We start from the raw sequence: 144,179 nt of genomic DNA, 5'->3' as shown, positions 1-144,179 counted from the left end.
ATCAAACAAACTTGTTCCATCTGTGGTCCTTACTTCCTCCTTCCACAGGATATACACATCAAGTACAATAGCTTCTATTTAACCGAAACAATCTCCCAATTCAAAAAAGGTTGACATAGTGAAAGATTAACAGTAAATAGTCAAAGCATACAGCAGGTCAATGACTACTCATAGACTAAAGATCAAGTTAAGATTTGGGAATACTGTATGCTTTTATCAGAGCCTATTTTCAGGTTTTAGCTCTCCCAGCGAATAGCATCAAATTGGAAAATGATCTCTGATGAAAATAGATTTTGGAAAGAGTTTGTAGCCACAAATTAGAGAAGAAAAAGCCTTTTAATCTCTACTTTCATTTTGTGGCCTGTTAATTTTTCTGTTTGACTTCAAAGTAAATAGTCTATTTATACGTTATATCGCATTATATCATTGACAGTCACATCCACATTCTTTTTCTTTTCCACCTTTATTTATCTTTTAATGTTAATTTTGTATGCTTTAAACTTTCTATGAAATGTACACTATCATATAATAAATATGAAAATCTGCTACACTTCAAACACATTTCTCTATTTTGTCCAGATGCCTTAAAATTCCTTCATTAAGCTACACTGTACACAACTTTGCTTGACAATATCTCTAAGAAATCTGCAAACACTGATGTGAATGCTAAAGACTGGGTGTAGCTTGAGTCATTCTGATATCAAAACAAAAACAAAAATAATAACAAGTTGGAGAAATGTAATTGATTTGAAATTGATTGTTCAGCTGATTTATGTCAACAAGTGAGCCTAGCCTTGCTTCCAATCCTTGATCAAATTTAACATCCCAATCCGCAATGACAAGGGAGCCCAAAACATCAGTCCAAAAGATAAGGCTGCAACAACCTTCAGCCAGAAATGTCAAGTGGATGAATCACCTTGGCCTTCACCTGTGATCCCCAGCATCACAGATACTAAGCTTCCGACAATGCAATTCACTCTAAGCAATATCAAGAACTGGCTGGAGGTATTGGAAACTGTAAAGTCTATGGCTGCTGATAACATTCACAATAGGAAGACTTGAGCTCTAGAACTTGTAGCACCTTGCAAAAAGAAAGTTAAAGATCAGTTATCTCATCTCCAGGGCCTCTCTGCAGAAGTTCCTGAGGATAGTGACCAATGCATCTTCAACTGCTTCATTAATGTTTTTCCATCCATTATAAAGTCAGAGGTGGGAGTGTGTGCTGATGATTGCACCATGTTCAGCAATATTTTCCAGATTTCGAAGCTGACCGTGACCAAATGCAGAAAGACCTGGACAATATTCAGGTCAGGACTGACAAATGGCAAGCAATAGCCATCACATCATGAGATAATCTAATCACTGCCCCATGATCTTAAATTGTAAAACCATCACTGAATCTCCCACTATCTATATACTGGATGTTGTCATTGACAAGAAATTAAAGTGGACTAGGCCTTGTGATGATACTATAGCTTTAAGAGGTGTATTTTGTCCTTTCTTTTAATGAGGAGAGGTTAACACAGATGTCGAGCAGGCTATTCCAAGCCAATAAAGTAAACAGCTTGAGGCCTTGGGTTTTGTTTTACATTGGAACAATAGAAACAGCATGAAGGATTATAGTTTAACCTTCTGTAATAGTTGGGGTTTGAAAACTGCTATACGTCTCTCCCTGCCTGAGCTCCCTGTCTCTCTCTCTCAGTTTTTTCTTGATGTTTTTCCCTCCTGGACTGGAGAATTGCATGTGAGACAATCTATTTTATTGAATTTATCTTTGCCAAGGGTATATTTATGGGATGCTTGAATATTGGAACAAATGTTGTTTGGTAGTTAAATAATCTATAATTCTGTTCAGTTTTTCAATAGGGTTAAATTATTACAATTCTTCTTTTGTTTATATTTTAACTGTGGTGTATGAATAAGGCCACTTTTAGAATATTGCATGCAATTCTGGTCTCCCTCCTATTAGGAGGATGTTGTGAAACTTGAAAGGGTTCAGAAAAGATTTACAAGAATGTTGCCAGGATTGGAGGGTTTGACCTATAGGGAGAGACTGAATAGCTGGGGCTGTTTTCCCTGGAGTGTTGGACGCTGAGGGGTGACCTGATAGAGGTTGATAAAATCATGAGGGGCATGGATAGAGTAATTAGGCAAGGTCTTTCCCCTGTGGTGGGGGTGTCCAGAACTAGAGGACACAGGTTTTGTATGAGAGGGGAAAGATTTAAAAGGGACATAAACAGCAACTTTTTCACGCAGAGGGTGGTACGTGTGTGGAATGAGCTGCTAGAGGAAGTGGTGGAGGCTGGTACAATGACAACATTTAAAAAGCATCTGGATGGGTATATGAATAGGAAAGCTTGAGAAGAATAAGGGGCAAGTGCTGGCAAATGGGACTAGATTAGGTTAGGATATCTGATCGGAATGGACAAGTTGGAGCGAGGGATCTGTTTCCAAGCTTATATTTCTCAATGACTCTCTGTGCATTGTATGTGACACTGACCCAGCTAGCTCAGTGCTGGCTCAGGTGCGAGCAGAACCCCTGCCACTTCTGTTTCTATCTGTTAGCCAGGATTCTGACTGGACCAGATTATCATCCCCAATCAGGGAACTCATATTCTACGATATCCACCTGGTTGACCTCGTTACAATCACTAACAGTAGCCACATAAACAGTATTGTTAATAAATGTCAAGACATCTGCCTCAATAAAAATCTGACTCTGTGTTATATGTTACATATAAATCCACAAATGACAGGGATATGGGCCAAGTGCTAGCAAATGGGACTAGATTATTTTGGGATATCTGGTCAGAATGGACGAGTTGGACCGAAGAGTCTGTTTCCGTGCTGTACATCTCGATGACTCTCTGATTACATTGCCTCCCGACCAAAAAATAGACAACATACACTTTAAAAGGTAGAATTGTGCATACCTATAATTTTCCAAGATATAATACAGATAAATTATTAAGAATACATGAAAATTGAACAGGTTGGGGTTGTATACTTTTCATTCTAATCGTGACCTACATACATATGACTAAACTGACCAAAATAATTTATATTTTCTTTTCCTCAATTCAAGTCTATTTTTAACAAAGCACTCACTTGACTGTAAGTGTTGAAAAGAATTATTTAACTCCTTTTCTCCCTAAATGCCTTCAATTAAACTGCCTGGCTCCTTTCTCTTTCTGTCTGGGCATCTTTTTCCATTTGCATTTCCAATAACTTGCCTGTTTTCTCAAAATCTCTGACTGCATCAAGTCTGAATTTTGACTAAAAGTTTCACTTAATGGTTTATACTGTGACATCAATTTGTCTTAATTAAAGATCTGCTTAACTTTGCTCTTCCTGTGAATTCTATAATATTAGACTCTCCGTGGATTGCCACTTTGTTGTGGTGGAGAAGCTTGTGTGGTCCTGAGATCTCATGAGCGATGCCGTCTGGACCTCTGCTCCTGGTAGGGTCAACCATGATGATAAGGTCGAGGGGAGGTCCCTGACAAAGAACAATCCAACCAAAACCTCAAGTGTGGAACGGGCGGAGGAAGTTACATCGAACTCAACAGCTGTGAAGGCTGCAACAAATTCATCAGCTCCAACTGTCATGGGCTCCATGCCATTGGAATCAGTTGGTTGATTTGTGAAGTATTGTGTGCTTCTTGGAGTGCAACATCAAGTACACATTTATCAAATACCCGCGCAGGCATCTTCATTCTGTGGGATACTTCTTCAAGTCTTTCAACGATTAGGAGAGGGCGACAGGAATAGGCAACATGATGGCTGGAAGCTCCAAGTTAAGAACTGGTATGAAATGGTGAATACTTGATTCAGTCGCTCAACGTTTGGACAGGATCAGGTAAGTTGTTCGGTAGCAGTATTCACATCTGGGCAGCCTATTTAGGATCCACTCTGCCCACCCTGAACTGGGAGGGGGCTAGAAAAGGTGCCCTAACAATAGTCTGCTTCAGCCTATTCTGTCTGGAAAGCCGTGTCCAAAGGGACCACCATTATGTAGTTGAAAAACATCTGACTGCCTTCAACTGTGCATGCAAGAAACTTGGGCTTATCGTCAATTCCAAAAAGATTCAGATCATCTACCAACTGTAACCAACTGAGACTAATCGGATAGAACCATCAAATCAACTTGGCGAAACAACTCTGGGAAATATAGACCACTCTCCTTATCTTGGAAGTCACCTCTCCTCCAATGTTGATCTTAATGATGAGATCCAACATCATCTTAAATGCACTGGAATAGCTTTTGGACGTCTCCAAACAAGGGGCTTTCATGATCATGACATTGGGACAGACACCAAAATGTTAGTGCACAAAGCAGTGGTGATCCCAACACTCCTGTATGCATCAAAACTTGGTCAACATACCAACAACTTCTGAAGGCACTTGAAAGGTTCCATCAACGCAGCCTTTGAAACATCCTGAATATCGGCTGGGAAGATAAAAGAACCAACATCAGCGTGCTGAATGAAACAAAAACAACAAGCATTGAAGCAAAAACAACAAGAACCAACTACGATGGAGTGGTCATGTTGTTCGGATGAAAGACAAACGTCTGTCGAAACAAATCTTCTACTTCCAGCTTACAGAAGGCAAACGTTAAAGAGGCGGGCAACAGAAGAGATTCAAAGATGTCTTAAAAGCCAACATGAAGAAATGTAACATTGACAGCAACAATTGGGAAACCAATGCTGAGGACAGGAAACTCTGGCAAATCATCATCCAAGGAGAAGCAGCAACTTCCGAAGCCAATAAATGTGCAGATACAGAAGAATAGAGAAGAAAACAGAAAACGAGGCAGTAACAACCAGAGCCCCATCTGCCATCTGGAACCACTTGTCCTGAATGCAGAAGAACTTTCAAAGCCAAGACTGGACTCCTAAGCCACCTAAGCGCCCATAAATAGATCAACAGAACAAAGACCATCGTCCTTGAATTTGAGGGATAGCCTCGTTTTATAGGACAAGAAAACTGCCATTTTCTTTTTGAATTTCACATTGTTCTTTGGAGGAATACAGTGTATAGGGCTTTCTTTGTTGTTCTGCCTCTGTCAGATTTCCTTTCTCAAGCTAACAATTGACATGACACAGACAGAGCACCTCTTTGATCTTCACCACATATGTGAAGGTGCCACAATGGTTTTTCATTTGACTTTATGGCCAGAACTGAACCCTTTAAATTTCATGCCTTGTGTTTTATGATATTCCTCACTTTAGTTTGCTATTCATTGATCAGAGCATTGAGTATAGGAGTTGAGATATCTTGATGCAGCTGTAATGTTGGTGAGTCCGCATTTGGAGTAGTTTAGAAACTAGGAAGAGTGCAGAAAAAATTTTCTTGTACAGTATCTGGATTGAAAGTTCTGAGTTATAGGGAGAAATTGACAAGGCTTGGACCTGGAAATAGGCCTGGAGCATAGGAGATTGAGGGGTGATCTTATACAGGTCTATAAAAATCATTAGAGACATAGATGAGGTGGATAGCCAGCAGCTTTTCCCCATGGTAGTGGAGTCTAAAACTAGAGGACATTGGTCTAAGGTGAGAGAGGAGAGATACAAAAGGGTCCAGATGAGCAATTGTTTCACACAGTAGTGGTGAGTGTCTGGAACGGGCTGACAAAGCTTGTAGCCTAGTATAATTTTGTTATTTATGAAACATTTGGACAGGTACATGGATGGGATGGGTATGAAGGGATATGGACCAAATGCAGGCAAATGAAACTAGTTTAATTGTGAAAACTGGGTGGCATGGGCAGGTTGGACCAAATGGCCTGTTTCCATACTGTAGACTTCTATGACTCTGACTCTATTCTCCTACTTTGCTATTGATTGTCAGTCTTAAAACAAAAAAAAGACATACCCTAAGACTATACTTAGAAACTAACTGAGAAGGTGAGCAACCTAATACAGACTGTGGTGACCTATCAGCCTGTGTAAGACAGGAACATGGAATCTGCTGCCAAGCTTGTTACTGAGCTAATACCTCTGCACAAACATTTTCTCAATCTGTAGACTTCTTTCTGCAACTCAACTTGATCCAGGTTTATATTATGGTATTAGAACGTGTCCAACTACTTGCTCACTTAGAAATATTTCAGACTCTTCTGATATAAACTGTCGACCATTATCTGTCACTAATACCTCTAACAATGCATAAATTGCATATTAGTTTCTCAAAATCTCAATTTCCCCCCCTGTGATATTGGTTATAGACTCAACAATTATGCACTTGCTGTCTCCACTGACCAAAACAAAGTACTAATTCCTTCTACTTCAAAGAAATAAGCATATACATGTTCTCATAGTTTTCTTGTGTTTAACCATGGGATGAAAAGAAACTTCGTTGGATTATTTTTCATTCAGAGATACATTTCATAACTTTCACACACGGTTGAATATTTCAATCCCCCTCTGGATATCAAAAATAGCTTCTTGCTACTGCTTTCATACTGATTACCCATATGTGTGCTTGATGAAGTTCTTTTAACAAGCTCCTTCCAGAAAGTGGCACCAAAAGATTATTAAACAGCACAAGAGACAGCTTTGATGTATTCTCTCTACTTCTGAAGGAAATGTCACTGGATGCTAACTATTGACTCTGTTTTTCTCTCTCTACAGATATTGCTGGGCCTGCTGATTTTCTCCAGCAATTTCTGTTTTGCTTTTGATCTATACTCAATTCATTTCTAAATGTCAAATATTCTTGTACTTTCACATCATCGCCCTTGTTAGACCAGTCACTCATTACATGATTGAGCACTTAACTAAGCACTACCTCCTGGTGAGTTTCTTCGCTAATTTCTCTGGCAGACAATGGCATGCCATTTGTGAATGTAGAATAATTCACAATTCAGTGGCAAGAAATAAACATGGAAATTATAAAATAAAATATAGAAAGTACACAAAATCTCAAAGGTTGCCATGAATTATTATATTCTATATCACTGAGAAAGTTCATTTTATCATTTGATTTTCTTTTGTGAAAGATCAATTTGTGCTCTTAGTATTTCCTTCAGGTCAGATTTTGCAGAACTCTGCTTCAAATAATTCAGTTCAGTTTAACTGTGTCTAAAACTCATTCATTCTCATCAGGAAATTTTTGCTCCCTCTTCCTACCACTGATGGCAAATAATAAGATCAATCGTCATATTCCACTCTTTAAATCTAGCTTTAGCTAAGTATGGTCATTGCATTAGTAAGTCAGTTTTACACCAAGTTAGGGATTTAGGGATTTCTTGCATTCTGAGATAGCAGATAATATTATAACATTATCAACAATTTCAGGGAGTTGTGAATCTTTTACTTTCATTCTTACTGTGATTACTAGAATATGTCTTCGGCCCCACCACTCTTTTCTTTCTCATGTTGTTTCACTTGTTTTAACAGAGTGTTCGATAAATTTACTTCCTGTTTTCATTTCTATCATAGGCATATTTTAAGATTTCCAGACTCTTGAAAAACTCCAGATCTACCGTGAGCTGATCTGGGTCTTTCCAACAACCTAGACCATTACCGTTTCCTCTGTTTTCGCACGCTGTCGAGATATGATTAACTTTTCCACAGATGTAACACTCTGACTGGAAATTGGATAATTTACACGACTGGTGGCTACGACGGCAATGGCAGCACCTAACCTTCGGGCTCTGGAATTGAGAACCTGACTGTCATGATTTGGTTCATGCCAAAATTTGCAGCAATCTCTAGAATTGCTCAAACTTCAATCACATGAACTGGAAGAGTTCATAGATTAGATTAGATTACTTACAGTGTGGAAACAGGCCCTTCGGCCCAACAAGTCCACACCGACCCGCCGAAGCGCAACCCACCCATACCCCTACATATACCCCTTACCTAACACTACGGGCAATTTAGCATGGCCAATTCACCTGACCCGCACATCTTTGGACTGTGGGAGGAAACCGGAGCACTCGGAGGAAACCCACGCAGACACAGGGAGAACGTGCAAACTCCACACGGTCAGTCGCCTGAGGCGGGAATCGAACCCAGGTCCCTGGCGCTGTGAGGCAGCAGTGCTAACCACTGTGCCACTGTGCCGCCCCTACATGTTCTTCAGTCCATCATTTCTCAAATTATCTGGAAAAAGCATCTGTTAATGTTGTCATCTTTTGTTGTCAATTGCACTGAGCAAGAGGAAACCTTGATCAGACCCAGGTTCTCATTATCGAACTCTCTTTCATTTACGTCTGAACCAATACTGAGGGCAGCAGGGAGGACAGAATAACACAAAAGCTCATATCTTGATATATATCACAATATCTGAGGTGACATAACTGCCTGAATTAGGGCATTCTGGTTAATTCATGCTCCTTGGAGTGTTAAATGAGGCAGCCAACATTGGGAGCGACTCATTAAATTCTGCCCGGTTTACGTGTTATGATCTAGAATGCTCTGCCTGCAAACATAATGGGAGCAGGTTCAATAATAGCTTTTGAAAGCAATTGGAGAAATATTCAATGAATACCTGGAAAACTCTGCAGGGCTATGTGAAAAGAGACAGAGCAGGATGAATTGATGAGCTATTTCAAAAACAAAACTACCATAGACACATTAGCTATATCACTTCCATCATTCCATAATTGGCTTTCTCCGAGCCCAGGAGCTTTTAACTGAACTGCGATGAACTGTGTCTTATTTTTACTTTCTTTTATTTATTATGTATGACTTCTGTCTTTGATGTAGGCACTGTGGTTGGGTGACTTATAAAACCTTCCACAGTATTTTTCATGCAAAAGTATACGAGACAATAAATTTTTATTCTATGTATCACTGTAGAATTCTCTGAATTGGTTCTCTTATTGTTGAAATCTTAACTTACCTTTTGACTGTTCATAATGGTGTTACTTCTAATTTAAACATTGCAATACTTGAATCTACTATTTGCCACATGAACTGGTTGGACCGAAGGATCTGTTTCCATTCTGTATGACTCTACAGCCATAATTCCTGCAAAACACATTCAGTAGCAGCAATGCCTTACTTTGTAGCACTGTTGAAGGCAAGCACTACCAATAGCCATTTGATGGCTTCCCCACTGCCCATTGGCACGTTGAAAGTGGAGTCGCAGATAGATAGGATAGTGAAGAAGGCGTTTGGTATGCCTTCCTTTATTGGTCAGAGTATTGAGTACAGGAGTTGGGAGGTCATGTTGCGGCTGTACAGGACATTGGTAAGGCCACTGTTGGAATATTGCTTGCAATTCTGGTCTCCTTCCTATCAGAAAGATGCTGTGAAACTTGAAAGGGTTCAGAAAAGATTTACAAGGATGTTGCCAGGGTTAGAGGATTTGAGCTCTAGGGAGAGGCTGAACAGGCTGGGGCTGTTTACCCTGGAGCATTGGAGGCTGAGGGGTGCCCTAATAAAGGTTTATAAAATCATGAGGGGCATGGATAGGATGAATAAACAAAGCCTTTTCCCTGGGAGTCCAGAACTAGAGGGCATAGGGTGAGAGTAGAAAGATATAAAGAGAACTAAGGACAAATCCTTCACTCAGAGGGTGGTACGTGTATGGGATGAGCTGCCAGAGGAAGTGGTGGAAGTTAGTATCATTGCAACATTTAAAAGGCATTTGGATGGGTAAATGAATAGGAAGGGTTTGGAGGGATATGGGCTGTGTGCTGGCAGGTGGGACTAGATTAGGTTGGGATATCTGGTTGGCATGGACGAGTTGTTTCCATGCTGTACATCTCTATGGTATGTGTTCCGAAAGCCTTCCCTGGATAATTCATCTGGCTGGCAGGATCTCTGTCCATCATTTGTAAAATAATCTGTTAAAAAAACGTACCTTTTGTAGCACCAGGAAGTAAGGAAGTCATGCTGGTCTTAACCATCAGAAATTCTTAAAACACATTGTCAAAGAAAGAGCCATAAGTACACATTGTTTCAGCAGATCATTGTCACAAGAGATTGCATCTTGTAAACATTTTTAAACCAGGAAACGAATATTCAGTAATTGCATTGAGTTGAACAAAATATGTGGTAGTGGTTTATTGTGGAAGATATTGGAAGAAGCAACATAAGGCAGTTAAAATAATTCATATCATCTGTTCCTTATACCAAGGTTTCCACAGACATGTTCATGAGGCAGGAAACCCAGAATAGTTCCACATTTGGACTTGATAGATCAAAGATATATCATATCTACCATTCCTGCTTATTGTGGCCGTCAATGAGATGAAGAAAGAAGTTGTGGATGAACAAGGACTGCATATTCAATCGACTATGTAAGCTAGTTATCTAATTTAGATTTGAAATGTGATGTTGCTCTGCTGACAGAAAGCCTGGATATAATACAAACTCTAATTGGTTATGGCAGGAAAGTACAGCCTGTCTGAAGATTAGTGTAGCGAAATGTAAGCTGAGAAGAGATTACCATGCTGGTTGATTCTGACATACAAAGACATATCTTATTGAAAGGCAGAAATAGCAGACAGCTTTATGACACCATGACCTTGAGTACTGTACTAGGAATCTCTAAAAGAAGCTATCTGTCAAGCAGGCAAAACTCAAGCAGCTTGCAGATGACACAAAGGTTTAGTTCCATTCCAAAATGAATGCTCTGACTCTTTCTGAAAGGAATGAGAAAGCAGCTGAGATCATACAAGCAGCTCAAACTACTCACAAGTCAAGCAGGTCTCTGAATGTAACTCCAAGGTGGAGCTCTATGCTCACAAGCAGAACTGATTTTCTATCGTTAAATATTTGAATACATTGGGCTGTCTGAAATTTTGACTTCAAGCTCAACTGCAACATTGTATTGTACATTTGGTTGTTGGAAAACATCTGAAAAATAAAGATTAATTATAAGTTGAGTGTAAGACCAATATGCAGGACAGATAGTTGGAAACCAACTCTGCACTTGGCAACATACTTATTTGTGAGCGACATACCCTGGTATCCAAGTGAAACTAGGATAAATCTGAAAAGGAAGTGTGAAATGGATTCCCTCATTAGATCAATTCAAAGAAGTTAATCTTTGGCTAACATTTCTAATACATGGAGATGAAAATGACAAAACAAAAATTAAAGCTACAAAGTATCTCATGCTTCAGCCTCTTGTCCTGTAGTAGAGCAGAATTAGAGTACACATGATGTATACAGGATGAAGCCAAGCTTTTTACAAAATTATGAGTTTTCTGTTTGGGAGAAAGAAAAACTTTGAACTCCAATCTCTCTTAGGAAGCAGCGTGCAAGTGAACTCAAAGGGACTGAATCCTAAAAGCATCATGAATATCTCAAGTGAGCTAAAAAGCTGAGTGTTGTTCCAGAGGGCCAGACCATGAAATGGATGATGTTGGTTATTTGGGTGAAAAGTAATTCTGTGAAGCTACGCTATCGGGACTGATGTGAGCAGAGTTATGGAGGGTTTATATTCAAGCAGCTTTATCAGTGTTTGCTATATTTCGGGAGCTCCAATAGAAAACATCTGATTGAAGATGATTGAAGGAAAAAGTGAGAGATCCTAATACCAATGTCCGCATTGAAATAACAGTGGGACTTCATGAAGAACCTTATTTACATAGGATGTGATGCAATTGCCTGCAGTTTTGGAAGTGGGATCTTTGTTGTATCAACTATTTAAAGTGAAATTCATCATTCCAAATGAAATACAATTTATCTGTTAAGTTTGGATTTGACTACTGCAGCTGAATTTTTAAAAAGACTTAACTTTTCTCTTGAATTTGTTTTATTGGAGTTGATTGAAGGTCTCATTAGTAAGTAAAAAATGAGGTCTGCAGATGCTGGAGATCACAGCTGAAAATGTGTTGCTGGTTAAAGCACAGCAGGTTAGGCAGCATCTCAGGAATAGGGAATTCGACGTTTCGAGCATAAGCCCTTCATCAGGAATGAGAGAGAGTAGCCAAGCAGGCTAAGATAAAAGGTAGGGAGGAGGGACTTGGGGGAGGGGCGATGGAGGTGGGATAGGTGGAAGGAGGTCAAGGTGAGGGTGATAGGCCGGAGTGAGGTGGGGGCGGAGAGGTCAGTAAGGAGATTGCAGGTTAGGAGGGCGGTGCTGAGTTGAGGGAACCGACTGAGACAAGGTGGGGGGAGGGGAAATGAGGAAACTGGAGAAATCTGAATTCATACCTTGTGGTTGGAGGGTTCCCAGGCGGAAGATGAGGCGCTCCTCCTCCAGCCGTCGTGTTGTTATGTTCTGCCGGTGGAGGAGTCCAAGTTCCTGCATGTCCTTGGTGGAGTGGGAGGGGGAGTTAAAGTGTTGAACCATGGGGTGGTTGGGTTGGTTGGTCCGGGCGGCCCAGAGGTGTTCTCTGAAGCGTTCTGCAAGTAAGCGGCCTGTCTCCCCAATATAGAGGAGGCCACATCGGGTGCAGCGGATGCAATAGATGATGTGTGTGGAGGTACAGGTGAACTTGTGGCGGATATGGAAGGATCCCTTGGGGCCTTGGAGGGAAGTGAGTGTGGAGGTGTGGGCGCAAGTTTTACATTTCCTGCGGTTGCAGGGGAAGGTGCCGGGGGTGGAGGTTGGGTTGGTGGGGGGTGTGGATTTGACGAGGGAGTCACGAAGGGAGTGGTCCTTGCGGAACGCTGATAGGGAAGGGGAGGGAAATATATCCTTGGTGGTGGGGTCCGTTTGGAGGTGGCGGAAATGACGGCGGATGATGCGTTATATGCGGAGGTTGGTGGGGTGGTAGGTGAGAACCAGTGGGGTTCTGTCTTGGTGGCGGTTGGAGGAGCGGGGCTCAAGGGCGGAGGAGCGGGAAGTGGAGGAGATGCGGTGGAGGGCATCGTCGATCACATCTGGGGGGAATCTGCGGTCCTTGAAGAAGGAGGCCATCTGGGCTGTGCGGTGTTGGAACTGGTCCTCCTGGGAGCAGATACTGCGGAGACGAAGGAATTGGGAATATGGGATGGAGTTTTTGCAGGGGGCAGGGTGGGAGGAGGTGTAGTCCAGGTAGCTGTGGGAGTCAGTCGGTTTATAGTAGATGTCTGTGTTGAGTCGGTCGCCCGAGATAGAGATGGAAAGGTCTAGGAAGGGGAGGGAGGAGTCTGAGACAGTCCAGGTGAATTTCAGGTCGGGATGGAAGGTGTTTGTAAAGTATTCAGGTTATCTGCTTCTCTGGGGATTGTAACAAATTCGAGAATGGAAACTAGATACCTAGAATTCAGATAGAAAATGTCAGAAAATGTGACCATGTTTCACTAAAAGATCAGCAGAAGAACGAAATTATTATTTGAGTGGTACAGGTGCACAATCCTTTATCCATAATGGTCGCGACCAGCTGGTTTTCGGAATTCAGAAGTTTTCGAATTTTGGGATAAGTGACAGTTTGATGATGAAACTTTTAAAAATCTTACCGGAGGATAGACTCATCGAGTAAAACAGGCTTTGAGAGAGAATTGAGGTTTGCTGGTGCTGGGCCATGCCACACCCCCACCACACATCACCCTCACCCCCATCTCCCTCACATCTGAGTGACAAGCATTCAAGTGGGTGTTGATGGGTTAACAGTTTGCATGCCAAACAACCTTGTTAATGAGAAAAACATTTTCGGAAAAAACCTTTGGATTTTGAAGCTTTTGGGATTTCAAGATTTTGAATAAATGGTTGTCTACCTGTATTAGCCTTAGCACTTACCTGGACCAATAGATAATACTTGTGTTTAATATCCCACTCAAAGAGCCATATCTCCATAAAGCATTCTGTGCTATTAAAGCTCAAGGGTGTCAAGCCACCTTTTGGGTTAAATTCCAACGTGAGTGCACAGATTAGTGATAGAGGGAATTACTATGATACCTGTACCCATCTTTACTGCCCTCCCTCTTAATAGGTCTTCATTTTAAAAATGATTTAAGCATAACTTTTCTTGTCAGACATTTCAAATTATAACTAGATAAAAATTGATGAGTTAGCACTTTAATAACTTTATTAACATTTTATCAGTTATTTCAACAATTTACTGTCACCTTTTAATATTAGAATTGCGTTTTAATATCTGCCACACACTGTACTACAGCAGTAACAGTTGTAGTCAGAGCTTTAACATTTCAAAACCATTTTGACCAGGAAAAATGGTAACTGTGTCGGGTAAATGGATGAGGGAGTAGGGTGGCATGAAATGGGTAAGGGTATAAGTATGTAAGTAGGTAGGACAAAATGTTGCAAATGAGTACGAATTAGGGTGATAACTGAATAAGAAGTTTCAGATGGCAGTTAAATAGGTGAAGGTAGGTCAAATGTCAGGGATAGGACTGGGTGTCCAGGGCCACAGGTTGCTGCTAGGCATCTGTCAGATTCTGGTGAGGTGGCACAAGGTGTCTGATGATGTCAAGTGTCCAGAAGGTTTGGTCAGATATCTGGAGGATTGGAAGCATGAAGGTCAGGTGATAGGGGAATCAGCTGTTGAGGATTGTAGGGGGAAGGCAGTGGTGAGAGTCTGGGGATTATTCTATGTTGGGGGTTGGGTTGGGTGTCTGGGGCAGGGGCCAGATGGGTACTGAATATTGAGTTGCTTTATGGACTGGGTGTTCATAGTGAAGGAGATGTTCCAGAGCAGGTCAGTGGAATGATTGGAAAGGTCAGTGATTGATAATATGGGATCAGTTTTGTAGTTAGCCAAGAATTAGAGTAGGTTTTAATCCTCTCATTTTCCTGGCTAATTATTCAGCTATGTCAATCTAAGCACTCCAAAGTCTCTGACTCCAACACAGTTGTTAAATTGTTGAAAGGTTCTTGACCGAGTAACTGCACATTCAAAGGTTCAATCACCTTGGTATTTGCTATGCAGTTAGTGCTTTGGCATTTCTTAGAGGTATCAAAACACATTTCTCAGGAGTACCTCACACCTATGGCTCACTATTATCTTGAAACTGGAAGACTTGCTCACCAATATATAAAAAAATTCATAGTGATGATGATTCATGTTGGCTCAAATTGAGATTTTTGTTGAGATAATTGTTTTGACAGACATCATGGGATATGAATTTAACAGGCTTGATAACATCTTTGTGTGAGGAAGGGAGTCAAAGGCCTTGCACTTCCATTTCTGATGAATAGGGCTTTAAAAAAGTCAGAAGAAACTCATAGATAGTCAGTTATCAGCTCATTGGGCTCACAAAGAAAGTTTGGCCTTAAGGAACTCATGTCCAGGTACAGTTAGGTTTGTAAGGTTGAGCATAGAAAATGAGTGCTTGCAGACAAGAATGATGTGTCATATTTGTTTATGCGCTTAAGAGGAGGGATTTGAAGTTAGTTGCGATGAGATTTTATTATAACTATTGCTTTGTATGAGACAAGGTTAAGGCTCTATAGAAGAAGCCAAATGAATCACTGCAGTGTCTCAGCCCCAAACAAGAAACTGTATCAAATCAAAAGCCTGTCACCCGTATTAAAAATGCACCCAGCTCCATTCCTAATGCTTTAGACTTGGGGACAAAGCACAAGAGCATTTTGACTGCTCAACAGAGAAGCAGAATGATAGACTTCCCTGGTAGACCCACCATATCAGCCCGTTCCTGCCCCACTCAGCTCATTTCCTCCTATTTGACTCCATGATATCTCCACTTGTCCAGACCCTGCCCACCTACATCCGCAGTTCCTCTGATGTCCTGCACCATATTGACAATTTCCAATTCCCTGGCCCTAACTGCCCGCTGTTGACTATGAATACCCGGTCCCTCTATAACTCTACTCCCCACCAGGATGGTCTGTGAGCTCTTGGCTTCTTCAACCAGAGACCTAAATAATCCCCATTCCCCCACTCTCCTCTGCCCAGCTGAACTTGTTCTCTCACTGCACAATTTCTCCTGTGATTCATCTTACTTTGGCCAAGTCAAAAGAATAGCTATGTGTACCCGCGTGGGTGGCAGTTTAGCCTGCCTCTTTATGGGGTATGTAGAATAACCCTTATTCTAGTCGTACACTGGCCGCCTCCCACAACTCTTTTTTTCACTATGTTGACAACTGTTTCAGTGCTGCTTCATGCTCCTGCCAGGACCTTGAAGAGGTTTTTTTTGTGTTACCTCCTATTTCCACCTGTCTATAACTTTCACATTGTCAATTTCTGGCACTTTCCTTCTTTTCCTCGACCTCTCCATCTCCATTTCAATGTCATCCATTACAAAGCCACTGACTCCCATACATACCTTCACTACAGCTCTTCATACCCTATGTATAACAAGGAATCCATCCCATTCTCCCAGTTCCTTCACCTACGTCGCACCTCTTCAGATGATGCCACTTTCCAAACAGTGCTGCTGTCATGGCTTCCTTCTTCCATGACTGTGGTCTCTCACCCACTGTGGTTGACAGGGGCCTCAACCTCTATACAAATAAAAGCAAATTACTGCGGATGCTGGAATCTGAAACCAAAAGAGAAAATGCTGGAAAATCTCAGCAGGTCTGGCAGCATCTGTAAGGAGAGAAAAGAGCTGGTGTTTTGAGTCTAACTGACCCTTTGTCAAAGCTCATCTGACCTCTCACCTCTCACCTGTGCTTCCACCCTTGCTCCTTTCCATCATCACAACAGCATGATTGGGCTCCCCTTTTCATTCCACCAGCATTCGCATTCTCCACCATTTCAGACAATTCCAGCAGAACGCCATCACCAAACACATCTTCCCTCACTTACCCTGTCTGCATTTCACAGGGATCTGGGACACCCTAGTCCATTCCTCAACCAGCCCCACTGCACCTCCCATGGCACCTTTCCATGTAACCACAGAAGGTGCAACACCTGCCCTTTCCCGTCCTCCCTGCTCACCATGCAAGGACCTAAACATGCTTTTCAGGTGAGGCAGGATTTCACATCAACCTCCTCCAATCTTGTCTATTGTATTCGTCGCACCCAATGTGGCCTACTCTACTTCGGAGAAACCAAACACAGACTGGGTGTCTGATTTGCGAAACACCTCCAGTCTGGCAACAAGAAAGACCCCACTCCCTTTCCGTAGCCAGTCATTTTAACACAGCGCCTTGTTCACATGCCCACATGTCTGTCCTCAGCAGGGTGCAGTGATCCAGTGAATCACTGTGCAAACTGGAGGGACAACATCTCATCCTCACACATGAGGCACTTTACAGTCTTCTGGACCTAAACTGAGTTCAACACCTTCAGACTGTGAACCAGCTCCCATTCCCTCCCTTTCTGTTTAGCTTCACTTGTTACATTCTATGTTATGATGTCCTCTCCCCCGCCCTCTCCAGTAGGATTGTCTGTTCGTTCAAGTCTGACAGATAGACACATCATTATTCTGCCATTCTCACATTCCAAACTTTTAATCTGAACTATCAACATCTGTTCTCAACACCAGCACCCTACCCTCATCACCCCCACACCCCCCCTCACCCCCAACTGTAGTATAAATGCTGTCCCTTCCACATTTCACTTCAGCTCTGATGAAAAGTCATCTCGACTGGAAAAGTTAGCTTGCTCTCTATCCATGGTGCTGTCTGACCCATCGTGATCTCCAGCATTTGTTGTTTTCAACAGAATGGCACAGTTTTAATAAGTGTAGACGGTTTAAGAAATATGTCATTCTAAAATGGTGAAAGGTAACAGAATTTAAAAAAAAAATCAGATCCAAAAAGTTGCCTCAGATGCTAAATGCCTAGGAGAGATCAACGACCCAGACAGTGTTTACCGATTGATATATTTCAATGGAGAACGACTTTTTACAGCGAGTTTAAACTAGACATTGGTACAGGAACACAAAGAAAACCAGTAGAACCTGTGAGTGCCACTTACTGGCCAAATTGGTCTTGTATACTTAAACAGGCGGACCAATACGATCAGTAAGTTCATTGCCCAGTACTTTTTTTTCTTAATTGGATTTTACAAGTCAAGTTAAATTCTTTAGTCTCAGGAGGAACATTTGGAAAGTTAAAGTTAGTATGGGCACAATTACTGCATAAAGGCAGAGAAATAACTGAAGCACTTTTTGTCCTACGGAATCAAGAAGCTTCATTTCTTAATAGTTCTGCTCCTTGAGATTAAAGCTGATCATTAAAGTGATGAATTGTTAAGGAACAAAGCAATACAGAATTAAGAGAAACATTTCCAAAATTATTTTCAGGATTTGGATGCGAGCATAAGAGGTACAGTTAGTAAGTTTGCAGATGACACCAAAATTGGAGATGTAGTGGACAGTGAACAGGATTATCTCAGATTACAGCAGGATCTGGACCAGATGGGCCAATGGGCTGAGAAGTGGCAGATGGAATTTAATTCAGATAAATGTGATGTGCTGCATTTTGGGAAAGCAAATCTTAACAGGACTTATACACTCATACACTGAACAAAGAGACCTTGAATGAGGTTCATAGCTCCTTGAAAGTGGAGTCGCAGGTAGATAGGATAGTGAAGAAGGCGTTTGGTATGCTTTCCTTTATTGGTCAGAGAACTGACTATTGGAGTTGGGGAGTTTAAGAAGAGGCTGAACAGGCTGGGGCTGTTTCCCCTGGAGCGTCAGAGGCTGAGGAGTGGCCTTATAGAGGTTTATAAAATTATGAAGGGCATGGTTTAGGTTAAATAGACAAAGTCTTTTCCATGGGGTGGGGGAGTCCAGAACTAGAGGCCATAGGTTGAGGGTGAGAGGGGAAAAATATAAAAGAAACCTCAGGGCAATTTGTTCACACAGAGGCTGGTACTTCTGTGGAATGAGCTGCCAGAGGAAGTGGTGGAGGCTGGTACAATTGCAACATTTAAGAGGCATTTGGATGGGTATATGAATAGGAAGGTTTTGGAGGGATATGGGCTGGGTGCTGGCAGGTGGGACGAGACTTGGTTGGGATATCTGGTCAGCATGGACAGGTTGGACTGAAGGGTCTGTTTCCATGTTGTACATCTCTATGACTCTATGAATCTATGACTGGTAAGCTGAAAAATTACTTTTTTCTTCAAGCAAGGTACTGCACCTATTAGTAGATAAAGTAATGGCAGAAATTGAAAGTAGACAGCAACAGGAGGTAATTAATAAATCATGAAAATCACTAAGCAGAGCTCACATGTGGTCAATGTTCCTAAATCAAATACAATATGAGAATCTGGATAGACCTAACACAATTTACCAAGCTTGTACCAAGGCAAATCTATCTAATCCCATTGTTGATGGTAGTTTAGCAAAATTGCCAAAGAGCATGCTGTTGACTTGGGTTAGTGGATTGCTAAATGCTGGCAATTACCATTAGTGCAGGAATCAGTATTGACAACTACTTTTACGATGCCTATTGGCTGGTACTGTCTCAATCAACTGTCATTTAGAAGAACATCAGCACCTGGAATATTCCAGCGGATCTTTCCAATCAACTGTAAAAACAGGAAGGAATAATATTGCAGATTGGTGACATCCTCACACATGGTTCACCAAAGGACGATCGCAAAAGTTAATTTAGGGATGTTTTGAAAACAGGAGGCAAACCTAACATTAAACAAGTGTGTTTTTACAACACACATTCCGGTAAATGGATTTCAAAGGTTAATGTGTGGAACAGTGTGAGTAACACATCCCATTGTGATGCTGGACAATGTAAGAGATCACATGAGCGAGTTACTCAGAGAGAAGCATCAGGGTTTCAAAAGATGTAGATTAGCTCTCCAACGACGTCCATATATCCTAAATGTATACAAACTACTTATTGTTTAAACCTATTTAACACTCAGGAATCTCTCATAGCTAATCAAACACACAGCACCTCTTGTCAACTTGTTCGATATTGTAGTGCTAGCCACTGGTATATAGGTTGCTCTTTAGAAAACAAAGCTGATAAGAGAATTTCCTCACCCCGAGAATATGAAAGAGCTATAAAGCTTTCTAGAAATGGCCAATTAAGTCAGAAAGTCCCTTTCTAATCTGTCAGATTCATTAAGACAAACCTGACAGTAGTGTCAACAATGTTGATTAAAGTAATTAGAGTCATGGAAATGCACAGCACAGAAATAGACCCTTTCAGTCAAACTCCTCCATGCTGACTAGATGCCCTAAATTAATCTCGTCTCATTTGCCAACACTTGGCATATCCCACCAAACCCTTCCTATTCTTATACCCATCCAGATGCCAGTCTAAGTGTTGTAATTGTCCCAGGCTCCACCAGTTCCTGTGGTAACTCATTCAAATCTACAAACTTGCTAACTTGATTCCTGATGAAAGGTTCCAACCTGAAATGTCAACTCCCCTTCTCCTTTTACACTGCTTGAGCTGTTGTGCTTTCTCTAGCTCCACTCTTTATCCACTCTGACTCTCCAGCATCTGCAGTTCTCACTATCTCCAAGTTCAACTCAGAGTTATCAATTATAAGAGCACCGGATACATCATTGACATTATTTGAGGGCAATGTTGGAGCAGGTTCAAGAAGATGACAATGAAAGCCCTGTGCACTAGCTTCAAGGGCTGAAACAGATGCTAAGAGGTAACCACAATTGTAAAAGAAGCCCTGATGGCGATATGGGTGTGCAAGACGTTTTTGGATTATGCCATGGGGATAAAATTTAAGATTGAAACAGATCACAAATCATAGTTTCTCAGCTAAATATTAAAAAAAATTGGAAAGGTGCCTTCTATTCAGTGCGTCAAAGTGTACTTCATGAGGTTTGAATAAACTACAGGGTATATCTAAGAGGAGTGTCAAGTAATAGCTACAACGTTGCCAGAATATAGTTGAAAGTGCTATAAAAAAAATGAAAACACAGGTGGAAATCAATATATCCTCAGTGACAGAAAACTTAAAACATCACAGAACAGTATTGCAGCAGATCAGAGACATTTAAGGAAGCGGTGAAGAATAACCAATTAGAAGATATTACGAGGAAGATTGTCCAGAAAATATCCCTAATAATCCTACATCGTGACAATCTCAGAGCAACAAAAGTATCTCATGATTAAAGATGCTTTATCACTTTTACTGGAAGATTTTTAATACCTAAAGGACTGGTGATATTTTCCAAGCATTGCAACAAGTTTACTTAATCAGAGAATCATAGAGTAATTATGTTCCAGAAGGAGCCCATTTGGCTCACAGTGTTTGCACTAGCTTTCTGAGCATTTTAAATTAGTGCCGCTCTCTAGCCTACAGATTGTCTACTTTATTAATCATCCAGTGTCCTCTGGAAGGCCTCGGCTGAACCTACCTCCTTCACACTTCAAGGAAGGTTATCAAAATGCTAAGGAAGAGCCCAACAGTCGGGTTTGATCATCAATAATTAGTTGATCAATTGAAGGGTTAATAGCAAATTGCAACCCTTGCACAATCAACAGTGAAGAAGAGAAAGAACATTTGTTGTCAACATTTCCATGAAGCCATTCACAAAAAAATTAAATGGACTGGTGTTCATTGCAGGTTATGTTAAAATAGAGTGAAAACATGTTTGTTTTGTTCTTTTACTCTATTCACTGTTACGTCCTCCTACTTTTTCTTTCTTTCACATCTATTTGGTTTCATTTTTCACAATTCTGACCACTTTAAGATTCATTGTCTGTGGGTCAGTGCTTTTAGGGGATAAAGACCTGGAGTGCATTTCAGTCAGTAGGGGGAGTTTGTGCCTAAAATATAGCTATGGCACTGAATTGAAGAAACGAATGGCACAACTAACCAACCAATACACAGAGGTAAACTTCTTTAAGTTTAAAATAAACATTGTTTTGAGCATAAGATGCCATTTCTTCAAGCAGGAGGGCTGAGTAGTTAATCTGCCAATATCTGATTTAACCCAGTAGGAAACACATTGTTTGTAGGTTAAAAAGGAAAACCTGCAGTCAGTCTTTCAGCTGCTGTATCATGTCTTATGATGGGACACAAGCTGACTTTTTTTCAGAAGGTTGTTATATAAGATATAAAGGATGTCTACTTTGATACGTCCTGAAAATTTTAAGCTGGAAGTTTGCTTCATTCAAATATTTTACAATCTAGGGCTGTCCAGTTTTCAGTGAGGATTATTTTATAAACAGTTATTGGTACTTACTATCATACTGCCACCACAACATACTGATGAGAATATCCGACTTGATAAATTGAATGAATCTTTGTTCATTATTTACTTATATACATTAGAATCACAGACACTTTCTTGTCTGGACTCAAGTTGAGAACTGTAGTACATTCACCTCAGCATATCATGCTGCAGAAGAATAAAGCTCAATAAACTAGCAACTGAGAGCTTTTTACCATTAGTTCACATGACACTATGTGGTGATGATGTCATGAACATATCCCTCAAAGACATATTGCATGCCTGCTGAGAGACATAACACAGTATTGAGATCTTGGTAAAATTAAATTTTATGAGATTGTTTGGCAAGAATTAAGTCTTATCACGCAGATACAAAAAAATCACATACTTAAAAGTATTAGCCACAACTGATTGAGCAAGATTGATTTTCTACTTAGTGAGTTAGACTACAGCATCATGTCCCTGAAGTATTTTAATGACTTAATCTTGGTACGTTGCCAGTATAGCAATGTTTGTGGAGGAGCAGGTCAAATCAGACAGCAAATTCTAGATCATCATATTTAACTGCCTGCATCTATTTGTCTATCCATATTATTATAATCTCCTCCAATGTCAACTGTCTTGAGTTATTTGATCATTTTTAATTCAGGCCACTTGAGCAATTCCAAGTTTAGTTACTCTATCATTGTGACTAGGTCTTTAGCTACCTGTGCCCTAAGCTGTGGCATTCCTTACCTAAACTTTTCTACAAATGTAAGTTGTTTTATATATATATACACACCAGAATTTGCTGCCTGATGTATTCTGTAAGAATAATGAGTATTGATAAACTGTTAATTCTACTGGCAGATCTGGATGACATAAGGGCTTGACATTGATTGTTGCTCAGTTGGCTGTACGGTTGGTTTGTGAAGCAGTGTGATGCCAATGGTGTGGGTTAAATTCCCATCATCAGCTGAAGTTACCAAGAAGGAGTCTCCTTCTCAACCCTGGCTTGAGGTATGGTGGCCGTCGGGTTAAATCACCACAATTTCTCTCTGTCTCTCTGTCTCTAATGAGAGAGCAGCCTAATGGTCTCGAAAGCCTATGGTGATACAACAATAACATTGATTGCAGGATGTCTGTTTCTCTACATTTAATTCTGATTCTCTATATTTGTACATTATTGTCGTATCTTATATCTATGTCTATTTCTCTTAAGTCACATGACTTAGGCTTACATTTTCCAAATAACAGTAGAATATAGGTACTAAAAATCAAAGTACAAAAATTCTTAACAAAATGATATTAAACAACTGGAAAACATATAAATTGATTATTTGCTTTTCTCTTACTCGGGCTCTCAGCTTAATATACTTTCTGAACTAAAAGATAAATAGCATCTATTTAAGTCTTTTGGTGCATCCCACTCAAAGATACAGAGGAACCTCAATTATCTCAATGAAATGGACGGGCACTATTTCGCTCAGATAATTGATTATTCAGTTAGTTGATTCAATGCCTCTCCTTTGGGGCTGGGAGTTTTCTGAAGTTTCCTTTGTTCTCGCTCTGCCTGCCTTGCTCCCTCTCTCTGTCTCAGAGTTTGTTTCTGAGCAGACACACTTGTGTGTAAGGGACCTGCAGCATTGCTGAAGCCCCCCTCCCTCCCCACCCGCCCCAATCAGTTCAATGGGATTGGCACAGCAAGCACTTGCTAAGTCCAGTCCCTGTTCAGGAGACTAGGCAACAGTACACCGCGCGCATGAACCCCAGCCAACAACCCCACCCCACCCCCGTCCGAGCCCCTGCCCCCCCACCCCCATCTGAACGTCCCCCTCCCACCCTCACTCTAGGGCAGCTGGACTAGACACCAACAGTAAGATTGCTGCTACCTTTGGGGGGGGGTGAGTCTCAAAATAACACACACACACACACACACACACAGACGTTCCACTTTTGTCCTGTTTGATACAGGACAATGTTGGAGAGATTATCTGGGGATCATCTGGGGAAGGGGAGGAAGGGTACACGTCTGTGTAGAACTCTGTGGAAAGTGTGGGGAAAGAGAGAGAGAAGGCAGGCGGTCAGTCATTTGGAGACGGTGCCTGGGCTCCCATTGATATCCAGGACTGTTCTCGGCAGCATTTCATTAAGGCGCGTTCACTTTTAAGAATTGTAAACAAAGGACGCGATCAGTGCTGGAAACACCTCTTTGATGTAACGTTTCTATCGGGACTTTGAGGTCTTATTTCGATAATCTGAAATTCGGATAATTGATGTTTGGATAATCGAGGTTCCTCTGTATATGACAAGGATAAAGGTATGAGTACATTGGAAAGAGTGCAGAAGTGATTTATAAAAATGGTTCCAAAAATGAGAAACTTCAGTGATGAGGAAGGAATGAAGAAGTTGGGTCTGTTCACCTTGGAGAGAAGGCAGCTGAGAGGAGATCATGTTTTTAAAATCAAAGGGGGCCTGGGCAGAATTGATAGGGAGAAGCTGTCCCTGTTTGTAAAGAAAAAAAAGGAATGAGTGGGTATAGATTTAAAGTAATGTGCAAATCAAGTGAGGATGATGTGAGAAAGAGAACTTTTTCATGCAACAAGTTATTGGGGTCTGGAAGGTTCTGTGGGCAAATGGTTGAGGTAGGCTCTATCAAGGCATTTGAGAGAGATGGATGATTAGTTGGATAGAAATGTTATGTGGGAATAGGGGGAGAATGGCACTAGGTAATAGAATCGACGCAGGAATGACGGACTAAATGGCCGGCTTCTGTGCTGTAACAATTCTATGCTTCTATGAAGTCAAATTATTATGTAATAAGAGCAAAGCACAGTACTGCATTTGCCAGAAATCTGAACTATTATTACACACAGAGGCACAATTTAAATTTTCCACTAAAAGGGTGCAATCATAAAGCTACAACAGGTGGGCATTTAATATTTTTCGTTATGTTTGAAATTAATTCTTATTTTCCTTGACTCTTGCACATATATGTGCAGGCACCTCTGTTGTCCTGAATAAGATTACAAATTGTGTCCTCTGTCAGTTCTTAAAATAAATTTGAAAAGAAACCTCAACAAATTGAAAGAAGACGAGAGAAGAGTTATTCTCGTGTTTAATCCCTATTATCATCCAATGTGAAGCAAAGGGTTTGGCAAGGATTAAAATGCGAAAACTGAAATTACGGATTTTAAAAATTCTTTCACTCTGTAGTATTAAAGCAGGAATTGCGATGTTGGACAATGAGGATAACTTAATGCTTCTGATGCATATTGAGACACCTTGAACTTTGCAAATTCAAACTATATGATCTGCTGTCAGCTAACACATTCCAAGATGGAACATACATATCTTTCTTTGAAAGAAAATATGAAAGCTATTAAAATATAATCATAACGTAAGATGTGTAGATTTTGATGTCATTATGTGGCTTGAAACCTTATTTTACATGATAGGCATATCCATTTCTGTGGAAAGATTGGAGCTATTTGCCTTTCACAAAGTTTTGAGCAATTCATTTGGTTCACATTTTCTTTTAACTTTTGCTTTTGATTGGTTGGACAGCTTGGCTAGTCCTACAAGATTATTTTTTGTTGTCATTCATAGTTTCTGAGCAATGAGTTTTTACTCAATTTCTTGGTTCATACACTCTTTTTTTGATGCTTTCATCCACACAAATAGCACAATTTTGTTTTCAAATTCTGCTTTAAATTTATTTTTGCATCTGCACATTATACATCTGCAGCAGTTGTAAGAAAGCAAATAAAAGATTCAGAGGTTAAGGGAGATTTTGCTTCACTGTCATTTTTTGTAAAGTTCTTGGTGGATGAAAGCCTTACTTCAAGCAAAAAATTGTTAAATTGTCACTCATTGTTCTTCCAAATTATTAAATATTTTTGAAGGAGTTAGCTGCGGACTTACAAATGATGCCCATGTGAGGACTACGACTTTCTATTGAGTATATATGACATTTGGAGGACAGACATTAAGTTAAGTGGCACCACAAAGTCTTGGAGGTTGCCTGTAGCAGATCCTGGCTGATAACAGAATGCAGAAACCGAGCGGCATGCTGGTGTTAAAAACAGATGAGCTTTATCCTTTAAAAAAAGATAGTTGTTGAAACTTATCTAATCTGAGCTTGTCTGCAAGCTCTTCAGTCCCAGTGTACTTTTTTTTAGCAGCTTGAGAGTGAATGACTGAATGTAACACCATAGCTCTTAATGGAAGTCTCACGTCATGCAAAGATAAAATGGATTTTGGCATCTGGACTAGATTAAGAACTTGAACATTGCTAGTTAGAATGAGAGAAAAAAAACAGCTGAAGGAATCCTTACCTTTATACTTTGCCATCTGGTCCTCATTAAATGAGAGTTCTGCCTTATTACAAGAAGCTAGCCAGAAGACAGAAATGGATAGTTTTCTGTATTCTTAGCTAAGCTGCCACCTTTTCTTTTCCCTGACAAATCCTCCATTTTATTTGATAATTTTATTTTCAGACAAATATTTGAAAATGGTTTTTGAGCAGCATTTGCCCTTTATGAGACCCCTCAGGAAATGAAGTGGCTGATGGGGGAGCTGTAATTCCAGCCACTGGCATTTCTCTCTGCATGGCCTGCAAAGACAGTATTTGTCCAATTTTAGTTCAGAATGTTCAGTGCAAATTATTACAAAGACAACATGTGCATTTCTTCCATGTTGAGAATGTTATGGAATTATAGAAGCACATTTTTACACAGCTGCAATTTATTTTCTAGCCAATAATACTCACCTTCGCACACTGGTGAAGATCATTGTTTGAACAAGACTCTTTCTGAGATGTAATGCTTGCATTGCTGCCTTTATCTTCCAGTGGAAATTGATTGAATCCATTCCCATGTTTTAAGGGAAAATCTTTCTAACTTAATTTTTCTAAATTAATGTCTTACGCACAATCAAAATGCTTTTGAGAAATGGCCTGATGGTTATACTGTGGTAGATCAAGGTGTTTGCACCTTGCAGTTCTTTTACCACTGGGTGGGATGGTGGGGTGTGAGGTGGAAGACACCATAACTAGCCTTTCATGTCCGACATTCTCGGAAAAATGATATCAGAGGCTTTTGGCCCATGAGCAACATACACAGTTATTGTTGTTTTTGAGCCAAATTTCTCGAGAAAGATTTATTGTTCTGCCTTAGAGTTTTATAACACTGCAAGAGAGCAAATGCATATGCCAAAGGCAAAGTATCTCAAATACCATAAATAGGTTATGTGTTAAGTTGTCAGTACAAGTTATATGATATGGTTGTCAGCAGGCATGTTGTGACTGAAACAATGCAATGCTGAGCGCATTTCTTATCATTATGTCGAGGTCGAATGTATATGAAGCAAGAATACTTCCCATTATAGTCAAGCCCACTTTCTCTCCCGAGTTTAACAAATAGAAGAATCCACACCTTGCCATTTTTTTCATCCCCAGAGTAGGCAAACTAAATTTTAATATTAATTAACTAAATGTCAATTTGAGAAAGTTTCCAGGAGGATTTCTCTCCATGAATTCTAGCATGTTCACTCCCATCATTCTTCACTGCTCACAACATTGTGTATACACCCCACCCCTAAAGCACTGTACAACACAAGTGTGCTCACCATTGGCAGAAGTATCTGCCTCTGCTGTCACTTCTCAAGATTCCAGCCACTGGCACTATGTTTAAAGCCCAGCAATGAACCAGGTCCAAGCCCTTAGCTAGGAATCAGATGCAGCTCTTGACTGACTGTGCCAGTACACACTGACTCATGACAGGCCCATTGGCTTGACTGAAGACTACGCCCCTTAGGCTTTGAAATATTGCCATTTGGTTAAAGCACATGTGTGCTTGCCACGTAAGCTGCTGCTGTTGCAGCACTGACATAGCACTGTGCTGTACAGAACAGGTTCACTTCCTTAACAGATCACTGTTGACAACCATTGCAAGCTGCTTGGCCTTGTGTCTGCACTAAAAGGCAAAGCAAAGCAGAATGACTGTGAGCCTTTAAGTTCTGAATGAGGCAGCAAAGTGCATTAAGGCAGTACAAAGTAGAGATGTGTTGAGGTAATTACAAAGTGAGACAGACAGCAGCGAGCCCTGAGATGCACCCTTCTCTGATGCAAGTAATGGTTGCCAGTTTCTGAATGCAAAGCAGCCTGGCTACAACGCTGCAGTGTGTGGTGTTGGTGGGCTGCAGCACTGAAGTGGAGAACCATTCTGAGTGAGTCCAAGATCCACCATGATGACATTGTGAGATAGTGCTTCTCTGATGCCAACTCATTCGAAGATATTGAGGACTACAATCAGGTTATAAGCCTAAAGGAGCAAGTGACCAATTGCAACTGCCAAGTACCTGTTCTTTCATCTATTTCAGGAAGTGTCAATGTCCAGTTTCTCCATGAGCATGAGAAAATAGCAAACCACATATAAAGGAATTTAGGTAATAATGAGATAAAAGGCAACTTATACAATCATGGGATCCCTACAGTTTCCAACACCACACACTGCAGTGTGAAAACATTTGGCCCATTGAGTCCACACTCCCCTTGTTAAGCGCTTCCCAAACAGACCCATCCCCTTCCCTATCCTTGTAACGCTACATTGCCCATGGTTAATCCACCTAACCTGCACATCCTGGCCAGTATGGGCAATTTAGTATGACCAATTGACTTAATCTGCATATCTTTGGAACTTGTCACTCATGACTGAGGTCCTTACCTTGCCATTCATATCTTGGTTGGAAAATAAGTGTTTTTTTTCTTGCTAATGGGGATCTCGTTTTTCTGTTTTGACCATATTTTCCCAGCTGACTCACCATTGCCCACATTATTAGGGGATCTGGGAGAATTCAGTCCATATTATTTGTTTGCTGGGGGACTCACACAGAGAAGGAACTTCCTTAACCTTCAAACAAACTCTTCAGGTGGAATTTTAACTGACAACAAAATCAGAAAAGTTGATACAAATTGTTCTAAATGCTGCACCCATTCTGTAAACCTTTTACTGTTCCTGAATACCTGCTCAACCACATTTCCAAATTTCTGAATGCACGGTGGCACAGTGGGCAGCATGGTGGCACAGTGGTTAGCACTGCTGCCTCACAGCGCCTGAGACGCGGGTTCAATTCCCGACTCAGGCGACTGACTGTGTGGAGTTTGCACGTTCTCCCCGTGTCTGCGTGGGTTTCCTCCGGGTGCTCCGGTTTCCTCCCACAGTCCAAAGATGTGTGGGTCAGGTGAATTGGCCATGCTAAATTGCCCATAGTGTTAGGTAAGGGGTAAATGTAGGGAAATGGGTGGGTTGCGCTTCGGCTGGTCGGTGTGGACTTGTTGGGCCGAATGGCCTGTTTCCACACTGTAAGTAATCTAATCTAATGTGCCATGATAGAGCGCAACTGTTTAAAATCATAATTTCATTAAAAACATGTTCTGTTTTCTTAAAAACTGTTCTACATAATGTTTAAAACTGGTAACTTTCATGGAATGTAGACATTGCTAGTAAGGCCAGCATTTGGTGCAAATCCCTCATTGCATTTGAACTGAGTAGCTTAATTGCCAAGCCATCTCACAGTCAACTTTACTTTGTGAACTGGAGTCACATATAGGCCAGACAAATTAAGTGGAGCAGTTTTCCTTTCCCAAAAAAAGTTAGCGAAACCAGACAGGATTTTTGCAATAATCAGCCACTACTGGTGGGCCTAGCTTTCAATTCCAAACTTATTAACTAATCAAATTTAGTTTTCACCAGCTGACATGTTGAGATTTGAATTCATTCCACCAGAGCATTAGCTTGGGTTCCTGGATTATTCATCAAGTAAGATATTATCACTGCGCCACCATCTCCCTGAACTTAGCAGAATTTGATTAAAATGGAAAAAAACGATTTATCCAAAAAAACAAACATTTTAACACAATGTCAAGCCACTACCTGCGAGTAACCCAATTTCAATTTCCTGAAAATGTAATTTAAAATATGTATACATCTATTTTCAATTTAGGTTGGGATACAGTAGTGATTCCTAAAGTCCTAAGTAAAGAACTTTCGAAACCTAACCATTAGTGTTCTTGCACCTAAAGGTTCAAGCTTAATTTTTGGAGCTCCCGCAGAGTTCTGCAAGCAAGCAGAATTAAAAAATTCCCCATGGTGATTGATTTACTCCGGGAGCATGGCCAATTTTGTAGCTGGGGACTATTTCTCGTATTATGTTTTTAAAACTAATGTAAACGATCATGGAAATACAAGCATTGCTGAAATAATTTTTTGTTGAAAAATTTGCTCTGATTACTCTGAATATCAGGCAAATTGTGCTCAGAAAACCAATACATTTGAGCTGAAACACCTTAAACTTCATTTCAACTACAGCTCAGATCAACTTGAATCCAGGAAGGTCATCCCTCTGGAGTAAATTGGACTTTCAATTAGGGTATAATCCCGACAATTTACATAGTCCACATTTATCACAACAATCCATCTGTAAGGAACAGGCATGTGGTGGTTCTATTCACCACTATCATAAGAGCCAATTACAGTAGTGCTGCTTGTAAGATATTAGGTGAATAACTATTTTCGGCAGTTTGTTGCACTTCATCAGTTCCCTTTAGTGAATTCAACAAGTACACCAGGAACCTTCAGGTACGTGTCTCTACGTAAGTCTCTTTGCAATCAAGTTCAGATTTTCTGTTGGTATTACACATAGCCTGTACAAAAGCTGAGTGGAAACAACGTCTGATTTATTTTAGTAACCATCAAAGTCTGCAGAGATTAGAGTCATATAGGTTGCTTGTCCCATATCCACTGTTTACATGTCAAGCACCAACACGCTCACTTTGGATTGAGGTCTATTCTTAGAAACCTGCACCTGCCGAATTTCTTACCAGCGTCTGGTATCAGCAGACAGTGCAGCAACACCGGAGGGTGCTTTTGGATTTCACATGTCTTTCAGGAATTGATGTCACTTTGCTGGAATCTCTGCTACATGCCTGCATAATTAGTAGCATAAAATCTGTGGAATAAGTGAAGGCCTTTTGGACCATCTAGTCTGTTCTGCTTAATGAAGTGGTTTCTGCAGACATTCCATATCCACTGGTCACCATCCCACAATACCACAATCTTATCTATCATCAACAGATTGCAAGCTTGTTCCAAGAATATTCATTAAATCTTAACTGAAGTTGTTTTTAAACTGATTTAAAAATTCCATACATTATTTGACACCCATCCCATTGCCCTTTGCAAGTTCCTTTTAACTTCAGTTTATCTCAATGTTCTATTATTCTCATACTTTCCAGATTCCAAATATGTTTTGCTGAAGTGAATAATCATCACTTTTATAATTGGCCAACATGAAAATGCTATAAATTTTAGATTCTGGCTTTGATATCAAACTGTGGGTTGCTGCCATATGAACTTATGAATTTATTTAAGTTCCTGTCTCCACTGGTATTGCAGACATCTTAATGTGTTTAAAGAAAATATAGTAAATGGAGAATCAATTTCCGACGAGCGTGATAAGAATTCATGGCTAGTATTTCATTGCATAATATCAGGGAGATAGCCAGCTAGTAACATAAAAAACATCTAGTAAGAGTTTCTACAAATATTCAAACAGGAAAATAATAATTAAAACTCATGATGGTCCTCTAAGAGAGAGAATCTAGAGAATTGATAATAATAGGTCTTGAAAGAAGTACAACATAGGTTTATGAGATTGACACTTGGACTTCAGGGCTTTAGTTATGAGGAGAGATTGTATAAATTCAGTCTGTTTTCTCTAGAATTTAGAAGGTTACGTGGTGATCAGATCAGAATCTTCAACACATTCAGAGGAAACACAGAGTAGCTAAACTATTTCCACTGGTTGGAAATTCTAGTCTGATGGAGCATAGATTGAGAATTAGGGTCAGACAATTCAGGAGGGATGTTAGCAAGTACTTCTACACACAAAGGGTATTAAGTGTTTGGAAATATCTTCCACAAATGGCAATGAATGCTGGAACAGTTGTTAATTTAAGTCTGAGGTAAATAAATTTTGTTAAGCTAAGAGATGTGAATAAAAGCAGATATTGGGAGTTAGGCCCTTTTAACCTACTGCGAATCCTCTTGCAAGGATGCCTTCCTTGAAGAAGCTCTCTTCCTCCCTCTACAAGGATTTCAGTGAGTCTCTCTCTCACTGCACCCCCCAGGTCATCTCCTCTGCACAGAAACTCTTCAGCCACGTTACCTCCTTCCACCTATCACATCTCCATCGCCCCTCCCCCAAGTCCCTCCTCCCTACCTTTTATCTTAACCTGCCTGGCACCCTCTCCTCATTCCTGATGAAGGGCTTATGCCCGAAACGTCGAATTTCCTATTCCTTGGATGCTGCCTGACCTGCTATGCTTTAACCAGCAACACATTTTCAACACAGATCAGTGATAATCTCATTGACTGTGGAACAGCTAGAGGAGGTGAATAGTGAAAGTGAGGATGCAGGTGCTGGAAATTAGAGTCAAGAATGTGTTGCTGGAAAAGCACAGCAGATCAGGCAGCATCTGAGGAGCAGGGGATTCAACATTTTGGGCAAAAGCCCTTCATCAGGAGCTGAATGGCACACTCCTGTTCCTATGTTCCTTAAACAAAGAAATGGCAGAGACTTTGAACAGGTATTTTGCTTTTCTTTTCATAGTAGTAAACTTAGAAAACTTCCCAAAGCTAATTGAAAATAAAAAAGGAAAAGGGAGGGAGAAATTTAAGACAATTGCTGTCACCAGTGCTAAGATGTTAAGAAAGCTACTGGACCTAAAGGCTGACAAGTTTTCTGAACTAGATGGCCTCCATCTTTTAAAAGAAGATGTGTTAAAATAAAAGATGCATGGATTTAATCCTCTAAAATTCCTTGAGTTTTGGAAGGGTCTCACTGGATCAGAAAATAGAGAATGTAATTAATTCAAGAAAAGGTGGAGACCGAAAATAGGAAGCTAAATGTCAGTTAGCCCAACATCTGTCATCGAAAATGTGCTCAAATCATTATTAAGGAAGCTATCGCAAGACACTTAGAAAATCACAGTTTGATCAGGAGGAACCAATATGGCTTTGTGAAAGGGAATCATGTTGAACTAATCTATTACTAATTTTAAACAAAGCAACATTAATGTTGATATGAAGGGGAACTAGTAAGTGTGATGCACTTGGATTTCCAAAAAGTATTTGGAAATTTGCCACATCAAATGTTGCTGCATAAGATAAGAGCATTTGATATCGGAGCTAAAGGATTGGTTAATTAACAGAGAATTAATTAACCAATTTCTTGGTTCAGTAAACTGTCACAGATGGAGTGCTGCAGGAATCAATTCTGAGTCATCAACTATCTTCGATGTGTAAGAATGATTTGGATAAGGAAAGTGAATGTATAGGAGCTAAAGTTTTCAATGAACCAAGACAGGTAGAGAAATAATTTGACAAGAGGAGGCAGGGAGTCTGCAAAGAGTTGTTAAAATGTTAAATGAGCTTGTAAAAAAAAAATGACAGATGGAGTCTAATGTGGGTAAATGTGGACCTGTCTATCTTGGTAGGAAGAATAGAAAAATCACATATTATTTATGGCAGAACTTAATGGTTCAAATAGGCCAGCACCTTCTTACAGCTTACAGTCAGTTCAACCTTCACTCCTGAGGTGGAAGCCACTCAACTCTCCGCAGAGGATCAACTGACAAGGCTTTCATCACTCCATTTATTTGTTGATTCTCCATCCAGACATAATTTGGGAGCACAATAAAGTGAGTACATCCATAACACATCTCTACAACTGGTTGAGGAAGAAACTTCTCAGCTCCCTGGCACTTAGGGGTCATCCAGAGACCAATTCACCTTCTCAGCCCATGGCAGAAGTTAATTCCATGATTTGGGCCATTAGTGATGTCATCAAAATGCACAGGGAGTCTCTGCAACATCACGAAGTTCTGTCAGAGGATTGTTAGACTGGATGGAAGAATGGAGCCAATCAACAATATCAGTACCATGCTGATACTGGCATGCATGCCCCTAGCTATCTCCACAGACAAGATGACTCTGGTCAAAGAAGCCTTTCTCCGGAGACTGAGATCAGATGACCCTCTTTATTGCGTGTGACTAAACCTCTTTAACTGACCATAGTTCCCCTTCCCATCACTCATTAATGGTTAGGTGATCAGATAAGTCCATGTGGTTGAAGCACAGGCAGCGTGTTAGCTTTGTGAGCTGTTGGAACAAAATGAAGTGTGGCAAGGTGCTGAGCAGCAACATATCCAGCCCCTTGACTTTTCAATACTCTGGACAATAACAAGCAGCATGCCTCTCCCTGTGCAGTAAACAACAACGTAAGATAGAGAGGCTGACAGCCTGTAAGTTAGGGGTGAAGAACAGATGCACCGTAAAGTAATGTAAGCCAGACAGGCTGGCAGCCGCAAACTAATCATTCAGATCCTTTCAGTTTCTCACTGGGTTAGACTATTTCCAAACTTATTTTGCAAACCTTCATTCTCTTATCTATTCATTCAGAAAAATAAAAATAAATCACTAAGTTATCTTGTCTTAAATGTCTAATATTCAATTTTGATATTAAAAGATTAGTGATGACCAAAACTAGATTTCAAAGCAAATCTCTGGGAATTTATGCTGAAAAATCATAAACACATTCTCTGTCAATGTGTTTACAATTTTGCTGCACTTGGCACACAGAGGAACTCCTCTCTCGCTAATGTCTTCTAACCCATTCTCTCCCATGAGTGCATTTGACACTGTTCCTTGTGATAGAATCTACTGCTTACACTCAATATGCTTTCAGTTGATAAGTAGGCTCTGAAGGGTTATTTCTGTCAACAAGGGAAGCTGCTCACTCACCTAAGAAAAACAATTGGTTGGGATTTAACCTGAAGATCAGCGCAATCAGGCAAGGGGAGAGGTCAAGAAGGACAGTCCTTAAGGGCAAACTTGACCAGTGTAGGAACTGAACCTATATTATTGGTGTTACTCTACATTGTCAACCAGCCATCCAGCCAACTGAATTAACCTACTCAATGCTGCTTTCCATTGTGGAACCACCATGTTCTTTGAAAGGACAGTCAGTCAGGGCATCCAGTATACTTAATATTTCAGTTTGAATCTTTAGCAGTGCTTTTCGGTATACATTTACATTCTCATATGAGCTACTGATAACAGACTGTGTCTGCTATCTTACCCACCCCCGTGTCCTGGTTACAACTCACTCATTCTCTGTGACACGTTCTGTTGATCCCAACGCAATACTAACTGCTAAGGTATGAGCAGTATCTGAGCAAGAGATTGACTGCCAGTGTCAGATTGTGATACAGCCCCTTCATCCTCCTGGATTAATGTGGCTAGATGGGCAACAATTCTTGGGTTTCTGAATCAGAACGTGACGGCATATGGACAGCAAGAGATCCATGACAATATGATTACACATTGTGCTCACTATCTGGATTAAAGTGACATGGCAGTTGAGAATGTATTTAAGGCAGGAATATACCTTCTTTCCAATATTATCAGAAAAATCACTTGCCATGCACTCTACCACAGCTAATGCTGAAAGCCATATCTTTATGGCAGGCATAGGAGATGCTGGTAGCCTTCTCTCCCTGCTCCCTTATATTGTGTGGCATCTTGTCCCACCAGTCAGAGAGAAATATGTCAGTGCTTGTATAGTACTATGTCTGGATAATATTCCAGCTACAGCTGGACGGTTAGATATATGTAGATAAACCAAGTGGTGAGTTCAAGACTTCACCATTGGTAGGTGTGTGTCAGTGAAGTGGAGTATCTAGATGTTAATCGTTCATCCTGAGTACAAGAGACTAATGGGGCGGTACAGTTTACTGAGTAGCTTGAGATGTTGGTGTGTGTTGGATAGGAAATTTCATGTAAAGAAAGTTTCCTGGCCTTGACGATTCACATGAAGCAATTAGACTTCTAGTAGCATTGCTGTCAGGCTTCTGGTCCAGATACTCATCCAAGTGAAATATTACTCCCTTTCATCACCATGATTTTTTTTTCCTCAATTGGCAAAGTTGAAGCTGTCCTTTCAATGACTTTATGCAAACCCACCAGTTGTGATTCTCTCTCTTGCTGTTTGTTTCTGAGGTACAAGGATACACGCCAAATTATTGACTTTTCTCATCGAAATTTAAGAGTTAAAAAAAAGTTGTTTTACGTTATTTTGATTATATTAAGGCTAGAAAATGATCAAATCTGCTGGTATGGGTTTTTTAAAAACTGAATTACTTCTGTCCTTTAGTCTCATCCTATCCAAGTTGAAAAGGGTCAGGTTAGCAATCACTTCAACAATTATCTGCGGCACGGTGGCACAGTGGTTAGCACTGCTGCCTCACAGCGCCTGTAGACCCGGGTTCAATTCCCGACTCAGGCGACTGACTGTGTGGAGTTTGCATGTTCTCCCCGAGTCTGCGTGGGTTTCCTCCGGGTGCTCCGGTTTCCTCCCACAGTCACAAAGATGTGCGGGTCAGGTGAATTGGCCATGCTAAATTGCCCGTAGTGTTAGGTAAGGGGTAAATGTAGGGGTATGGGTGGGTTGCGCTTCGGCGGGTCGGTGTGGACTTGTTGGGCCGAAGGGCCTGTTTCCACACTGTAAGTCTAATCTAATCAGGCATTACCTGGATATATAGCTTCAATCACATGACTTCTGGAAATGTCGTTTTGACTCATTGATTACAAAATGAGTTTAGGACCTTTAAGAAAGGTAGGTTACTTTTACAGAGCTAAAACCTGAAACTCATATGTGTCTGTTTTGAAACCCATAATAATAATCACAGAATAATACAAATCTTCTATTTGTCTGCCATACTGGACCAAATAGGCCTCTTCACTTGAAGAGGATGGTAGTAACGACATCCATCTTAAGCTGCAACCAGGCAAGTTGGAGTTGTTCTACCCATCCAACAGGCAGGAGCTCAGCTCAGTCAGAAAACAGAAGGATGAGGGGTATAACTGATGTACATATCCGATTATGTGCTCAAGACTAAGGAGAGACTCTTCTAATGGTGGGTCAAATTTAAAAAATCTTTTGCACATGCTAGATATACTGACTGTTGATGTGAGAACATCTATTAGTAATCTAAAACCCACAACTCTTTAACAGTATTCCTTTTCCTTTGGTTCTTGATGTTTGAAAGATTGACCACCCATGTTTTAGACTTCACAAAGTTTTGATTGTATGATTAAAATGAGTTTTGTTTGTACGTGTTTAGATCAGCGTACCTGAAAAATAATCTGAAAGCATTAAGTTTAGGCTAATGGAGAAAGAATGCAAACAAATTATGATTATTGCAACTGCAAAGGACATCTTCAATTATTTCCATGTAAGCTTCCTGGATGGTTCAGTCCATTAGCTGTTGTTCACATTGGAAATTTCAATGATTTTTATTCCATGCATCTTTCTTATTTGTAACCTTTTACAGGGCACATTAAAACCAAAATCAAGAAAAGGCCATTCGGCCACTAAATCCTGTTCCATCAATCAACTAGATCTAATGTTCCTGACTCTATGTCCCTGCCTCTGTTCTGTAGTCCCTAATATCCTTGTATAACAAAAAAATGTCAACCTCAGTTTTGATGCAAATACAAAGTTTAGATTTGTAAGTCATACGAATGTCCCATTAACTTACAGTGAAATGGAGGAATGAATGTGACCTGATCTGAATTCTGTCCAACAGCAAGCTTTGTAGGGACAAGAGGGAGATAGTGAGGACTACAGATACCGGAGAATCAGAGTAGATAGATTGTGGCGCTAGAAAAAGCACAGAAGGCCAGGCAGCATCTGAACAGTGGGACAGTCAAAGGGTCATGCCAGAAATGTCAACTCCCCTGCTACTGCTCCTCAGTTGCTACCTGACCTGCTGTGATTTTTCCAGCACGACACTCTATCTACTGGGGATAAGAGGGGTCAGGTCAAGGGCTTTCTAAGAAGGTATACAATATTTACACCTGTGGACAATTGAAGAGCATCTGTGCTAATCAAAGGCAGACTATTAGTCTTCAATTCCCACAGGGAGGAGTTAGGAATTTAAAATTTGTACATGCCTGTTAATTCCAAGCTAGATGGAGTTGAGAACCTGTATGAGAGCTAGATAAGATTTCGACCAAGATACAAGGGCCATGTCCTTGTTGTGATGGATATTGACTTTGAGAGCAGCAGAGCCACAGAAAGCCATTGCAGTGTTGGGTTAAGGAGTAACCTAAGCTATCACTGAGCCTCACAGAGCCCTGTCAATCTGCAAGGATCACAGAAGGGAAAAAAGAAACTCCAGGCTGCAGGTCTTGCAGCTTAAACAGAGACAATGTATATGGTTCACCACACAGAATGCAGGAGAAAATTCCTCCACATATTGACAAGAGCATGTTGTGACAAGTTATTGAAAGTTGAAAGAATTTGCTAATTTGGATTAAAGGGCCAAAATCTCTCGTGTAACCTTCTCAGTGGCAGTCATTTCCTAAAATTGGAAATTACCTGGTTCAGAAAAGGAAAAGGAAATAAGCTATAGGTGGCTGAAGATAACAAAGAAAATAAAGTTTAAACTTAAGTATCAAAAGATAATTACAACCACAGAGGGAATTCTTTAGAAGCTTTAAAAGTTTAGCTTAGTACCAGTTCTCTTAATAAGAGTGTAATTTCTCCATCTTCTACTGCCTTCCTTCAGGCGGAGACACAAACGTTTGAAAACACGCACCAACAGATTCAAGGACAGTTTCTTCCTTGCTGTTATCAGACTTATGAACAGACCTCTCATATAAAAAGTTGATCTTTCTCTGCACCTTTCTGTAGATGTAACACAATAGTCTACATTCTGTTCTATTACCCTGATGTACTTATTTAAGGAGAGATTTGACTGGATAGTACAAGCAGATAAAAAAGTGAAGCTGGAAAAAGCACAGCAGGTCAAGCAGCACCACAGGAGAAAGGGAGTCAACATTTCAAGTTGGAACCTTTCATCAGGACTGACGTTTCGACCTGAAATGGAGTCCTGATCAAAGGTTCCAACCTGAAACATTGACATCCCTTCTCCTCTGATGCTGCTTGACCTGCTGTGCTTTTTCCAGCTCCACTCTTTATTCACTCTGATTCTCCAACTTCTGCAGTTCTCACTATCTCCTTGTCTGGGTAGCACACAAAGCAATACTTTTCACTGTATCTTGGTACATGTGTCAATAATAACTCAAATCAAATCTAAATAATATTTAGTGAATGTTGCTTTCTAGTTTGTCTTTAATCTATAAGTTCCTAATTGGGGGTTGGTTTGCAAAGCAGTATTATCCCAACAGCATGGGTTCAACTCCCATCTCCAGCTGAAGTTACTTCACCTGAGGCATGGTGGCCCTCATATTAAACCACCACCAGTCATCTCTCGCTAATGAAAGAGTAGCTCTATGGTCTGGTAAGGCCATGGTGACTCAACAGCAAAACTTCCAAGTAATTTCCGAATTACTTGTTGTAAATGCATACTAAACATGAGTGATTCACACACTTGGACACCCAAATTCCAATCCTCAGGTTTACCAACTCTTCTCGCATTCTTATTTTAAACCACTTCCTTTGAGCTAATTCAATCTTTAAATTTAATTTGGAAAAGTCGCACATTAACTAGTTGGTGAGAGCTTGCAGAGCTTTGAGATATAGAGAGAACTTGGTGTCCTAATGCAAGAAGCACAGAGGTTAGTATACAGATACAGTAAGTAATTAGGAAATTAATAGAATATTATCATTTATTGCAAGGGAAATTGAATACAAAACTAGGGAGATTGTGTCTCAATTACACAGTTGCCCTTCATACCTTCAAAGTTTGCTCTGTTCAGATTTAAGATGCTATCTTCCGAATGAATTATTTCACAACCAATTTAATGCAAAATTCTATCATCTTTTGGTCACTATTTTCTAAAGGCTTCTTTACAAGTTTTATTAATTAGTCTTTTCTCATTACATAATACTAAACCTAAAATCATCCAATTTTGAATTGATTCTTCAATGTATTGTTCCAGAAACGCTTTCATGCACAGTGGGGGAATTCATCCAGATTTGACTCACTTTATCAAGCCTTTTGATTTTCATTTTATCCATTGATGAAGGTTTATGCTCTCCCTGAAAGTATGGGAAATCCATTGTAAATCTGAATTCCGGTTATTAGTGCGCAATACAAAGTATGCTCAAAAACAAAATGGTACAAAATCTTCTGGGCCAGCTACAAGCTTTTAAAAGGGTTGGAGGGGGTATTTACTTGAGCAGGAAGCAAACTTTAGTTTCCATGCAGCTGGTTAATGTCTTGCTGTTAACTGATCAGAATACTTCAGGTGGATCAGTGTTCCCAACTTTACCTCTTTTGCATTCATTAGCATGTCATGAATACTCAGTTACATGCCTCTACAATTATATTCACTGCCACAATCCTATTACCCCAAAATAGGAAACAGGTGCATTCATAGACTTGACATGTAGGCATGTACCTGATGGTTAGACTTCTTCTTCAAGGCTCCAGTGAGTGCAAAGGTCTTCTGATACTTGGCAGTTTTATAACCATGCCATTTCTTTCTGCAAATGCTTCAAGTTTAAGGCATGAGCATAATTAGGTCTCCCAGCTCATAAAAAAGCCTTTATTATATGTGTCTTGCTTTGATAGTTAAATGTATGTGTTGAAAACTAAGTAACTCATTAGCCTTGCCAGGCAAGGTTGATGTCAGCAAACTTGACGAGGTAGACACAGAGACTGAAAAGGGGTTTGAACTGAAAGGAAACTCTGTGGAAAACAGGGCTCAAAAGAAAAGAAAGGTACTCACCAGAAAAGGCTGACTGAAAAGTGAGCTGAGGGAAAAGAAGTGGTGGAGATGTGACTTGAAGGGCATGGTTTTCAGGGCACTAGAAAGGTGATGGGGAACAGACAAATCAAACTGGGATTCAGAATATAGAGTCACAGTGCCAGGCAAGTGAAACAAGGAAGGTTGGGAACTTCATATTAAGGCTGGGAACACAGTGGAGTATTTAAGTGGGCTGAGTAGAGAGAATGAGCAATTGAGCTGAATAAATGATGGTGTAAGGATAAAGCTAATCATGGGATCCAGATGGGAATAGGATCAGAGGCAAGACACTGAGGGGAGGGGGGGGAGGATACAGTACAACCTCAAGTACCCGAACGAGACGGACAGGGAGTATTTTGTTTGGATAACTGATCTGATCGTAAACAACGATAATTTAAGAGTGCTGGTTATTAAACATACCACGGCTATCTGGCAATGCACACCATATTGCCATTTAACTGATAACTGAATGCTGACTTACCTAATGCCATTTTTATGGGACTTTGTTCGGATAATCCAAAATTCGGATAATTGAGGTTGTACTGTATTTGGTGAAATGGTTGCATGCTACGGGGGACAGTGAAGAAAGACAGAAGGGGTGCTAAAAGGAAGTAGGAGACCATGTACAGTTATTAGGGAAAAGAATATTCTAGAAATGGAGGGTAGAGAATTAATAATTCAAAAGAAAAATAACACTTTTTCTCTAAATCAGATTTCAAACTATGGTCTCTCTAAGAATGCAATTGGCAAGGGCCTCAAATGTGTTCTTGCAAAGCACAAATACACCCAACTGAAGAAATCAACCAAAACAAGGAAAATACTATTGTGTCAGAAGTCAGATGAAAGCTTTGTACTAAAGGAAAACACTCACTGCAGAATAAAGGGGAATAAACTCTTAACACCAACACTCCAACCATGGCCTGCCATCCATTAACCTTTGAGAAAAAGGTCATCTCAGTATTACCAGCAATGGTAATGGCAGTGGAGAGGGTAATTCCACACTAAGCTATATAGGACCATTCATAAGCCCAAGTACATGGATGTAAGGACAGAAGGATTAAACCATTAGACAGGCTCTAGATTTCACAGCTGTAGAGCTGTATCACAGGGGATGATTAGGTCAGTGAATGAATGCATACAAGGGTTGAGTAATGAAGTGAAGATCTCTGTGCACATGCCTGACTCTCCATTGGTAGCAGCACAGCCATGTTCTTCTATTTTGGAACTACAGCAACAGGCAGAACATGGCCCTTTGCTCCAGTTTACACAAGATCTCTGGCAACTCTGCCAGACATATCCCTCTTTGCTTGTGCATCTCTGTCAGCTCATTCAGAACATCACCACCTGTACTGGGCTCAGCAGGATCTCCAGAAATACTATGTTTTCCAAAGGCTGTTCCTTCCTCATCATACTGTGGGTCTGAGTCAATGCTGTGCTCACCAGGAAATGACACCAATTCTACTCGACCCTGAGGTGGATGTTTCTGTACTGTTGAAGTATGAAGAGAAAGGCTTTGAAAAAGCATCTTTTGAAGCCCATGACCATTCCTCTTCAAAAGTGCTTATGGTATTGTTGATCAAGATGGGCCTAGAGGCTGGAGCTCCTTTAGATCCTGGCTTTCAGGTGGGATCTGGAGGCAGCATAGAAAACTATAAAGATTTGTTAGTATTGTAAATTGCCACCTTTATTCAAGGCCTTTTTTCTTTTAACAATGTTGCTGTTTGTTGTGCAGTTGGGAGTATTTGCATGAAAGCATCCAATTTCCCCTTCAGCATAGGGGGATACCCCTCATTCGCCTGTCAGCTCAGAGGTCTACGTCTCAAGCAGTTTTGAAGAGCTTCATGCTAGGCAGCCTCCTGACACATGCACGCACACATACACAGCGTTCGTTTCCTGCAGAAGGAGAAAAACATTCAGAGATATTATCATGGACACATGAGCACTATGCCTGCATTCAGATAGAGTTGTCAATCCCCTGAGCTGTGGTTGTCTGTGTGTGCTACAAATAAGCAGACAGTGGTATGAGGAAAGTTAGATGTTAAAGGTTTCTGACTGAAATTTGCTTCATTGTCTTGAGAAAGCTAGAGTTGATGCAAATCAAGAAACATCATGTGATATGTAATAGATGAGGTACCTGTAAAGTATGCTCCTCAAAACCATTTGTAAGTATATCCTTGTCCCATAGAAGCCTGTGGGGGAAAAGGTATCAGATGTACGCTCTCACCTAATTGTAATGAAAGGCCAATAAGCTGTTAATGAATAAGCTGCTGAGTGTTTTGTTCCTTTCATGTTTTAAGTGTGAACCATGGCAGAGGTGTGAAAGGCAATACCACTGTACTGCCCCTCGGACAACAGTGGGAGCTGTAATGAACTAATCGATAGTGACTGCATGTGAAGCATTTGAGGTACAGTAGATAGTGAGGACTGCAGATGCTGGAGATCAGAGCTGGAAATGTGTTGCTGGAAAAGCGCAGCAGGTCAAGCAGCATCCAAGGAGCAGGAGAAGGGCTGAAGAAGGGCTCATGCCCGAAATGTCGACTCTCCTGCTCCCTGGATGCTGCCTGACCTGCTGCACTTTTCCAGCAACACATTTTCAGCAGATGTACAGTAGATCCCTACCATTCAATCTTATGTGTGACACTCCTCCGCAGTGGCACACCTATGAGCTCAGACTCATAGGGGCATGAAGCATTGACTAGGTAATTGCACAAATTCCTCTTGTGGCACTGGAGCCAGTTCACATAAACAACTCATAGTTGCTTATCTCCGCAGACTTCTCTGCCCAAGCTGCCTTTTCCTTATTGCCATTCCAAGGGAAAAGCACTTAGCTTCTCTCATGGACAGCATTCAGGAGAGGATAGAGTCACATTTTGCTTGGTCTCTGACATCTCTGGGAGTTAGTGAAAGATGATAAGCACAGGTCCAATGGTGCCCCTGGGTTGCACAGTGTGAACTGATACATGAGTGCCTTTTCAATATGGTCACCAGAAGTTGCAGCCTAGAAGGTCCTTGTAGGGGCAGAGCACCCTGCCCACCTGTCCATTGCTCTGACAAGAACATAATTGTGTGAGACACTTCATCCCTTCTCTCCCTCCAAACTTCATTCATGCAATCAATGGTGTCAGTGAAAAGCGATTAGATAAAGCCTGTCTGATTTCACATTTTACTTCCTTTACATCGGAATACAGAAATAAATTTTACCTCACTAACTATCACTAATGAGACCAGTTAGCAAAGTACAGAGCAAAAGGGGGTGAGATTGATCTACAACCCTGAATCACAGCTTAAAATAAGCTTCTTGTCAGAAACTGGCATCTTTCAAAATGGTACATGTCTATTGTCAATGTTAAACAGGTCAATAAGGCCACTGGATCAACTATGAGACCAGTATTACTTAATTAAGCCAAATGTTTATGCTTGCCTCCATACTTAGTCGAAAAAAAAAGTCAAAATTGGGCTCTGTTGTGGATTGCATCTATTCTCTGGTAAATATTGTTAATATGTCAAGTTGTATCTTAAGTGCTCTTCCCTTCCCTTGCTCCCTGTCATACTAAGGGGATTGATGGGTTCTTCTTTAACACCTTGCTAGAAAGAAATTGCTAGAAAGAAAAAGTGGAAGTTATCAAAATAAATTGTTACATAATGGTGTGTTAATGTGGGTCAGTTGGTGAAATAATCAGATGCCCCTGTTGCCTTCCTTTGATATGCTTGCCAAAGAAACTGCATTTCATTGGCCTGCAGTTAAAAGTTAGCTCACTATTTAATTACATTTGGCCTTTGTGCTGTATTTCCATCTCTGGATTCTATACTGATCCCCTCACAACTTTTATATTCATGGTGCTACCTACATATTGCGATGGGCAGAAACACAGTGTCAATGTGAGGAGACTAAGCTACATGCCTGCATCTTTCTGTATGAGTTGGAATAGTCTCTGAGGTTGGAGATTTGAGTTATGGAATGGACAGCAGAGAAAATTGAAGAGTTTATTTTTAATCAAAGACTCCCTTCTCTAGACGAGCTGAATTTAAGCAACTTTGACCAAGAAATTTCAAGGGTTGACCATTATTGTGCAGATCAGTCTTCTAAATACCTTGTTAATATGGTATCAATACATGTAGATACTCATTTTCTCAACAACCGCTCGCTTAAAAAAGAATACTTCCAACTAACTGAGCACAGTTGCCATCATAACTTTGTTCTAAATGTATAGGTAGCAAGAACTGTTACTCTAACTTCAGGTATTTTTTTTTCACATTATATAATTTTTCTCCCAATACTTATTCAATGATTAGGTAAAATTTAAATACCAAAATGTGATGGGTTTGTTTTCAACCAGGAGACTTCATAAGGATGACTGTGAGGATGGTTGTACAATTGCACTGAGATTGTTCTTGACATTATTCCAGAATTTTAAAAAATGTTTTTGAATGTCAGTGTTCTTTTAGTCAGCATTGAACAGTTTGAAAGACTACCCCGTTTCTTATCATCAACAATTAGGTGGTTCTGTAAAACTCAGCCCTATCCAGAAGTACTATAATCCCTTTCCGTATTGCAGCTGCAACAAAACTTCTAAAAATGAATAAATATTTATAGCTACTATAAGTGAAAATTATTACAGTGGAGTTCAGATTAGTAAACACAATCCCAATAATAAATATTCAGTAAGGCTTGACTGTCAGTGAATCACAAGTCAGTAATCCAATTGAGGGACTTACACATGTATCATCAAGACTCACAACATTGGCTTCTGTAATTAACTGTGGAACATTGAGTATTTTACTTCAAAGGCAGTAACTGTTTTTTTTTATAAATGTTTGTTCTGTATTCATAAAATAATCAAAAACAAACAATTAGAAAATCATTGCATAAAATAACAGATTATCCATTAATCAGACCAATTACGCATTTGCAACTACGCACTACAGATGTTTAAACAAATGGGAAAAATGAACCGTGTATTCATTGAGATTAAAATTAACCATAGACATGGCTGGTTTAGGAGTGAGAACTATCAAACTGGGGTAGTCTAATATATCTCTCCATACTTTCCTATTTCTTCAGCTGGAGATAACATTGCCACAGATCAGTATTCGTGAACATAAATGGAATTCCATGAAGACTGATGACCAAAAGAACTCAGTTTAATTTGAACTGAAAATCGAGATCTGTGATTTGCATGCTGATCAGGAAAATTGTAAATCTTTGGGTCTTTTCTAAATTAGGTTGTGTGAAATCTAGAATCCTGGATTGCTTCATGTCACACAGATAGAGTGAGGGAGAGAGAAATCCTTAGAAACAGGGTGTGTTCCAGCTAGAATTGTCATGTTCTGTTGACAGAATTGCACTCTTGTTACCTGTACATTTAGAACAACGATATCTCAAATGATGGCAATGATAGGAGAAAATTCATTTTGAATACTTTAGCATGCCAAACTTTTCATTTTTGTGATCATTAAAGAGAAAGTTCACAATGTTATAACACAGAAGCTCTACACATTTCTCTTCTAGGCTGAATTCAATCAAGAACCTGATTTTGACTTGTGCAGTCTGGCATTAATGGTGCGGCAATGGCTTCTAAATAGGTCAGTAACCCATTTTGTCGCCCATTTTGAAAGATACCCACCATTCACTGGCACAGCACATGCCCGTTTCAGACAAAAGTCACATTTTATGACACAAATTGAGTGGAAGGTCATTCTCATCCTGCTGCTCTGCGCTTTGTTAGATAATTGAGATATTTGAAGAGCTATAATTTATTTCAGCCTCTCTGTACAAAGAAAATAAAAGGCAAAACCAACCAGGCTGTTGCCAATTCCCTTTTACTGATACCTTTGAAGGTGTGAATAAAGTCTTGCACTGAACAGGAATTGAGTGTGGAATATTTAGCATGGCCAATCCACTTAACCTGTACATCTTTGGGCTGCAGGAGGAAACTGGAGCACCTAGAGAAACCACACAGACACAGGACTAATGTACAAACTCCACACAGACTGTTGCCTGAGGCTGAAATTGAACTGGTATCCCTGGTCCTATGAAGCAGCAGTGCTAGCCACTGAGCCATCTTGCCATCAACCCAGTTCTCAAGAGTTGTCCAGCTAGTCCCATTCTCCAGTCCTATCTCTGTAGCCCTTTCAGTTCATCACTTTCAATTATATAATTAGCTGTCTTTTGAAACTTCATATGGAATCTGTCTCCATCACTCTCCCATGTAGCACATTCCAAACCCTAACAATTCTCAGTGTAAAGAAATTTCTCCTCATCTCACTCCTAGCTCAGTTGCCAATGGTCTTGAAAGTGTGACCTCTAGTTACTGACATACTAACTAATGGAAACAGAATATTCTTCTTTATCCTGTCAAAATTGTTCGTAACTTTGGACACCCCAATAAGATCACGGCTTAATCATGTCTGCTACAAGGAGGATAAGCACAATTTCTCTAATCTTTCCTTGTATCTAAAATCACTCATTATTGTATCATTCTAGTAAATCTCCTTTGCAACCCTCTTCAGAGCTCTAACAACCTTCCTTAAATAAGGTGCTCAGAACTGAACACTCCAAATGTGGTCTGACTAGGTGATCAGGTGTACCCTCGAACCCTGTGGGAAGCTAGGGAAGTGATTGCTGAGCACTTTGCTGAGATATTTCTATCATCGATAGTCACAGGTGAGCTGCTGGAAGATTGGAGGTTGGCTAACGTGGTGCCACTGTTTAAGAAAGGTGGTAAGAACAAACCAGGGAACATTAGACCGGTGAGCCTGAGGGTGAGGGTGAGAGTGGTTTTTCAGACTGGAGGCCTGTGACCAGTGGAGTGCCACAAGGATCGGTGCGGGGTCCACTACTTTTCATCATTTATATAAATGATTTGGATGTGAGCTTAAGAGGTATAGTTAGTAGGTTTGCAGAAGACATCAAAATTGGAGATGTAGTGGACAGCAAAGAAAGTTACCTCAGATTACAATGGGATCTTGATCAGATGGACCAATGGGCTGAGAAGTGGCAGATGGAGTTGAATTTAGATAACTGCAAGGTACTGCATTTTGGGAAAGCAAATCTTAGCGGGACTTATACACTAAATGGTAAGGTCCTAGGGAGTGTTGCTGAACAAAGAGACATTGGAGTGCAGGTTCATAGCTCCTTGAAAGTGTAGTTGCAGGTAGATAGGATAGTGAAGAAGGCATTTGGTATGCTTTCCTTTATTGGCCAGAATATTGAGTACAGGAGTTGGGAGGTCATGTTGCGGCTGTACAGGACATTGGTTAGGCCACTTTTAGAATATTGCATGCAATTCTGGCCTCCTTCCTATTGGAAGGATGTTGTGAAACTTGAAAGGGTTCAGAAAAGATCTACAAGGATATTGCTGGGGTTGAAGGATTTGAGCTACAGGGAGAGGCTGAATAGGCTAGGGCTGTTTCCCCTGGAGCATCGATGTTAAGGGGTGACATTATAGAGGTTTATAAAATCATAAGGGGCATGGATAGGGTAACTAGATACAGTCTTTTCCCTGGGGTGGGGGAGTCCAGAACTGGAGGGCATAGGTTTAGGGTGAGAGGGGAAAGATATAAAAGAGACCTAAGGGGAAACAATTTCACGCAGAGGGTGGTACGTGTATGGAATGAGGTGCCAGAGGGAGTGGTGGCGGCTGGTACAATTGCAACATTTAAGAGGCATCAGGATGGGTATATGAATAGGAAGGGTTTGGAGGGATATGAGCTGGGTGCTGGCAGGTGGGCCTAGATCGGGTTGGGATATCTGGTCGGCATGGACAGGTTGGACCGAAGGGTCTGTTTCCATGCTGTACATCTCTATGACTCTATGACTAGTGATTTGTAGAGGTGTGGCATCACACATTTCTTGGTTTTATACTCTAGGCCTCTACTTATAAACCCAAGGATTACATAAACCTTCTTCACAATTGTTACAAGTTGCCTGTCCACGAGCAGAGAATTTTGCAGATGAAATTCAATGCCCCTCAGAGTTGTACCATTGAGCCAGTATTGTCTCTTCATGTTTCTGTAGAAAAATGTGACTGTGGGAGGAAACCCACGCAGACACGGGGAGAACGTGCAAGCTCCACACAGACAGTCACCCAAGGCTGGAATCAAACCTGGGACCCTGCTGCTGTGAGGCAGCAGTGCTAACCACTGACCCACAGTGCCGCCCTAATCTTAGAAGATTCTTCAAATGAGCCATATGCATAGATCTTAAACACAACAAAAAGGTAATCACTTTGCTGGGTGGGGAAATAGACTCCCATTCAGGGGGAAATAGAAGGATATATACAGTGGGCAAAACTTGAGGATGTCTGAAAATAATAAGATAACAATAGGGAATTTCAAATTCCCCAGTACTAACTGGGGTAAACAGAGTATGGAAGGCTTGGCAGAATTCTTAACATATGTCTGGGAGAGCTTTTTAAGCCAGCATTAAGAAGTCCTACAAGAGAAGGATAGATGCTGGATCAAGTCGTAGCTGTGTCAATAGGGGAGCATTTCAGTGGTAACGACCCTAATTCAATAAGATTTAAGGTAATTGTGGATGAGAACAAGATGGACTGGAAAGAAAAGTTCTAAATTAGGGAATGCCAATTTTAATAATTCAGGACCTGGCCAGAGAGGTCTAGGAACTGGGAAGCAAAATCCACATCACAGCAGTGGGGGACATTCAGAAGGTGAGAGTCCAGGGCCGACATGTTTCCATACAGGCAAGGTCAGAGAACCCTGGTACATACATGATTGGATAAGGAAGGAAAAAAGAAGCTTTTGGTAGATACTGGAAACTCAAAACAGCAGACGCCCTAGAGGAGTATAGAAAATGCAGGGGTAGATGAAAAAAGAAAGTAGGAAAGCAAAGAGGCGACCTGAAAAAAACACTGGTGGGTAACATTAAGCAAAATATGAAAGCATTTTGTAAGTACATTAGGGAAGACATGTCCTAGAAAAGAGTTGAGCTCATAAGAGACCAAGTAATAACCTGTGTATGGAGCCAGAAGACGTAACTGGGATTTTGAATGAGCATTTCACATCTGCATTCACTATTGCGAAGAACAATGGAGGTTTAGAAATCAGGGAGAGAAGACTATGATATATTGAATAAATGTGCTTTGAGAGAGATGAGGTAGTAGCAGTTTTAGCATGCATGCAAGTGGACAGATGCCCAGACTCAGATGAGATGCATCCTTGGTGACTGTAGAGCTAAGAGATTTGTAGAGATTCTAACATTCATTTTCTGTGTCCAGAAGAGGTATGCCAGAGGACTAGAGGACAATTAGTGTGGTATCATTATTCAAGAAAGGAAGTGATTGAGAAAAAAGCAAACTGCAGGCCAGTGAGACTACATCAGTTGGTAACGAAACTAATGAAAATATTCTGAGGGACAGAACAAATGCCCACTTGGAGAGGCAAGGACGATGCAAGTATTAGTCAACTGGCTTTATAAGGGGAAGGTCACATGCAATAAATTTTATTAAACTTTTCATGGAGGTGAACTGATATGTCATGAGGTAGTGCAATTTGTGATAGTGTGCATGAACTTTGCAAGGCTTTTGACAAGGTCTCACACAGCAACCTGGTTAAGAAGCTCACATCCCATGGGATCCAGAGCATTTTGGCAAGATGGATCCAAAATTGTCTTTGAGTTCGGAAGCAAAGGGCGACTTTTGAAGGTGTCTTTGTGACTTGAAGCCTGTGTCCAGTGGAGGACCGCAAGTTTTGGTACTGGATTCTTTACTATCTGTTGTGTACATTAATGATTTAAACATGAATTTAGGAAGTATAGTCAGTATGTTTGCAGATGGCACAAACATTGGTGGTGCAATAAATGGTGAGTAGGAAAAGCTTAGACTACTGGATGATAGAGCTATGTTGGTCAGACGTGCAGAGCAATGGCAAATGGGGCCTAATCCTGAAAAGTGTGATGTGGTGCATTTTGCCTGAAAAGTCCACTTTGATAGGACTAAGGAGGCAAGGGAGTCCACATTGAATGATTGGACACAGGAACTACAGAAGATCAGAGGGACCCCTTATCCTTGAAGACAGTAGGACAATTGAATAAGGTGTTTAAGAACTCATTGATAATTAGGAGATCCTGGCTCCACTGGCAGCTCCCCCTTGATGATGCCTGGAGTCCCCACACCGCCACCATTTCAACCGTTGCCTCACCGATGCCTGTAGTTCTCACTCTGGGTCAAGACTGTAGTGCTGGAAAAGTGCAGCAGGCCAGGAGGCATCCAAGAAGCAGGGGAATCAACGTTTTGGGCATAGGCCCTTCATCAGGAATGAGGCTTGTGGGTCAGGGCTGAGAGATAAATGGAAGGGGAGTGGGGTTGGGGGGAAGGTAGCTGGGCAAGTGAAAGATGGATGAAGGTGAGGGAGAAGGTGATAGGTCAGAGGAGGCAGTGATAGACGGGTCTGGAGAGCAGTGCCGAGTTGGAGGCTTGGGACTGGGATAATGCAGGGGGAGGGGAGACGAGGAAGCTGTTGAAATCCACATTTATCCCGTGTGGTTGCAGGGTCCCAAGATGGAATATGAGACATTACGTGGTAGGGGTTTGGCAGTGTAAGAGGCCCAGCACCTGCATGTCCTTGACAGAGTGGGAGAGGGAGTTGAAGTGTTCATCCACGGGAGGCTAGGGTTGGTGGGTGCGGGTGTCCCAGAGACGTTCGCTGAAATTATCCGCAAGAAGGCTCCTGTTTCCCTGGTGTGGAGGTGACCGCACCGGGTACAATGAATGCAGGGGATGACATTGGTAGAGGTACAGGTACATTTCTGGTGGATGTGGGAGGATCCCTTGGGGCCTTGGACGGAGGTGAAGGGAGTTGTGTGGGCACAGGTTTTTCATTTCCTGCAGTGAAAGGGAAAGATGCCAGGAGTGGGGTGTGGGAAGATGGGGAATGTGGATCTGATGAGGGAGTCGTGGAAGGAATGCTAATAAGGGTGGGGAAGGAAATATATCTCTGGTGGTGGAGATAGCAGAAGTGGCGGAGCATGATACATTATATGTGGAGGTTGGTGGGATGGAAGATGAGGACCGGGGGGGTGCTGTACTCGTTGCATTGGGAGATGTAGCATTCAAGGGTGATGGTGCAGAAGTGGAGGAGTTGCGCTAGAGGGCATCGTCAACCAGGTGTGAAGGGAAGTTGTGATCATGGAAGGAGGAGGCCATCTGGGACTTTCTGAGGTGGGATTGGCCTTCCTGGGAACAGATGCAGTGGAGGTGGAGGATTTGGGAATAAGAGATGGTGTTTTCACAGGAAATAGGGTGGGAGGAACTGTAGGCTAGGTAACTGTGAGAGTTGGTGGGCTTGTAGCGTATGCCTGTGGTGAGTCGGTCACCAGAGACAGTGATGGAGAGATCCAAGAAGGGGAGGGAATTTTCTGAATGTCCAGGTGAATTTGAGGTCAGGGTGAAAAGTGTTGGCAAAGTTGATGAACTGTTCAACCTCCTAGTTGGAGTTGTCGCCTATACAGTCATTGATGTAGCGGAGGGACAGGTGGGGTGTAGTGCCGGTGTAACGGCATAAGATGGACTGTTCCACGTATCTGACAAAGAGGCAGGCATAGCTGGGGCCCATGTGTGTGCCCATGGCTACCCCTTTAGTTTGGAGGAAGTGGGAGAATTGGAAGGAGAATTTGTTGAGGGTGAGGACCAGTTCAGCCATGCAGATGAGGGTGTCGGTGGAAGGGCACTGATTGGGACAGTGTGAGAGGAAGAAATGGAGGCTTGGAGACCTTCGTCGTGGCAGATCGATGCATACAGAGACGGCATGCCCATGGTGAAGATGAGGCGTTGTGCAGGGAAACAAAAATCTTGGTGGAGGTGAAGGGCATGGGTGGTGTCTCGAACATAGGTGGGGAGTTCCTGGACTAAGTGGGAGAGGACGGTGTCAAGGTAGGAAGAGATGAGTTTGGTGGGACAGGTGCAGGCTGAAACAATGGGTCAACCGGGGCGATCAGGTTTGTGAATCGTGGGAACGAGGTAGAATTGGACAGTGCGGGATTCGTAGAAAATGAGGTTGGAGGCTGTGGATGTGAGATGCCCAGAGGTGATGAGGTTGTGGATGATCTGGGAGATGATGGTTTGGTGATGGGAGGTGAGGTCATGATCAAGTAGGGGGCAGTAGGAGGAGGTGTCTGCAAGTTATCGCATGGCTTCCAGCAGAGTAGAGGTCAGTGCACCACACTACTACTGCACCCCACTTGTCTGTGGGTTTGATGGTGAGGTTGGGGTTGGAGCGGAGAGAGTGGAGGGCTGCGCATTGTGAGGATGAGAGGTTGGAGTGGGTGAGGGGGCTGGACAGGTTGAGGTGGTCGATGTCACTGTGGCAGTTTGAAATAGAGCCATACAGCATGGAAACAGACCTTTTGGTCCAACCCGTCCATGCTGACCAGATATCCGAACCCAACTAGTCCCACCTGCCAGCACCCGGACCATATCCCTCCAAACCCTTCCTATTCATATACCCATCCAAAAGCCTTTAAAATGTTGCAATTGTACCAGCCTCCACCACTTCCTCTGGCAGCTCATTTCATACATATACCATCTGTGTGAAAACGTTGTCCCTTAGGTGTCTTTTTATTTTTCCCCTCTCATGCAATTCTGGTCTCCTTCCTATTGGAAAGATGTGAAACTTGAAAGGGTTCAGAAAAGATTTACAAGGATGTTGCCAGAGTTGGAGGATTTGAGCTATAGGGAGAGTCTGAACAGGCTGGGGCTGTTTTCCCTGGAGCGTCAGAGGTTGAGGGGCGACCTTATTGAGGTTTATAAAATCATGAGGGGCATGGATAGGATAAGTAGACAAAGCCTTTTCCCTGGGGTTGGGGAGTCCAGAACTAGAGGGCATAGTTTTAGGGTGAGAGGGGAAAGATATAAAAGAGACCTAAGGGGCAACTTTTTCACACAGAGGGTGGTACATGTATGGAATGAGCTGCCAGAGGAAGTAGTGGAGGCTGGTACAATTGCAACATTTTAAAGGCTTTTGGATGGGTATATGAATAGGAAGAGTTTGGAGGGATATGGGCTAGGTGCTGGCAGGTGGGACTAGATTGGGTTGGGATGCCTGGTCGGCATGGACGGGTTGGACCGAAGGGTCTGTTTCCATGCTGTACATCTCTATATCTATGACTATGACTCTATAAATCTTTTCTGAACGCTTTCAAGTTTCACATCTTCCCGATCGGAAGGAGACCAGAATTGTACGCAATATTCCAACAGTGGCCTAACCAATGTGCTGTTCAGCCGCAACATGACCTCCCAACTCCTGTACTCAATACTCTGACCAATAAAGGAAAGCATACCAAACGCCTTCTTCACTATCCTATTTACCTGCGACTCCACTTTCAAGGAGGTATGAACCTGCACTCCAAGGTCTCTTTGTTCAGCAACACTCCCGGGCATCTAACCATTAAGTGTAGACGTCCTGCTAAGATTTGCTTTCCCAAAATGCAGCACCTAGCATTTATCTGAATTAAACTTCATCTGCCACTCATCAACCTATTGGCCTATCTGATCAAAATCCAATTGTAATCTGAGGTAACCTTCTTCACTGTCTACTACACCTCCAATTTTGGTGTCATCTGCAAACTTACTAACTATACCTCATATGCTCACATCCAAATCATTTATGTGAATGACAATAAGTAGTGGACCCAGCGCCGATCCTTGCGGCACTCCATCGGTTACAGGCCTCCAGTCTGAAAAACAACCCTCCACCACCACCCTCTGTTTTCTACCTTTGAGCCAGTTCTGTATCCAAATGGCTAGTTCTCCCTGTATTCCGTGAGATCAAACCTTGCTAACCAGCCTCCCATGGGGAACCTTATCGAACACCTTACTGAAAAGAAGAGGTCAAGGGCGGGTAACAGGCAGCACCAAGTGTCCAGGTGATTGGGGTATGTTGGAGGGGGGAGAACGGGTCCTCAGTGGGTGGGTGGGTGGTGCCTTGGTTGAAAAAGTGAGCACGGAGATGGAGCGGTGGAAGAAACGTTCAAGATTGCAGCGTGTGTCAAACTCATTAGTCTGAGGGAATACAGGGATAAAGGTAAGGCTTTTACTGAGGAGAAAATACTTGTCCTCAGTGAGGGAGAAGTCTGGGGGAATGGTGAAGACATGGCAGGGATGGGAGCTAGGACCTGGAGTGGGGCTGGAGCTCGAGGTGGACCTACCATAACCAGGAGTTCCTCGGTCTGCTGCCAGCCCAGGCCTGTGTCTCACCAAGACCCCCACTTTCCTCCACAATGTCACCTTCTCCACTGCAGCCATTTGGAAGAAAGTGATAGAACAGGAAAAGAGAAAGAAAGAATACAAAAAGGGAAAAAGGGTAAGGAACATAGGGAGGATATGGCCATCTGAAACAGATGCGCCCAGGAGATCGAACGCTGCCTACTTTGCCAGTGCCGCTATCTTGGAAGTGTACAATGGAATAGGAATCTTGGAATACATGGATGTTTCATGGCTGGTGAGGATCAAATGGGCCAAAAGGCCTCTTCCCAAGTTGTAAAAACTTTACGATTCTAATTTAGTGCTCACAACCTCCCCAAAGACTGCCCATGCAACAACCAATGGTGACAGTAACTGAAAGAGTTAGCAGCAAGAAATGGCAGAACTGATGCAAACAAGTAACCCAAAACAGGACACTTCAGGGTTGACAGAAAAATCAATAAAGATCAGGTCAGCGCCCTACTCAATGTAGGTGGCAGCATTCTAGATGATATTTTAATATGATGGGGTTATGATAAACTTATGAGATATTTCAATATAAAGCATAATATGTTTATTGAGAGAGAGCAATTTAATAAATGGAAACAAAAGCCAGTTGAGGACATAGATTCCTTTCTCAATTATCAACATTATTTCATAGACACTTGTTTGAATGAGGAACATTAAAGTATGACATGACCAGAGATTGGATCATATTAGGAGTTTTGGAGGTAATTCTTTTCGTATTTCAAAATCTCCAGGGAAGACTTTAATGACATTGGTGCAATTACCTAGATAAGCTGAAGTCAGGAAACAAAAAAGAATATTTGTTTTGTGGGATTATGTGGTCTTTTGGTTAAAAGGAACGTTTCAAGGCAGTACAATACATACAATGCATAATATGAAAAGTGAAAGGACATCCCAGACAAAGCCAGGGGAGGGCAAAGAAAGGTTGACAGATGTAATTTCATAATGGTCTTACTCTACCTGGAAGAGGACAGGCTGCATTGATCAGAAAGCTGTCCCACTAAACTTGCAAATGCCCTACCTATGGAAAAAAGGGTCATTTTAAAACAGATTTTAAAATCTAAAATAGAGAAAATGCCATTAGAAGCATGAGTATGCAAGACATTAAAGAGCCTGCCTGCAGTGAAGTCACATACTTAGGTCAAATATGGAAAGTTATAAGAAATGATCTGCCTGTGAGATATTGTATTATAAGCTGTCCTTTGTGGGTGGCACAGTCGTTAGCACGATTGCCTCACACCACTACAGACCTGGGTTCAATTCCAGCCTCAGGTGACTGAATACGTGCCATTTACACATTCTGCCCGTGTCTGTGTGGGTTTCCTCCCACAGTCCAAAGGTGTACAGGTTAGGTGAATTGCCTGTGGTAAATGGGGAAGGTTATACTTTGGCAGGTAGGAGCGGGCCTGTTTCCACACTATAGGGAATCTAAATCCTTACAAGCTCACTTCATTAATTTATAACCCTTTACTAACGTTATTTACGATAACATGGTTTCATCCATTCATTCATAAAACTGTGCTTCTGTAGTATCCAAATTTAAACCATTATTGCATACAGCATACAGAACAATACCATCCCCATTAAGTCTCCACAAAACATTATCGCTTATGAAACATCTTCTGGATTAAGTACCCATTAAATACATTTTAAATGGTCCATTATCCCTTTAAGAAACTAATTGACAAAACAGCAGTTGCATGAAATTGCGTGAATGAATGAAACTTATACCGGGCAAATAGTAAATAAACCTTACCACACAGCTGCAGTAATCAGCTGAATGTCCTTTATTCTTTTATTACAATTTCTAATTTATTTAGAGACAAAGTCCTGTATTTTTACTAACATTTACTAAGTTAAAAGACAAAAGAAGTAACACTTCTAATTATGCAAACAGACCAGACCTGGCCCTGCCTGTGAAGTTATCTCAGGGGTTCATTGATTATTGTGCAAGATGGTAATAATGTATCAACTCAACTGACCATTCTATGAACATCTTCACTCCCATCAGAAGTAGAAGCCAGCAGTTAGTACATTTTTAACCGATCTCCTGTTTCCCAGGACAGAAGCCCTTCAAACCTTTGTGTACTATAGATGAAAAATGTAACACTATAATACATGATTTGGAGATGCCGGTGTTGGGCTGGGGTGTACAAAGTTAAAAATGACACAACACCAGGTTATAGTCCAACAGGCTTATTTGGAGGCACTAGCTCTCGGGAGAGCTGCTCCTTCACCTGCTGAAGGAGCGGCGCTCCGAAAGCTGGTGCTTCCAAATAAACCTGTTGGACTATAACTTGACCTGGTGTTGTGTGATTTTTAATGATATATATAAGAACTGTGTATAAACGGGCTCTTGTCAGAACTGCATTTTGGGATTCTATTGCCGTGTGGAACGTGTGCCGTGATTACTGATTAAAGAAGCTATTTTTGCCACTCACCAATTTCGGTCATTATTTGAATACGATCCCACAGTCAGATGGATTATCTTTGACTTCAGGGTCCAACAGAAACTGAGCAGAAATGAAAGCCGAGGAGCAATAATGAAAACTTTGCAAGGAGACAGGACTAATATTAAATGAGAAATGTGATTTCCCACAACTTACTGTCAAGTTTTTTCCATATTGTTTACAAATCACACTTAACAGTGTACTCACTAGAACATAAATGCTATCAAAGAATCCCTATCGTCAAGAAATATCACAGGAGTGATGATGTTCATAGAATGGTCAGTTGAGTTGATACATTATTACCATCTTGCACAATAATCAATGAACCACTGAGATAACTTCACAGGCAGGGCCAGGCATGGTGTTGAAATGAATATTATTAGAAATCTTTTGTGAAGAAAGAAATGCTGATTTCATCAGAAATTCTAGCACGTTATGATCCTGAGCTAATAACCACAATATTGCCTGAAGTGTCATCAGATAGAGTAGGCTCAGCATTATTACAAATCCAAATAGTTGGTAGAAATGTCAAATTACTACACATACAGATCAATATCAGAAATCGAAGCATGGTATACTGTGATCAAAAAAGAAGCATTTGCACTTACAAAGACATGCAGAAAGAAAACAAAATCTGATTATATTCTTTGCTTTAAAACTTAAAATAAAATAAACCATAAGTGATTAGTAACATTGTTGAAAAACCAAAGAAGATGCAAACATACTCCCAAAGCTTAGAAGATTCATATTCAGGCTAATAAGCTACATCGCCACAACAAAATGCATTCTGGGAAAGTATTAAGCTGAAGCAGATTCATGGTCAAGAATACCAAATCAATCATCTAGAGCGGGAAAATAAAAACTCCATGGAAGATGCAGAGGCTCTCACATCCTTGACAACCAAGTAATTGCCTGTGCTAGCAAGCAACCCAAACAAATCCAAGAAGTTAAGCAATTTCCACTCTGTGTGGAGGAGAAATAGAAGAACCAGGAGTGCATTAGAATCAATGAGATGAAAGACATTAGTATAGTAGACTAAATATCCCAATGTCCAGGAAGAGAATGTGATGTTTTCTGTTGACTTAAACAATGACTTTCAGAGGCAGTGCAATTAAAGAGGACAGATCCTCAACTAACTCTGAGGGGAACTCAAACCAGTTTGGGGAGATTAGTGAAACAACAGCGCAATGGTTGCCCATGTGAAACAGAGTCTTTATGATGGCTGGACAACAAGGTGGTAGGATTGGGGACATTTCAAAGTTGCAAACATTGGTATAAACACAATGAACTCGGCAATAAGGATAAACACTTGAGTATGTTATTGGGAAGGTTTGTCAGTGGTGATGTAATAAATTACATCGTAATGGAGAGACTTTGAAGAGAGATGAAAGAGAGAAAAAAATCCTGGAGAAAGTGATGATTGTAGATACTGGAGATCAGAGTCAAGAAAAGCACAGCAGGTCGGGCAACATCCGAGGAACAAGAAAGTTGACATTTTGAGTATAAGCTCTTCATCAGGAATGTGAGCTGAGAGATAAATTAGATGGGGTTGGGTCTGGGGGACGGTAGCTAGGAATGCGATAGGTAGATAAAGGTGCTGGATGATGGTGATAGGTCGGAACAGAGGGTGGAGCAGTTACTTGGGAAGGAAGATGGGCAGCTAGGACAATTCAAGAGGATGTGCCAGGTTGGAGCGTTGGGTATGGGATAAAATGGGGGGAGGAGAGATGAGGAAACTGGTGAAGTTGATGCTGATTGCGATAAAGTTTGTAACTCCCGCGAAATCAAAGTGCATGTAGTTATTAGATTGTACATGGCACTTACTTTGAAAAGTTACTCAGAATACAACAACCTCTCTTGTAATGCACCCATGCACACGAGGTTAACCACATAACAAACTGAGTTTGGGGTTAATGTAAAGGTATGCTTTCTGAGATGGGATCAGGAAAAGGAATGAAGAACGTACTCACCTCCAATTAATGGCACAGGAAACACTCTTAAAACTTTTGTCAAAGTGCCACAGAGGGCAGGAATGGAATTTTCAACCAAATGGTATGATGTTCATTACTACAAAGCTGTTGAGGTTAATGCAGGAAACATGTTTTAACAAAGTGTAAAGTTACCAGGAGTCCAGGGTCTTGCACTGGATTATACTCATTCCCTCTCCTTTGAATGTGTGGCTACTTGTGTTCATCGTGAAGCTGTTAGTACAACAGTATGTTGATTATATTATTGAACAAAACAACAGCAGGCCCAACTATGTCTGCCTGCCTTGGTCAGTGATGTTCTGCAGTCTCTGTCTCCTCCTGATGCTTGGTGCCACTCATTAGATGTCAAGGTTGCCTCTACCTGAATTAATGTATTTAAATATAAAGATGGTATCTTTATGGATGGGGTAAGGAATCAGGGAAAATTATCTGGGATTTGATTCCCAATTCCAAATTGATAATCAGGTCACAGGTATCAAATATGACGCATTTTGTTTTATAACTTAGAACTAAACTGGATGCTTCCTTTTTCGCTATGATTGTTTGGAGCAACGCGTTTTCAAACAGCCATCACATGCGCTGGCAAATGGAATAGAATTTTTAAAATATCACAGAGTAATGACTGAAACAAAAGTAGAAAACTCTGAAACTACTGAGTCAGCTGCTGTCTTGAAGTGGAACTTAAATGTTGTAGAGCCAGGGAGATGATCGGGTTCCCAGTCACCACTCTCCTGCCTGATTAAGTGATTCTGGATTAGTGGTGCTGGAAAAGCACAGCAGTCAAGGCAGCATCCAAGGAGATTGCCTGACCTGCTGTGCTTTTCCAGCACCACTAATCTAGAACCTGGTTTCCAGCATCTGCAGTTTTTACCTGCCTGATTAAATGACCCCAACCACCAAACATGCTATAGATGAGGGCGCAAGATTCCTCCTGTTGACGCTGTTTTTTTCTCTAAAGGTGCTGCCAGATTTACTGAGCAGTGCAGAATCTTTGGTTTCTGCTTCATTTTTCCAGCATTTACAGTAACTTGCTTCTTGTTGAAGGAGTATCATTGCCACTATTATTTTTACCTGCTTATAACAAACATGACTCTCAGCTATTTCAGCAGAGGTAAAACAGACATAGGTTGAATATTAGAAAAGGGAAATTGGTGAGGAACATTATGCTTTTGTGTGATAATACTGCACTCAATCAGTTCCAACTTTAAATACTTTCAGTTCCATGAACATTTCAAAATTTAACTTTAACAAGAAGTGGGTGGCACGGTGGCATAGTGGTTAGCACTGCTACCTCACAGCACCAGAGACCTGGGTTCAATTCCCACCTCAGGTGACTGTGTGGAGTTTGGACATTCTCTGCGTGGGTGTGCTGTGGTTTCCTCCCACAGTCCAAAGATGTGCGAGTCAGGTGAATTGGCCATGCTAAATTGCTTGTAGTGTTAGGTTTGAGGCATGGGTCGGTGTGGACTTTTTGGGCCGAAGGGCCTGTTTCCACACTGTAAGTAATCAAAACAATCATAAGACTCTGTCAGAGATGGTTTACAATTCTTATAAAAGTCATCACTGCTGTTTTTCACATTGTTTCCTTCAGGAAACCCATTGCATGAGTTCCAGTCAGAAGGAGTAGCTGCATCTGCTGTGTAGCTCAACATATGGCACCAATAGTCTGCATGATTTAAACTCCCTTTCACATCGCTGAAAAGAATTTGCCTATGCAGACACAGGAGAACAAGAGTTCAAATGGTGCTAATTAATGATACTGACACAAATTTTTATAACAAATTAACATGTAAACCTACCTCGCTGAAAACTGTATTTTTAAAAAAATACAGCACTTAGGAAAATAATAAACTTCAAAATATTATATTGTCAATTAGACTTGGTCCAGAAATATTACCACAAACCTGGGAGACCTAAACGTTTATGGTTCAGGGCTGTTGAAATTCATATAAGCACTGCCTGAAGAAAGAGGTCTGGCCAAATATTCATGCAAATGCACCCAAAATTTATATCAGTTGTTCTTGGCATTAGTTTCCAAATCTCTTGTTACTTTGGTTATCCAGACGAGGTGTTGATAGTCTTATGTGCAAATTTGTATCATAGTCCAACAGTTCGGTGAAAATCACAGACTTTGGAAGTCTGTGTTCCTTTCGATTGAGAATAATTCTACAGATTGAGCATGTTTTCACCACTTGTTAAATCTGCAGCCAAAGGCAACATGAAGTCTTAGGCATCCTCCTGGACGGAAGCAGGCTGGCAACTGGAAGTGTGATTCTGTCAAATTGGGTAATATTGCGGTGGATGCCATGTCCATTGCCAATCTGCCTTCTCTTGCATTTGAGTAACAATGAGGAAGGGGGTCATCTGATCTGTCCATTCTGGCCCAATTAATGGCTAAATAATGGGCCTCCTCCTGCCGCCACTGGCAGCCCATGTGTCAAGGTCATCAAGTAAACCCTAGCAATTTGGTTGTCGGCATGGTGGGACGGATAGCCTCCTGTTTGGCCACTCTGAGCCCAGCAATGGGACCCTACAACAGTAATCATGCATTGCCTTGATATTTGAAGGGGCTGCCTGTCAAACTCTGGTAGTCTCCTTGATTCCAAGTTGAATGCAATCTCCAAGCTGCTCCTTGGAGTGCCCTACTGTAGAACCAGCAGCGGCCACTGGTCCCAGTGATACGAGTGACACTGGTGGGCTATCAGATTGTCGTAAGCTGTTGGAGACACAATTTCCACTCATTTGGGTGCATTTGCTACCTCACAGCTCGCCAGCCATTAAATCAGGTTGTGGCCTATGAGTCAGACCCTTGTCATGTTTCAAGCTCAATACTGGGGCCACTATCACCATGAGGAAGTATGGCCAATATATTTCCTAAGTAACATTAGCAAACAGCCCAGTAGATTCATATAAAGTTACCTTTGAACATATTTCGTTCTCCATAGAACCTCAGTTCACTAGCAGCTTAGTTCAAAGTTAAACCATATGTTTTACCTGGTTATTCTAGGCTGACCTTTACTACTTAGGAAGTACTGCTAATTGGAGAAGTTAATTGCAAAATATGGCTCAGTCGCGCCTGTGCTTTTGACAATCTAGATTAATTTTGATACAAAAATGACATACAAGCCAAGTGCTCACTTCCTCCATCGGCTATATCAAGCACTGTTTTTGATGAGATTACTAACAAGTGCACTAGAAGTGTACATGAGAATTTTGCAAAATAGGGCCATCATGATTTTAGTCAACATCTAATGCTAATTTCATGCCAACGTTCACTTTCAAAGTTCCAGCTACCCGCTTTTAACCCTGCACTGCTGAACAGGAGCTTTATTAAATTATTTTCCTGTTGGTTACTGAATGATTTTTACTGCTGATCATTAAGTTTGTAGAAAGGCTGAGTATTTTTGACTATAACTTAAAGTTGGCAAAGTGTATCTGAAACAGCTTCTGGATCAGTGGGCTGCAAGAGCACAGCAGTTCAGGCAGCATCCAACGAGCAGTGAAATCGACGTTTCGAGCAAAAGCCCTTCATCAGGACTAAAGGCAGTGAGCTGGAAGCATGGAGAGATAAGCTAGAGAGGGGTGGGGTGGGGAGAGAGTAGCATAGAGTACAATGGGTGAGTGGGGGAGGAGAGGAAGGTGATAGGTCAAGGAGGAGAGGGTGGAGTGGATAGGTGGAAAAGAAGATAGGCAGGTTGGACCAGTCCGGACAAGTCATGGGGACAGTGCTGAGCTGGAAGTTTGGAATGAGGGTGAGGTGGGGGAAGGGGAAATGAGGAAGCTGTTGAAGTCCACATTGATGCCCTGGGGTTGAAGTGTTCCGAGGCGGAAGATGAGACGTTCTTCCTCCAGGCATCTGGTGGTGAGGGAGTAGCGGTGAAGGAGGCCCAGGACCTCCATGTTCTTGGCAGAGTGGGAGGGGGAGTTGAAATGTTGGGCCATGGGGCAGTGTGGTTGATTGGTGCGGGTATCTCGGAGATGTTCCCTAAAGCGCTCTGCTAGGAGGCGCCCAGTCTCCCCAATGTAGAGGAGACCGCATCGGGAACAACGGATACAATAAATGATATTAGTGGATGTGCAGGTAAAACTTTGATGGATGTGGAAGGCTCCTTTAGGACCTTGGATAGAGGTGAGGGAGGAGGTATGGGCACAGGTTTTACAGTTCCTGCGGTGGCAGGGGAAAGTGCCAGGATGGGAGGGTGGGTCGTAGGGGGGCATGGACCTGACCAGGTAGTCACAGAGGAACGGTCTTTGCGGAAGGTGGAAAGGGGTGGGGAGGAAAATATATCCCTGGTGGTGGGGTCTTTTTGGAGGTGGCGGAAATGTCGGCGGATGATTTGGTTTATGCGAAGGTTAGTAGGATGGAAGGTGAGCACCAGGGCGTTCTGTCCTTGTTACGATTGGAGAGGTGTGTTCTGAGGGCGGAGGTGCGGGATGTGGACAAGATGCGTTGGAAGGCATCTTTAACCACGTGGGAAGGAAAATTGCAGTCTCTAAAGAAGGAGGCCATCTGGTGTGTTCTATGGTGGAACTGGTCCTCCTGGGAGCAGATACGGCGGAGGTGGAGGAATTGGGAATACGGGATGGCATTTTTGCAAGAGATAGGGTGGGAAGAGGTGTAATCCAGGTAGCTGTGGGAGTCGGTGGGTTTGTAAGAAATGTCAGTGCCAAGTCGGTCGTCATTAAAGCTTGGTTTCAAGGGTTCAGCTCACACAACTTGGCCCAGGTTACGAATGCTATTCTGAGGTGGCATATTCCTCAATCTGTGTTTAACATACTCAGATAGAAGTGTAGAACATGCCAAAAACAGCAGCAGGTATATCTAAGAGTAACGTACTGTGCTAACCTGGTGAAGCTATAACAAAAGACTACATACATACAAAATCATTAAAAGTAGCATGCCATACATAAAGCTAAGTAATGCCACATCATACAAATGAGGTCAAATTTCTGATATCCTGCATAGGATCCCTACAGTGAGGAAGCAGGCCATTTGGAACACTGAGTTCATCCTGATCCTCTGAAGAGAATTCCACCCAATCCTTGCATTTCCATGGCTATTCCACCCAGCCTGGACAGAATGAGTAATTTAGCATGGCCATTCCATCTAACGTGCACACATCTTTGGACTTTGGGAGGAAAGAGCTGAAAATGTGTTGCTGGTTAAAGCGCAGCAGGTCAGGCAGCATCCAAGGAACAGGAAATTCAACGTTTCGGGCATAAGCCCTTCATCAGGAGGGCTTATGCCCGAAACGTCGAATTTCCTGTTCCTTGGATGCTGCCTGACCTGCTGCGCTTTAACCAGCAACACATTTTCAGCTCTGATCTCCAGCATCTGCAGACCTCACTTTTTACTTTGGGAGGAAACCCGCACCAATACAGGGAGAAAGTACAAACTCCATACAGACAGCTACCCGAGGCTGGAATTGATCCTGGGTCTCAGGCATTGTGAGGCAGCAAAGCTAACCAATGAGCCATGTGCCACCGGGCACAACTAGTCATAAATGATAATGGGAAAGTAACAGCAAGAGAAAGTTCCAAAAACATTTCTATCCACAATAGTGACAGAGCACATCTGGAACACACAGGGTTAATGTAGTTGCAACAATTTTAGTTAGAAATGCCAAACCAATATCTATCTTAGATATTGTTCCTGGTGTACTCCCAATACCAATCTTCCACCAATGAAATATATCCTCAAAGGCTTTTTGTAACTCATTCATGGGTTGGGTGTGTCAATGGCTGTCCAGCATTAATCACCTGTCCTTAGTTGCTCTTGAGGAAGGTGGTGATGAGTTGTCTTCTGGAACCAGTGTAGTCCATTTTCTCTCAGTCGACCCACAATGCTGTTACTGAGAGAATTTCAGAATTTTAACTCAGCAACACTGAAGTAACAGTGATTATTTCCAAGGTGGGATAATGAGTGGCTTGGAGGGGATCTTGCAGGTGTGGTATTACCAAGAGTAGCTTCTGATCTTCTATCTGGTAGTTGCATTGGATTTAGATGTTGTTGTCTAAGGGACATTGTGATTTTCTGCAATGGATTTTGTAGATAGTCATTGAGTGTCAGTAATGGAGGGATTGAACACTTGCTGATGTGACGCTCATCAAGTGAATTGATTCGGCTGGGATAGTATCAGGTTTCTTGAATATTGTTGCAGAAGCACTTTCCCAGACAAGTGGTGGTATTTCATCATTCTCCTGTGCCTTGTAGATGGTGGGCATGCTTTGGAGAGTCAAGAGTGTTTTCCTCGATATTAGATTCCCAGTCTCTGATGTGCTTTTGTAGCCACACTCTTTCTATGTCTACTTTAGGTTATGGTCAAGGGAAACTCCACAATGTTGACAGTAGAGGATTCAATGATACTTATGTTATGGAATGTCAGGGACAATGGTTAAGTTCTCTCTTGCTGGAGATGGTCATTGCCTGGTATTTATTTCGTGTGAATATTACTTGCCACTTGTCAGCTCTTGCATGGATACTGTCCAGGTTTTTCTGTATTTATACATGGACTTCTTCAATATCTGAGGAAATGTCAATAGTGCTGAATATTGTTCAATTGTCAAACCACAGCCTAATTCTTATCTTATGATGGAGGAAAGGTCATTAATGAGACAGCTATGACGTCTGACCTCTAAAACCCACTACAATATTCCTGATATCAAGAGAGCATACTATGAAGATTCCTGATATCAAGAGAACAGCTGAATGCTTTGTATATTACAAAGGTTGTGGACCCTGACAACATCCTTGATATGGTGTTAAAATCTTGTGCTCTGAAACTAGCTGCAAACGTCACTAAGCTGTTCCAGTGCAACTATGACACCTGCATCCACCTGTATTACTGTGGTGTATCCTGCCCACAGGAAGTATACAAATTCAAGCCAGACTGAATACAGCTTCATTAGTCTAATCTCAATCATCAAAAAGCAATGATGAAAGATGTTTATGAGAGTATGAAAATAATGGTTTTTTTTTAGCAATAAGCTGCTTGCTGATTTCCAATTTGAAAGTCACCAGGTTCACTTGAATCAGGCACCATTACAGCTTTGGTCCAAGAAAAACTTTATAAAACGAATTCCAGAGGTCATGTAAGAGTGATTGTCCTTACAAGCAGGGTAATGTGGCATGAAGGAGCCTGAGCCAAGGGGAAGTGAATGGGAATTGGGATGAAAGCCTCATCTCACCTGATCATACCGATGATTAATATCGAGGCAGCTTCACAAATCTGATTTCAGCCTAGATGTAGGTTTTCCTGTACACCATTGACATTGTGAGGGAATGCTCACCCACAGCATGATGACTGAAGTAGGCACAGACCAGGTTAATGTCTCACAGAGGAAATCATAACTGTGCCTTTCAGCATTCTCCTCACATTCACAAGAAAATGATGCCCAGTAATTAGTCTGAACTAGCCATTCCAGCATTCCAGGGAATGACATAACTACTTCGATGTGTATTTCATGAAACCCTCAAGACACTCTATAGCTTCAGTCATCATTTGGGAAGTTCATAGAGAGTTCAAGAAGGTATAATGTAAGAAATACTCATACACTACCTCTCAGATCGAAAACTCAAATAACACAATCAAACATTATTCATAAGGAGCTGATTTTGTGAGAAAATGTTCTGACTGTACCCATTTGCTGGACAGGTTTCCTGACACCACCTGTTATCCATGTTTTAGACACATTGGCTAGTTTATACCTTAAAAACACTTATAGAGTCATAGAGATGTACAGCATGGAAACAGATCCTTCGGTCCGATCTGTCCATGCCGATCAGATATCCCAACTCAATCTAAACCCACCTGCCAGCATCCGGCCCATATCCCTCCAAACCCTTCCTATTCATATAAGCATCCAAATGCCTCTTAAATGTTGCAATTGTACCAGCCTCCACCACTTCGTCTAGCAGTTCATTCCATACACGTACCACCCTCTGTGTGAAAAAGTTGCCCCTTAGGTCTCTTTTATATCTTTCCCCTCTCACCTTAAACCTATGCCCTCTAGTTCTGGACTCCCCGACCCCAGCAAAAAGATTTTGTCTATTTATCCTATCTATGCCCTTCAGGTGTGCATGCTGGAATGGATAGAGATGGAGGAAGCTGATGTGCTGAAAATTTTATCAAACATTAAAATTGACAAGTCACCTAGCCTGGACAAGATTTGTCCTTGGCTGCTTTGGGAAACGAGAAATGCAATTGTTTCACCACTTGCAAAGATCTTTGCATCCTTGCTCTCCACTGGAGTCGTACCTGAGGACTGGAGAGAGGCAAATGTAATTCCTCTCTTCAAGAAAGGAAATAGGGAAATCCCCGGCAATTACAGACCAGTAAGTCTCACGTCTATCATCTGCAAGGTGTTAGAAAGGATTCTGAGGGACAGGATTTATGACCATCTGGAAGAGCATGGCTTGATTAAATGCAATTAACACGGCTTTGTGAGGGGCAGATCTTGCCTCACAAACCTTATCGAGTTCTTTGAGGATGTGACTAGAAAAGTTGATGAGGGTCGAGCTGTAGATGTGGTGTATTTGGACTTCAGCAAGGCATTTGATAAGGTTCCCCATGGTAGGCTCATTCAGAAGGTCAGGAGGAATGGGATACATGGGAACTTAGCTGTCTGGATACAGAATTGTCTGGCCAACAGAAGACTGCGAGTGGTAGTAGAAGGAAAATATTCTGCCTGGAAGTCATTGGGGAGTGGTGTTCCACAGGGCTCTGTCCTTGGGCCTCTACTGTTTATAATTTTTATTAATGATTTGGATGAGGGGATTGAAGGATGGGTCAGCAAGTTTTCAGACGACACAAAGGTTGGAGGTGTCGTTGACGGTATAGAGGACTGTTGTAGGCTGCAGTGGGACATTGACAGGATGCAGAGATGGGCTGAGAGTGGCAGATGGAATTCAACCTGGATAAATGCGAGGTGATGGATTTTGGAAGGTCAAATTTGAAAGCTGAATACAGGATTAAGGAAAGGATTCTTGGCAAGTGTGGAGGAACAGAGGGATCTTGGCCTGTTCTGTGGTGTACTGTTCTATGTTCTATGTTCTATAATGACTTGGACAAAGGAACACAGGATTTGGTTTGCAGTTCAACTTGATCTTATTAACAAACTATTCCTTATTAGAAGACAATGTGAGCACTTACCCAATTCCCACAACATTTACGTTCTACCTGTCTGAAAAAGGATATTACCCTTAATGATCCACATGTCTGAAGCTGGGCTGAAGGAATCTCCTTACTCTCTGACAGACGGTTGGTTCTCTTCCCTGAAAGTGGATCCCACAGGTCAGAGAAAATCTCCTATCTTTCTCTCTCTCCCCAGATGGTCAGGGAAGATCTCCTATCTCTCTCTCTCTCTCTCTCTCTCTCTCTCTCTCTCTCCCCCTCCCCAGATGGTTAGAGCTCTGCTGCTGGGCCAGGTTGAATCTTCACTGAGATTTCACTGAGTCTTCACTGAGGAGATGGCATCCAGGCCTATATTCTTATCTCCCCCTTGCTACCCAACTTCCAGAATTTTCTGCATCCTTTGCCCAATGGGGTCATTAGCTAGGTTGAAATCATCCAATGGGGTTGTGCCATCACCCTTCACAGTTGTCATGCTGGGAGGTATAAAGTGCATTTAGTCAGATGGTTAAGATGACAGAAAGTCTGATCGATAGTTTGCCAATACATATCCCTCGGGCTGGTTATAACTGGTTCCCCTGAAACTTTGTAATTGTTTTGATCTTAGTGTTCACTGTTCTCTGTAGCTGACAGATGCAGTCTGTTGTTTATTTTGTTTTGAGTAATTTTCTGTCAGGCCTGACATTTGTCCAGATTGGTACCTATGAGCCTTCCCTCTTTCTCAATGGTCTATGGAAGATCTCTGTCATAGTCTACCCACAACTCCCTCTCGGATAATGCTGATATCTTCCACTGTGAATACTAGTAATTGATTTTAGTTTGGCATTATGATCAGGCTCCCCAACACCATTCTCACCATCTTTCCTGGACTCTCCTTACTATTGTCGTTAAACCAGACCTTAATCAGTTGCCCTAATTGACAATTTGAAATATCAGGGTGTCTCTTCCCATGGAAGAGTGCTCTATCGGCGTGCCACTGATCCAAGATGGGATGTGTCCTTGCTTACTCTGTATGAGGTTCTCCCTCTACTGTCATGAGCTGGGTTAAGGTCATCCAATGGGGTCATGCCAAAACCTTTCACTCTTGTCATGCTGGGAAGTCAAGGTGCCAGAACATCTGATCAGCATTTCTCCAATATACAATCCTTGGGCTGGTTGTAATCCCTTGGTTTCCACTTCTGTCTGTTGCTGATAGCTGGTGGCTGCTATTCAACAGCCTGGCCAATTTTCTGTCAGACCTAATTTCTCAGGCTGTGTGTCAATCCAGAATGTCCAGTTTTGGGTCCATGGTCACTTGACCACATACCTTGTTCTCAAAAGCAATCACTTATTTCATTCATGCTTTGAGGATTTCTTTCTTGCCGGGAACAAATCAAGAGCAAACCTTGTGAATTGATGTTATGAGGAAAATAATGTTAGGGATGGTTTAATAACTACTCTGTAACACACACACGGTCTTGTGCATTATGGAAAAGTATTGTTCCAGCGCTTATGTGAATTTGCATCATACCCTACCAGGGAGCCATTTCTTTCATTACAACCCTTAGGCTATTATTAACATCTGCTGAAAATGTGTTCCTGAAGAAGGGCTCATGCCCGAAACATCGATTCTCCTGCTCCTTGGGTGCTGCCTGACCTGCTGCACCTTTCCAGCAACACATTTTCAGCTCTGATCTCCAGCATCTGCAGTCCTCACTTTCTCCTATTATTAACATCTACCTTTCATAATGGTGCAATGGCATTCCCCTTTGTTACATATTTTTGTTTCTGGATATTTTCTAACCAACTTGGTCAGACATGTTCTTGCATTCCCTGAGAGCAGAGGGGAACTGAACCCAACTTCCATGCTCAGAGACAGAGAATCATTGGACCTTTTATGTACACACTGTGAAGCATGCAATTACCAATGATGGCCTGATATGATTCTAATCCATAAAGATCCTCATACCCAAATATTAAACACAGTCTTGATACCAATATCATGTTGCCTTTTCACTTTCTGATACACACGGGCATCATGGCATCTGCATTCAGTTTCTAACTGTTTTTCACAATGATCTCTGCATATACTGCACATGTAGGCAATCTGTCATACAACCAAAAAATGCTGGAAGTGCTCAGTAGGTCTGGCATCATTAGTAGAAGGGACAGCAGTTAACATTTCAGAATGGCCTTCCCTCCATCATAGGTTGGGAAGTTGGATTGTCCATTAAGAATTGTACAAAGTCTATCTATACATCAGATACTGAATCAGTCTATGCTCATATGCAATAAGATCTGAACAACATCCAGACTTACGTTTAAGAACAGTTTGGTTTAGTCTTAAACTGTTGCCAGGGAGATGATAGAATGAATGTTTAATTTAAAGAAATGATTGATCATTCTCCACTGGATATTAGATGAACTGCCTGACAATTTAAAGACACTGGAGGGTTTGAGGTATGTTACTGAGGTGGAATTTAATATTATCAGCTTTCATATGATGTTGGCAAATAGAGTCATAGAATCATAGAGATGTAATGCACGGAAATGGACCCTTCGGTCCAACTCATCCATGCTGACCAGGTGTCCCAACCCAATCTAGTCCCACTTTAGATTAGATTAGACTTAGATTAGACTTACAGTGTGGAAACAGGCCCTTCGGCCCAACAAGTCCACACCGACCCGCCGAAGCGAAACCCACCCATACCCCTACATTACCCCTTACCTAACACTACGGGCAATTTAGCATGGCCAATTCACCTGACTCGCACATCTTTGGACTGTGGGAGGAAACCGGAGCACCCGGAGGAAACCCACGCAGACACGGGGAGAACGTGCAAACTCCACACAGTCAGTCGCCTGAGTCGGGAATTGAACCCGGGTCTTCAGGCGCTGTGAGGCAGCAGTGCTAACCACTGTGCCACCGTGCCGCCCACAAAACCCATACCCCTCTAAACCTTTCCTATTCATGTACCCATCCAGATGTGCTTTAAATGTTGCAATTGAGAGGGCCAAGGATTGATTCATTTGGGATGCCAGAGGCAATAGTACAGGAGTAGTGAAGTGGGAGATTGCACGGGGCAGGGTGACACTAGGCACATGGACAAATAAGATGGCCGCTGAGCCATAAGTTGGCTACCTGACACACAAGATGGCCGCTGGACCATAATATGGAGAGAGACAGCGGAGCAAACACAGAGCCACTAGAATGCCAACACAATGCCCGCCGAAGTGTCCAGCCAACACCTTTGATTGAAATGCTAACTGTTTGATACATACTCAATACAAAGTGCTAATAGCCAGGGCTGCAGCAATCATCCTTCTCAGGAAGAGCGATTAGTGCCCATTAATACAGTAAGGACTTCTGTGCAGACACTGAAACTGACAACATCTGGTATTCCCTTATACAACAAAACCTGTCATTGAACCCCAGCTCTGACTCTGAGACTGGTGATTTTCCCCACAACAATTGGTGCTGTGAGCGAGGTTCTTATTACTGGTGCCCTGGTTGAAGGCCACGATCGGGGGACTGGGGTAAGAACCAATTTGCAAATGGGAAGAGTCAGATTGGGCCAAGGACACAGTTTAAACAGTATCCCGATTGTAATGTCTAACTCGCTGCAGTACTGAGTTAAAAATAATTAAGTGCATGTCTGTGAAGAATAAATGTTAACTGTATTAACTGTTGTAAGAACCTGCTGCTTGTACTGAAACAGCCAGAGGACAAGGTAGTGTCTGTTTCAAAAGCCCTGCCTGTTCAGAGGGGTAGCCCTCACATGGGACAGTTGAGGTTTAAAGTGAAAATTGAGGCATTGAGGGCACTAGGAATTGTGAAGCACAAGTGGCAAAGTCGGGTAACATTTGACTCTGTAGGGAGTCCAGAGTCCAGTTGGAGTTTAAGTTAAAGGTTGGGTGCTGCTTGCATTTGTAATTTCCAATGTGGTGAGGAAGAGGAGTTGATTACTCTGACCAAGAGCCAAACCTCAGTGGAGTGCACATTACCAAGATGGGGGATGTGGACGTTGTGAGTAAACATGATCCCCTGTCAGTCCATAGTAGAACGACAGAGCTTGAATAGTGGCTGTGGCCAGGACGGTAAAGAGCCGCATCATTAGAGACCACACCGGGCTAGAGGTAACTTTCTGGGCTTATTGGGAGGTGTTGGGTCAGTAGAGATGGCTGGGGGCGGTGGGGTGGTGGTGGTTTAGAGGAGTCTCGGTAGAAATCACATCCTTTTGAGCCAGCATTCCCAGCCGACCAGTGGTGGTGGCTGGGAGGGTAGAGAAGTCCCACTGGTAGAGAGCACACCTTGCTAGGAGACTACTACAGCCATACAGATGGTGCTGGGACAGTATTATTGGCCAGGGGGTAGAGAGGTCCCCATTGGTTAGGAATACTTTACTGTTGGTGGTATCCAGGCGTACACAATCTGCTAAATGGCAGATCAAAGATTTGAGGGTGATACTGCAAGTCCCTTATTGAGAAACACAAGCCAAGACAGACAAGGGCTGACAGAGCAAATGAACAAAAATGGTTGGGATCCATCCCAGACAGTAGCATAACAGAGAGAATAGGTAGATAACCAGAAATGGAATAAAGCTAAAAAGGTAGGGGTAATGTTATTATACCAATTAGCTGGCCTAATTGAACAAGTGAAGCCCTCCACAAGTAGGAACAAGTTAAAGAGCTGGAGGACAGAATACCAGAGTTAGAGGAGGAGCTAAGAAAGGAGCACAAAAATTCAGACGTGGATGTCCCAGGGTTATGATGACCTAGTCCAGTAGGCTAGCGGGGTGCCGGAGGCAGAAACTCCTGCAATAAAGGCAAGACCTGACAAAGCAGCCTACCAGAATGGAGGCGAGAATAGAATGAAACAATTCTGCCACAACTGCCACAAGGGACACTTTGCTCGAGAATGTAGGGCCCCACGAGTAGGGGATAGAGCAGGGAACAATGTAAAATACTGCAGCCACGACAACAGGATAGGACACACAGAAGCAGGGTGCTGGGAAAAACATGGGGCACTACCTGGACCACCATAGAACCACGGGAATCTTGAGTTCAGCAGAGCTGGCAACCAGCTGCCCCCATTCATGAGGGTATAGGAGAGGGGAGAATTTACGTGCCCGCAGTAATAGGAGGGAGGAAATATGAGATGCCAGTGGACACGGGAGTGGCTGTATATATCACAACTGTACCCTTACACCACACAAACAAAATGATTCACTTCACTGGGGTAGGAGGGGACAAAACACCAGCTTACCTAAGCGAAACTACTCTCGTAGAAATAAACAATATACATATATATATATATCCCCCTGAAATTCTCTGTATGCCAGAATAATGAGGGCACCATATTGGGCAATGATCTCATGAGAAAATATAATGTTTTAATCATTTCTGCAAAGGGGAAATTGGTTTGGCCCAGACAGGACGGTTGGAAGACTGAGATTGGGAAACTTACAAGTCACCTTGAAAACTATTAAAGTGGCTACAGCCACCAGTAGGACTGGAACCTCGAAAAGTGGGGGGGGGGGCATCTGCGCCTCTGTTCCTGGAGCCTGGGCAGAAACAAAGTTAGATACAGGTCTAGTTAACATAGACCCGATAAGGTTCCTGGACCGGAGCATAAGCCCCAATGGCAATACCCAATAAAACCCGAAGCAGAAAAAGCAGTTGTTGAGATAGTGCAACAGGAATTCGGAAAGAAACCACAAGTACAACTAATTCCACAATGTGGCCAGTAATAAAGCCTGATGGGAGATACAGGCTGACCATTGATTATACAGGACCAAATAAGGTCACCACCAAATTGCACCCCATTGTAGCAGACCCCTCCACCATCTTAAACAGCTTGGCCCCCGAGCACAAGATTTTTACTGTTTTTGACATAGCCAGTGGACTCTGGTCTATCCCGTTACACCGAGTCCCAGAACAAATTCACTTTTACAGTAAGGAACAGGCAGGAATTAAGGGCTACGGGGAGAATGCAGGTAAGTGGAGTTGAAATGCCTATCAGCCATGATTGAATGGCGGTTTGGACTTGATGGGCTGAATGGCCTTACTTCCACTCCTATGTCTTATGGTCTTATAGTACACTTGGACTCGCCTGCCACAAAGGTTCCATAACAGCCCCACTATTTTTCACAGAGTGATAGCGACATTCTGAAGAGAGTAGATTTACCAGAGGGGAGCACTGCCCTCAAATATGGAGATGATACCCTAATTGCCTCAGAGTCGGAGTCAGGACACCAGAAGCTTTATGTCTAGTATTGCAGAAATTAGCAACTGTAGGGTTAAAAGTCAGCCCCACAAAGGCACAGATTGACAAAACTCAAGTCTTATACCTGGGACACCTTATGTCCCAGGGACTTAAAGACATGCCCAATGACCGCAAGAAGGCAATCCAACAGATGTCACGACCTGCCCCGGTCAGGGGGGTCAGAAAGGTCATAGGGCTATTCAACTACAGTCAGAGCTTTATATCCAAGTTTGCAAAATTGGCTGAACCGATCCAGAGATTAATTAAAGGAGGCAATCCCACCTTGGAGCCTGTAACTTGGGGGGCAAGAACGGGAGGAGGCATACAGTCAGCTTAACACTCGACTCATACCAGCCTTTGGGCTAGGGCTGCCAGATCCCAGCAAGGATTTTCCCATCCACTATAACAATGAGGGAGGATTTTACTCTGCAGTGGTCACCCAAGACCATGGTAGCAGGAGAAGGCCCGTAGGGTCAATAGTCACCATAGCAGCCTTAGACTGTGCTGCTTGAGCTGTTAGGATTAAGTGAACCCATAGTAGTGACAGGGATTGTCATCCTCCACACGAAACACACCGCTGTAGAGGAGCTAAACACAGGGAAACTGAAGGCTGTCTCCAATATGAGAAGGGCAAAATGGGAGGCAGTTCTTTTACCCCAAGTCAGTCAGTGGTAATAGTTAGAGATATGGGAGAAAACCCAGTTGAGGGAATTCTAGACACAGGTGAACCGCACAACTGTGGGGATATAGATGGGGATGAAGATAGGGGGAGAATAAAGGATACGCCCCTAGACACAGCCAGGGAGACCCCCTTTGTGGAAAGGTCACAAAAATATGTAGCAGGGTCACCCCAAACAGGACTGGTTGTGATAAACGATAAGTTAGAAACAGTTATGTCCAGAAGGATTGATGGAAGTCAGTCCACACAGGTAGCAGAACTGGTAGCACTCACCAAAGCACTGGAACTAGCAAAAGGAAAAACCGTGAACATATATACGGACAGTCAATATGCCTTTGTTGTAGTCCATGACTACACGGTGACATGGGGTAGAAGAGGGTTCACCACTGTGTGGGAAGCCCCTATCAGACACCAATTAAGAATTCAGGCACTGTTGCGTGCCAATGAACAGCCAAAACAGGCTGCAGTAATAAAAATAAAAGCCCATCAAAAGGAGCCAGCAAAGGAGAGTCCAATTGGCTAAAATTCAAAGGAAACCAGACAGCAGACCGAGCAGGTCAGAAAGCTCTACAGCAAGAAGCTATTAACGAGACTGCAATAGCCACTATTGAATTAGCAAAAGATGCTATCCAAATTCAGCAGCTACAGGAGGACACCCTGCAGAAAGAGAGGGAGCTATGGAAACTGCAGGGGGCATTCAAAGGGGAGAATGGTGTCTGGAGGTGAGCAGACCAGGTGGTAGCACCAGGGTGTATACAGAACACATTGCTCGAACTGCACCATGGGCCCTCCCATACAGGTAGAGATGCCATGATAGCGAGCCTAGGGAGAGAGTGGTGATGGAAAAAAATGGGAAGTGACATGGCCAAATACTGCTGCAGGTGCATGGTTGGTACACAACACAACCCAGGGAGACTCATAAAAGTGAGGGTGGGATACCAGCCCAGACCTATAGGGGACCCTGGGAACACCTTCAGATGGATTTTACGGGGCTGATACCACCTTCCCATGGGAAAACGTACTGCCTGGTCACCACCGACCAATTCACCCGGTGGCTAGGTGCATTGTGACCACTGTGACTATTAGCAGAGGAGGTAATCTTAAGGTGGGGGGTGGGGGAGGTACCCTCTAATTCAACTCTGACAAAGGGATGCATTTTACAGGCCAGGTCATAAAGACTGTCTGCCAATTACTCGGCATTGGACAAGAATGTCACATTCCCTATCACCCCCAGAGCTCAGGGATGGTAGCGAGAATGAATAGAACACTCAAAAATACTTTAGCTGAGGCTATGCAAACCTCAGGCAGAACATGGGCTGAAGTGCGGCCAACCAGACTAATGAAATTAAGAGCCACCATGAATCAGGTAACCCGGCTAACACCGTATGAAATAATGACCGAGCGACCAAAGCAATTGCCAGAGACAATAATCACCGATGTGGGTCCACTAAAAGACAGAATTCAGTGATACATCATAGAATTAAGCACACAATTGAAAGGGATGTGGAAATCTGTAGTTGACAAACAAGACAAAAAGGACCAGGCAGGGGAACCTGAATTCTTTCCTGAGGTCCTAGCAGCAGGAAGCCACGTCCTTGTGCGAGCTTACCTGACAAACCAAAATGGAATGGGCCATATGACATGGTAATAAGTGGGGACACTTGGGCCTGCATGGATATTAAAGGAAAAGGCACATGGAAGCACTGGACCCAACTAAAACTGTTTAAAGACTCCTGTGACCAAACTAATATCAATGACCATTCCCCAGGTGCAGACAGGAACGGCAGACAAGACGGTCATCCTGGGATGAGTACCGAAAACACAACACAACAGAACAAAGGACACAGAAGCACGACTGCACCTCCTGACAAAAACAAAGACTTTGACTGATAACTTCATTTTAACTGCAAAATGTACCTGTACGTATTTCACTGTGTTTAAATGTCCTGACTGTCGGGAGCATGTCAGGATTTGAAGAAAACCTCTTCTATAAAACCCACGTAAGTCTACATGGGAACTGAACTATCTGTTACCCACTGCTACCCACTATCTGCTATCCACTGGCATGATCAGTAGAGTCCCTATTTGTGGCCATCCCAGGGTGGACTTCATGCAACCTGTATACAGTAGACATCTCGGGAGTGCCATATAAAGGGCAAATAGGAAAATATGAGCGGGGACTCCAGGGTAAATGCGTGCAGCTGAAAAGGACCACCAGCCCAAGGGGCCAAGCCCCCCAGCCTAGGTAAGGGAAGACCCATTTAAAACCCGATAATTACCCACTCTGTTTCACTGAGCAGGGATGGGGATGCGTTTATGCCCTGGTTCCCCAAAATGACTCAATTGTCCAGACAAAGTCCACCTATCAGCAGTGTACAGTCATCAGGGGACAGTTTCCCTGCACCGGCAGTGAACAGGCGTGCTTGTATGTGACCATCGGCAGACAGCTCATATGTGGTCGCTGCAATGGCACCCATGATTAGAGGAGTGCTGGAAAAGCACAGCAGGTCGGGCAGCATCAGAGAAGCAGGAAAACCAACGTTTCGGGCCATGGGAGATTGCATGGGGCAGGGTGACACTAGGCACACAAGATGGCCGCTGAGCCATAGGTTGGCCACCTGACATAAGATGGCTGTCAGACCACAATATGGTGAAAGGCAGCAGAACAAACACAGACTCAGCCTGGGGCCACCAGAACGCTGGCACAATGCACTCACGACCAAGTTGATTAGTTTAAGGTGGGTGGAGGAAGAGAATACACATGAATAGCATATACTGCCCGCCGAAGTGTCTGGGTCTAGCCAACACCTTTGATAGAAATGCTAACAGCTTGATAAGGATTCAATAAAAAGTGCTAATAGTCAAGGCTGCAGTAATCATCCTTCTCAGGAAGAACGATTAGCGCCCATTAATACAGCAATGGACTTCAGCGCAGATGGTGGAATTAACAAAGGCTGCACTGGAACTAACAACGATTCTGTAATGTTTGCAATAAACAAACTATGTTACAAAAGCAATAACCTCATCACTGACCTATTGTATTACAAAATGTATAAAAGCATCTTGACATGTGCTCTGGGTTGAGAGAAGAATCACAGCTGACCACTGTGCTGTTGGTGTCTTTGTCTCCCCGGAGCTCCGGTATTTCTTTGTACAATAAACTCTGTTGTTGAACCCCGACTCAGAGTCCGAGGCTGGTGAGTTTCCCCACAACAGTAGGAAGAGAAGACATTGCAAGTAAGACTCTGGATATGATGAGTAGAAATTAAGGGAAACATGTAAGAACAGTCCCACCAGCTGGCCAACAGTGGGGGAGGAACCATGTCAAAGGTGAATACGCCCCATCCTGGCATGGGAGATGGTGTTTGGATTCCTGAGCCTCTCTCTCATTTTTCATCTCCTTCTTTCTTCATTTTTTTCTTTTCCTCATCTTCTGATGTCATGGGGAAGCTGGAGCAGTGCCAATAGGGCATCGGCTGCAACGGGATCCATGCCTGGAGGAAGGACTACTGGCTGCAGTGGGCCTGGATCCTGGACTCAGGAACTCGGTGGGTCAGCAATGCTTAGTGCCCCGAAAGAGGCTGCAGTAGCCTCACTGTGTGGGCTTGAGGACTCGATGGGTCATCAGTTGTGGTGATGTTCAACCAGAAGTTGGCAGCGGCGGTCATGGTGCCCGGAAGTGGACTTGTGCCTGAGGTAGGACATAGAATGGACTTAGTGGATCTTTGGCTGTGAGATGGTGGTGCAAGAAGTATGGACTCCTTGAGGCCCAGGATGCCTTGCAAAAGTCCTGGAGCTGTGTTAGTAGATCCAAAGTACAGAAGATGAACTCCTTTTCTGTCGTTTCTTTTTATACTGTTTGTAACTCAAAAATGGTGCTGTATTGTGGCAACAAAGCATATTCCACTATATCTTTCCTGGTATATGTGACAGATATATGGATGGATAGATGGATAACTCATACAGCTGGCAGGTTGAGAAGAATGAGAAAAATAATTCACCTTTGCTACCTTTACCTTGGCAAATGCTGACAATAGTTGTGGCAGAAGTGAGAACCCAACTGGAAGGATTCAAACATAGAGTTCTAGGAAAGATGAGTACAGATTTCAGAGATTCAAGTACATCTAAGGATTTTGGAGAGGAAAAGGAGGTTGGAGATATGATAGTAGTTTTCAAATGCTAAAGGTGACCTTTTTTGAGGAGGGTTTGAAAATGGACCTTTAACCAAAAGAGGGATAAAAGAGAACCATTATAATCTTAGCTAGAATGGGGACCAGCATATCAATTGGAGTAGGATTGAAAGAACATGACCTGGGTCTCATGGGTAAGGTGTGTGCATTGGGTGAGATAGGAGAGAAGTGAAAAAAATGACATGCACTTGGGGTTTCAGCAAGGATCTGTAGAGGAACAAGCAAGAGTAGTCAGTTGGGCTTGGGAAAGGGAGAGGCTGAGCAGAGGTATTATTAGAGGTGAGCATAGGAGACATTTGAGAGGGAATTAACCAAAATGCTTTGCAAGAGGAAAGAAAAGGCCATGAATTATGTTTATGTTTCAGGTTGATTCTATAATAACAAACAGTTGGAACAGCCTTCTCTGCAATTCAACTACATTTTGCCACCTGCTCCTCATATCCCCACAAGACTAAAAATCCTTTTACCTTACACTTATCAACGATGGAGCATCCACACCAGTTGAGATAAATAATTTTGAAGATACTGTGACCTTTCTCATAATTGCCTTAAATGATCGGCAAATTATCTCATTTTCTGACATTTATTTTATGGAAACACAATCAAGACTGAAGTCTTCAATTAATCACAATTCTATTAATCACAGAGGATTTCCTTAAAGTAAGAACATTGTGACAATCCCCTGAGAATTTGAGCAGCGAGGTGCATGATCTGATTTGGTTTGTAACAACCTGGAATGTGTCAGAAGTCAGATGACACCAAGTTATAGGCCAAGAGGTTTGTTTTAAATCACCAGGGGCAATGCTGTGAAAGCTTATGATTTTAAATAAACCTGTAGTACTGTAACCTGGCATTGTCTGACTTCTGACCTTGTCCACCCCAGTCCAGCACTGGCACCGCTGCATCATGACAACCTGCAACGCTCATGGAATCAGTTCCCTTGCTGTTCATGAACAACATTCCATTGCATCTATCAACAAAAGGCTCTGGGACACACAGAGTCTTGAATTCTGCCAACTGTCCCCAGTATGCCATTGTTGGTTGGATGGAACCTGTGATTTCAAAACTTGTACCTTTTGAGATAGACCCTAATTGAAAACAGAAATAAGAGAAGAAACTGAAAATTAAATCTGATCCTTTCAGTTTCTCAGGAAACTAAGACTGAAACTGGGCTTGAAAAGCATAGCTTCTGGGGAGAAGAACACTGTTAAAATCACACAAAGGAATAAAGAACCATCTCAACAGAGGTGCTGCTTTCAGTAGTACAATACAGACAGGCTGGGTAAGGGTGAGATCCAGAAATTGAGAATGTGCTGTAGCAACTGTTCTGTTATTTGAAGATTACAGAGATTGATATAGATCACCAGGATAATCATAAATGGAGATGAGGAAAATTTGCTACCTTCCGTAAAAACTGCGCTTGTTGAACTCAGATTGTTTATGTACTTTTGTTGACTGGAGATCCACCGAAGTCTTAGATTACATACAGTGTGGAAACAGGCCCTTTGGCCCAACAAGCCCACACCAACCCGCTGAAGCACAACCCACCCAGACCAATTCCCCTAACACTATGGGCTATTTAGCATGGTCAATTTACTTAACCGGCACATTTTTCGACTGTGGGAGGAAACCCACACAGACAACGTGCAAACTCCACACAGTGGCCTGAGGCAGAAATTGAACCCAGGTCTCTGGCACTGTGAGGCAGCAGTGCTAACCACTGTGCTACTGTGCCACCCAGCTGCTTAGACCAGCAGCTGGGATTCTTTGCAATGAAAATGGAATTAAGAAGGACCTTGTGACTGGGATTGATGACATAAAGGCAGAGTGGAGTGCCAAATCAATTTATAAGATTGGTCTCAGTTGTACTTGCCATATAGTGGGAAATTTGGAGTTTATAATCAATCATGATATTCCCGTTACTTCATATTTGACTTACAATGATTCTGTGTTTTAGTGTGTAAGAAGTTTTCAAAGGTTATTGCTTTTTTGACTTTTGGATCATTCTTTTCCCTGTGGAAAACTGTGGTAAACTTATGCTTCATTCTTTCAGTAGATAACTAGATTTTGAATATGTTTTGAAAAAAATAGGTCTAATAATCTCTCCTGAGATCAGAATATGTTGTAAAGCTATTTACTTAGTGTCCTTTTCTTTCACTTATCAGTGGTTGGAAAATAACTTCATAAAATTACTGCGTGGTATCAGATCAAATTATCAAAATGAGTTCTTGCTTGGTATTCAATGTCAGAGGTATATTTTGCATCAGTTATGTTGTTTCAGGTTCGGGCTTCATTTGCACATTTATCGGCTGAGAGAAATTTCTATTTTATTCACTATTTAAAACAATCTGACAACCTGTGAGATCCAATTTCCAAAAATTATGTCTTGCAAGACATGACAATACATGAGACATTAACACATTAGAAAGCCTTTGTTACAAACCCAAGAATAATAAATATCCTCCCACAGTCCAAAGATGTGCAAGTCAGGTGAATTGGCCATGCTAAATTGCCAATGGTGATGGGTGCATTAGTCAGAGGGAAATGGGTCTGGGTGGGTTAGTCTTTGGAGGGTCGGTATGGACTTGTTGGGCCGAAGGACCTGTTTCCATATTGTAGGGAATCTAATCAAATCATAATCTTTTGTGAGTGTGAACTATGGAAAAAATGAAATCCTATGACGCAGAAAGAAAAGGTGCCATCAAGCTGAATGTGATAAATCTGCTCGATGACATGTATATAGAGTTTACAAGGATTGATGGGTTTTATGTGTGTGTCTCCTTTTAGTGCCATTTGTCTCTTACTAAATGACAACATTTGCTAATTCGCATCACTGCAATTTTAACATTGCTGATTCAAATAATAGAAATTATTTTATTTTGAGTTCAATTCTGTAATTCAATGCTTGTAACATCATTGCACTGAACTGGTAGTGCCCCTCTCTATGAGCCAGGAGGCCTAGGTTCAAGTTCCACCTGCTTTAGAGGTGTGTAATAACATCCTTGAACAGGTTGATTAGGAATTATCCAATTCTATGCTTGGATTCAATGAAGGGATTTCTAACTGTAAGTCTACAGGGGACTTATGTGCTCAGAGGCAAGTTAAATCACCAGAAATGCAGACATCTCTGACAGCTAGCAGGAAAACATCAACATTTACAAGAGGACATTTGCTAGCGTGTGAGAGATCCCATGATATGGATGATTCTGACATTTATTTATTTTATTAAACAAATTACAAAACAGTTTACAAAAGACATTTACAGCTGTACAAGAGACAGCAATTTTACAAGGGAGGGGAGCAGCAAAGCTAGGCCCTACTGTTCGACCATTTTACAGGGAGATGAGGACAAACCTCAAATCCCAGTTCTACATATGACAAGACAGTGACAACGACATTTGTACATTAAACAATACTGTTACATACAGATCTGCAGACAATACAGACCCAGCAAGAATTTGACATTTATATGTGTTAAATGCTAATCAACTGCAGTTTTAACCTTGGACTCTAAGCAAACTACTTCCTGTGAACTAAATTAACAGATAAGGAATTCAATGGGTATTGAGAAGATTTGTAGCTCAGGTTGAGGTTCAAATGTAAGTTTGCTTGCTGAGCTGGAAGATTTGTTTTCAGATGTTTTGTCACCATGCGAGGTAACATCATCAGTGAGTCTCCAGTGAAGCACTGGTGGTATGGCTCTCTTTTTATTTACGTGTTTAGGTTTCTTTGGGTTGGTGACAATGGGACTTGTTCAGTGAGTGTCCTTTCTTTCTTTTGGAAGTGATTTCTGATACTTTGGAGATAATTGCTGCTACCTTGGAGCTTTGTTTTGCCTTGATCTACCCTTACCTGTTGTCAGCCTTCAAAGCAGCATGGGAACATGCATGAGCAAATCTTGAAAATGCCATTCAGAGTCATAGCGATGTGCTTTACCAGACACAACATTGAGTAGCAATGAAGAATGGAGATGCGTGAGGAAGAAGGTAATACTGGTTGTGGTCAATTAGTTCAATAGCTATGTTTATAGAATTCAATATGTTCATTGGAAACAGAGCTATTTGATAAACATATTCCTATAGAAACCCATGCAAATGTTTGGTTTCATCCTTGAAATTTGAAACAAATAAAAGTATGCAAGAACAAAGTTAGGTAGACATTTTTTTAATTCATCATGGGATGTGGGTATCACTGACTGAGGCAGCATTTATTGCCCGCCCCTCATTGCCTTGGAGAAGGTGGAGGTGAGTTGTTTTCTTGAACTACTGCAATCCACGTGTTGATGCACAGTGTCATGAGGAAGAGAATTCCAGGATTTCCAGAATTTCATGAATACTTGCAAAAACAATGTATTTTAATGTTTATTGCCTCAGATGCAAGATTGTTTATCTGGATGTGAAAAGCTGTGGATCTTCACTAGACTCTTCTGTAGCCCTGGAAGGTGAAAATTGAAGATCATCAGATTGCTCTTCTATTACTTTGGAGATAGATGGTTTTTAAAAACATAGGTAGCCTCACATGTAGCAGGCAATGGCCACAATGAGTTGAATGAACACAAACTTCTCAGGAATACTGAGGTTTAGTCTGCATTCACTCCTTTACATTGTTGAGAACATGGTAAAAATGTGCATTAATTCAAATCAGGAACGTGTTCTTAGAATTATGGGTAATAAATTATAAACTACTTTTTTTGTGATACGGTATTCATCGAAATTGCAGGAATTGGGGACTACCTGTAAAACATCTGCACCTTCAGAGGAGAAGGAGCCAGATTTTGCAAGGGCATCTGTGATCTTTCACTTTACTGTCACAGGATGCACGCTTCTCTTATTTGACAATCCAATTGCCTCTTAATTACCAAGGTGGTGGTATCTAAACTGATGGAAGGTGGATGAATGTCATGTGATTGCACTCAATCAGAGCAAATGATCTCCTCTGAAGACTCATCATCCTTCTTCAGTGGTAGTATCTCAGTGACTTCCAAGAGACATTTTAAAGATGGAAGACATGATATTGGGGCTGTAAATGTAATAGGAGCCTTAGCCATTATTGTGTAGATCATCATATTGTAATGGCAGGTAACACCAGGTTTGCATGCATGTGTACCCTACAACATGTAACTATGCTTTATATAATTACGAGTCACTGAAAGAGCCCTATAGCCCATCACTAATGAGCAAACCTTCATATCTTCGCTTCTGCTACTCTCACAGCAGCCATGACTGCAGGACGTCCACAGGTTCTCTGGCTCTCTTCCTCTTCGAAGTGAATAGAGGTGGAGAAAATGTTGAGAGGATGGAATTAAATTTGTGATGGGTCACTGTGAGTGTGATACAGCAAGGAGATGACAGTGCGTGTCAGTGGTAATCAGTCAGATGGAGATGTGAAGAGGGAAAGGGAGGGAAGTGTTCACTGGAAGTTGAGTGACATTCAGGAGAAGGCTGAAGAGCACAGTATGTGGAAGTTTGCAGATGAATAAGGAACGCTATTCATCTTTCCTGCCTTGACTAGGACACTTCATCCTCTTCCAGCACTGTACCCAGGAGCAAGAACACCACACTTCTGTTGTGGATCTTTTCTAGTACTTCTGGTCACGTTTGCTTGTTCTTCGTAGCTTCCTTTTTCCTCTATCTGTGTTCCACTTCCTTTATACAGAGCAGGGTTGCAGTTTCTCCTCTGGGTGCCACAGAGAATCGAAATAACTTTATTGGAGTTCACAAAAGTAATGTATTTCGTTAGTTTGCATGTATCATGTAGGCTTAGTTACTAAAAGGGTGCTAAAAACCAATTTCTTTCACAGCTTCAAGTTATCCTGCAGCATGTAAATGCTCTGTGTCAATCAGCCATAGGAGCCATAATAGAACAAAGGATACTGAAGCCAATGGCAACTGCAACAATGGTTCTGACATTTGTGGATATTTTCTAAAGTGTTTTTACTGTTAAAGAGAAAAATTGAAACATTACAATGCCAGTCGCTCTTGTCTGAATAGAATGACCTATTGTTGTCCACCAAGTGGTAAAGTACATGCATATTTCTTACTTCCAAGCAAATTTAACTCTGTGTCATGCCGTTGACAAAATAACAGATGGATTCCTCAATTGTGCTTCATGCTGAAAGGATTGGGAAATGGGAAACTTGTTTGCCGGGAACAAAATACATTGGGATCTGACAGCTATATATTTAAACTTGATGTGTGTAATCCCTCAATGATGGAGGAGGGCTGGCTCTTAATGGGTCTTTGAGAAGAATATCTTTTTCCTGATTTATTGCTGGAAAAAATATTTTTGGCTAACTAACTTAAGCAGAATACACTTCAATCCAGATCTGCAACAAATATAAATGATTAAACTTCAGTTGCCTTACAACATGCAGAACTCTGAAAAGCAAATCATTCATTGTCCAAAACAGTAGTTAGGCTGCACAAATTAAGGTGCAAATCAGGGTGGTTGGGGGTCGGAAGGAGGTGAGATCACTGTTGCAGCTCATGAGAACTGACATATAATATAACATTACAACTCCTACCGTATACAGCAATTATGCAAAGCAAGTGCAAAGCTTCCTGTGTGAATAATATTTTGGATTCGCATTTCTCTCCATTTCACTTGGATTTACGTTTGAGCCATTTGTATTGTTTCAATCCTGCACCACCTTCAAAAAGTAAGCTGCTCATTGCACTTCATATTAATTGCATTCTGTTGCAAATTATGGTATAGTACGTATTGGAGATACTTCTGAAGTCGGAAGTGCAGGAGTGTACAACTTGTTGGAGAACATGTGTTATCATTTTGCTCGTATGCTTGTCGTGTTACACCTCAAATACCATCCATATGTTGATAATTATAAACCACCTGCATACCTATGTATCCTAATCAGCGTGATGAAAGCCGTGCCAGACATCTTAAACCTGATACATGTAATAGAGCCAGGAATCAAAGTAGCAAGAGACCATTTGGTATTCACCATGCATTGCTGTAGTCTAAACAGATCTTTAGACACTATTTTACATTTGTACTTCTTTACAGTTTTGGTCCTTTATATTCTCAATAGCTTTGATTTATATAACATTCAAAGAGTTACATGTCAATTAAAACGTGTCATTTGATGTAGACCAGTCACATTGAGAAATACTGAAAAGTCAGCATATTTCTAACTGCTGACTTCCCATTAAGGTGAGAGCAGAAGATTGGGAGGACTTCATAGAAACTTAAGGCTGTTGTTCTTCAGAGTCTCTCAGTGGAAGGGAAAGGCAGCAAAATGGATTTATCCACCGCCAGCCAGAGAAATGCTTCAAAACATGGGAAGAATCAAGGCTAAATGTCAAAAAACGATGTTTTCACTCACCTACATCCATTCTCCTAGATCATTGTATACAGGCTATAAAGCAACAGAGTCCTCAAGGGGGGAATGAATGAGTGCAGAGGTTAATGTTGAGACTGTGTCAACACCCAGGACAATAGAGGAGTTCTTAAAGAGCACCTTCCTGTGAGCAGTTGTCAATTTCTACACCATTGCTAATTTCAAAACCCAACATCACAAAGTATATCATTGTTTGCTTCAAAAATCCATATGACCAGTGAATTGCATAATAATAGCACAAAAGAATTGATGGCTGTGTCCACTGGGCTGTAAAGCTAGAACTTTCATTGTTTGCTGGATGTAATGATGTCCATCTCATTTACACATCCAGTTGTTTGTCTATGGTTTACCAATACCTCATCAACATGAGCCTGACCTGGTCTCCACTGGATTTTCCTAAATAGCTACAGGCAAGGTCATCTGGAGAGGGAAGCTTGTGTACATTGTAGCTCAAAGGAGCAAGTGGGTTTTTGGGAGTAACTGCATCAGTGGAAATCCTCTAAGTAATAGTTTGTTAATTTTAATAAGCTAATTGATTCTTAGGGTTTTTGGGCTTTAACTTTTATCTCAAGTTTCTTGGCATTTCACCTTGCAAAATCAAGGTGTACCAACAGTGACAACTGAGGGGTCAGAAGAGAATAACAGTCACAAGTCTTATTCATACTGAAACCTCACAGATGCAGAAACAATGTTTTTTCTGAGTGGGGGATGTAGAACCAGGAGAGACCTTCTGAGGATAAAAGGTTCTTATGTCAAACAAACACAAGTGAGTGCGGTATGCTACTGAATTTTACCATGAGATAGCTGGGATAGCTAATTCCAATGGCTGTAGATGGAGAGACTCCGTTGATGTCCTGCTCCTATTCCCCTGCAGATGTTCATTGCAAGATTGATGGACGACCATCTCCCAGTTCTCTACCTCTCCCTGAGGCTCTGTGCTGTCTACCCTTGGAGAGACCTTGGAGCTGCTGTCTTTAGAAGGGATGCAAAATTGAGGTCCCGCCTTTTTGTTCATGTGGATGTGTAAGTTCCTATGATAAGATGATGAAGAACTGCAGAGGAGTTATTGCAGTTTACCAGCCAATATCTATCCCTCAATCAACATCACCAAATACTTTTGCAGAATATGAATGTTAGATTGCAATGTTGATGCAATCAAAACAGAAGCAGAAGGAGAAATGTACCTCTGCATTGAGAGGAGGGTTTGCAGCAGTGGTGTACAGACAGAACACAGCATGAGGAAATGCATAGAGATATACATTATTTTAAGATTTCTTGGTGTGAGGAGTGATGTGCTGGTGTCAGCATGAGAAAGAACATTAGGAAATTTGTGAAGACATGTCATTGAGTCATAGAGGTGTACAGCATGGAAACAGACCCTTCGGTCTAACCTGTCCACGCCGACCAGATATCCCAACCCAATCTAGTCCCACCTGCCAGCACCCGGCCCATATCCCTCCAAACCCTTCCTATTCATATACACATCCAAAAGCCTCTTAAATGTTGCAATTGTACCAGCCTCCACCACATCCTCTGGCAGCTCATTCCATACACATACCACCCTCTGCGTGAAAATATTCCCCTTTGGTCTCTCTTATTTCTTTCCCCTCTCACCCTAAACCTCACTGACCCCAGGGAAAAGACTTTGTCTATTTATCCTATCCATGCCCCTCATAATTTTGTAAACCTCCATAAGTTCACCCCTCAGCCTCCAATGCTCCAGGGAAAACAGTCCTAGCCTGTTCAGCCTCTCCCTGTAGCTCAAATCCTCCAACCCTGGCAACATCCTTGTAAATCTTTTCTGAACCCTTTCAAGTTTCACACCATCTTTCTGATAGGAAGGAGACCAGAATTGCATGCAATATTCCAACAGTGGCCTAACAAATGTCCTGTACAGCCGCAACATGACCCCCCAACTCCTGTACTCAAAAATCTGACCAATAAAGGAAAGCATACCAAACGCCTTCGAGTAAAAAATGAGGTCTGCAGATGCTGGAGATCACAGCTGCAAATGTGTTGCTGGTCAAAGCACAGCAGGCCAGGCAGCATCTCAGGAATAGAGAATTCGACGTTTCGAGCATAAGCCTTCCTGATGAAGGGCTTATGCTCGAAACGTCGAATTCTCTATTCCTGAGATGCTGCCTGGCCTGCTGTGCTTTGACCAGCAACACATTTGCAGCATACCAAACGCCTTCTTCACTATCCTATCTACCTGCGACTCCGCTTTCAAGGAGCTATGAACCTGCACTCCAAGGTCTCCTTGTTCAGCAACACTCCCTAGGACCTTACCTTTAAGTGCATAAGTCCTGCTAAGATTTGCTTTCCCAAAATGCAGCACCTCACATTTATCTGAATTAAACTCCATCTGCCACTTCTCAGCCCATTGGCCAATCTGATCCAAATCCTGTTGCAATCTGAGGTAACCCTCTTCGCTGTCCACTACACCTCCAATTTTGGTGTCATCTGTAAACTTACTAACTGTACCCCTTATGCTCACATCCAAATCATTTATGTAAATGAGAAAAAGTAGAGGACCCAGCACCGATCCTTGTGGCACTCCACTGGTCACAGGCCTCCAGTCTGAAAAACAACCCTCTACCACCACCATCTGCCTTCTACCTTTGATCCACTTCTGTATCTAAATGGCTAGTCCTCCCTGTATTCCATGAGATCTAACCTTGCCAATCAGTCTCCCATGGGGAACCTTGTTGAGTGCCTCACTGAAGTCCATATAGATCACATCTACTGCTCTGCCCTAATCAATCTTCTTTGTTACTTCTTCAAAAAACTCAATCAAGTTTGTGAGACATGATTTCACACGCACAAAGCCATGTTGACTATCCCTAATCAGTCCTTGCCTTTCCAAATACATGTACATTCTGTCCCTCAGGATTCCCTCCAACAACTTGCACACCACTGAGGTCAGGTTCACTGGTCTATAGTTCCCTGGCTTGTCTTTACCACCCTTCTTAAACAGTGGCACCGCATTTACCAACCTCCAGTCTTCCGTCACCTCACCTGTGACTATCGAGGATACAAACATCTCAGCAAGAAGCCCAGCAATCACTTCTCGAGCTTCCCACAGAGTTCTTGGGTACACCTGATCAGGACCTGGGGATTTATCCACCTTTAACCATTTAAAGACATCCATCACTTCCTTCTCTGTAATTTGGACATTTTGCAAGATGTCACCATCAATTTCCCTACAGTCTATATCTTCCATATCCTTTTCTACAGTAAATACTGATGCAAAATATTCACTTAGTATCTCCCCCATTTTCTGTGACTCCTCACAAAGACCGCCTTGCTGATTTTTGAGGGGACCTATTCTCTCCCTGGTTAGCATTTTGTCCTTAATATATTTGTCAAAACCCTTTGGATTCTCCTTAATTTCATTTGCCATAACTATCTCATGTCCCCTGTTTGCCCTCCTGATTTCCCTCTTAAGTATACTCCTACTCCTTTTATACTCGTCTAAGGATTCACTTGATCTATCCTGTCTATAACTGACATATGCTTCCTTCTTTTTCTTAACTATGTATATCATTGAATGTGCTAAAGTATTCACCTTCCCTGCCCTGTTTTACCTCTGAACCATTTTCAATACTGTATTTATGCATGTAGTTCATACATGGTATACTGAATTCTGAAGATGAGAGAAAAAAAATAAAGTTACTATTACAGTGGAGTCCCAGTTTTACACTTTCATGTATTACCAAATGTGTGCGGCTAGTACGAATAGATGCTATAGAATACATTGACTAGATGCAAACCATCGATGCTGATATACACTAGCACATCGAACAACTGTATGAGATTGGCAAGATCTGTCTGCAATTCAATTCTGAGAAGCCTTCAGCTTTGCTTTCTTTATTTTGTTGGAATGCTTCTTTCACTCATCATTTAGGAATGGAAACTGTCTGTGAGACTTGACAGGTTGTCACTTCACGTCTAATGAGGCATCAAAATGGGCAGCAGACATGTTTTGTCCCCACCTTCAGAATTCATCAACTGTTAGTTTCACAGCATCTATACCAGTCCTGAAATCAAGTCATTCACTTGTCATCACACCTGTTCAGGCAAAAGACAGATGCTAATGTAAAAACTAATTGCAGCAGAGTTGCACTTACTTCCAAGTTTCCTGCAAATAACCAGACAAGACTCCCACATTCCCCACCGCTTTCCCTTGGAGCAGGGATGAGGAAGTTAAGATTATTTATGTTAAAACTACAATGCGTTGTTTTTTTTTAGCTGTGGTGATGATCAATTCCAGTTGCAATGATTATTATTCATTGCTGCACACAGAAAAGATATAAGGAAACTTAACAGTAGATAAGGTTGTTAATTCAGCATGGAAATCAGCTGACCCATAGTTGGAGGGTGAGATTGCAGGGGTCCTGAATGAGGTTGAGAATTATAAATGCGTAATGAAAACTGTCTTTTTTAGAAGTACTATGGGTAACTGACATGAACATCGCTCTGGTATTTGCTTGTATAGAACCTTTGTTTGCATGAACCACACAAACATGAGAGGGTTCAATTCTCCCCGCAACATGCTGTCAAGTTAAAATTTCCCTTAATGTTTCAATTAGCGGCAACATTTGCTTAGCTGTAATATAAGCCACTATATCATTATATAAGCTTCTAGCTGATTAAATATGCAAGACAGTAATAGATGAAAGTCATATTTATGCAGAAAGGTTTATTTATATTTTTTTTAAAAAAGCACTAAGTGAATCATAGAGTACCTACAATGTGGAAGCAGATCATTCAGCCCATCAAGTCCACACCAATCTTCTGAAGAGCATCCCACACAGACCCACCACTGTAACCCTGCATTTCCTGTGGCTAAGCATTTCCACCTAACCTGCACATCACTGAACAATATGGGCGACTTAGCATGGCCAATCATCCCTACGCTGTACATCTTTGGACTGTGGGAGGAAGCCAGAGCACCCAGAGGAATCCCATGCAGGCATGGGGAGAATGTGCAAACTCCACATAGACAGTTACCCAAGGCTGGAATCAAACCCAGGTCCCTGGTGCTGTGAGATAGCAGTGCTAACTACTCAGCCACCGTGCCACCTTGATAGGTGACATGTATTCAATGTGATCCTTCTTAAACCAGTAGGACATAATTTCTTTCTACATGCACTGATCTGCTTTTGTCCTGGAAAAGATAGCTGTGCAAACGAAACCCAAATTCTGCAGGAATCAGGAAAATTAGAATCTTCAGAGAAGTAAAGTCATCCTGAATAAATGTTAGAACTGGGGCCTCACAGTGGCCAGTTCCCAATGGTCTTTATTTTGTTATTGTAAAGAAGTGTCTAGCAAGATAATAAATGCATTGATTTTAATTTTCCAAAACTCCCTTGTTTTGAGGGAAGTCCCATCAGATTGAAAAATAGCAAATGTAATTCTTATATCCAAAAATGAAGGGTGACAAAGGACAGAAAATTATAGGGCAGTTAGTTCAACATCTATCATGGGGAAAGGGCTAAAAGAAGTTATTAAATGCAAGAAGTTATTTAAACAGAACATCATACTATATTTAGACATATTCAAGGTCATTAGGTAGTCAACATAGTTTTGTGAAAAGGAAATCATGTTCAACAAACCTCATGGAGTTCTTTGAGGAAGTAACATGTTCTGGATAAAGGAGAACAAGTAGATGGACTGCACTTCAATTCCGACAAGGAAATTAATAAAGTGTCACAACATAGATGAGGGATACATCAGAGACCTGGATTTCCAGAAGAAAAAAAATTAAAGAGATGAAAGACAAACTTTATGAATGATTTGGAGGAAGGGGCAGATGAAGGTACGATTCCCAAATTTGCTGGTGACACAAAGAGGGGAAGGAAAGTAAGTTGGAAAAAAAACACATAAGGAGGCTCCAAAAAGTTGTAGGTAGCTGAAGTGAACAGGAAAATATCTGGCAAATTTCACATGGAAAAATGTGAAATTGTCAATTTTGGCAAGAAAAAAAAACAAAAAAAAATTGTGCTATCTAAATAGTGGAAGACTGCATAGCTCAGAATTGCCCAAAGATCTAGTCCACCTAGTGAATTGTAAAGGGCTGGTTTGAAAGTTCAACAAGGAATTAGAAAAGCTAATGATTTATTACAAGAGAAATTGAATACAAAAGTAGGAACATTAAGCTTCAGTTATGCAAGGCACTGGGAAGACCACAGCTGGAGTACTGTGTTGGTCTCCTTACATAAGTAAGGAGATAAATACATTAGAATAAATTCAGTGAGGTTTTACTAGATTACTAGCTGTAATAGGTGGGTTGTTTAATGAGGAAAGGTTAAACAGGTTAGGCTTGTTTCCGTTAGAGTTTAGAAGCATAAGAGGTGACTCAATTGAAACATATATGCTCCTGAGGGGTCTTTACTGGGTGGATGTGCAGAGGATGCATCCACTTATGGGAGAATCTAGAACTAAGAGTTACTGTTTCATAAAAAGGGGTCACCCATTTAAACAGAGCAGAGGTGATTGTTTTCCTGACAGCAAGTCATGATTTTTTTGAACTCCCTTTCTGAAAAGCCAGTGGAATCAAAGCCTTTGAATATATTTCAAGCAGAAGAGGATAGATTCTTGGTGAGCAATAGGATGAAATGTTATTTGGGGATTGTGGGGATATCAATTTGATCAGATCAGATGAATGGCAGAGTAGTCTCAAGGTGGCGAATGGTCCATTCCAGTTTCTTGTTCATATGTTTGTACGTCCTTGGCATACCTCTTTAAGAAGTTTGGAGATGTATTACCCTACCCACGTATACTTTGCACAACCAAAGTTTTCACATTTGGTGAGTAGAATATTTCCAAAAAGCAAACATGATAACATTTTACCTCCCATACTGCCATTCCCCCCACCTCCCCAATGAAAGAAATAGCTACATTCCACATCATAGACAATTCCCTTGCATACTTACAGTTCAGTGTGTAAATGGGGGGGCTTCAATATATGGTCTTCCTGTGTTAGCAACAAAAAGTCTTTGTGAAATGGAAATCTCAAGTGCTACTTTTAAGGTATTCTGTCTGATTACATTTGCTTAGCTGATGTGACAAGGAGGCAATTAGTGTGCACAATGTAATCATCAGGATATTGTCAGATCATAATTCTTACTGTGGATTTTTGGACAGTGAAAAACCTTCCAATGAAATGCAAATTGAAGCCACATGAGGGGCATTATTGAATTAATGAAGGCATGGTCCCTGAAATTCCTCTTCTCCGTGTTGTCAAGGTTTAAATTAATACCTCTAGGTTGATTTTTAACACATGACACTGTTATGGTATTTTGTCAAGCACTGTAAATCAGGTAGTGTGGTCAAATCCCAGCACACTTACTCTTCATTTCTTGTTGTGTCAAGGCATGCATCATGCCTACCCAGTCATGTCATGTCAAACTGGATGTGAATGATGCATATACATCTTTCCATTAAAACAACATATTTGCAGGGAGTCACCATTATTGGACAGTTCTTGCCTTCACTATGAAATAAACTTACAACTACAAACAGGTTGTTTTCCTCACACCATTTTGAGCCTGTTAACTTGCTTCAATTTGACTTGTGTTCTGATGGCAACATTAAAAGTTATTTGCCACAGGCACCTTACAGGCACAAGGTTATCCATGATTATCATTTGTATCATCTCCATCAGCTTGTGAAAACCATTGAACCTTCTGAGCTTATGCCAGTCTACATAAAGGGGGAATCAGGAATCTAACGTTCAATTATATCTACAGATTCCTGCCAGGCGCAGTTGGCTTTGTTTAATATTGTGGATTCTGGATTAGTGGTGCTGGAAGTGCACAGCAGTTCAGGCAGCATCCGAAGAGCAGTAAAATCGACGTTTCGGGCAAAAGACCTTTGTTTAATGATGTAACTAGTCCAACTAACACACAGAGATTCACTCTTTTTCTTTGCAACAAAAACAGGAAGGTAGATTATTTTGGCAACAAAAGTGGGTAAACAGGAATGAAGATTTTTTATCTGAATTGCTATAAATTGAGAGAAGGGAATGCACAACAAGACCTGGGTGTCCTTATACATTAGTCAATGAAGTCACACGCGCAGGTGCAGGAAGCATTGAATGCAGCAAATGCTATGTTGGCTTTCTTAACAAAGGAATTTGAGCACAGGAGCAGGGATGTCTTACTGCAATAATACAGGACCTTGGTGAGACCACACCTGAAATATTGTGTGCAGTTTTTGTCTCCTTATCTAGGGTAGGATGTTCTCACTGTAGAGGAAGTGTGATGAAGGTTTAGCAGTCTAATTCCTAGGATTGTGACTGACATATAAGGAGGTTGAACCAGTCAAGACTATATTTGCCAGAGTTCAGAAGAATGAGGTAGGATTTCATAAAAACCTATAAAATCCTCATTGGATTAGGGAAGTTCAAATATGCCCAGCAGCAGGGATGTTAAAAAACAGGCATCACAGTCTAATGATATGGGGCAAATCATTCAAGGATGAGGAGAAATTTCTTCATTGAGAGAGTGGTCAGCTTGTGGAATTAACTGCTACAGAAAATAGTCAGGGCCAAAACTTTGTATTATTTAAGAAAGAGTTAGATATAGGACTTGAGACTAAAGGGACTAAAGATATGGGGGAAGATTGGGAATAAGCTATTTGGATGATCAGTTATGATCATAATAAATGGTGGAGCAAGCTGGAAGAGCCAAATAGCCGAATCTTTCTCCTATTTTCTATCTATTTTCCTGACTACGTAAGAATCCTGCAATTATACGTCTATTGGAGGCTTTTCTAAATAAATGACAGAGACAAAAACTTGTTTTCTCTGCATGTATTGCTTTATGTTGCTTATCCTACAAATGTCAACAAAACTAGTACCAGAGACAGTGTTGGGGGCGGAATAACCATCTGAATGATTAGAGGTCATATCTAGTAGGGCAACTCTAACAGATAGGCTTGGATCAGGCAGAAGTCCTACAAAAATGTCAAACTGGTGAAAGGCAGCCCTCAATGGAAAACTGGGGAAATTTGCATTGAGAAAGGTTTTATTTTGGAGATTGCTAATGATCCCAGATCATGATCCCAGAAGCCAAAAAGGAAGCATGCATTTTAGTAAACTGTGTTGCTACAATCATAAATTTGTTGCTGCATGAACAAATCTATACATTTTTCTTTTGACCATCAATATTGATGATCCGTCAAAAGGAAAAATTTACATTAATTGTAATTTCTGTCTGATGTTACAGCTGTCTCTTTCTCAGAGCATCTGTTTCTGTTGAGATGTAAAACAATTAGTCGAACAATGATTTCTCACAGAAATCATTGCTATATATAACAATTTCTAACAATCTTTCCTCAATTTCTCAATAGTACATTAATTGAGAATTTGTAAAGAATGGCAAACATTGCACATTAAATATCTCCCTCCCATATCTCTTTCAAGCTTGTCATAACGTCCCCATGCTGTACTGTGATACATTCCAATCTGTATGCATTAAATCCTGTGGGATCATCTTTTAGTCTCTGGGCAGATATAGTAGACAGGAGGTTATGCACCTGGACCAGCAGACCACCACTGTAACTTGTAAAATTGAGTTCAATAAATCTGACTTTTTAACGGTCTGGTGCTAGAAAACGACAATGCAAGCCGCTGTTATCTTGTAAAAACCTTATTTGTTTACTTATGATCTTCTGCGGAAGGAATCTGTCAAAATTGCCTGTCTAGCCTTGATATGGTTCCAGTCTGACATTATATTGGTGCTTCTCAATATTAAAGGTTTGGGTAATAAATGATGCCTGCCAATCATTCCATTCCACTAAGGAACAAATAGTTTTTTTAAAAAGAATCTCATCAATCAACTTCTTGCAACATTCTTATCATTTAACTGTGTTGGATAGACCTAATTTTAAATTCCCAAGGATCTAATGTATCTTCATTGTGATTAACGTTGAAAAACAGAGTTTATGTTGGAGTTTATGTTTGGTAGAACAGTAAATGTAATACAGTACTCATTTATGTCTACTGACTACAAAACAGCATTGCATAGCATGAGGATTCTGCAAGAAATAAATAAACAGTCAAAATAAAAATCAAGGAGTTGCAAGACATTAGATTTCTGGAAGCAGCAGTATATGCAAGGTGACATTGGCTCAAAATGAAGAACAACGCATGGCTTGAGTGTTAATGATTTCACCAGCTCAAGGAGAAGGTCCACAATTTCCAAAACAACTTGGGATAGACCCCCAAAATAACCTTGCCCATATCAGAGCATGAATAACCAACAGCAGGCTCCTCCCTTCTGGGCCCCAGTGCCAATTTTAAAACCCCTACCTCCACTTAATTTTGACTCCACATCCAACCTGCAGACTTAGTCCATTTGTCAGGGGTTGCCTGATGGTCTCGTTGAGGTCACAGATGATGTATAGAGCTGAATTCACCAGGAATCACCTGATGGTGTCCTCAGTGCAATACCTCTCCTAGTGACAATGTCAGTAGCGTAGCACTGTCAGTCTCCGATTGCTGAAGGTTTGATGAAGCAGAATTTCAATCTGCAGAGGGCTAGAAGGCTCAACTCATATCTCCTAATTGCCTAATCTTAGCCTGTTCCCCATCAGCTTCTCAACCAGTGACTTTTTTGGTCCAGACTGCTGGGCATACCAGATGTCCAGCTTAACCTGTGCGTCAACAATTTACAGCCAGATCTCAATTTCCACAGCTCCTCAATGCCATCTGTCAAAGTTGAGTAGCCTGCAATCTGCAGCTAGAGTCAACTAACTGACAGGAGCTCCAGAATAAATGGGAGCACATGATTAGGAAAGTCAGATGGGTGAACATTTTGATAACAAGTTCGTATAACACATTTGAGACAGTTTTGCAGAGAAGCACCTTCTGGAACTGATCAGACTGTATGTTACAATAGATTTAATACTGTGTAATACATTATGTTTACATAATGACCTCGGATCAATGACACCTCTTGGTAGCAGCAACCACAATATGATTGAACTTTATATCCACTTTGAAAGGGAGAAGAGTGGGTCTGTGATTAGTATTTTAAACTTAAATAAGAACTACTATGTAGGCATGAAAGTTGAGCTGGCTGAAGAGAATTAAAATATTAGGTTACGGGGTGCAGTGGGAGACATGTGAAGGGGCCTATCTGAATAAATGAGGAGCCTGCTGTTTGTTTATTCAGGATTCTCAGTATAAGTACATGCTTAATGTAAAGAAAATATCCAAGGGGAGGATCCACCATTTATACTTAACTAAAGAAATTAAGGAGAACATAAAACTGATGGAAAACAACACATATAATCATGGAAAAAAAAGAGTGGCTGGTCAGGTGACTGGTCAGGATACAAAAAATGACAGAGAATGACTAAAAAGTTAATCAGGTCAAATAAAATAAGACCATGAGAGGAAACTAGCTAGAAAGGAAATTAAAAACAGAAAGCAAGAGATTAAGCAAATATTTCAAAAGGAAAAGAATAAGTTGAATGAGTGTTGGCCCTATAGAGGATGAAAATGGGAAGTTAATGGCTTTTATCTTCACTACAGAGGATAGAAATAAAAACCCCAATAATACTTGTAAACCCAGAGATTGATGAAAGAGTAAACAGTTGAAATTTTAATCACTAGGGAAGTAGAACGCAGCAAACTGATAGAGCTGCAGGTTAAGTTAGTTTAATTTTGATTACATATCCAGATGTTTTGACCATCCCACAACTCTGGTAAATTCTTAAAACATCTTTTATTTATAATTCTTTACTTGCTACTTAATGTAAGATATAAATTTGTCTTGAATTCTCTGATAATCTTAGGTTCTACACATGAAAATAGTTTCCCAGGTTGAATGTGTAATTGAGTTTAAAGTTTTCTCCACATCAATAATTTCAAAGAGGCCAGGTGGCATTGTAATGGAATGGATCTGTGGTTAAACAGTGTTACTTGAAAATCTTCATTCTCTTCCAAAAGTGACTTACTTGATCATTCTGACTACTTCTTCAACTCTACTGTTCGACTAAGGAAATCTTGGACAAATTTCAGTATGTTTGAATCTTTATATTCTGCAAAGAAAATGAAATGTTCATTTCCAAATTATGTTCCATTGTCAAAAACACCTTTATCTGGAATTTCTGATACAATAACACAAATATCTTTTTCAGTACTGTACCTGGACAGCTGTTCTTTAGTCAAAGAATAATATTTTTAAAAACTTCAATCCAACTTAAAAAGTAGTTGATGATAATAAAATAAAACATGCCATTGAAGATAAATAATTCCATTCCTAGTCTTTTCCATTGTCTGGTTGGAAATTTAATTGATATCAATGTTTCTTTCTGTTCTGGCTGATGCATTGTTCATATTTGGCAAATAGAATATTTTTAAAAATATCCTTTAAGATTTTTCGCCTCCACACAGGTGACTGAGATCTTTATTTACATTTGGTGTAACCCAAGTGTTTCTTTATAATGGCTTCTTTGAATAAAGTTGGAATAACTAATCCCTTCTTGGCGATTAATATCATATAAAAATTGTGAAGTGTTTACTACGTTCAATGGATATTTTCATGACAGTGCTATTAGCCAACCCTCTATACAATATGGCCAGATTTTGATGCAGTCCTGGTCTTTTCCTGGTCCTGACAAATTTGTTTAGGTCTATTCTAATTTGTCGGCCATTGCACTGCAATAGCCTAAGCTGGAATATGACTCAATTTCTTCAGTAAAATTAAGATCTCATCAATAGCTGCTGTGGAGAATACATATACTGTTGTTTGGAGTTTACTTTCTACATAAACTGTTCATAAGCAAATCTCATCAACCTAAACCAAAATCTTGCAGTCCAGTGAGTTTCTTTTCAGTAAGTTGGGAAACTAATAGTTTGTGATGTCTCAATAGCCACTTTCAAAGTGATGATTTAGTCTGAGAATCTCACACAAGCCCATGTAACTGCAAGAGTTTTTTCTTTATGACTGTGTTTTTCAACTCTGTGTCTGACAATCCTTGAGATACCTAATAAACAGGACTTTGATAACCATCTGGCTGTTTCTGGAAAAGTACTACTCCTAATGAGTTGAAGTGTCCATTCCATTATTGCCAGTAATGGTGGATTATGCGTTGAGACATTTGTGGGAATTAACATTTTCCAAATCATGTGAAAGGCCTATTTCTCATGAAGGTTCAGAACTATGCTGGAGCTTTTGATAGGATTTGTCTCAAAAATTTATTGCTAGTTGCTAAATGTGGTAAAAACGCTGCAATCTGATTGCATTCCCCTTCTTCTCATCCCTTCCAGTTGACTTTCAGCTTGCTTCATTGATAATTGTGATATCTTTCTAGGCATATAAAGACATTTGGATTTAGCATCTTTCTTGAGGGAATACTGTATCCAGTATTCAGTCTTCTTACATCATTGAACGGCTTTCAAAGTGACTTAAAATTCCCTTGATTACCATGCTTCTTCAACTTTCTGAATAAGACTCAAATTGAAGCAAGCTCTTCAACCCGTGTGAAATTTCTTGATGCAACAATAATGAAAGTTTTATCATTTTTAATGCTGGTGTGCAAAAATGTCCGATTAGGATCATTGATTTCACTCAGGAAAGCTTTCATTTTTCTTAAGATGTCTTCACACTCTTCCAGATATTAACTCTTCAGAGCTAGATTCAGTAGTGTCCTTCAAATTCAACCATGCTGGTCTTTCTTGGTATTTTTGTTTTTGCCTTGACTTTTGGTAGGGAGCCTGTAAATTATTCTCATGTTCAGCAACTAAGGAGCAACAAACTATATCAGACAGTTCGTACCCCCACACAAACTCTGTGAACATATCACACAGGTAAACACTTTCTAAAACAGCCAAAAGCATAATGAAAGGCAGAAATGACTTGTTCGAGGTGAATATTCTTTTAAAAGTAGATTGTATTTCATTGCTCAACATTATTAAATTATGCCTCCAATTAGTGTAACAAACTGCTATGGACACCTGTTAAGCACCAAAACCAATATGGCATCAAACCCAGTTACAGGATGTTGTCAGGTATAGAAGGTTTGAGTGTGAACGTAAGGTTGGATAGGCTGGAACATTTTTCATTGGAGGTTGAGAGGTGATTGTCTAAAAGCTCATAAAATAATGAGGAGTATAGATAGAGTTAATGGTAGTTGTCTTTCCCCTAGGATGGGGGATTTCAAGATGAAAGGGCACATTTTTAAAGGTGAAGAAGAGAGATTTTAAAAAGACATGAGGGACAAATGAGTGGCTCGTGTGTGGAATGAACTTCCAGAGGGAATGGTGGGTTTGGGTACAATTAAAACATTTAAAATAAATTTGGATGATTACATGAATAGGATATGTTTGGAGAGATATAGGACAGGAGCAGATAGATGGGACTAGTTTAGTTTGGGATTATGTTTGGCATGAACTGGTTGGACCGAAGGGTCTGTGCCTGTGCTGTATGACTCTAACAGTGGGTGATGGCATTTATTTATTCAAACCAGAGATGAGAATTCTAAGACATTGGGAAAAGCAAGCCCTGTGAATCCACAGCATGCGGGTGATGGTTGAGCAGCTAGGGCAGCATAATTTTGAATGAACTGTAGATTCTGGAGGATTAAGGATTGGAGATTGGTCAGGAATGATTGAATCTGGAACTGGGAAAGGAGTGAATGAACCTTTAAGCAGAATATTGGTTAATTTAGGGTCAAGGCAGGCAATGTTTTGCAAGTGGTTGGATGTTCAGCTCAGGCTCCAATAAAGGTGAAGTTGCAAACAGTTAGATACAGTCTCCATTGTGAGCTATCGTAGAGATAATTAACTGCTGCAATAAGTGCTGATACTAGATGCAAAAATAGCTTAGATTGCTTATTCCCTTGCACTCTCATCCTTCACCTTGATGAACAGAAAATTACTATTTTTGCCTTAAACCCTGATCTTAATAACTATGAAGCAGATGGAATTATTAACCCTTTGAGTATTATATTTCCTTCAGAGCTTTCAAAACATGAAGGTTTCTCACATCTGCAAAAATGATTTCCTGCTTGTTTGAGTGGTGGAGTGTTAGACAGTAAATTAAACAAACGTACAGAGCCTGAGGATATAATTTAAGATACAATATTCTCTCAGTTAAATAGACAAATGTACATATTTATGTGGTAATCTATATGAAAATAACAGAGCCAAACTGAGAAATTCATATATTGTCTATATTAAAGAATGTACTTCCAACAAATTTTTATAACTTTCTCTCTCCATTATTTAACCATTTTATTTACAGGTTTAATAGCACTTCAGAAATATGAGTTAAAATAATGTCCTGGGCTTCACAGGAGGCTCCAATAGCACTGATGATGTTCCCTAGCCAGGGAACGAAACGTTTGCAGCAAAAACTTCCAGCTCGGCGAACAGAACCACAATAATGTCCTATGCTTGCAAAAGTTAATACAGGAATCAACAGCCTACAATATTAGCATTCCTTTATAAACTATTAAAACCATGTTACATTCTCTAATATGATTTAATTCACAGCTAATGTTATGTTCTGAAAATGTGTTGCTGGAAAAGCGCAGCAGGTCAGACAGCATCCAAGGCGCAGGAGAGTCGACGTTTCGGGCATGAGCCCTTCTTCAGGAAAGGAAGTCCTGAAGAAGGGCTCATGCCCGAAACGTCGATTCTCCTGCGCCTTGGATGCTGTCTGACCTGCTGCGCTTTTCCAGCAACACATTTTCAGCTCTGATCTCCAGCATCTGCAGTCCTCACTTTCTCCTAATGTTATGTTCTCTATGTCAAATGAGTGATGATGAAGGAAAGTTAGTATTCTGCAATGTTTGTGCACATCCTTACAATAACGGTATGAAGATATGGCTTAAAGTCCAAACAATTCAGCTATGAACAGCTAATGATAAACATTTAGTAAAATCCTCATTACAGTGGATCAAGCAAAAGTAATAATAGACAGATATTAAATTACTTCTCTTAAAACATTATTTTGTAACCTGTTAATATTCTTTAAATTGTATCATTGTGTAGATAGAAAAGACATTGGATAGAATTTATTCCAGCCAGAAGAATGTGAGACTGAGATAAAAACAATGACTGCAGAAGCTGGAAACCAAATTCTGGATTAGTGTGGTGCTGGAAAAGCACAGCAGTTCAGGCAACATCCAAGGAGCAGGAAAATTGATGTTTCAGGCAAAAGCCCTTCATCAGGAATACAGGAAAAGTGCCTGAAGAGTGGAGAGATATGCCTGGAGACTCTCAGGTTGGTTTAGTCTATCTGAGGGCTGGACTGATCAACATCCAGATGGGCAAAGCTGCAGCATCTTAAAACTGTGGGTCTGTACCAGAATAAGGTAGGTCCATGAAAGGCTTCAGATGTTATCGTTGAGAGAATGACTTTCCGTATGGACATACAGTGCTGGTTGGGAGAACATTGTTATGGTGACAGCAAGGGTAGTCACTGATAGTAGGTCATTAGTCACCATTTAAGATGAGCTATCATGCCATTTCCCCTAGATGTGAGGCCTTAATATTCCTCCCCATAATTTAGAAAGTGCTCACCAACATCCTCAGTTGTTGACAGCTTTGCCATGCTTTGGAAGCAGGAAAATTCAGTTGCCTTGATTTCAACTGGGATAAGCTCTTTAAGTTATGAGCTCCTCTGCTTGGCATTCTTCTGGCTTGAGGATTGCATGTATTTTTCAAACTGCTTATTGGACTGATTTTATTTCACTTTGTACAAAAACCTATTTCTTGAATTTGGATTCATATCATAATCTCCTCATATCCATATTAAGTTTAGCCATGACTTTTATTTACACAATCAGCTTAATCTCTAAGTGTTGGATGTCTTTGCTGGAATTGTCCTGCTACATTTTCATTGAAGTTATGAAGGCAGAGCAAATGCAGCTGGTGGAAAAAAAAGGGCTGAAATTTTGGCTATCAACTGTGTTGTCTGTATTGTAACTTAGCTACTCAGGCAGGAGTCCAAAGCCTTATTTCAAGTTTTCTTTTAAATCCTTCAAAGTGATTATCATTGGTCTCTGCTAGTCAATGACTATCAATGATGTTGACATAGAGCCAATGAACCCATTGATCTGTTTGTATCTTATTGCAGCAGCACTGGCTCAAGCCATGTGCAAGCTACTATTCCAAAACTAAAATCTTTTGATTTAAAATCATCTTGTTGTAATGTTATTTTATATATATATATATATATATATGTAATGCTTCCTGGTAACAACCTAGATAAGTGAAATGCAGCATTTAGCACATCAAGGTGCAAGTTGCAAATTCAATAGTTTTTCACATCTTACGTAGTTCGTATTTAAATGGTTTTGTTTTCCAATGCATCCACATTCTGGCGAATGGTCGCTGGAGCCGAAATATCCCCTCTGCTTTCTCTCCGCAGATGCTGCCAGACCTACTGAGATTTTCCCAGCATTTTCTGCTCTTGTTTCTGATTTCCAGCATTATTCATTTGTATCTAAAATTTGAATCAATCATCTTCTTTTATTGATCAACAGTGTGTCCCTATTCATCAACGGTACAGTTCTGATTCTCACCAGTTCCAACTTTCAGTGTTTATTGCAGAAGAGTGCTGTCTGAATGCTAAATTTGCAGTAAGACAAAGCTGGAATAAATTTTATTTCATTAAAGTTTATTGTTTTTGTGTCTGATAATCCATGTTGCAACCTCTATCCGTATTAAATTGGAAGGAGAATGCTATGCTGGAATAACATTAGTATTTTTGCATATCATTACATTTTCATTCATTATTAACTCCTCTTTCTGTGAACTGCATGTTCTGCCCCTTCTAATCATTTCGCATTATCTGTGTAGTTTAACAACTCTGTTATTACCATTTCCTCCCTTGATTCTTAAATTCTCCCAGATCAGTCCTTCTCCATCTCCCTGTGTTATTCCAAAGATGGTCAGCACAAGGTTTTGGTTACTAACACAAATACCTTCAAACCACTACACAAAGGGTCCCAAAGGAATTGAACTATTGTATATAGTTACGGACTGAATCACTCTGTGCAAATATGGATGTTTTTGGCAGAATTTATATGGGAATCATGCGTCATTAAGAGAGAGTTGAGAGATTATGGACCAGTAAACCGAGTGTATGTGAAGTCATCTGAGAGAATCTAACATTTAACGGGGCAAATTTAACAGCTTGCAACTGGAAATGAACCGCTTAACATAGATGGATCAAAAGAGCATAGAATGCTGTAGAATCTGATGTAGGAAAACAATTGCAAGGTAACAAGGAATTATGATTCTAAAAGCAAGAATCATCTTGCAAAAACAATTCAAGTAAATAAGTGTCATTTCTTCAACCTACTTCCTCATAAAGGCAGATTATACCATTCTTCTGAAAATAACTGTCTAGACCAAGTAGGAAATGCATCAAAAGTAAATGTAAGGAATTAGATAGAGTGCTACATTCGTTGAAACATACATTAACATAAAAACATAAATATTGTTATATGCACCTAAGTAAATTTCCTTGTGCAGTTAGTAAGTCTTTAAATATCTGCTGCCTATTACTCTAGCACAATGCAAAAAGCATACTTGTAGCAGAGATAGAGATGACTGATCATTCCCCTACTGATGGATCAAATGCTCTGAACTGACATCTCCTGGGTTTTCATGATCAAGTTGGCCAGACCAAAGGCCTTCCAGCTGCCACTATTCAAGGACAGCCTCAATCATTGGGCAGAGTGTCTGAGACATGGCTGTGACTAAAGGGGTTAAAGTGTGGTGGGCAAGAGATGAGAAATAGGAACACATTGAGAAGAAAGTCCACTGTGATGTGCCCTCTCTCTACCTCCTTTTTCATGGTACACATTGTTCCCTATGAACCATGAATTGGAGAGTGACTAGGCTGCATATTAGTGAAGCTTTTCTTGATTCAATGTAAAGTGACAGATAGACTGGCCATTTGTCTGGGCTGGCAAACACCAAATTGCCTGTTGTATCGCTCCTGCCATGGCTATCAGCTATTTTATAGATTCTTTCATACAACATGTGCATCAATGTCAAGGCCAGCACTTGTTGCTTATAACCAATTAGCCTTGAATTGACTGGCTGACTAGGCCATTTCAGATGAAAATGAACAATCGTAGGTTTGGAATCAAACGCAAACTAGACCAGTTGAGTATGACAGATGTCCTTCTCTGAAGGGTATTACTACAGTATGGGCTCTTACTACAATATCAGTTTCACAGCCACCATTACTGAGACTAGATTTCATTTCTTGATTTAGTAATTGAATTTAAATTGCATCAATTTTCATAGTGGAGTTTGCACCCACATTCCCAGAGCCTGCAGCCTGGGCCTCTTCATTACTGGTCCAGTGACATCAACATTCCAGCACTGTCTTCCTTCATCAGTGCCAATGCCTGAGACTCTGCAGAATTTATTCTGGAGTGGCACTTCTCCATATCTCTCCAAGGGTGCACACTACCTCTGGGAATGCTGACAGAAGTGTGGACATTCCGTTGCTTACCCAAAATTTCCCTCTGTCTGGACAGCTACCAAGGCATTTAAGTTGAGCTGAGCTGACCTTGGAGTGTTCTCCACTCTCTGATGGGGATTTTCCAACATTGTCGCCATCCCAAGAACACGCCCCTGCTCACAACGCACAGCTCAGCGGTCTGTATCACAGGATCACTGAACTGAGCTGTTTCTATCTATACTGGTGGAGGCTGCCCAAGATTAATGTAATGGCACTTTCTCCGAGAGCTCAACCTTCTCCCACAGCAGCTCTCCTCTATCACCTGGGAAGGACATGTGGAAGGTCAAATATGTGACTTAGTGTTGACTTGGGGAAAGAGTTCAAACACAGTAAACTAAAAATCATTGCTAAAAATCACACAATACCAGGTTATAGTCCAATAGGTTTAATTGGAAGCACTAGCTTTTGGAGCGCCGCTCCTTCATCAGGTGGTTGTGTCATCAGGTGGATGAAGGAGCGACACTCCGAAAGCTAGTGCTTCCAATTAAACCTGTTGGACTATAACCTGGTGTTGTGTGATTTTTAACTTTGTACACCCCAGTCCAACATCGGCATCTGTAAATCAAAAATCATTGCATTTCACTTGGTAACAACATCAGTCCAACATGAACAACTGCTAAATACTAAGTAAAATCTAACCGGCAGTGCAATATTTCATGACATGATCCAATATGGTGGGCCTCTTCCAACTCTCTGTTACCAATGTTGGATGCCTGTGCCACCCTGTTGATCTTTTGAACTTCTTCCAACATTGTCATGATGGCTTTGTTTACAGTTGTGTACCCAGTTCCCTGCTTTTCCTTGCTGCCACTCTGACCCATGCGGGCAGGTTCCTTTAAACAGAGATTTTTTTCATTCACCGTTGCTACAGTCAAAGTGGCTGAGTTCAGAAGCCCACTGACAGAATGGTGGGTGCTCAACCCACAGCTGGCCTCCCCCACATTTGTATCTTTTCAGGTAAAATGTAGCCTGTAGAATCATAGCTACTTTGCGTCACATGCAGAATTTTTTGTGCACAGTCCACATCAGTTAGGCATTCAGATTAACCTGGAGAATTCTGTTTTACAACCAGTTCAGGGATGTCTTCAAAGCTTTCTGAAGTCCTTTAATCTATGGGATTATTGAATCTGCTTGAAGTGCCATTGTGGGTCACATCACAGTTCCAAAATGAATTCTCTGGGTGATCCATCTAGTATATCAAAGTTGTACAAGATTTTATTTTTTCTCACTAATCTTCAATGGCAATATTCAACAGACTGTCTTCTATTTCTTTAAATTCCTTTTTGGGAAACTTTTTAGTGCAGGTGTGATTTTAAAATACTGCACTGGTTTTTGGGTGCATTAATTTGTGGAAATAGTCCTTTGATTTTAACAGTGATTCACATCTATTTGTAGTGGTGACAACAGAAGGCAATAATATGAGTTACTACTGCAGAAGCTGCGAGTTTTCCTTTCAGCAGTGCCACAGGATTATGAACGTCCACCTGAAACACTGGGACAGGCAAAGTCTCCAGCAGACAGTGAAGTGATGGTAACTTTAAGTGCTCAAGTTATGGAGTGACCCTTGAACCCACAACCTTGTGATTGAAGGGAAAAAAGTACCACCAACTGAGCCAAGCTGACATTGATGGCATGTGTATTTAGCATACTTAAAATATAGATAATGTCATTGTGACTTATATTCATTTGAGTCACCCCTGTTATAGCTGGTTTAATTGCCGTTTACTCATCATGCGATAATGTAGTCCAGCTGGGTATAATTCATTGCAGAAAATAATTACCGTAATTATGGTAAGTATGGCATTACTGCTTGTGGAGACACACCACTGCATGCAGTGTGCATATGGCAACATTACCACACATGAGATAATTCTAGCTGCATCTTTGCAGAGTACTAATGTGGCTGCCATCCGTTTAAACCAGTTCTGCTTCATGTCAACTGTGCTGACAGTTTAGAACAAAAGTTCCAGAATGTAAACAAGAATTTATATATAAAATTCTTACACCAAGTATCTGTTGATTTTAGAATTCTCTGTGCAGACACATTCCACTTGTCTGTCATTGTTTTAGACTCATTCTAAAATCCAGCTCTTACTTTTGGTGATCTCTTCCAGATTGTTTTCACCTCGTTTTTATTTCCTCCTGATTCGTTTTCAAAGTGGCTTTGTCAATCAGAGATGTATAAATGCAAGCTGTTGTCATGTTTGAAATAATCTCATTTGTAAGTCCCTCATTTTATCACATGTCTAAAGGAAATATCATACTTACTCAAGAGGAAACAATGAATCACAATTAAATTGGAAGCAGGTATTAAAATTACCAATCAAAAAGCAGGGAGCAAGTCCACTGATTGAGATCCAACAATTAGCAAATATTGTTGTGGTTCTGTTCACCGAGCTGGGAATTTGTGTTGCAGACGTTTCGTCCCCTGTCTAGGTGACATCCTCAGTGCTTGGGAGCCTCCTGTGAAGTGCATTTGTGATGTTTCCTCCGGCATTTGCAGTGGTTTGAATCTGCCGCTTCCGGTTGTCAGTTCCAGCTGTCCGTTGCAGTGGCCGGTATATTGGGTCCAGGTCGATGTGCTTATTGATTGAATCTGTGGATGAGTGCCATGCCTCTAGGAATTCCCTGGCTGTTCTCTGTTTGGCTTGTCCTGTCATTGTAGTGTTGTCCCAGTCGAACTCATGTTGCTTGTCATCTGCATGTGTGGCTACTAAGGATAGCTGGTCATGTTGTTTCGTGGCTAGTTGGTGTTCATGGATACGGATCATTAGCTGTCTTCCTGTTTGTCCCATGTAGTGTTTTGTGCAGTCCTTGCATGGGATTTTGTACACTATATTGGTTTTGCTCATGCTGGGTACCAGGTCCTTTGTCCTGGTGAGTTGTTGTCTGAGAGTGGCTGTTGGTTTGCATGCTGGTGTGAGTCCCAGTGGTCGTAGTAGTGTGGCTGTCAGTTCAGAAATGTTCTTGATGTATGGTAATGTAGCCAGTCCTTTGGGTTGTGGCATGTCCTCAAGCTGGTGTCTTTCCCTTAGGCATTTGTTGGCGAATACATTTCAGAGGTGTTCTTCTTCCTCTTTTTGCAGCTCTGGTGTGCTGCAGTGTGTTGTGGCCCTTTTGAACAGTGTCTTGATGCAACTTCTTTTGTGTATGTTGGAGTGGTTGCTTTCGGAGTTCAGGACTTAGTCTGTGTGTGTGGCTTTCCTGTATACCTTTGTGGTGAATTCTCCATTCAGTGTTCTCTGTTCAATCACGTCTAGGAATGGGAGTTGGTTGTCCTTTTCTTCCTCTCTTGTGAATCAGATTCCTGTGAGTGTGGCGTTGATGATCCGGTGTGTGTTTTCTATTTCTGTGTTTTTAATGATTACATTAATGATTTAAAGGTGTCATCCACATATCTGACCCAGAGCTTGGGTTGAATTTGCGGTAAGACTGTTTGTTCTAACCTTTGCATTACAGCTTCCGCTATGAGTCCAGAGATGGGTGAGCCCATGGGTGTGCCGTTGATTTGTTCATATATTTGATGGTTGAATGTGAAGTGTGTTGTGAGGCACAGGTCCAGTAGTTTGAGTATGTAGTCTTTGTTGATAGGTTCCCTGTCTTGTTGTCTGTTCTGTATGTCCAGCAGGTTGGCTATTGTTTCTCTGGCTACGGTTTTGTCGATAGAGGTGAACAGTGCTGTTATATCAAATGAGACCATAGTTTCTTCCTTGTCGATGATGTCCAAGAATTCCTGGTTGACTGTATAGAGTGTCTGGATCCACTGATCAGGTGTTTCGCTTTCTGTTATAGTTCTTTAGCCAGTTTGTGTGACGGTGTCTCTGGTAGCGATACGATGGGTCTGATGGGATGTCTGGACCCAATATACTGGCCACTGCAGCATACAGCTGGAACTGACAACTGGCAGCGGCAGAGACAAACCACTATCAATGCCGGAGGAAACATCACAGAAGCGCTTCACAGGAGGCTCCCAAGCACTGAGGATGTCACCTAGACAGGGGGCAAAACGTCTGCAACACAAATTCCCAGCTCGGTGAACAGAACCACAACAACGAGTACCTGAGCTACAAATCCTCTCACAAACTTTGAATTAGCAAATATTAATAATAAAGCAACCACAAAAGAAAGGTAAACAAATTAAATCACTCAAGATCTTTTTTTTCAAACTGTCTTCGCACATTACCTCGGTTTGTCAAGAGATTGACAATATAATGGAACAACTTTAACAATGCATAACAAGTGGATAATTAAAATCTCCCAGATCAATTATCTACACTGGAGTTACCAGAAGCTGACCAGTCACAATTTTAACAATTAAAGCCCAACACCAATCCATGTGTCTTTTATAGATTCATACAATGATACAATATGGAAATAGACCCTCTTTTCTAACCAGTCTACATTGACCATGTTACCAAATTAAACTAGTCCCATACTCCAGCTGATGAAGGAGCAGCACCCTGAAAGCTTGGGATTTCTAATAAACCTGCTGGACCATAACCTGGTGGTGTGTGACTTCCCCACTTGTCTGCACCTTCCCTCCAAACCTTTTCGATTCATGAACTTATCCAAATGTCTTTTAAACATTGTAACTGTGCTTGCATCCACCACTTCCACCAACAGTTCATTCCACACATGAACCATTTTGTGTAAAATTTGTGCTCCTCATGTCCTTTTTAAATCTTTCTCCTCTCACCTTAAAAATACGCCCACTATAGTTTTGAAATCCACAATTCAAGGGAAAAGATCCTTGCTATTCACTTTATTTATGTCCCTCATGATTTTATAAACTTTAATAAGTACACCCCTTCAATCTCCTACACTCCAGTGAAAAACATCCCAGCCTATCCAGTCTATTTTCATATCTCAAACCCTCCATTCCTGGCAACATCCTGGTAAATCTTCTGTGAACTGTCTCCAGCTTAATAGCATCCTAACGATGGTAAGGTGACCAGAACTGCTCACAGTACTCCAGAATAGGCCTCAGCAACATCCAGTTTCACCTTAACATGATGTCCCAACTCCAATACTCACAGATGTTGGGTGCCTATCACGGCATTAGCATCTGATTATAATTTAAGCTGAACACCTTGCGTGATGAGAGAGACAAAGAGGATCAGGGTTAGAAGAAGTCCATTTATTTTTACTTGTATTGTGGGATCAACAAAAATTGTGGAGTGTTGGGGACGCTACAAAGAAAGCTTAGGCCTTCTTTTCTGTGGATTTACACCACCTTCCTATAGGTTGATCCCAGCAGAGACCATTCCATCCCCTGGTAACCTGACAGCCTGTACTGCATGATTTTTCAATGCTTCCTGCAGATGTCCCACCAACACCACCAGGTTATTGAAACCATCAGAGTGACAAGCCTCTAAGGGCCATACAATCCCCATCCAGGATCCTGGCCAATAATGGCCTAGCTAAGTATTTTAATTCATTCACAATTTTTGTTTTATGAACAAAGAGGAGCAGGACTGCTTCCCAGATCACAGGCCTACCCTATCCTTCTTCCTTTCAAAATCCTTATATGCTTTGGTGGAGTCTAGTTACATCTGTCTCACACACCAACTTGAACTCGCATCAGTTTTGCATCTTGTTTCCAGGTTTAGATATACCATTCCCATAGCCTTTGTGCCAGAGACATCATTACAATGTGTTGACATGGTCAAATAACTCAAAGATGAAAGCAGTCATACTGTGGATACTGGAGGCTTTGCCACTCACTTCTGCCCTCTACACTTATGCCATGGTTTGACAATTGCATTGACCAATTTGTCGACCTCGGGCTACCATACCCAAAATCCATGACAGGGAGAGTGGAAGGAGGATAAATGCATCATTTGCTTAACAGCATATGCAGCAGACCCACCTGAATGCTTCTTATGAAACCTTCGCATTCCTTCCTGAACCAGTTTACAGCTCTAGAGAGAACCAGTCACATTCTGAGAAAAATAGGAACATAAGGAACAGGACTAGGCTACTCTGCACCTTGAGCCTTCTCCATCTTCCAATAAAATCATGGCTGAACTGCAGCCTAACTCCATATGCCGACCTTGGATCTATATCCTTTGACACTCTGTTTAATAGAAATTTGTCCATCTCAGATTTAAATTTAACAATTGAATTAGCATTGACTGCTGCATGAGAAAGAGACCATTAGCTAAGGTGGAAGTCCATGGCCCCAAGAGGGGCAAATTATTGACATAGGTAATAAACTGTTTGAATGACAGGAAACAGAAAGTTGGGGTAATAGGTAAGTACTCAGACTGGTAGGACGTCCTGCAAGCCTTCACTACTTTTTGTGCTTTCTGGCATTTGTCTTGAACGGCCTGGCCCTAATTGTTTGACTATGCCTCCTGGTTCTAGAATCTTCAACCAGCGGAAATATTTTATGTTTATGTACACTGCCGTTCCCCTTTAATTAAATTAGATTAGATTCCCTACAGTATAGAAACAGGTCCTTTGGTCCAACAAATCCACATCGACCCTCCAAAGAGTAACCCGCCCAGACCCATTCCCCTACCCTATAATTATCCCTTACTAATGCACCTAATACTATGGGCAATTTAGCACAGCCAATTCACCTGACCTGGACATCTTTGGATTGTGGGAGGAAACTGGAGCACCCAGAGGAAACCCACGCAGACACAGAGAGAATGTGCAAACTCCACACAGAGTCACCTGAGGCAGGAATCGAACCTGGGTCCCTGGTGCTGTGAGGCAGCAATGCTAACCACTGAGCCACCCTAATATCCTAAAAATCTCAATTAGGTCTCTCATTAAACTTATAAATTCTAGAGAAGAAAGGCTTAATTTGTCTAATCTCTCCTCATAATGTAACCCTTGAAGTCCAGATATTATCCTTGTAAAACTGTGCTGTATTCCCTCCAGGGCTAAAACATCCTTCTTAAGGTGCTCAATGAACTCTAACTGGGTTCTACCTATGGGTCTAACAGGAGTCTAGCTAAGGTCGAAGGATACTCCAGCCCTCTCCATGTAAACGCCAGCATCCCATGAGCCTTCTATTTTCAGCAGCTGTTGTGACATTTTAGAGAGCTATGCACCTGAACCCCCGAATCGTGTTTCACGCTCGCTGTGTTTATTTTTGCATCTTCAAAAAAAAACTCTGATCTATCCATTTTTAGTCCAAAATGATAGTATCACACTTGTTTATATTAAAATTCTTCTGCCACAGCTTTGTCCATTCACCTGATCTATCAAAATCCTGTAGTAATTTTATGTTATAATCTCCATTGTTGACAATGGCACCCAGTATTGTGTTATCAGCAAATTTGGATAGGACTTTTTATGCCATTATGCAAGTCTTAATGATTATTCTGAATAATTGAGGTACCAACACAGATCCCTGCAGGTCCCCACTAGGCAGAAGTGGATACTGCAGATGCTGGAGATTAGAGTCTAGATTAGAGTGGTGCTGGAAAAGCACAGCAGGTCAGGTAGCATCCGAGGAGCAGGAAAATCGACATTTCGGGCAAAAGCACTTCATTAGGAATGAGGCTGAGAGCTTCAGGGTGGAGAGGTAAATGGAAGGGGGGTGGGGCTGGGGAGAGGTTGGCTGAGAGTGCAGTAGGTGGATGGAGGTGGGTGTAAAGTAGATTGGTCAGAGAGGAGGGTGGGGACAGGTGGGAAGGAAGATTGGCAGATGGGACAGGTCATGAGGATGGTGCTGAACTGGGAGATTGGAACTATGGTAAGGTGAGGGCAGGAGAAATAAGGAAACTGGTGAAGTCCACATTGATGCCATGGGGTTAAAGGGTCCAGAGGCAGAAGATGAGCATTCATCCTCCAGGCATTGGGTGATGAGGGAGCGGCGATGGAAGAGGTCCATGACCTGCATGTCCTTGGCAGAGTGGGAGGGGGAGTTGAATAGTTTAGCCACGGGGCGGTGGGGTTGATTGATGCAGGTGTCCCGGAGATGTTCTCTGAAGCGTTTTGCGAGAAGGCGTCCAGTCTCCCCAGTGTGGGAAACCACATCGGGAGCAACGGATACAATAAATGACATTGGCGGATGTGCAGGTAAAACTTTGATGGATGTGGAAGGCTCCTTTTGGGGTCTTCAAAGCCCCCACTGTCATGAACTTGCATCTTAGCTAACGGTCTCTTGTCTGAGACTTTATGAAAAGCTTTCTGGAAGTCCATATGAACAACATCTACCAACTAGCTCTGTTCACCACCTTTGTCATCTCTTCAAAAAACACTATGAGGTTTGCCAAGCATAATCTACCATTCATAAATCCATGCTGACTCTCTCTAATTAACTGAAAAATTTCAAGATGATCAGTTACCCCATGCTTAATTACAGACTCCCAACAACTCTCCTCTACAAATGTCAGGCTAAGTAGTCTGTAATTCCTTAGTTCGCCTCTTAAAGAGCAAAGCAACATTCCCAATCCAGAGTACAATTTCTAAAGCCAGAGAACTCTGAAAAATTATGATTAGGGCATCATCAATGTGTTCTCCTACCTCTATTAAACAACCATGGTTTCCATTCTGGAGATTTGTCACTCTTCAGTTGCATTCATTTCCCCATTATTGATGATTTCCTTACACTAATTTTATTTATAAGAGGTAAAAACAATGACTGCAGATGTTGGAAACCAGATTCTGGATTAGTGGTGTTGGAAGAGCACAGCAGTTCAGGAAGCATCCGAGGAGCAGCGAAATCGACGTTTCATCAATGAAAGCCCTTCATCAGGAATAAACCTAATTTTATTTATACTCTGTTCCGATCCTCTGCCAAATTGATTGGCTCTTCATCCTTTTCTGCTGAGAAAACTGAGGCAAACTAATTCTTCGACGAGTCAGCCATTTTCAAACTGTCAATGCCCTGTCTCCCATGAACCGATTGTAATCTTAACCAGCTATATATATAAATAAATAATAATAGTGACAAAACCTCATCATTTCTTATGTTCTTTACATGTTTTCTTTCATAATCCTCTTTAACTACTCTTAGAAGCTGCTTTATGCTATTTTTTGGTTATTGTGCTTGTCTCACTCTGTGGTATCTGTACATTCTTTGTATTTTTTAAGCTTCTCCTTTCTCTCCTTAGATGTACATGGCTAGCTTCATTCATGAGGTGAACCTTTTCAGATGTAATGTCACAAGAAAACAGGTAAATGATTGACTGGTAAGTATTTTTCTCATTTATCTTTCAACACTCAAATAATTTTAGTAACTAGCATTTTGTATTAGTCATTGAAAGTTTACTAATACTAGTATTGTTTATTAGATTGGAAGGTAACCTATTTGTTATCTATTTTAACTAAGGATTTTCAAGTGGATGAGTGGATCATTTATTGAAATAAATATGAGCATTTGAAAGAGTTGAGACATTAAAATTTACCAGCAAAATAATTAATTTGCAATTAGTTAATTAAAAACATGGGAGCTTGAGCGTGCAGGTAGACATTACGTGTCTGTGCCTCAAGGAAATTCCACTCAGACTCATTGACCTGGAGAATAAACTGACATGACATCACATCTTGGAGGTGTATGGTTACCTTGGTAAACCGACCGACTCCCACAGCTACCTAGACCACACTTCCTCCCACCCTGCAACCTGTAAAAATGCCATCCCGCATTCCCAATTCTCTGCCGCATCTGCTCCCAGGAGGACCAATTCCAATACCGAACAACCCAGATAGCCTCTTTCTTCAAAATCGCAATTTCCCCCCAGACGTGGTCGAAGATGCTCTCCACCGCATCTCCTCCACTTCCCACTCCTCTGCCCTTGAGCCCCGCCCCTCCAATCGCCACCAGGACAGAACCCCACTGGTCCTCACCTACCAACCCACCAACCTCCATATACATCGTATCATCCGTCGTCATTTCCGCCACCTCCAAACAGACCCCACCAACAGGGATATATTTCCCTCCCCTCCCCTATCAGCATTCCGAAAAGACCACTCCTTCCTTAAACCCTCGTCAGGTCCACACCCCCCACCAACCCAATTTCCACTCCTGGCACCTTCCCCTGCAACTGCAAGAAATGCAAAACTTGCGTACACACCTCCCCCCTTACTTCCCTCCAAGGCCCCAAGGGATCCTTCCATATCCACCACAAATTCACCTGCACCTCCACACACATCATTTACTGCATCCACTGCACCCGATGTGGCCTCCTCTATATTGGGGAGACAGGCCACCTACTTGCAGAATGTTTCAGAGAACAACTCTGGTTCACCTGGTTCAACCAACCCAACCACCCCGTGGCTCAACACTTCAACTCCCCCTCCCACTCCAACAAGGACATGCAGGTCCTTGAACTCCATCATTGCCAGACCATAGCAACACGAGGGCTAGAGGAAGAGTGCCTCATCTTCCGCTTAGGAACCCTCCAACCACAAGGGATGAACTCAGATTTCTCCAGTTTCCTCATTTCACCCCTTCCCCCACCTTGTCTCAGTCCCAACTCTCAGACTCAGCACCATCTTCCTAACCTGCAATCTTCTTCCTGACCTCTCCACCCCCACCCCCACTCTGGCCTACCACCCTCACCTTATCACCCTCACCTTAACCTCCTTCCACCTATCGCATTCCCAATGCCCCTCCCCCAAGTTCCTCCTTCCTACCTATTATCTTAGCCTGCTTGGCACACTTTCCTCATTCCTGAAGAAGGGCTCATGCCTGAAACATCGATTCTCCTGCTCCTTGGATGCTGCCTGACCTGCTGCGCTTTTCCAGCAACATATTTTCAGCTCTGATCTCCAGCATCTGCAGTCCTCACTTTCTCCAAGAAGTGCAGAACACTCAAGTTGCAGTGTAACAGAAAAATGATGAATAATAGACATTTTTTCTAGCAGCAATATGAAGGAATTTCAGATGGGAAAGAGTCTGATCATACATTATTAAAGAGCCTGATGGCTTGGGGGAAGAAACTGTTGCAAAGTCTGGCCATGAGAGACCATATGCTCCGGTATCTTCTGCCAGATGGCAGGAGGGAGAGGAGTTTGAGTGAGGGGTGTGTGGGGTCTTCCACAATACAGTTATTCTTTCAGATGCAGCGTGTGGTGTAAATGTCTGTCCTGGAGGGAAGAGAGACCCCGATGATCCTCTCAGCTGTCCTCACTTTCCGTTGTATGGTATTACAATCCCCGACAGTGCAATTCCCGAACCAGGCAGTGATGCAGCAGCTCAGGGTACTCTCAATGAACCTTCTGTAGAATGTGGTGAGGATGGGGATGGGAAGTGGGCTTTCCTCAGCCTGGACAGTAAGTAAAGATGCTTCTGGGCTTTATTGGCTATGGAGCCGGTGTTGAGGGTTCAGGAGAGATTGTGAGCCAGGTGTCGCCAAGAAATGTAGTGCTCTTCTTGATCTCCACAGGGGAGCTGTTGATGTACAGTGCTCTGTTCCCTCCTGAAGTCAACAACCATCTCTTCCATCTTGTCCACATTCAGAAACAGGTTGTTAGCTCAGCCCCAGTCTGTTAGCCGCTGCACCTCCTCTCTGTATGCTGACTTGTCATTCCTGCTGATGAGACCCATAACAGTCATGTCATAAGTGAACTTGATGTGATTTGACTGCGCATTGCTACAGGGTGAACAGCAGTGACTGAGCACACAGTCCTGGGGGGAGGCCTGTGCTCAGTGTGATGGTGTTGGAGATGCTGTTCCCAATATAGACAGACTGAGGTCTCCCAGTCAGGAAATCCAGGATCCAGTTACACAGGGAGGGATTTAGGCCCAGCAAACTCAGCTTTCCAATCAGGTGCTGAGGAATGATGGTGTTAAACGTAGAACTAAAATCTACGAACAGTTGTCTGACACAGTACTTGACACTGGTTCAGCTTCCTCAGAGCCACCTCTTAGAATGAACAGAACCTCTGACATTCCTATTCTATATGTCAGCCAAGACTCCCTGATTGGATCAGATTGACAACAAAATATTCTATGAGGTCCACCTGGCTGACCTTGTTACAGTTTCTACAGGTTTCCTGAAGAAGGGCTTATGCCCGAAATGTTGATTCTGATGCTCCTTGGATGCTGCCTGGCCTGCTGTGCTTTTCCAGCACCACAATTTTCAACTCTGGTACTCCAGCATCTGCAGTCCTCACTTTCTCACAGTTACTACATCCCTCCCCCGTCTGGGTCAGAGGATATAGGCCATTTTTGTGTAGCTCCCCCGGGGCATTTTAGTACTGGGTCAGGCTCCTCCAGTTCTGCTTCTGGTCCTGGTGATGTGTAACGCACCGTAGCGCGTTCCTGGAGGGTCTCGCAAGAATTTCATTCTCTCCTTCAGGCAGAAAAGGAGTCGAGGGGGCAATATCCGCCATGTGTATCTCAGATGCTGAGGTGTTGCAAACACTTGACAAAGAGGGAGAAACCATAGTTTCTAGAACAGCCAGAAAGGCTTTCACCCCACGGCTGCTGCCAGACCTTCTGGCTTTCACCAGCAATTTCTGTTTTTTGTTTCAGAATCTCCAGATTGACAGTTCTTCATTTTATTCTAGTTAAATACATTTCACCTGAATCTTTTCACTGGATTAATTACTAGCTTTCTTATATATAAGAATTTTAACTTTGGATTGCCCAACCCAGTGCAAATGTCAGCCATATAAAGCCTCTCATTCAATGCTACAGCCGGAATTAAACTCTCAAAGGATTAGTAATAGACTTCCAGACCCACAAATTATTGAATAGCATTGTCAGCAGTTCTTGGGAAATTCACAGTCCATCCAACTTTGACTAATGGAGAAAATGTGGCAGCAAATGGAGATCAAGTGAAAGGCATTAGGATAAAATATATTAGCGTACTATTTCCCAAAAATTCTCGCTTTGGTTCAATTTCAGCATCACTCATGTTCAAAGTTTTGTGAAGAAAGCTCTGGAGATTTTCGAATAAAGCTACTTCAAAGTGTCCAAAGTGGTTGCCTGGCTCTTTGAAGATCAGGTATATACGACTGAGATAAGCTGTCTCCAGACAGATTAGCACCCTCACCTGTCAGTTAAGGAATTTGTTCACACCTAACACCACAGGCACAGTAAGATAGACAAAAACTTCCTCCACAACCTTGCATTTTGAGAATCAAGATTCACACCTTACGTTATTGACGCTATTTTCCTCTGGTATTTTTATAAAGAGTTTTGCTGTACTAAACATAGAACTTCAAGTATTAAACCAGGATTCAACAAAAATAATTTGGAACTTGTTCCTTATTTTTCAGAATCACAGCAATGCACTGACGAACTTCTGAGAGGATTCCTCTTAACATTCTATGAACAGACCTATCAAATTCAATCCACAAAATGATACAGACACTGTAAACTGATGTTTTTCAAATGCTCACTTATTTTTTTAAAAAGACAACCATATGTGGTTAATATGCTGTAGAGGAATTCCTCTGCATAGTACAGGGCTCTTTAATCATCTACTATTAAGTTAGCTCACTTCAGTTTAGTAAATTTTGATTTTGGTGACATTTTAAATTGTAAAACAGGAGGTCAATAACATAGTATTGGGGGTTACAATATGGAGATGGCTATTAATTCCTGCTCTGCTTACATGAAGGAACATGATTACCAGAGACGAAGTGTTTCTACTGGGACTAATATATGATGGACTAATCACGCATGTTATGATGTCTCATGTCAGAGGAGAATGGATTTTCTAATAGAAAAATGAACATTTGTTAGTTTTAATTATATCAGAAAGCCATGGGTTCAAGCAAAATCAAGAAATTTGAACATGTAATTCACACTGTCATTTCATTGCAGTACAAAGGGAGTTCAGTTGAGGTGGATGTGACGTCTCTTCAATGAGATGTCAAGCCACAATCCTTCTGCTCTCTTAGGTGAACACAACATATCTCACTATTCAGAGACGGATAGTGGAATTCTTCTAGTTATTTTTAGCTAATATTTGCTCCACAACCAACATAAATTTTAAAAAGTTTCACTGATATCAATACTAAGCCTGAAACCTCACTGAAAGCAATTTGGTTTGTCCATGGTTTTGCATTGCAAAACCAAGTCATTGGCTGCAAAATGTTTTGTGATTTTCTCAATACGAGAAGGTGTTATTTAATCTTTATTTCTTTTTTGAATGGTGGATTGCAGTTTTGAAGCCAAGAAATTGTCATTGCACCTGTAACTGGGAGTAATGTTTGGTTGATCGCAGAGAAATTATCAAGGTAGTTTCCATTAGGGTTTCCCAAGGGTCAGTTTGGGTTTCATTACTCTCTCCAATTGTTATAAATGACCTAGACTTGGATGTAGGGCAGCATTACAAAATGTAGAGATGAATTAAACTTGACAACATAGCAGATAGTGAATAGGATGATTATACATTTTAAGATGACGTGGATAGACATCAGCATGATAAATGTGAAAGTTGAACTGGTGCACTTTAAGAGATCTAACATGGAAAGTCAGGACAGGATTTTATAAAACATATTAACATGAAACATTTAGACGAGTAAAGAAACTTTGACAGGGATGAGAGTAGGCAAAGACAAAAATTCTGAAAACTGGTTGCTGAAGAGGAATTTTTGTGACAAGGCAACTTGCAATTGTGGCACGTTCATGATCTGTTGTGAAAATGATTCTAGGCTATATCAGTTGAGTGGAATTACTTGTCCTGAAGCTTTTCTTTTGTTTGTCTTCCATTAATAATAAAGACTGTGGGCCAATGAATTTACATAAGCTCACATAAGTGATCTTAATATTTTAGACTAGACTAGACTAGACTAGACTAGACTTACAGTGTGGAAACAGGCCCTTCGGCCCAACAAGTCCACACCGACCCGCCGAAGCGCAACCCACCCATACATTTACCCCTTACCTAACACTACGGGCAATTTAGCTTGTCCAATTCACCTGACCCGCACATCTTTGGACTGTGGGAGGAAACCGGAGCACCCGGAGGAAACCCACGCAGACACGGGGAGAATGTGCAAACTCCACACAGTCAGTCGCCTGAGTCGGGAATTGAACCCGGGTCTACAGGCGCTGTGAGGCAGCAGTGCTAACCAATGAGGTTAATGCAAGTAACACAGACTATACTAACAACTACACATGATCTCACTGGATTATATACATACAGAGAGAAATAAATTACCGTAGCAGCACTATCTTTCAATGTGAGCATGCATTTTAATTCACCATGCCTTTTTTTCACTCATTTACAAGATGTGAGCATACTGTAGATGGTGACATTGATTACCTAGCCCTAACTTGCCCTGGAGGTGGTGAACTGTCATCTTGCACTGCTGCCATCCATGGACAGTAAGTACACAAAGGGAGGGAGTTCCAGGATGTTGATCCAGTAACAATGAGGGAACAGTAAAATAGCTCGAAGTTAGAATTGTGTGCAGCTTAGAGGTGAACTTGCAGGAGGTGGTGCTCCCATACATAAGCTGACCTTGGTCTTTAAGGTGGTGGAACTCACTGGTTTGGAAGGCGCCCTCAGGATTCCCTTTGATAGGTTATCACATTGTAACTTGGATGTTGCCATTGTGTGTCTGTGATGAAGAGAGTGAATGTTAAAAGTGGTAGATGTATGGCCAATCAAATGATCTATTTTGACTTGGATGGTGTTAAGTTTCTTGAATAGTATTGGAGCTGCACCATCTAGTCAAGTGCAGAGTATTCCATATTACTGTGCCTTGTAGGCTTTTAGAACTCATTCCTGCTTTTGCAGCCAGAGCATTTAAATATAAGGTCCAGTTTAATTCCTGATAAATGGTAACCCCTAGGATGTTGATAGTGGGGAATTAGTAGTGCCTCTGATTGCCAGGCATCAATGTCAATTTCACCAGTTTCCTCATCTCCACGCCTCCCCCACATCTTATCCCAGATCCAACCCTCCAACTGTCCTACCTGAACATTTTCTTTCCTATCTATCTGCTTCACCCTCCTCTCAACCTGTCACCATCAGCACCCTCTTCACTTACCTATCGCCTTCCAAGCTACTTTCCCCCAACCCTCACCTCCTCCCATTTATCTCTCAGCTCCCCCCTTGGGCTCCCCGCCGCCCCCCCCCACATTCCTGATGAAGGGCTTATGCCTGAAATGTCGACTCTCCTGCTCCACAGATGAATTTTTCATGCCAGTTGGCAGCCCAGGTTGGTATAGGTTATCACAGTCTGAAGACAAAGTATGGAAACTGCAGTAAAGCACTGATGTAACATTTGGCATGTTGTGTTTTAAAATTCACATATTATGTATAAACATATAATAAGAATATAAAACAAACACTGCAGTTGCTGAAGAAACTCAGCAAGTCTGCAAGCATCACTGGGAAGAAAGAAGAGTTATGTTTTGAGTCCGCTAACTATTCATCAGAATGGTTCTGATGACGAGTCACCAGACACAAAGCATTAACAGTTCTTTCTTCCCAGAGATGCTGCCAGACTTGATCAGTTTCTCTAGTAATTACTGTTTTTGTTTCAGATTTTGGGAAACACGGTGGCTCAATGGTTAGCACTGTTGCCTCACAGAGCCAGGAACCCAGCTTCAATCCACCCTCTGGCAACCGTCTGTGTGGAGTTTGCACATTCTCCCCGCGTCTGCGTGGGTTTCCTCTGGGTGCTCCAGTTTCCTCCCACAGCCCAACAACGTGCATGCTAGGTGGATTGGCCATACTAAATTGCCCATGAGGGATGTGCAGGCTAGTTGGCTTAGCCACACGAAATACAGAGTGACAGGGATAGGATAGGTCTGGGTGGATTGTTCTTTGGAGGGTTGATGTGGACTCGATGGATCGAGTGGCCTGTTTCAACACTGTAGAGATTCTATGGCATCCACAGTTCTTTGTTCTATTTTTTATGTACCATATATTTATTAAAGCATATTTTTTCACTTTGTGAATTATTTTTAATATACTTGTGCACGTTTCAGCCAAACTCTCTAGATAGTATGGTAACTGAAGACTAAATCAACCATTTCTCCCGTACTCACATGCATCGTTCCTTCCAAACTGTCACTCACTCAAGCTCTTAATCCATCCCCACTCAGCCCCTCACATGCTCAAACACACCTTCTTCCCTTTCCAAAACAGTAACACCTCCACCATCATTCCATCAGCCTTCCTCCCTTTCCATCCTCCCTCTACCTGGATTTCTTTCTGTTGTTTGGATGTGGGAGAGCTTGAATGAGGAAACCTGGCTATCAAAGTCCAGGTACAGGATCTCGGTCCCGAGACGCTATGCTAGTTCGATGAGGAGCAATTTGCTCACTCAAGAGATTGTTCAGAATGTGGATAACCCTACCTCAAAAAGTGGTGGAAGTTAATTCCACAAATATTTGATGTATTTATTTTCACATGGTATCATTATAAAATACAGTGAAAAGTGTTGTATAGGATTGCCACTTCCTGGTGCCATCTTAAAACACCAGAAAAATAAATCAAAATATAGAATATAAATGAAGAAAGAGAAAAAGGCCAACTTTGCACTCCTTCTTAATCTTAAATAATCCAAATAATCTTATAAGTGAGTGTTGTAGGTACTTGAGGATGATATATTTATCGGGCTATGGGTAAAAAGTAGGGACCTGGAATTTGATACAGTGCTCTTCCAGTTAAAGAAACAACATGCTTGGGGCAGCAAGGTGGCTCAGTGGTTAGCACTGCTGCCTCACAGCGCCAGGGTCCCAGGTTCAATTCCAGCCTTGGGTGACTGTTTGTGTGGAGTTTGCACATGTCTGCGTGGGTTTCCTTTGGGTGCTCCGGTTTTCCTCCCACAGTCACAAAGATGTGCAGGTCAGATGAATCGGTCATGCTAAATTGTCCATAGAGTTAGGTGCCTTAGTTAATGGGAATGGGTCTGGGTGGGTTCCTCTTCAGAGGATCAGTTGGGCTGAAGGGCCTGTTTCCACAACCTGGATACAATGAGACAAATAGCCTCTCTCTAAGTTCTCAGTTATTATGATTCTAAGCGCCAAGTTGCAGCATGGTCGCTGGTTGTTTACAAAGAGATATTCAAGGCTGGTGTCACGAGTGTGCCAATTACAATTTTGAGTGAGAAAATTGAATTAGCAATCAGTAAGCTCAACTGAATTTCTCTGGAGTCAGTTTATAAATTCAATTAAAATCAAACAGCTTGAGGACAGGTAAGATAAATACAAGCGGATGTCCAAGCCAATTAGAAAAACATAATTTTTAAGATCAGCTCTATAGCTAAAGTAATCTCTTAAACTTTGGATCAAAAAGCACCCAATGGATAAACTTGCTGAAAGTTATGAAGCATGTTGTTTTGGAATCTCATTACACACATTCAGGATTGAAAGTGAGAGGCAGTGGAAAATGGGAAATTGTGAATTAGGAGTCCATTTACAGATCTCACAATTCTCTGTTCTCTTGATTTATGTGTTGTTTATTCGATATACAAACGACAGTGTAAGTGTTGTTCTTCTGTCGTCTTGTTTTGGGGGTGATTAAACCCAAATGGGAGAGGGCAAGGAGAAACAAGGAGGGGGAAAACTGGAGAGAAGAGGAAGAGAACAGTACAAAATGATGTTTTTGTGAAAGGAGTAACAGGAATATGTGTAGAAATGGGTGAATGGATTGGAACAGAGAATAAAAAACAAAGATGAGTATTTTTTGGGAGAAGGGAAGCATTTTCCTTTCCTCCAGCTGACCCAAATAGTTCCTTCAGTGAACAGAGTTGATTGTGGAGTGCTTGCAGCTTGCAATTCTTACTCTACAGAAGTGCTGGAGTTTCCCCAAGGTGTGCCTTGGTCTTACCTTCCCTGACAATGCAGTTGTTGGGTCTGGGGAGACAATGAGAGGACTCTTACAACTCATTGATATCATGGGTATTGAATATCTTGAGAATGTTAGTGTAGAGGAACCTATATTATCCGAATGAGATGGGTGGGCACTATTTCATTCAGATAATCAATTAAGTGCCCTTCCTCTGGGGCTCAGAGTTCTTAAAGTCTGCCTCCCATCCAGGAGAACACACACACACACACACACACACACCCCTTTTTGACAGGTTCCATGTTTTCCCTGTACAGGTCAATGTTAGAGAGTTTATCTGAGGACAGGGTTTTCAGGGACACCCCTCTGTAGAACTCCCGGGGAACTGTGGGGAGAGAGAGGGTGGCCAGTCAGCCATTTGGAGATGGTGCCTGTTTAATCACATTAAACAAAATACGCAATCAATGTTGGAAACATGTCTTTGATGTAACAAATAATCGAGGTTCCTCTGTGCACAGGGCTTCAGCAGTAGTCTTGAATATGACATGATTATTCCACAAGGGTCGTTTTTACCAAAGGATGGCAGCAAGCATTTAATTAGTGTTGCATTAATAATAAATGTCTGTCTGAATGGCTAGATTTAGCAAATCATTTTCAAGCTAATGAGTGATTATTGTCATTTACCAATCCTGGAAGCACTGAAACAGTTATGTGCAGAATTAAGTCAGTGCTGATTAGACACAACTTCCTGGACATGGTTATCATCTCAGCCAATGTTGGGAGAATGAAATCTGACTTGATAAACTGTACTTGTTTGTTTTCTGGCTTTGTCTAATGTAATCTTCTTTTACTGGAACATAAGCACACAAGTCTGCAGATCTTTTCAACAATAAAACAGAAGCTTATTATTCATAAGAAATAAAAGTAAAGCAAACCAGGCCATCTAAAAATAACTGTTTGGAAGAGTTCAAAAATATGGCAAAACAAAACCTTACCTACTACCCAGCACTATCACTTCACAGGTAAAGAAAATCAGGGAAATATACTTTTGTTATCAAACCTGTACTTTGGATTTATCTGCTTCTTCTCAGTTCTGAACCTGTGAGCTATAATGCCTTTTCCTCGAACACCCACACAATTGAGATTAGATTAGATTCCCTACAGTGTGGAAACAGGCCCTTCGGCCCAACCAGTCCACACCGACCCGCCGAAGAGAACCCACCCAGACCCATTTCCATCTGACTAATGCACTAACACTGTGAACAATTTAGCATGGCCAATTCACCTGACCTGCACATCTTTGGACTGTGGGAGGAAACTGAAGCAAACCCACACAGACACGTGCGAACTCAACACAGAGAGACGCCCGTGGTTTGAATCAAACCTGGGACCCCAGTGTTGTGAGACAGCAGTGCTAACCACTGAGCCACCGTGAGATCTTAGACTTTCTCAGCTTTGAATAACTGATGTAGATTTCTAACTTGGTCTGGAGGTTTCACAAACTATGCTTTTCCACTAAACGTAACTTAGTAATTTAAATACTTTGAACAATCTCCTTTCATAGCTTTTCTCTAATTTATCGCAAAACTCCACAATTTAAACAAACTTCACAGGTCACCTGTTATCTCTGACGCATATTGGTTTTGAATTCACATTTGTGGAAAGACTGACCCAATTAATGTTTAAAGCCCTCCTGAAATATAGATCAACATTCATATATCACATCTTTGAAATCTGAGCTCTAAACGAAAAAAAGTAGCCTGTATTTATCCACCTCAATTTAGGATGTCCACTGGCTGGGAGAGAAGTCACTGTGTAAGATTGTCGCATGGAAGTAAAAGTAGGACTTTCAAGTTTTCCTATGTGGCACTGAATGTTCAGAGGTGTACAAGAGGAAGAAGTCCTTAACCCACAAGGGAAAACAGATTTGCAGAGATAGCCGATTAAGAGCACACAGGAAGAATTCCTGGCCAGGACCCCTGGCCTCAGAAAATGGTACCCATACACTAATTAGTTTAAAACTTTGATATGAATGGTTAATGTTAGATCCCTCCTCTCAAGAAGCACAGGTCAGTTATCTTTGGTGCCTTGAACAAACTTTAATAACTAAAAAGTCATTATTATATTTGTGAAAGCTTGCTGTGCACAATTCGACCACATTTTTTAGATGTCAATAGTGACTAAACGTCAAAAGTGTTTAATTGGTTATAGAGTGCTTTGCAACATCTGGTAGTCATGAAAGGTGCTATATCAAGGCAAGCTTTTATTTGCTTTCTTTCTCCTATCTCTCATCAATGTGAATATAAGACACAAACATTTTAGTTTCCACATCAAGAGTATGTTGGAGAAGAAACATTGTTGGCTGTTCCTCCACCACCACTTCCCCTCCCGCTGCCCCCCGCCCCCCCCCACCCACCCCCACGCCACCACCCCCCACTCCATACTGAGTCAAATGGAGAGTTAAAAGATTGAAGTGACTTACCCGTCAGCTCCAAACATTTTCCACTTACCTACAAACACACCCAAGTTGAACTCAGAGGTTGGGAACATCAAGTTTGACTTTTTGGAGTTTTAAACCATACCATCAAATACAAATCTGTCTCTCACTTGCCCAGTAAAATTCTGCACATTGTTTCCAAGAGTTTTCCTATTTCTGATTTAAAGGCAGATTGGCCTTATCCTCTTGTTCTTTTTGAACAAAGGTATATAATTTGCAATTCTTCACTTTGGCACTATTTCTTTTCTAAGATAGATTAGAGGATTATGACCAGAACCCCAGAGTTTCCGTCCTTATTTTCCAAATGCATCCCCTTTGGACTGAATGACTTCAAATCTTTTTTTTCAATAAGTAATTCTTTATTTCTTTATCTTCTTTATCCTGTCCACTCTGCCTACTACCTTCTTCTTCAATTTGACATCAATAGAATCCACAGGGACAAGTTGCAGAGGAAGAAAGGATGCATTACATATTGTAGAAGAATAGCAGCAGGGTGCTTTTTAGCAATAAATAGTACAGAACATGTGGAGGGAAATGACCCAGTAAGAGTTATTTGAGAAAAATGCATTCATTCTACAGGACAATAATTCAAACACTGAGGGGTTGGTTAGCTCAGTCTTCCAGAGGCTAGAGGATGGATTAGACAAACTCCGACAAGCACCAATTTTGATCCCCTTCCAGCTGATGCAGAATCAGGACCTTCCTCCTTTCCATATCCATCCATCTGGTCACTTTGCCATGTTGCAGCAAGTAATTGCCAAGGACCTGTCTTTGGGCAGAGAACAAGAAGAATAAGAAGAATGCATGCACTATGGAGATACATTTAATTCAGGACGTAACCCGGAATTCTGGTGCTATGAGCCAGCACGTGTTTTTCCTGAGCTGGCTGGAGTTCCAGGGTGAAACAGATGAATGCACAGCATGGAACTGACAGGTTAGGGAGTCTTCAAACAGGCAAACTGAGGAGCTGCAGACAGCTGCAGAGAGGCTGCTGTTCCCTGACTCTCAACTCGGAGCATGCTCTCCGTGTCAGACAGGTAATTCTCAACTTCTTTGCAATGTGAGGCCTCTTCTGAAATACTGTCTCCAGTTCTGATCGCCCAGCTATAGGAAGGAGTTTATTAAGTTGGAGAGGGTTCAGAAGAGATTTTCCAGGATGTTGCCATCTATGGAAGGTGCAATTTATAAAGAAAGGTTACAGAGACTGGACCATTTTTCACTGGAGTGTAGGAGATTAAGAGGAAACCTTACAGAAGTTTATAAAACAATAAACGGCATAGATAGAGTAAATGGTCAATGTCTTTTCCCTGGATGGGAGATTTCAAGATGAGGGGGCACATATTTAAGGTGAGAGGAGAGAGATTTTCAAAAGACATAAGGGGCAATTTTTTTTACACAGAGGGTCGTTCGCATGTGGAATGAACTTCCTGAGGAAGTGGTGAATGTGAGGACAATTACAATGTTTAAAAGCCATTTGGATGAGTACATGAATGGGAAAGGTTTGGAGGTATATGGGCCAGAAGTAGGCATGTGGGACTACTTTAGTTTGGGATTATGTTCGGCATGGACTGGTTGGACCGAAGGGTCTGTTTCCATGCAGTGTGACTCTGTGCCTCAGACCGCACTCAACTTGATCAGCACTTCCTTGCTCTCTGCCTTTGCAGTGGTGCAGTAGCAGCTTATGCAGCACAGCCTGATGATGGGGCAAGATGCAGCAGCACCAGAAATACTAACAACGCCAGATGTAAGACCAGCAGCGACACCAGCTGACTTCTCCAGAGTCACATGTGTTTTCACAAAAGAGAGAGGATGGACGTAGAGGTCCAGCTGGAAGGAACTAAGAACCATGCACGACATCTACATTGTAGTGATTGTAATGAAGTCAGCTGGCTGGACATCATAAAATGGGAGTTATCTGGTTAATCTAGTCCAATCAGGGAGACCTGGAGACATAAAGGATATTGAGCTCTGGAAATGCCTGGCTCAGTAAGAGGGAATACTATTGTCAAAGTGCATAAAGGGTGATTGATATGATGCTAGCCCCTGAAAAGTATCTTGCACATGATCATTTCCCTCAGCATGTTCAAGTATCTGTACTTCAGGAGGTTCAGACTTTCAGGTCATTATGGTTATCTGCAAAACACTAACACATTATCTTTCTGAGAATTGTTGCACTTCTACTGCAAATAAATGAAGTGGATATTTGTGAATGTGAGAAAGCCAGAAGGACACCATTTTTTGGGGTTTACAGAGGAACCTTGATTATCCAAATGAGATAAGCGGGCACTATTTCAATCAGATAGTTGATTATTCGGTTAATTGATTTCCTCTGGGGCTCAGAGTTTATTGTGAGGTCTACTCCCAGTTCAGGAGACGAGGCAGCAGCATACCATGTGTGAGACCCCATCCCACCGCCCGCCTGCTCCCAACCACCCCTCCCCGCCTCCAACCGCGTCCGTCCCAACCTGTCCCAACTCCTGCCTGCCACGAACCCTGTCTGCCCCCTGCCTGCCCCCCAACCCAGTGCCCCCCCACCCCGTTCCCCTGCACCCTCATCGACCCCACCCCTCATCCAACCCCTGCCTGTGCTCCCCCCACCCCCTGGGCAACCGGACTGCACATCAACAGTAAGACTGCTGCTGCCTTTGTGGGATAAGTCGCCAAATACTGCACACGCATACACACACACACATACCTTTTTACTGCAACCTTTTGACAAGTTCCACCTTTGCCCTATACAGGACAATGTTGAACAGATTATCCGGGGAAGGGGGGTTTTAGTGTTCACCTCTGCGTAGAACTTCAGGGAAAGTGGAGGGCAGGGGGGTTATGGGGCGGTGATGGAGAGAGGGCAGAAGGTCAATTATTTAGAGACGGTGCCTGGACTGTCCAGGACTGTTCTTGGCAGCATTTCAGTGAGCCAAGTTAGATTTTAATCATTGTACTTGTAAACAGAAGACAGAATCGGGGTTGAAAACAGACCTGTGACGTAATGTTGAGATCCCCTTTGGATAATCCAATATTCAGATAATTGATATTTGGATAATGGAGGTTCCTCTGGCATGTATGTGTGTAAGAGGTCTGAAAGATGAGGATAAGTGTACATCTAAGTTCAAATGGGGATATGAGGGGGAGCCTGGAAAGAAAAGCATCAATACAGCTAGAAATGTGTTCTGGTCTCGGGGTTACAGAGGAAAATCAAAGTTTGGGTCTTTATACCTGAAGGCACCTTCTTTACCCATCCCATTGAAGTCATTAGCTTCTTAGTGCACTTATTGCAGTTTTGAGGCACCACATTCCTGCTGTTCACTCCCTCAGCCACTCCATTCATTTCTGCTCAATTGGAGAGACCATCTTTCTCTACCCAGACTTTCGAGAGCTCACCTCTTCTCAGTCTCTCAAATTCCACTGCAGTTAGGAGTCTGAGGTAGGAGAGATGGAACCAGTAGGGCTGAGATGGTGGTGCAGACCTTTCTATTTCTCCTCATCTTTACTGTGGTTACTAAAACTTCAGAAATCAATTTGCTGATCAACCGTTCTGACATTTTCTTTATTCACTCATGGGACATATGTGCTGCTGGCTGGCCAGCATTTAATACCCGTCCCTGGTTGCCCTTGAGAAGGTGACGGTGAGCTGCCTTCTTGAACCGCTGTAGTCCATGCTCTGTAGATCCACCCTTAATGCCATTGGGGAGGGAATTTCAGGATGTTAACCACTGACAGTGAAGCAACACCTATATATTTCCAAGGCAGGATGGTGAGTGGCTTCGAGGGGAATTTGCAGGTGGTATCTGCAAATATCTGCTGCCCTTGTCCTTCTAGGTGGAAATGGTCATGGGGTTGGAAAATGCTGTCTGAGAATGTTTGGTGAATTTCTGCAGTGCATCTTGTAGATAGTACACACTGCTGCTACTGAGTGTTAGCGGTGGAGGGAGTGGATGCTTGTGGATGTGAAGTCAATTAAGCGACTGCTTTGTCCTGGATGGTGTCAAGTTTCTGGTGTGCTGTTGGAGCTGCACCCATCCCAGCAAGTGGGGAGTATTCTAACCCGCACACACACTTGTGCCTTGTAGATCCTGGACATGATTTGGAAAGCTAGTGGGTGAGTTACTTACCCAGTATTCCTAGCGTCTGACCTGCTCCTGGAGCTAACATGTTTGTGTGGCAAGTCCAGTTCAATTTCTGGTCAATGGTAATCCTAAGCATGTTGATAATGGGGGATTCAGTGATAACACATTGGATGCCAAGGAACGGTAGTCAGATTATCTTTAATTGGAGATGGCATCTGTGTGGTGCCAATATTAATTGTCACTTGTCAGCCCAAGTTGGGCCACTTGAGCTAGATGTAATCTATTATTTCTGATGCCATCTGACAATGACAGAGAAAGACAGAAGCAGGTGGTAATATAATAACTGAATTAAAGAGCAATAATAAAACTCATTACAATGCAGTATATTCCTGACTATACCTGGCCTCCAACTACCAAGCACCTCTACCCGACCCCCAGTCCGAGTGAGTCTGTTATGTTAAACTTTCAACTATAAATCCAGGAATAAATTGTGGTGTTTGGAAAAATAATGGTGAACTAATGAAAACCAGCGCTTGATTTCTTAAATATAAATCATGTTTAAATAACTTGACTGAATACTTTGATGATGTAGCAGAGATGTTTGATAAGGAAAGTATTGTTGTCGTTGTCTCAGTTTCAAAAGAGTTTGATCAGGTGTCGCATAATAGATTTCTTAGCAATATTAAAGTCCAGGAGATTTAAGTGCTGCACAGAGACAAAATAAACTGAAAGCAAAATATATTACTTTTTTTTAAACCCCAGACTGGAAAGAAGATGACAATGGTGGTCTCCAAATTTGGTTTGGGACTGCTGTTCCTTTTAATTAACATTAGTGACATATAAAGGGAATGATTGCAGCATTTACATTATAAACCTTGGAGACTTAGTGAGGACAATAGTGACAGACGAGTAAGTGGGCAGGCACTTATTTGATGTAAAAAATGAGGTCTGCAGATGCTGGAGATCACAGCCGCAAATGTGTTGCTGGTCAAAGCACAGCAGGCCAGGCAGCATCTCAGGAATAGAGAATTCGACGTTTCGAGCATAAGCCCTTCATCAGGAATAAGAGAGAGAGAGCCAAGCAGGCTAAGATAAAAGATAACTTATTACAGAGAAACATGCCCTGACTCAGGTTGGTGGAAAAATGAGGGGAATATTAACTAAATACTAAAATTAAATGGGTTGCAGGAATAGAGAAACCGAGGGTTCATACACCATCAAAACCTTTAAAAGTGTCAAGAGAAATTGAGAAGGCTGCTTAAAAGTCTTATAAGATCATTATGCTGATAAATAGTGACAAGAAGTACAAGAACAACAGAACTATTCTAATCCTTTATATACTATTGGTTAGGCCCCAGCTGAAGTACTCTGATCCATTCCGATCATTGTACCTTCTGAAAGTTATGAAGGCTCCAGAGACAGTCATAATAGATAGTCATAATAATACCAGCACAGGACTCTTCAGTTCTGAGCTGAAACTAAAGAAACTTGCTGTCACTGACAGCAGGAAATGTTTAGGGCTGATTTAATCAAGGTGTTTAAATCTTGTAAGGTTATTTTATTCCATAACGGAAACTTTTTTTCGAGTAACCACAATCAATTATTGTAAACACCCATCACGTTCACTAATGTTGGTTTACTAATTTCCTTTAGAGGGGAATATGCTTTCTGAACCTAGTCTGACCGACATGTGACTCCAGAGACGGGCAAATTGTTGACTCTTAACTGCCTTCTGAAATGGCCTAACAAGCTACTCAATTGTATCAAAATATTACAATATCTAAAAGGAATGAATGAAACTAGAAGGATCACCTGGCATTGATTTCAACAGCAGAAATGATAATTGCATGCAGATTAATAAATGCAAAGTACTGTGGAGATCTGAAACAAAAACATCTATGGCGAGTGTTGAGTCCAATCAATCTTCTTTGGAGTGGACTGCTCTGTTGAAGCTGCAATGTTTTCCTTATCAACATCTAACAGCTTATACCAGCACTGAGAGAACAGTCTCACAATGGTTAAGCAATATCCTGACTTTGTCATTCTCACAAAATCAAGTTTGACTGACAATTTTCCAGGCATTATCATCAGAATAAAGCAAAATACTGTGGATACTGGAAATAGAATCTGTTAGAATCCCTGGGCACGTGTTATCCCATTGGTATATTCCCTTCCAGGCTACACACCATCCTGCTTCATGGGTTATGAAACTAAAGAAGACAGGACAATGTTTTTTTCAAATATTATAGGAACGTTGGTCTATTCCAGACAAATTTGATCTGAATCTCTTGCTGTTCTGAGAGCCCCCATCCACACATACCTAGCTGTCTGAAATCTCACTCAAGAAAGCTGCATTAGGTAGCCTGGTTGTCATTTCACAATGCTCTTCTTGGATACTAATGTGATTAATTCCTCAAAATTACAGACAAGTCTTTGACACGGATGCAACAATTTGGAGACAAGTTCCAAGCAGTCAATCACCCAAATGTCAAACGTGAACCCAGAGTATTTAAAACATGTAATATGCTTACACATTTAAGGATCGTATCCGAGGGAGAAATGAATAGATGGATATGAGATGGTGTTGAAAGAATGGTTTTAGGTGTAAATGCCAATACGGATTTTCTAAGCCACTAGACATCCTGTGATTTCTATGTTGTACGATAAAGAATTACAGATGAACATGTCAATTTACTTGAATCCCAGAAAGTAATTTCAGGGTTTTTTTGGTATTTCCTGAGCTGTATATGTGTCCTTCCCTTGGAATTGTGTTTACTGCTAAAACATGTTTAATGTTTAAATTCTTCAGCTGGTTTATTCTCAAATTTGTGTTACTTCATCATTCATATAATTTTCCAGATGTTCAAAGGAACTGATTATAAACAGAAAAATACCATTGATATATATATCAAAATTGTTACACATTGCTGACCACTCATGCTGATAAATATTTTTGTCTCTAAGCCTAATATGCAAATTCCAGTTCCAGTCATCTTGGCATCCAGAATCGATAACATAAGGAGACAGCAGTAAAGCACATGTCATGAAGCATTTGAAAGAATTAAACATTTACATGAGACTTGGCACCAGCAGGAATAAATTATTAATTTGACAAATAAGTAAGAAAGAAGTTGGGAAAAAAGAATGTTAATTCGTTGGAGCTTCAGAAATACAGGAGCTGCATAGGATTGAGGAACCGTACGTGTCATTTCACTGCTTGGAGAATGTGTTTGAGGAGATTACAGGGGATGTTATGTATACTCATCTGAAGAATAGAGGAATAGACTTAGAAGCAATTAGTCATGTCTTTCATTCATTTTACAGAATTCTGTTGAAGAGGTAACTGAACTGATTCATGAGAGCTGTATCCTGTCAACTTAATTTACTTGGATTTTCATATGGCTCTCAGTAAAGATTTTTAAAAATGATAAAATCTGATTGCGTTAGTGATAAATTAGTTAACTGGAATGAATATGATGCATGAAGACATTACTACTTTATAACATAAAAATGAGCGCTCAACTGAGCTGAGAACTTATGACATGAAGTCATTAGTCGGATATTATGACTATACATGAATAGATCAAATGTAATACAATTCAGTACCAATGGGAAATGAGTTGACATGAATAAACCAAGAAAGCAAATTCCTCTTTCCTTTAAAAAAACTAATAATCTTAAATTGGTAAATAGCCAAAATATCTACCTTGAACTGGCTTGTGATATGAATGGTGAATAAATGTCAGGATCGAGGGTGAGGGAGACATTTGGAAGGTTCTTATCCAGTTTTCCATATATCTAAGGCTGACAAACATATATTTGGTTATAAAGAGGACAGAAGAATTCTACAAAAAAGGGTAGATGTGTTAAGTGTATGGGTAAATATTTTGCAGATGGAATGTATTATTGGAATTTTTGAACTTTGGAAAACAGCAAACAATTTATTTGGAGGCAGACTGGAGAACTCTTAGGTCCAATGCAACTGAATATCATTGTACATGAATGAAAAAAAACAATATGCGAGGACAGTAGGTTTCCATGTTGCATGACTCCATGACTCTACAAGTGATTAATCCTCTTGCAAGGATGCCTGCCTTGAAGAAGTTTTCCTCCTCTCTCTACAACCTGTATTCCCGATGAAGGGCTTTTGCCTGAAACATTGATTTTACTGCTCCTCAGATGCTGCCTGAACTGCTGTGCTCTTCCAGCACCACTAATCCAGAATCTGATTTCCAGCATCTGCAGTCATTGTTTTTACCTAAATGATTAGGAAGCCCATTAGAACAAACATTAGGAATGTTTGTTTTCCATTGCAACAACAGTTGTACAGGTTATTGGTGAGAATATACCTGAAGTAATGTGCACAGTTTTGATCTCCTTATTTAAGAGGCAAGATAACTGTATTAGAAGTATTTCAGGGAAGTTTCACTTAACAGATAATTAGTTATCTTTTAAGGAAAGGCTAGAGAGTCTGGACCTGTTTTTGTCAGAGATGGGAGAAATCTTATTGACACACATTGGGTTAATTTTAATTGATTTTTTTGGCTAAGTCAGAGTTGTGTCACATTACTTTGGGGGGACTTTCACCATGTGGTGAAGCAAGGTTTCTCACTGTATCTGACCAAACTCAATTCGTTAACTATCTACTCCACCTTATGGCATTAATGCCCACATTTTAATCTGCGCCGGTCCTAGAATTTCTGGCAAATATCCACTGTAAAACTGTCATTCCCATCTTTACAAGGCTGCTGTGCACCTGGGTGAAGCACCGGCATTTTGAAGCTGCCCTTATCATCGATGGACAGAACCTGAACATGCCAGAGAAGGGGAAGGTGACAGAGCAATTCTCTAACACAGCCTGAGAGATCCTGGTGGAAGGGGTGGTGCGAAGGAAAGGTTTCCTCTTTCTGGAGGAAAGGCAGAGGAGATCACATCACTACTCCCTGGCAGCCTGGTCAGTGCCATCTCCACAGCTTGGTGAATAGCCAGTAGTACCATAAGAAGTTCAGTGACCTTCTCCAACTCATAAGGGTGAGTGCCACACTTTTCTCTCTGCTTCTTCACACTCAATTCTATCTGTGCTACTGCACCCTCCTCCCACCAAGGCTCTTCCTTTGTCACTCTCATTAGTTCCTTCAACATTTAGCCTCACTTTCTCTTAAACAGCACTAACCCTGTATGCTCTCTGTGCTGCCTCCTCACTCTTTGGATCACTTCCCTTACTTTCACCCACCAGCACCAGCAGTAACAGCTATAGAACCCAACTTCATCTCACTCATTTTTCTTTCTTTCATGACAGGAAAAAACAGCCCACAACAGGACAGATAGAGCACCAATGGTTGAAGGGGGTCCTCACTCCAAAGGAAGAAACAATCCTGGTCCTTGCCACAGAGCCACAGGATGACCACTTCCTGGACTGTAGAGGTATGAACACCTGAACTGAGTTCAGGACAAGAGCACCTCACCATGGTTACACTGCTGAACTGATATGGGAACCTGTCCCTGTGCTGGGACCCCACGACTGAAAGGCACATCGGTGAACTTTAGTGAGAAGCACTCCCTTCAGAAATTTGGAACTGAGTCCACAATCAGATCAGTCATGATGGTATTCAATGGCGAAGCAGAGTCAAAGGCCAACTAGCCTGCATCTGCTCCTAATTTGTAGGGTTGCATGCATGAGGGATCCAATAGTAATGGAATGTCTGATCAGTTGAAAGGCTTGATAATTAAGATGGGGGAGGATTTAACTGGGCAAGACATTGATGTGGCTGAGTGGGTCAGACAGGGAAAGAGGTAGGATAGAAGGTGGTGGGAAAAGCTTCCAAGACACATAGAAGAGGAAAGCAGGACAAAAACCCCATGTGAATTACACACTCTGGAGGGAAAGATGCTGGGGGTGAATACAGAATATACTAAATGTGATATGTCAGGCAAATTATAGCCAAGAATTCTTTGGGAAACAAAGCTGGTATATAATTATCAACATATTACCATCAATGATTGAAATAGTAAGCATTAGACACTTGCTTATTTGTGAATAGATTTGAGTAAAGTTGACATTGATTAACTGTCAAATATCATAATTATTATTCCAATGAAATGTAGGTTATTGACATATTTATCTATTGTGCTTGACTTTGCCTTTTGAACGCATTTCCTAACATGGATGTCTTAACGTTAATGCAATTTTTGACTGATTACATCTCTATGAAGTGCCCCTCTGATATGATAATTGATCAAAACCCCAAAGGACTGATGATCGGTAATGATGTTTTCATTCCAACATTTTTTTAAAAAAGAACTGCTGCAGCCATGCCATGCATTTAAATTCACAGACAGAGTCTTGTGAAAACTATACAATGTCACAACTGTAAAAAATCAGGGAACATCAAAAAGAGAGATAATGCGAGGCTGACTACGCACCACTTTCTTAGCAGGAGGCCATCTCCCTCAAATATTCTTGCGTTGTATCCTTTCAGGATTATACAAAAAATGCAGGACTAAAAGTCAATGCAACTCTGGTCTGATTTTTCTGTGTGTGCTGTGAAGGTAAGGTTTATAAATCATTAAACATTGTTAGACAGCAGATAAAGGAATGGAAAATATACTATCTCACTGTGAGTGATGCTAAATAGTTACTGTTAAAATGAACCAGGACAGAAGAATTTTAATCAATCTGCACAGCTGGAAATCTCAAATTCAACTCCACAAATCCCAATGCCAACATTACTGGTAGCATCCGCTGTAATAGTTGCAATGTTCTATTATTAGCTCTTTACAAATGACTCCGTACTGGTCTGTATACATATACTTTTTAAACTGTTAGCCTTTTTAGAACTGCCTTCACATTTCTAATCTGCATATATGTTTTCTGCATTATTTTTTTCTTGTATACAGTAACTAATAAACTTGCTCTTTTATTTACTCAATAAAGCCTTCTTAAATTGGCTTCGTTTAAAATATAAATTAATTTAGTCAGGGAGAATGGTATCCTAAAGAGAATGGTTGCTTTTTCAAAAAATTAAACTTATACTGACCGTGAATAAGAAAGGGGAACCAATCATCCCGACTCACGCTGGAATTTAACAATTTGTTGTATCCTGTCTGCAACTGTAACAAATTGTGGAACCTCACCTGATGATAACATTTGAGACAGTTTTTCCACATCTGGGGCATCATAGAAATCGAAAATGTATTGCTAGAAAAGTGCAGCAGGTCAGGCAGCATCCAAGGAGCAGGAGATTCGACGTTTCAGGCCTATGCCAGCTTTTCCAGCTCTGATCTCCAGCATCTGCAGACCTCACTTTCTCATCATAGAAATTGTCATTGCTTGTTTTTCAGTTGGAAATCTTTTTTCACCCCTTTGACTTTGGGCAATAGTATTGTCTAATAATTCTACCTTCGGAATAATGTATGTGTGCATCCTTAGTATATTCTTAAAAGTTAATCAGGTGGGAAGGGATCACAATCCCCACACTGCAGGATATGAAACACAGTGCTGAGGGGAGAGATAAATTGTTTAAAATGACAAAACTGACCTAAACCCTCTTTGAATATGCCTACTTCTTGTTTAATGGATTAGAATCAAATAATCCCTAAAGTGTGGAAGCAACTCATTTGGCCGATTGGTCCACACCGTTCCTCCAGACCCAACCCTCCCTACCCTATCCATGTAATCATGCATTCCCCATGGCTAATCCACCTAGCCTTCACATCCCTGGACACTGTGAGCAATTTAGCATGGCCAATCCATCTACCCTGCACATCTTTAGACCTTGGGAAAAAATGGGGCACCCAGGGGAAGCCCCACACAGACACAGGGAGAATGTGCAAACTCCACAGAGGCAGTCACCCAAGGGTGGAATCAATTCGGATCCCTAGTGCTGTGGGGCAATGGTGTTAACCACTGAACCACCATATCAGGTTTAGGGTTAACTGAATGGTCGACACATGGGAGATAGTTGGCATTTAGAGTCAGAGAGTCATAGAAACGTACAGCACAGAATCAGATCCATCGGTCCAATTTATCCATGCTGACCAGATATCCCAACCTAATCTAGTCCCACTTGCCAGCACCCGGCCCATATCCCTCCAAACTCTTCTTATTTATATACACATCCAAATGCCTTTTAAATGTTGCAATTGTACCAGCCTCCACCACTTCCTCAGGCAGCTCATTCTATACATGCAACTCTGTGTGAAAAAGTTGGCCCTTTGGTCTCTTTTATATTTTTCCCCTCTCACCCAAAACCTATGCCCTCTTGTTCGGGACCCACCCCAGGGAAAAGACTTTTTCTATTTATCTTATCCATGCCCCTCCATGATTTTATAACCTTGTAATATTACATTGAAGAGCTCTGTCTCAGATATTATAAATAATTTTAACCTAATGCTTGAACCCTGGTTTCACTAAACCTGTCACCTAAAGAAAGGTGAGGAGTACTTTTCCAGAATGTTTTATGGGCCAGGAGAAGGTGGCTTATTTCTTGCCAGCCTCTCAGGTCAACCTGAGTGTATTAGATGCAAAACCATTGACAACAGTAATATGGGTCTTTAAAAATGGATGAGGTAGCATTGCAAATGCAAAGAAGAAAAAGGGACAATTGTCGAACAATTATTTTGAATTAGTTTTCATTGTAACGTAAGAGAACAATGTACTTGACATTCCAGGGAAACTAATTATGACTCAGACACTGGGGCTCATTAATGTTCGCACACCCTATCAAGAAATAAATTAAATGCAATTGGATATGAACAAATTCTGAGTATCTGATAGTTTCCGACCAGTGCTTTCAAGTTACGAGTTGAGAAATTCACAAATGTTTAAACCTTATTCTTCCAAAGTTCTACTGAGTCAGGAACTGTCCTTTTTAATTGGGAAATTACAAACATGACACCATTATTTAAGTAAAATGAGAAGGCAAGAGACCAAGGTATTATAAATCTATCAGTGTGACATCTTTCATTGGGGCAATGTTGAAATTTACACGTCATTCCAGACTGAGCAGTTTGAGAAATTTTTACAAACTTGAGTGAATCAACATGGATTTGTGAAATGAGTGGGTGTCTATGGATGCAGTTTGTATAGATTTTAGGAACAACATTTTTCATGAGAAAGTGTCAGATAGAATTTAAGTTTATGGTACTGAAGACAAAATATTAATCTGTGTAGGAAATCGTTTAAGTAACGAAAGCTAGACAGTAGGAAGGATAAATATGTATCCAAGCTGAGGCAAGTGATCATTTGTTGTCTCAAAAGCATCTGTTCTCAGGTCATAACCCCTCATGACATTTATTCATGAATTAGAGAACTAAATAAGAAGTTGCATATCCAACTTTGACAATAACACATTGACCATTACTACGGTAAGTAGTGTTGACAAAATATAAAATTACAAATGAACATTGGCAGAATTAGAGTGGGCAGGACTGTGACAGATGAACTTCAGCACAACTAATAGGTCATTGAGTCAATTGCAACAGAAAGAGACTATTGGCTTGAATGAATTACCATTCATTTTATCCCAAACGAAACAGATCTTATTATTGAAAAGCTAGGAGCTATAATGACCCAAAGAGAGTTATATCTCAACTTACACAGATTATTAAATTGTCTCCTATGATTCAATACCTTCATACTATCTGAACTCTTCACCTGCAATCTGCCTCCCTCTCTGCAATTCAATTTCCTACCATACAATCTGTATTCCCTTGACCTTTTCCTTCCCGATATTTCCTCCCATTTGAATCAGTTGACGGTAAAATGCTTGATTACTGTGTACTGTCCCCAGTGGATCCTTGTTGCAGTCTGATGTTGATGGCATTGCTGAATGATATTTGAGACCACCTTGCCATCTGACCAGTTGTCTGGTGGGAAAGAGAGAAACATTTTCTAACGCGATTCTCCTTAGAAATTCAACCTGACCTCCGCTTTCCTGTTATCTACAGCCACTGAGACTTTTCTCCTTTTTCATAAATATCAGGACTAATGCTTCTGTAATAGTATTTATCTCTTCAAGTTGTACACCGTGTATGTGTTTAACTTCCAGTTTGTCATACTAATGATGGTCTTTTCTCGTGTGTTCATAAGTTAATGGGAAGAGTAAAAATTCTGATGTAATGCAAGTGAATTATTAATTGCAGGTGCTGATTCAAATGCTTGAATGGTGACATTTTTTGCTGCACACCTGTTTTGAATACTTTCTAAGCTAAATAAAAGCATTTTCCATCAGAAATATTATGAAGCTAGCATTAACTAGAATAACCATTTTGTGGATTAACTTGTAACAGATTGCCATAAATGACCAACATTAATGTTCTTTGGGTTACCCTATAACAAAAAATATGCATTTATCCAGATATAACTTTTGGATTATTACTTAACTATCAAAAGAAGTATCTGGCATTCTCAGTATATATCTAGTTTAACTGACCATTCAAGTTTGGCAATTGCTATGTACCTTATTCAGAAAAAGGTACAACATTCTACGATAATTGGTATGATTACCCAGGACAAAGGTAACACTGTTGAAATAGGATTGTTAATTTAAAGCCCTGTAGACTTGTTTTACTTAAGATTCAAATCAATATATTTAACAACTCACAAACCTGACTTAAATTCTACTCTAAATGTATTGTTAAAGTATCACTGAAAATTCTACAGTACTGCCTGATAAGAAACCATAAGTCTGCATATGCATCATGAAAAAAGTCTGAAGCTTCAGCTTAAAGACATTAGTAAAACATTGAAAAATCTGCTTTTAGGTGAACATAATCTAACTTTCAGCAAACCAAATTTCAAAGACAATCCCCATACCCTGAAGGCATCATTCAGATCTTCAAAATATTTCCATAGTTATCTTTTTTGCATTTGGTACATTTTGGATGATATCAGAAACACATCTTTGAAAAGTGTTACGCTGCAAAAATGCAGCTTTTATGGTAATTGAGCTACAATCCCATGCATATGCGACTAAAAGATTGAAGACAAATTTCAAGTTTACTTTTCTAACTGTGGAAGAGTCCAACCTAATAACTGTATTACCCAATTGCCCGAAAAAAGAAACTTGTTTTAGCCTCCCATCTTCAAGGACACTTACAATAAAAATCCACCAATGGGACAATTTTCGTTGAGCCTGCTATGGTATCTCAGAATAAACTCCAAACAATTCCTTCTAATTTGCCTCTTTTCTTAATTTATTCATCAAACTACCAAAACATCACGGTCATGTGGACTTCCAATTTTATTTCAAGAATGTTCTGAGTTTTAGCAAAACCTCCACACTTTTATACTCCATTCCCTTTGAAATAAAGGTCAACATTCCATTAGCCTTCCCTACAATCTACTGAACGTGCAGGCTAGCTTTTTGTTAGTTATGCTTGAGGACTCCCAAATCGCTTTGTGCTGTAACTTTCCACAGTCCTTCTCCACTTAAATAATATCAGCTTCTCTATTCTTCCTGCCAAAGTGAATAATCTCACAATTTGCCACATTATATTCCACCTGCCAAGTTTTTGCCAACTCACTAAATCTGTCTATATTCCACTACAGACTCTATTAGTTATCTATACAGCATGTCTGCACATCTCTCTTTTTGTCATCCACAGACTTGGCTATGGTACATTCGCTTTCCTCATCCAAGTCATTAATATACATTGCAAATTATTGTGGCACCGACACTGATGCCTGTGGCACTCCACCAGTTACAGGTTACCATTCCAAATCTGGCCCCTTTTATCCTAACTTTAGCCTTCTATTAATTAGCCAAAATCTTTTATCAATGCTAATATATTATATCCAATACTCTTATCTTATTAAGTAGCCCCAGTGTTTCCTTATCAAATGTCTTCTGAAAATCCAAATATATTATATCCACTGCTTCCCCTTTATCTATGCTACTCATTACCTCCTCAAAGAATTCTAATGATTTATTTCAGGCATCATTCCCCCTTTGTGAATCTATGCTGACTCAGTTTGATCAGAGCTGAAAATGTGTTGCTGGTTAAAGTGCAGCAGGTCAGGCAGCATCCAAGGAACAGGAAATTCGACATTTCGGGCAAAAGCCCTTCATCAGGAATGAGGAAAGTGTGTCCAGCAGGCTAAGATAAAAGGTAGGGAGGAGGGACTTGGGGGGAGGGGCGATGGAGATGTGATAGGTGGAAGGAGGTCAATGTGAGGGTGATAGGCCGAAGTGGGGTGGGGGCGGAGAGGTCAGGAAGAAAATTGCAGGTTAGGAGGGTGGTGCTGAGTTTGAGGGAATCGACCCTCCCCCCACCTTGTCCACCCCACTCCGGCCTATCACCCTCTCCTTGACCTCCTTCCATCTATCACATCTCCATCGCCCCTCCCCCCAAGTCCCTCCTCCCTACCTTTTATCTTAGCCTGCTGGACACACTTTCCTCATTCCTGATGAAGGGCTTTTGCC

This window comes from Hemiscyllium ocellatum, chromosome 36 (assembly GCF_020745735.1).
Source record: "Hemiscyllium ocellatum isolate sHemOce1 chromosome 36, sHemOce1.pat.X.cur, whole genome shotgun sequence".
In the NCBI taxonomy this organism is placed as follows: domain Eukaryota; kingdom Metazoa; phylum Chordata; class Chondrichthyes; order Orectolobiformes; family Hemiscylliidae; genus Hemiscyllium; species Hemiscyllium ocellatum.
The sequence above is the reverse complement of the archived record's forward strand: the minus strand, read 5'-3'. Positions refer to the sequence as shown.